The sequence below is a fragment of the Taudactylus pleione genome, unplaced genomic scaffold, assembly GCF_031769625.1.
Source record: "Taudactylus pleione unplaced genomic scaffold, aTauple2 ptg003012l, whole genome shotgun sequence".
Taxonomy (NCBI): Eukaryota; Metazoa; Chordata; class Amphibia; order Anura; family Myobatrachidae; genus Taudactylus; species Taudactylus pleione.
The window spans coordinates 25,194-169,372 of NW_028287377.1; the positions used below are offsets into that span (position 1 = coordinate 25,194).

Consider the following 144,179-nt stretch of genomic DNA (forward strand, 5'->3'; position numbering starts at 1 on the left):
GACCTAGTGCATCCTGGGAGGCTGAAAGCTTAACTCTTTGGTGCCCGATGACTGACGTCACACCTATACCCCCAAGGTATCCTGTGGAACCCTATGGACTTCGTAGAAATAGAGATAACAAGGGTAAGTTCTTACCATATCTCATATTTTTTCTCAGTAAGTATATGTGTAATGGGGCTATTGTAATGAAATTATCACCAAATGTCAGCAACAACCCATGCAATCCACACATACAAAGAAATGAAACCATAGATGTCCATACATTAAGTTATGTGAAATGACCCAGGGAAAAAGTATTGAACACATGAAGAAAGGGAGGTGCATAAAGGCTTGGAAAGCCAAGACACCAGCTGAAATCTATCAGTAATTAGAAAGCAATCCTGCCCCTTGTCAGTGCAACTTAATGTAAGATGGTTCAGTCCCAACTGATAGCCTATAAAAAGGTGTCACCCAAGAAACATCTCATCATAGGTAAAAGCAAAGAGCTCTCAAGACCTTTGCAACCTTTTTGTTGCAAAACATACTGATGGCATTGGTTACATAAGGATTTCTAAACTTCTGAATGTTCCAGTGAGCACTGTTGAGGCCATAATCCGGAAGTGTAAAAAACAAAATCACCATAAACCATCCACAACCAGGTGCTCCTCGCAAGATTTCTGAAAGAGGAGTGAAAAGAATTATCAGAAGAGTTGTCCAAGAGCTAATGACCACTTGTGGAGAGCTTCAGAAAGACTTGGAATTTTAAGGTACAATTGTTTCAAAGAAAACAAGTAATGCACTCAACCGCCATGGCCTGTATACACGCTCACCACACGACTCCATTGCTGAAGAAAAAGCATGTTGAAGCCTGTTTACAATTTGCTGCACAACATTTGCACAAGCCTGTGAAATACTGGGAGAATATAGGCCCTCATTCAGAGGTGTTTGCATAATGCGAGCGCTCATTCTGAATGTGGGCGGCCGCTTCTCTTTTGAAGTGCGGCCTCCTGGTTGCTAGCTAAGCTGTGGGTTACCACTCACAGCTTTAGCGACCAACCAGGTTGATGGTCACGATGGTCAAGACCATCACGACCAGCGGGGCTTGCGACAAGACCCTAAGGTTGGGTCTAGGCAACCGCAAGCCCCAGGGAGCTTTCTGCTCTGATTGAGCAGGAAGCTCCCCACTGACATTGCTGATGTTAGTTCGTCCGCCCACAAAATGGCATGCGTTCCTTAAGGAACACCTCCATTTGTAAAACCACCCCCTGCCACGCCTATAAAATGGGGCGAGCTGTCAATCACCATCGACAGCCGCCCCTTTTGTAGTGAGCTCCAGAGTGAGATTTCTTGCTACGGGGCTTGCGCACGCGCAGTGCGGCCTCTGCGCATGCGCTGGGCCTAAACATCGACCCGGTTGCGAGCGGGTCTGAATGAGGTCCATAGTCTGGTCGGATGAGACCAAAATTGAACTCTTTGGATGCCATAATACATACCATGTTTGTAGGAGAAATGGCACTGCACATCACCCCAAAAACAGCATACAAACAATGCAGTTTGGAAGTGGGAACATCATGGTGTGGGGCCGTTTTTCAGCATACAGTACTGGCATACTTCATATGATTGAAGAAAGGATGGATGGAAAAATGTACAGAGACATTCTTGATAAAAATCTGCCATCTACCAGGATGCTGAAGATGAGACGAGGGTGGACATTTCAGCAAGACCATGATCCCATACACACAGTCAAGGACACTCAATTGGTTTCAGAGAAAGAAAATAAAGCTGCTAGAATGTTCCAGCCAATCACCAGACTTGAATCCAATTAAAAATCTATGGAAAGAACTAAAGATCAGAGTTCATAGAAGAGGCCACGGAACCTTCAAGATTTGAAGACTGTGTGGAGGAATGGGCCAAAATCACACATGAGCAATGCATGCGACTAGTTTCTCCATACAGGAGGCGTCTTGAAGCTGTCATTACCAACAAAGGCTTTTGTATGAAGTATTAAATACATTTCAGTAAGCGTGTTCAATACTTTTTCCCTGGGTCATTTCACACATAATTTATGGACATCTATGGTTTGATTTCTTTGCATGTGTGGATTGCATGGGTTGTTACTGACATTTGGTGAAACTGTAATTACAATAGCTCCATTACATATATATTTACTGAGAAAAATGTTTGTGTTTAATACTTATTTTATCCGCTGTATATTGTGTGTTGTGGCCACACCTGACATTATCGGAGGGGGGGTGATGGGGGGGCTGTGCTGGATGGAATTTTCCCACTTACTGTTTTGTACATTTGCTAGAAGACTGTTTCATAGGTAATATATCCTCCATCCTAGATGTAGAGTTAGGAATAAATCCAGCTAATGGGGGCAAAGTTTGCACATGCATAAAACATTTGGCGTGATGGTCGTGTGGGGGGAGGGAGTAGACAAATGTTAAACACACAACCTGCTTTAGGTGTAGTTATGTGTGTGTGGGGGGGGTGAGGCCTAGCACCTCTGTAGGATGCAGTATAAGAATAGATCTGGCCAGGATGTTTGTGTAGTGATTCCCTGCAGGTAAGTTAGCATTTGCACAGTTTGCAGTGGAACATGTCTGCTTGGCTGCAAATTCTGCTTCTGACTATTGGCCTAGATAAATAGATGGATGTCTATTATCCTTTTTTTTGCATTACCCTTTGCAGAAATATTTTAGTCTGCCCTGCAGGTGGAGCGTAAAGCCTTGTAGTCATATTTTGTTCTAGTTCTATGTATTTAAGTGGGTTATAATAAAAAATGAGAGTTATGGTAAGAACTTTGTTTAACTTGTTAACTATCTTTCTTCGAAGTCCATAGGGTCCACAGGGAGACCTTGGGGGTATAGGTGATGGATGTCGAATCTGGGCACCACGCAGTTAAAAGCTTTAAGCTCCCAGGATGCACTTGGTCCACTCTCCCTATACTCCGAGCCAGAGGCACCTCAGTTCGTAATAAGCCAAAGGCCGAAGGAGGATAAGAGAGAAATAAGACTGGTACACTCAAGAATCACATTCTCACAAAGGAGACAGAAAACCGGTGACCAAAGCGAAGCCCATCTGAAGCACAGGAGCATCAGAGTGGGTGCCCTGTGAACCCTATGGACTTCGAAGAAAGAGTTAACAAAGGTAAGTTCTTACCATAACTCTCATTTTCTTCTTCAGGGTCCATAGTCTCCACAGGGAGACCTTGGGGATGTCCCAAAGCAGTCCTTTTAAGGGTGGGGATGCTCCTGCGCTGAGAGGAGAATCCGGCGCCCAAAGGAAGCATCCTGAGAGGCAAAGGTATCAAAGGCATAGAACCTTAGAAAGGTCTGGATTGAAGACCACGTGGCCGCCTTACACAGCTGAACAGCAGAGGCGCCACGGCGGGCTGCCCATGAGGGACCCACAGACCGAGTGGAATGAGCACTAACAAAAGCCGGAACAGGAAGGCCTTCCTGCGTGTTGGCCTCTGAGATAGTCATACGAAGCCATCTAGCCAATGTTTGTTTATTGGCTGGCCATCCTTTCTTGTGAAATCCATAAAGCACAAATAAGGAATCCGATTTACTGAGGGAACCGGTACGGTCCACATAAATCCTGAGGGCACGAACCACATCTAAAGAGGCCTCACCTGCCGAGAGGTCCGGTGATTGAAAGGCCGGGACTATAATTTCCTCATTAATATGGAAACTAGAAACAACTTTAGGAAAGAACCCAGGGTGAGTCCTAAGCATGACCCTGTCCTGGTAAAATATCAGAAAAGGGGAGCAACAGGAGAGCGCCCCTAATGCTGGCCATACACTAGTACTACCAGCGTAAGATAAGATTCATCTTACGATTTCCCTTGAGCTTCCCGGTAGCTCCCTGGCAGTCCCGGCCACACGATGTCCATACGATCTCATGATACGATCGATCTGCAGTTTAGGAGGGAAGGTCATTGAAAGAACTCACACTTCTTCAAAATGTCACTGAAATGACGCCGGTCGGACTCATGATGCATCGCATGCACAAATATAAGTCACGATCAGCATATGAATACGATGGATCATATGGGCTGCACATCTGATCATACATTTTAGGAGCTGCGGGAGCGCGCATTGGATCGTATCCTACTTAAAGAATACACGATCCGGACATTGAGGCTATAGGAACGGAGTGTCGATGGAGAGACTCAGAAGATCTGAGTACCAATGACGCTGGAGTCACCTGCAGGACAGTGCCTCCATCTTGTTAGAACTTCCGAAGAACCTGAGGAAGGGAGACTGGAGGAAACAGGTACGAAACAGGTCCACTTCATTGACAGAGCATACACCAAGGTTGCCTCTGCATCTCTTGTTCTGGACCTGTACTCGTAATTTGTAATTGTGTTGGGAGGCCATGAGGTCCACCTCTGGGAGGCCCCATTTGTCCACTAGGAGTTGAAACACCTCTTGGTGAAGAGACCATTCCCCTGGATGCACGTCGTGACGGCTGACGAAGTCTGCTTTCAATTGAGAACTCCCGGAATGAACACTGCCAAAATGGCCGGGTGGTGACACTCTGCCCGTGTCAGAATGCATGACACTTCTGTCATTGCTGCCCGACTTCGAGTGCCTTCTTGATGGTTGATGTAAGCTACCGTGGTGGTGTTGTCGGACTGAACCTGCACAGGTTTTCCGTGAAGTATGTGTTTGGCCATCTTGAGGGCCCTGTACATGGCCCGAAGTTCCAATATGTTGATTGGGAGTGTTGCTTTGACTGCTGTCCAATGACCCTGAAAAGAGTGCGGACTAGTCACTGCGCCCCTGCCCCGGAGACTTGCATCCGTTGTTAGGAGTACCCAGTCCGGGATCCAAAAGGGGTGACCCTTGGTTAGATGAGACTTCAGTAGCCACCAAGACAGAGACAGACGCACCTCCGGAGAGAGTACTATTGTCTGAGCTTTGATATGGTGGGGCAATCCTTTCCATCTGGAGAGGATCAGTCACTGCAGAGGTCTGGAATGAAACTGAGCATATTCCACCATGTCGAGGGTGGACACCATGGATCCCAGAACCTGCATCGCTGAGTGGATTGACACCCGGCGACTGGAGGCATCTGCGTATTCGTAGTTGTAATGTGGAGATTTTGTCTGAAGTCACAAAGATCCTCTGCTGTTGAGAATCCAGAAGGGCACCCAGATGAATCATCCTCTGTGAGGGATTCAGGGAGGACTTTTTCCAATTGATTAACCACCCGTACGCCTGTAGAAAGGCAATTGCAGGTGGTGGCAAAGCACTTCTGGAGAACCTGCCAACAGGAGGAGGTCGTCCAGGTATGGTAGTAGCCGGATACCCTGATACCGCAGATGGGCCGCCATGATAGCCATAACTTTGGTAAACACCTTTGAAGCTGTGGACAGGCCAAAGGGTAGCGCCCGGAACTGGATGTGTTGCTGTAGTATAGCAAACTGGAGATAACGTTGGTGAGAGGGCATTATAGGGATATGTAGGTATGCGTCCTGAATATCCAGTGATACCATAAAATCCCCAGGTTCCATAGCCAGTATGATGGAATTTAGGGTTTCCATCCTGAACCTGGGCACCCTGAGGAATTTGTTCAGGGATTTGAGGTTAAGGATAGGCCGATGAGACCCATTCGGCTTCTGCACCAGAAAGAGTAAATAATAATAACCAGTCCCTCGCTGGGATATTGGGACTGGCACAATTACCCCTGCCTGCAGCAAGGACTGTATGGCCTTGTTCTTGTCTGAAGAAGGGCTTGTACAGAAAAACTGGTGAGGAGGTCTTTGAAGGAATGAGAGGGTGTATACCAGTGAGAGACCACTTCTCTTACCCAAGCATCCTTGGTGGTTTGACACCAGCACTGGGCGAACTGAAGAAGTCGGCCTCCCACTCTGGGTTCCCCCAGAAGGAGGCCCGCCATGTCAGGTTGAGGGTTTATCCTCTGGTTTGGAAGCAGGGCATCTTCTGCTCCAGACCTGTTTCTTAGGCTTGGCGGCCTTCTTGGCAGTTGACTGTCTAGGAAAGGACTCCCATTTTGGGTTTACCTTGGGGACTAAAGGACCGAAAGGAAGAGTTTCGAGACTTCGAAGGGGCAGATGCTGAAGGCAGAAATGCAGATTTCGATGCTGCCAATGTGTTAAACAATCTGTCACGGCTACAGACTCTTGAGATTCCTGAGGAGAAACAGGCTTAACAGGTGGTACAAACTGAGGGGGATTTAAGGAATGACCTTCTCATGAAATAGTACCGGCACGCAATGTTAAAAGTAAACAAGATTTATTCAAGGACAAGACTGTGCTGAAAAGTTCTAGATACTTAAGCATGAAGTCTCCATAAGGCAAAGTTCAGATTATTACAACAAGCAGGTGTCAGGATAGTCACGCAAGAACTAAAGTTCATATATCAACTAACAGGTGCGGAGTGAACTCCATGAGGTGACGAAGATCCGGTATGGGGCTGAGCCCCAAGACGTGACAAAGATCCGGTATGAAGTGGTGCGGGGTTGAGCCCCGAGATGTAACTGAAAATCCGGTATGGAGCGGTGCAGGGTTAACCCCCGGGACGTTACTGAAATTAGGTATGGAGTTGAGCCCCAAGGTGCAAAGGAGATCCGGTATGAGGAGGTGCTAGGGTTGAGCCCCAAAATGTGACAGAGGACCGGTGTGGAAAGGTGCAGGGTTGAGCCCTGAAGTGCAGTGAAGATCCGGTATGGGGTTGAGCCCCAAGATGTGACGGAGGTCCGGTGTGAAGAGGTGCAGGGTTGAGCCCTGAGATGAAGCAGAGGTCCGGAGTGAAGAGACTTTTATGATGCAGTTGACAACTGTTAGTTGAAGGTAAACATGAAGAGACCATGAAACGGCAGCAAAGCAAGGCTTGTAGTACAGCGGAGACTACCAGCAGAGTTAGGTTTAGTATTGAAGCAAAGAGTTCAGTAGCAACGCTGGGATCTGTAGTGCCGTCAAGCATCTGTAGCAGAACCGGGCAAAGAGAGTCCACAGCATATATCAAGTACAGCGAGGATCTGGCAGGAGTCCAAGGAAGAACCTGAAGGTAACATTGCACAGACAACAATGCTCAGTTAGTAACAGACTTTTATACCAGATGCATGAAATCCATTGGAAGTGTTAAAGCATATGACCCAGACAGAACCAGGTTTAGTAAACCAAGTAATCACAGACCACAGTAAGCAGACAACGCCTAAGGAATAGAGGATCACGTTAACTCTCGGTATACTCCATGCAATGCATGCTGGCAGCCCGGAAGGATACTCCAACGACCACAATGGAAACTTGGAAAGTGTAGTTTATCTTTAAACAGGGATAACAAGAGATATGGTAAGAACGTACCTTTGTTATCTCTGTTTCTACGAAGTCCATAGGGTCCACAGGGTTGACCTTGGGGTATAGCTGGATCTGGATCCACGGGCACCACGCAGTTAAAGCTTTGCTGCTCCCAGGATGCACTTGGGTCCGTCCTCCTCTATGCCCCGCCCCCGACCACAGGCACCTCAGTTGGTAAGCAGCTAAGGCCGGAGGAGGAGACTAAACAGAGAGAAGGAAGACTGGAACACACAAGAAACCATACTCACAGAAATGGGAGACGGAAAACCGGTGACCAGCCACACAGCCCATTTGAAGCCAGGTGCGTCAGGGCGGGCGCCCTGTGGACCCTATGGACTTCGTAGAAACAGAGATAACAAAGGTAAGTTCTTACCATATCTCTTGTTTTCTACTTCAGGGTCCATAGGGGGTCCACAGGGTTGACCTTGGGGATGTCCCAAAGCAGTTCAACTAAGGGCGGGGACGCTCCTGTGCTGAAAGGAGTACCCGGCGCCCAAAGGATGCATCCTGAGAGGCGAAGGTGTCAAACGCATAGAACCTCAAAAATGTCTGAATTGAAGACCAGGTAGCCGCCTTACACAGCTGAACAGCGGAGGCGCCACGTCTAGCAGCCCAAGAGGGACCCACAGAACGAGTGGAATGAGCCTTAACAGAGGCTGGCACAGGTAAACCCTCCTGTGCATAAGCCTCACAAATAACTGAACGAAGCCAACGGGCTAACGTTTGCTTGTTGGCAGGCCAACCCCTCTTGTGAAAACCGAAGAGGACAAACAAAGAATCCGACTTCCTAACCGAAGCAGTCCGGTCCACATAGATTCTAAGTGCCCGGACCACATCCAAGGAAGCCTCACCAGCAGAAAGATCAGGTGACTGAAAAGCTGGCACAACAAGTTCCTGATTAATGTGGAACTTTGAGACCACTTTGGGCAAAAACTCAGGACGCGTGCGGAGCACCGCCCTGTCCTGGTGAAAAATCAGAAAAGGAGGGCGACAGGAAAGCGCACCCAATTCTGACACCCTCCTGGCAGAAGCAACTGCCAGCAGAAAAATGGTCTTAAACGTCAGCCACTTGAGCTCCACCGACTCAAGCGGCTCAAAAGGAGGACCCTGCAAGACCCTCAGTACCACCGCCAAGTCCCAAGGAGCCACCGGAGGCACGAAGGGAGGCTGGATCCTGAGAACACCTTGGAAAAAGGTGTAAACATCTGGCAGTGTAGCAATCCGTCGCTGAAACCACACGGACAAAGCAGACACATGAACCTTCAGCGAGGCCAGGCGTAAGCCGAGGTCCAAACCCGATTGAAGAAACTCCAAGATTCTGGAAACCCGGAACACCTGCGTATCATAGTTTCTGGATTCACACCACTGAAAATAAGTGCGCCACACCCTGTGGTAAATCCGCGCGGAAGTAGGCTTGCGTGCCCTAAGCATGGTACCAATGACCGAACTGGAGAAACCCCTAGACCTCAAGACGGCTGTCTCAAGAGCCACGCCGTCAAAGACAGCCGACCCAGATCTGGGTAAAGGCAGGGCCCTTGAGACAACAGGTCCCGACGCTGAGGGAGAAGGTACGGAGCGTCGATGGAGAGGCACCTCAGATCGGAGTACCAAGGACGTCTGGGCCATGCCGGAGCCACCAGCACGAGCGTGCCGCCGTCCTGCTTGAATTTCCGCAGAACCCGAGGAAGCAGGGATATCGGAGGAAACAGATACGCCAGGTGAAACGTCCATTTCACCGACAGAGCGTCTACCAGACAGGCGCCTGCGTCTCTTGTCCTTGACCCGTAAACGGGCAACTTGTGATTGTGACGGGAGGCCATCAAGTCCAGCTCCGGCAGCCCCCACCTGTCCATGAGTAGCTGAAACACCTCTGGGTGAAGCGACCATTCCCCGGGATGCACGTCGTGACGGCTGAGGAAGTCCGCCTCCCAATTGAGGACTCCGGGAATGAAGACTGCCGAGATCGCTGGAACGTGACACTCCGCCCAAGCAAGAATGCGAGACACCTCCGACATTGCTGCCCGACTGCGAGTTCCCCCTTGGTGGTTGATGTACGCCACCTTGGTGGCGTTGTCGGACTGCACCTGAACCGCCCTTCCGTGAAGAGCGGGGCCGGACGACTGCAGGGCCCTGTATACCGCCCGCAGTTCCAGGATGTTGATGGGGAGAAGTGCTTCTTCCGCGGACCAACGACCCTGAAGCGATAATGAGCCGGTCACTGCCCCCCAACCCCGGAGACTGGCATCCGTCGTGAGCAGGACCCAGTCCGGGATCCAAAAGGGGCGCCCCTCGACCAGATGCGCTGTCTGAAGCCACCAAGCCAAAGACTGCCGAACCTCCGGGGACAACACCAGCATCTGAGAGCGGATCCGGTGAGGTAACCCATTCCATTCCGATAGGATCAGCCCCTGCAGGGGCCGGGAATGGAACTGGGCAAATGCCACCATGTCGAATGTCGACACCATGGACCCCAGAACTCTCATAGCCGAATGGACCGACAGGCGGCAACTGCTCAGGCAACTGTGTATCCGCAGCTGCAGGGAGGAGACCTTCTCCGGAGTCATGAAAATCCGTTGCTGACGAGAATCCAGCAGGGCTCCCAAATGAACCATCCGCTGTGATGGAATCAGGGAGGACTTCTTCCAATTTATCAACCACCCGTGTGCTTGAAGACAAGCAATGGTCATGTGGAGCTCGCCAGCAGCAGAAGATCGTCCAGGTATGGCAACAGACGTAGACCCTGACCCCGAAGGTGGGCAGCCATAACTGCCATCACCTTGGTGAACACCCTCGGAGCTGTGGAAAGGCAACGCCCGAAATTGGTAGTGATGGTTCAGGATAGCAAACCTCAGATACCGCTGATGTGCCGGTGCTATGGGCACATGGAGATAGGCGTCCTGGATATCGAGGGAGACCATATAATCCCCGGGTTCCATCGCCAGAATGATGGAACATAAAGTTTCCATCCTGAACTTGGGAACTCTGAGGTATCTGTTCAGAGACTTCAAATTCAGGATAGGGCGATGAGAACCATTGGGTTTCTGTACCAGAAACAGTAGAATAGTACCCCGTCCCGCGCTGAGACTGCGGAACGGGAACAATGACCCCTGCTTGTAGCAAGGATTCTATAGCTACCTGAATCTGACCAGCTTTGGTCTTGTCCAGAGAAGGACTCGTACAGAAAAACTGGTGGGGCGGCCTGAACCGAAAAGACAGGGCGTACCCCTGAGAGACTACTTCTCGAACCCAGGCATCCGTGGTGGTATTGTGCCAACACTGGGCGAATTGGAGAAGTTGGCCTCCCACTCTGGGGTCCCCCAGAGAGAGGTCCGTCCCATCAGGCAGCAGGCTTATCCTCCTGCTTGGAAGAAGGGCGCCGAGCACTCCATGCTTGCTTCTTGGGCTTGGGTGCGGCCTTGGTCGCTGAATGTCTCGGGAAGGACTGGCCCTTGGCCTTACCCTGAACCCGAAAGGATCACAAGGCAGAGCTCCTCACTTTAGCCGGCGCAGAGGCTGAAGGGAGGAAAGCCGACTTGGACTTAGCCAAAGTATCCACTATTTTGTCCAAATCCGGACCAAATAGTAAATCACCATTAAAAGGCAAGGCCTCCAGACCCTTTTTTGACTCTGCATCAGTCCTCCAGGACCTCAGCCACAGGGAGCGCCGAGCAGACACCGCTGCAGCCGACACCCTAGAAGTGAGCAGGCTGGCATCCAAAAACGCTTCCCCAATATAGGAAGCTGCATTCCGCATCTGTCCCACTAACGCTCTCTGGATATCCGGAGCCTCATCAGGAAAGGTATCCTCCAAGGTATTGGCCCATGCCTCAATGGCTTTAGCCACCCAGGAGATAGCCATGGACGGGTGAGCCACCGCCCTGGAAAGAGAATAAATGGACTTTAAACAAGTTTCCACCTTCCTGTCCGTGGGATCCTTCAAAGAGGAGATAGACGGCAATGGCAGCGTCGCGCTTTTGATCAAGCGGGTAACGTGGGAATCCACCGCCGGTGGAGTCTCCCATTTCCTGCAGTGAGCTTCAGGAAAAGCATAGTTCGCCGCCAACCTCTTCTGTGGATGGAACCTCTTACTGGGTAATTGCCAGGCCGCCGCCATATGATCCGATAATTGATCAGACAGGGGGAACACAGTTGAAGTCACCTTGGCCTTTTTAAAATTAGGAAACTTCGACCTAGGAGCCGGCGCATCATCCTCAACATGTAGGATAGCCCGCACCGCCCTAACTAAGGCTGGAACATTAATGGAGGACTTAGCTTCCACCTCCTGCCCCAGTGCATCAGAGTCAGAGTCCTCATGGATTTCTCCATCATCTGAGGACACTTCCGAGTCCGACAACTGCGCAGCTAGTGAACTCACAACCGGACGTTTAGACGCCCTTGGTGGCACATCACCTTGCAACATGGACTGAAACGCCGAGGATGAAGCCGCCAGACTCTGTACGGAGCTGGAGAGAACATCCACCCAAGGCGGAGGAGCCGTTGGAGCAAAACTCTGCAAAGGCACTACAGACTGACGCGTCACTGGGGAAGACTGCACAAACACAGGCAGTCCCAAGTAAGGACCCACAGTCTGGGCCCCGGGGGGAGACCGCAATATTTGTGGAACACCCGGGGAATGGGGGATGGTGGGCTGAGCCAACGCCCTAGAAGGGACCGCTGATGGGACCGATAACCGGTCCGCAATAGACGCCAGCACCTGTGAAAACATCGCCCAAGGAGGGTCCTGTGATACAGGGGGGTTGGAGGGGCCCGGTACCAGCTGGCACCGCCCGCACAGACCATCCTGAGATAAGTCCTCCCCATCAACTCCAGCAGCATAGCGTCTGCAGGAAAATAGCACAGGAGCCACAGAGCGCTCAGTCTCCTCATCAGACATGATACCGTAAATACACAAGAAATACGTATCACCAGAGGAATTACGGTTTTAACACCCGCGCACTCACCAGTATGCGACACAACAGCCCAGATATGGTACTGTGTAGCACACAACAGTATGTGACTGACCCCACAAATATGTGATTTTTATAAGTGAGGGTCTCAGAAAAACGCCCTTCCCCCACACACCTGCCGAGCTGTAGGAGAAGGAAAGGGATAGTTATAAGCTGACAGCAAGGAGAATAAGTCACAGACAGGCAGCACTAGCAATAGTCACATACAATGCAGAATAGTTAGTACTCACTGCACCTTCCGCTACAATCAACCGCCCAGATTCAGTGTCTGGGAGGGCTATAGCGCTGTGTACACTGTCCTTTAGCAGGGGAGAGGTACACAGGGGGACCGGTCCACTTGATACCGCCTGGGAGTCTGCGATGCCTGCCACTAATGATGGCCGCCGGAGACCTCAGAGGAGGAGTGGCCGTAAGATAAGAGCAGCTCAGCGACGCCAGACTGCTTGTTGAAAGGCGCGCTGAGCTGAGGGGAGGAGCCGCTAGACAGGGAAAGGCTGCCTCCCCTGGCTAGCAATTAACCCCCGGGTTGCCGGTCCCGCTACCAGCCTGTTACCCTGGTGGTCTAGCGGACACGCGGTGTATTCCTCAATAGAGGGGGAGCCCGCCGCCGCTGCTAGCGCCTCCGGTCTGTCCCCAGAGACCGGAGGCTTCTGACTGCATAGAAAGTATCCGCGGGCCGCCGCACGCGGCGACCCGCGGCTTACCTGATCCCCGTCGCGTCCAGCAGCAGTCAAGGGAGTCCCCAGAGCCCGGCTAGTACAGGCTCTGGGGTCCCGCCGCGATCCCCAGAGCTGTACTGGCATCGCGGCGCCAGCGGGGAGGAGCGGCAGCGTGGATGTCTTAAAGGACAGTCTGATGCTGCCGCTCTAAAAGTGTAAAAAAAGTAGAAAAAAATAAAAAATTTCTCTTTTAAAATAAAGCTATGGGGCTGCTCCTGCAGCCCCACTGCGACAGGGTGACCCGACTCCGGCCGGGCACCAACTAAAACTGAGGTGCCTGTGGTCGGGGGCGGGGTATAGAGGAGGACGGACCCAAGTGCATCCTGGGAGCAGCAAAGCTTTAACTGCGTGGTGCCCGTGGATCCAGTTCCAGCTATACCCCAAGGTCAACCCTGTGGACCCCCTATGGACCCTGAAGTAGAAACAGTTCAGGTTCTGACACAATCATGTCTAGGTCAGGACCAAACAAGATCTCCCCATTGTATGGTAAGGCTTCCAGGCCTTTCTTAGAATCAGCATCCACCCTCCAAGAGTGCAGCCACAGGGAACGGTGAGCAGACACAGCTGCAGCCGAGACTCTGGAGCTCAGAAGACTGGCATCCAGAACAGCCTCACCAATATATGCAGCCACATCCCTAATGTGGCCAACCAATCATACCTGATTCTCAGGAGTTTCCAAGGGGAAGGAGTCCTCAAGTGCATCGGTCCAGCTCTCTATAGCTTTAGCTACTCATGAGATAGCCATGGACAGGGGGGGGCAACAGCTCCTGAAAGAGAGTATATCGATTTCAGGCAAGTTTCCACCTTCCTATCTTAGGATCCTTTAAGGAGGTAATGGAAGGCATAGGTAGTGTAGCACTTTTTATTAAACGTGTAACGTGAATCCACTGCAGGGGATGATTCCCACACTTTTCACAATGAGCCTCAGGAAATGGGTAACATGAGGCCAAATGTTTTTTAGGCTTATACCTCTTACCAGGCGATTGCCAGGCTGCAGCCATGTGATCTACTAGCTGATCTGATAGAGGGAATACTGCCGAAGTCACATTGATCCATTTAAACTGAGGGTGTTTGAACTGAGGGGGTGGCTCGTCATCCTCTATTACCAATATGGATCTGACAGCACACACCAAGGCAGGAATATTAATATTTTACTTAGTCTCCGCCTCTTGCAGAGGTGAGTCAAGAGTTAGAGAAAACTACCCATGGTGAATGCATAGCCTGTGGTAGTCCCTGTAAGGGAATGACAGACTGCTGAGGTACAGGAGTACCAAAATCCTGCATAATCTGAGGTAGACCCTGAGAGGGCATGATGGTCTGCTGAGGTAACCCCATCTGGGGAAAAACAGCTGGGACCACCAGGCGGCCTGCAATGGAAAAGGCAGCCCAAAGGGGTTCCTGTACCGTTGTTGGGGGGTTTGAGGTGCATGGAGGAGAGATGCAGTCAGGAAGCTGATGGTCGAAATGCCGACAAAGTACTAATGACAGGGGTCAAAATCCAGACGCCTGTCATTAGACCCACGCCGGGAGCCCGATGCCTGGCATACCGAACGAAGGTAAGCCGGGCGCGGACAGCCCGCTTTTAGGGCTCCCGGGGGGACTTAGGGTTAGGCGGTATTACATACTGATTCCATGGTGGATTATAACACCTCACACATAATCCCTCCCGAACCAAATCCTCATTTAAACCTGCAGCACATAACCTGCAAGATAACAGAATGGGTGCAGAAGTGTGTTAGTTATCCTTGTCAGACATCACGAGTATATAGGATACTAGTCTGAGAGCAAAACACTGGTCCTGACTGATGCTTGGATAAGCTGCAGGAGCCCACTGCCTAAATATGCGAAACACTGGTCCTGTCTGATGCTTGGGTAAGCACACCGGAGGAGTGACGGAGCTGCGCACTCTAGTTGAAAGAAAATTAAACTAAAATAAAAATAACAAGCTTAGGGCGGCCTAAGCAGCCCCCTGCGTAATGGTGACCCGACTCTGGCCGGGCACCAACATAACTGAGGTGCCTCGGGGGCGGGGTATAGGGAGAGGACCAGTGCATCCTGGGAGCTTAAAGTTTTTAACTGCGTGGTGCCTGGATTCCAGATCCATCACCTCCCTGTGGAGCCTATGGACCCTGAAGAGACTTGTTCTCAATTGACCATGAAAAGCCCACTTTTATTGATCTAAACCAATAATTTTTTTGCATTTGTGAGATTTATGGCACATAATACACTGCATGCTGTTAGAGCTATGTTGCCTGTGAGAATGTTAATTAGAAAAAAAATCCTTTGGTTATAATTGCCCAGACTGCTTCTCATGAGGCCCTGTCCTCCAGGGGGGAGGTGGGTAATGATTGTGCCATGCAGTGATCGCAAAATACGAAGCTAGAGCGCCCCATTTTTAAAACTTATCGGGGTCCTATAGGATGCGCTGGCACTGTGTTGTGCCACAGTAGGCAATCGCTGCGTGGCGCCCCAGCGTTCCGCGCTCTACATCACTTCCAGGTGGAAAGGAGCTGCAGGCAGACAACAGTGACCAAGGGCTCCCAGCAGGAGCAAGGGAGGTAACCAATGCCCCACATGCTATCTACCCTTACTCCCTCCCTGCCCCCAGTACTGCCACAGCTGCTATCCTGACCCCTTCCCTACTCCCAGCACTGCCCCCAGTAGCGCCTGCCCCTAACCCCCTCCTTGCCCCAAAGTTCTGCCCTAGCTGCTATCTACCCTTACCCTGTTCCTACCCGCCTCTAACCCTTCTTGCCCTGAGTACTGCGCCAGCTGCTATCTACCCATACCCCCTCACTGCCCCAGCTATCTACACTTGCGCCCTCCCTACCCCCAGCTGCTATCCTGACCCTAACCCCATCCTTGCCCCCCCAGTACTGTGCCAGCTATCTAACCTTGCCCCCCCTTCCTACCCCTAGTTCTGCCTGCCCCCAACCCCCTCCTTGCCACCCCCCCCCCCCCCAGTACTGCACCAGCTGCTATCTGCCCTCATAATATGTGATGGGACCCAGAAACAATAGATTAGGACCCCAATTTTTTAAAGTGAGGGGTCCCTGTGACCCACAATTATTTTCTCTCAGCTCGATCACTGTGCCATGTAAAGAGAGTGGTTCAGAAGGTGCGAGCAGAAATGGGGTGGAAAACAATTGAATTCCCCACTATGTAGGGCAGGGAACCGTTCTGTAAAGAGTGCACATCTGCCCGAAAAAGGGTAGGGAAAAAACCACATCTATACTAATATAAAAAGAACGTTGTGTCTGGTTTAAATTGGCGTAAAACTGCTGAACCAATTTTCAGCTTAATTTTGAAGTGGAAACTCCTAGAAATAATTAAAGTTTAAGCTGAGCAACAACAAAAACAATTTATTGACATTATGCAGGGACAGAGCTTCTGCAACATAAGTGGAGATAGTAGAATTATATGTAGGATGCTGAACATACACTATACCAGGGCTTGACCAATTTTTCTAAAATCTAGGAGCCAGGGCGAAAGTGTAGGAGCCAGACCACCCTACCTAACCTATCTATACTGCAACCTCCTTGAAGGAGACTACAGATAGAAGCTTGTCTAAAATTTATACTCTCTTACAGGAGCTATTACTCATCCTGCTAGAGTTACAGCCTGGGTGGCAAAAGCCATTGAGAGTTGGGCAGAGGCCCTAGAAGAGACATTTCCCTCTGATGCTTCAAGGGAACAGCTGTCCTACATATCTCACATTAGAGATACTGCCTATTCGGGTGAAGCAGCTATGGATACAGCTCTCCTAGCCTCCAAGGCATCTGCTACTTCTGTAGTTGCCTGCCGTATTGTTTGGCTCCGCTCATGGAAGGCAGACCCATGGGGACTCTAAAAAGGCTTTGGAGTCTCTGCCTTATTTTGGAGATATCCTGTTTGGCCCAGAATTGGACAAGATTTGTCACTACTTTGGCAGCTTCCAAGGCTGCGTTCCTGCCCTCTGCATATAATGCGAAGCCTCGGATGTCATCCTTTCTTCCTCAAGGAAAAGCTAAAGATCAGTCCTTTCCCAGGCATTAACTAAGGCCTCCCTTCTTTTGCACAGGACCTCAGTCAGACCAAAGCAAGGCCCTGCTGCTCCAAAAGGCCATTCAGTCCTTACTGCTCTCAGGAGTAATAACACCGGTTCCCTCCTCACAGCGAGGGAAGGGCCATTATTCTACCCTTTTCTTCGTTCAGAAGCCCAATGGGTCTCATCGGCCTATCCTCAAGTCTCTGAACAAGTTTATCAGGTTGCCCAGGTTTTGTATGGAAACCCTCCACTCTATTATCCTGGCTATGGAGCCTGGGGACTTTATGGTGTCTCTGGACATTCAGGATGCTTAGCTACAAGTACCTATCGCACCTTCTCATTAACAATATCTCCGGTTTGCTGTACTACAGCAACACTACCAATTTCAGGTTCTGCTTTTCAACGGCTCCTCTGGTCTTTATCAAGATCATGGCAGTGATGGTGGCCTATCTTCGTCATCAAGTGATCAGATTGCTCCCATACTTAGACAATCTCTTTGTTGGCCAGCTCCCCAGAAATTCTTTACCACCATCTACAAGTAACCATTGCCTTTCTACAAATGCACAGTTGGCTGATCAACTGGAAAAAAGTCTCCCCTGACACTCAAAGAATGGTACATCGGGGAGCTCTCCACAGTGACTACACAGTGAGTGGCCATTCACTGTAATGCAGACCCTGGGATCCATGGTGTCCACCTTACAATGTTGTGGAAGTCGCTCAGTTTCACTCCAGTCCCCTACAACACCTGATCCTTTCCAGGTGGAATGGGCTGCCCCACCTGCTCAGATCCCAGACGATGAGCCTGTCCCTGGTCTGGTGGCTACAATATTCCACTTGGACAAAGGGAGCCCCTTTTGGATCTTGGAATGGGCACTCCTCACCACAGACGCAAGTCTCCGCGGGTGCGGCGCAGTGACCGGCCAGCACTCCTTCCAAGGCTGCTGGACTCCAGCCATGACGGTCTTCCCAATCAACGTCCTGGAACTCGGAGACATCTACAGAGTTCTAACGCTGGCTCAGGAAATTCTTCAGGGCAGGCCGGTACAAGTACAGTCCGACAACACCGCAGCAGTGGCCTACCTCAATCACCAAGGAGGAACTCAAAGTTGGACAATGGCAGAAAGTTTCCCGCATTCTCACATAGGCCAAACGCCATCTCCGCAGTGTTCATCCCTGGAATTCTCAATTGGGAAGTGGATTTCTTAAGCAGTCATGATGTACATGCAGGAGAGTGGTCTCTACATCCATAAGTCTTTCAGCTCCTGGTGGACAAATGGAATCTACTGGATGTGAACCTCAAGAAACAATCACAAACTTCCAGTGTATGGAGTCAGGACAAGGGACCCCAACGCGGCCTTCGTGGACGAATTATCTGTTAGGTGGACCTTCCATTTGGCATACCTCTTCCCTCCAATATTCCTTCTTCCTCAAGTTCTTCAGAAGTTCAAACAGGAAAGGGGGACAGTACTGTTGGTAGCTCGGTACGCCAATCTTCAAAGTCTCTCCATAAACCAGGTGTCTTCAACCTTGGCTCTCCAGCTGCTATGGAACTACAGATCCCAGGATGCCCTGCCAGTTTTTAGCATGCTGTTATATCAAAACGGTGGCAAGGCATGCTGGGATGTGTAGTTCCACAGCAGCGAGAGGGCCAAGGTTGAAGACCCATGCCATAGACACTCCTCTTCAACCAGACCTGTTGTCTCAGGGTCCCTGTCTATATCTGGACCGCCTGTCTTTAACAGCTTGACTTTTGAGACATCCCTCCTAAAGCTGGCCACACACTAGACCAACTTACATCCAACCAGCCAACTAGTTGATTGTCATTTGTTTTCATACCTTACCAGATTTTCATTCCAATCAGCAATTTGCTCCCAAATGCCGGAAAATGGACAAAAACTGTTTGAACAAATTGTTTAGATCAAAAATTTAACAAACTTGTCTGAACGACCATTTTCATCTGTTTTCTGGCATTTAGGAGCAAATTGCTATCATTTACTCCCATTCCTTACCAGATTTTCATTCCAACCAATCATCTGGTTGGATGAAAGTTGGTCTAGTATGTGGCCAGTTTAAGGTCTAAGGGATTTTCTAGTTCTGTAGTCCAGACTATACTCAGAGCATGTAAACCGGCCTCTGCAGATTACCGGATAGAGCATATATATTTCCAGTGGTGTGCTCCTTGAAACTATGACCCTCAGGTTTTTAAAGTTTCTAGAATATTTGCCTTTCCTCAGGATGGATTGGATCTTGAGACTCCGCCTAGCATCTCTGAAAGTACACATCTCTGCTCTGTCCATCTGGTTCCAACGCAGAAATGCTCCTCTACCGGATGTTCACACATTCCTAAAAGGTGTTCTACGTTTACAAGCTCCCTCTGTCCCTCCATGGGATTTTTCAGTGGTTTTCCACGCACTTCAGGAACCTCCATTCTAACCCTTGGAATCAGTGATGTCAAGTGGCTCACTGCGAAGATTTTCTTCTGGCTATAGCATCTGCCCATAGGGTATCAGATTTAGGGGTGCTTTCAGGTCACTCCCCCTTTTTAATCTTTTATCAGGACAGGGCTGTTCTTAGAACGCTTCCAGGCTTCCTTCCCAAAGTGGTCTCTCGTTTGAGGAAATTGTGGTTCCGGCCTTTCAATCACCAGACCTCTCGCCAGGTGAGGCCTGGATGTGGTCAGTGCACTGAGGATCTATGTGGACCGTACTAGTTCAATCAGGAAATCAGACTCCCTTTCCTCATCTCATATGGATTCTATAAGAAGGGATGGCCAGCTAACAGACTCTGGCCAGATGGATTTGCATGATTAGCTCACAGGCTTATACGCAGACTGGCCTTCCTGTGCTGGCTACAGGAACTGCTCATTCTACTCGCTCTGTGGGTCCCTCGTGGGCAGCCCAGTGTGGTGCCACTGCTGAACTACTATGCAAGGTGGCTACATGGTCTTCTGTCCACACCTAAGGTTCTATGCCTTAGATACATTTGCCTCAGGATGCTTCCTTCGGGCGCAGGGTTCTCCTCTTAGCTCAGGAGCATCTCCGCCTGCGTAGGGACATCCCAATTGTCTCCCCTTGTGGAGCCCTATGGACCCTGAAGAAAATGAGTTATGGTAAAGCTTACCCTTGTTAACTTTAGTCGAAGTCCATAGGGTCCACAGGGCACCCGCACTGAAGCACCTGATTTCTAAGGGTTTCTTCTCTTGGTCACTGGTTTCCTAATCTGTGCAAGTGTGATTATTCGGTGTACCAGATTCACCAGCACAGGACACCATAGGAGCTGCTCCACCAGGCAAAGGACGTGTGCATATGGGACTCCACCTGGCTATACTCTGGTAACAATACCGCTTTCCTACCGCTGAACACATCACATCGATTCCAATATTGGTGTGAAATACATATAATTCTACTATCTCCACTTCTGATCTAAATGGCAATTTCCAAAGACATTGTTTCAATTTTGGCCCTAGGAATTACATCTAAATACTGGCTTGTGCTGTAGAATTTTTGACCTTCATGTTTTTTTTTTCCCATTAGGTGTATGTACTAATAAAACTGGTACATTTTATTTGGTGTGCAGAAAGTATATTTACACCTGATCCTAGACACCGCCAGCAGTGTCAGATTGTCTAGTTGGTATTTTTTATCCTTGGTTTTATTTTTTTATTACTATAACCATTTTATTTTTCAAAACATTTTTAGGCCTGAATATACTGCGAGGGATCCCCAGCTGGCTCCCTGCTCTCAGCAGTCTTATTGCCAGGTATAGTGGAACACATTGGGCAAGTGCTTTATCTTTCAAATAAATGTCATTTATAAATACCTCTACGTATAAACCATCTTCCCCTGCTTTGTGTGTAGAGGTGGTTGTGAATTTAATGAGTATTCAGCCACAATGGGGAGGAGGGTATACCATATGTATGGTGCGCTCTCCAGAAGGAGGAAGGCTTTGTGTATAACCCAGGGTCTCCTTCCCTAGCTCATCCATTCTAGCAATCAGAGACCCCAGTGCTGGCAGTAGTATCTGGAATGCAGGGGCTATGATATTGGTGTATAATACTGACTCTTCAGGCTGACAGAGCTCACGTAACAAGTGCAAAATTCTGTCTGCCAAATTGTATTATGAAACAAGCCAAATACTTTAATACAAGATCACTAATCAGATTTTATTTTTAAAACGGAAAATAGGCCTAACATTAGAAATACACAAGAACACTAAACAGCAACATTTACACGGTTTGTCAGAGCATCACATTAAGCGGGGTGTAATGAAGGGAAGAACCCCAACATCAATGCAAGTTTCCAATCACACAGCAGGTGGTCAGTTCTGTACAAGTCTCAGGGCCTCCGCATTACGGCCAGAATCGTGCAGGAATGGAGACAGGTAGGGATACAGCTTCTCAGTGAAGGTCGCATTGAATGTGTAGATGGCGGACATGTCATCCGCATTGTAGAAAGATATTTGACCACCTTCATAATCCACATAGACGCCGATTTTCTTAGGTTTGGAATTCAGGACAAGGGTCTTGGAAGGAGACTCGAGGGCCTTGTAAGCGTTGCCATTCCTCAGCCATATTGCCCAGTACCCGTTCTTGGGGTTCAGCTTGATCTTACCCTTACGGTTGCTGGACTCACTGGCCATGCCAACATCCCAAGCGGTTTTATCTCCCACATCTACCTCCCAGTAATGGCGGCCTGACTTGAAACCCTCAGATCCCAGCACGAGGATGCACTGACTGAAACGCTTGGGATTATCGGGAAGAGGAAGTTTGGCGTCCCCATATTTAACACTGGAAAGCCCATCAGATAGTATCAAGTTGGGGTGCGCTGTACTGGGGTCCAACAACATTGGAGACAGGTCTGAGGAATAGAACGCATTTTAGTTAATATGTAATACTGTTACACAACGTGTAGAAAACACAATGGACTAAATCTAAAGTTTTTACAAAAATTATTATTTATTTATATTGCGCCACAAATGTTCTACAGCGCTTTACAAAGAAGATAAACAAGTTGTAGACAAGCGACTTACAGAATACACTACAGGACATGGATAATGTATATTGCTACATTAGCAACCATAACACCCAGATAAGCAACAGAGCATAAGCAACCAAGTGTTAGGTGCCCTAGTGCTAAGTAGATGAAACTAAAGTAGGGAGAAGCACAAGAGGGTAGAGGGCTTACATTCTAAAAGGGAGGGGAAGACAAACAGGGGTGACACAGATGGGGTAGATGGGGAGGAAGGAGCATGTAGCAGGGAGTTAGATTGATAGCTGGAAGGCTTTGATGAAGTAGTGAGTTTTAAGAGCCAATTTGAAGGATTGCAAAGAGGTGGAGAGTCTGAAGGGGAGAGGGAGAGAGTACCAGATGTGGGGAGCAGCGCAGGCAAAGTCTTGGAGGCGGGTGTGGGAGGAAGTAATCAGCTGGCATGAAAGGGCAGCGTGCATTAGTTGAACGAAGAGAGCGGAGAAGAGAGTGAAGGGCGATGAGATCAGAGATGTATATGGGAGAAGATTAGGTGAGGGCTTTGTGAGCGTGAGAACCTTAAATTGGGTTCTAGAAGGGAAGGGGAGCCAGTGGAGGGCTTGTAGGAGAGGGGAGGCAGATGTAGAGCGTTTGGAGAGAAAGATAAGCCGTGCAGCAGCATTAAGGATAGCCTGGAGAGGATTTAGGGAGGCCAGATAGGAGGGAGGTTACAGTAGTCCAATCTGGAGATGACCAGTGAGTGTATGAGAGTTTTAGTAGCATCCTGGGTGAGAAAGGGCCGGAAATATTTTTGAGATGGAAACGACAGGACTGTGAAAGGTTCTGGATATGTGCTTTGAAGGAGAGGGACTAGATGAGATAGTTATTCCATCAATTGATAAAGAAATAGAGGGAAGTGAGGTTATGTGGGAGGGTGGGAAGACAATCAGCTCTATCTTAGACATATTAAGTTTAAGAAATCGCTGGGACATCCAGGAAGAGATAGACATGAAATTCTGTACACTAATCTTCAATTCATAGAGGAGCATTACATCCGAAAAACCGAAAATTATCTGTTAAATGCCTTTGTATATTCACATGGATAATTGACTGCAGTAATGTATGTGAAGAACAGTGACTGTATAACTGACAACACATAGTACAAGACAAAGATGACTAGATGTGCCTCCCAGCAGCTACTGGGGAAAGGAGTCACATGAGGAAGCTAGGTCTCCTAAGCAACTACAATACACACTGAGCATTTCATTAACACTATTTTCTAGCAGCCCTCAATTGTCTTATGAACCCCATAATGGGTAGACCTAACACCGTAAAGAGATTTTCCTTACAAGACGGAAAATTAAGATGCCCTGCCAACCCCATCCCTGACGGTACAAAACACTCCTCCAGCGAGAGGGTTAAGTCAAAGCTCCAGCTAGGTGATCTGGAGTATAGCCATGCAAGTTACACCCTTAGGAAGCACAGAAATATGGGAGGGAGAGTACAGGAGATGAACTGACAGCATGGAAAGCTGGACCTTAAGAAAACAGACTCCTCCCAGATCCAGTCATGTCTACATGATGTCCAGATCATAAAAAGGAGTGTTATGGTAAACCTTATCCATGTTAACTCTTTCTTCGAAGTCCATAGATAGTGACAATGGGGTGTAGGTGGGAACTGGAGGACCAGACACCAACAGCAAAGCTTTTCAATCCCAGGATGCTCTGGTCCTTCCCCCTAATACCCCATCCACAGCCTGAGGGCAACTCAATTTTGTTAACAAGCCCAAGGCAGGATAGGAGAGTAGGAAAACTGGTACACCTAATAAATCACACACACAGAAGGAAACAAGTGACCAAGAGAAGAAACCCTTAGAAGTCAGGTGCATCAGGGCAGGTGCCTTGTGGACCCTATGGACTTTGAATAAAGAGTTAACAAGGGTAAGTTTTACCATAACTCCTTTTCTTCAGGGTCCATAGGGGAGACAACTGGGATGTCCCAAAGCAGTTGTTCACGGGCAAGGACGCTCCTCAGCCGATTGGAGAACCCTGCACCCTAGGGAAGCATCCTGAGAGGCAAATGTATCAGGCATATAATCTAAGAAAGGTGTGGACAGAAGACCACGTAGCCGCCGTGCATAGTTGAGCAGAGGCACCACGCCAGGCTGCCTACGAGCGACCCACAGAGCGAGTAGAATGAGCAGATACAGGAAGGCCAGTCTGCATATAAGCCTGTGAGATAGTCATGTGAATCCATATTAGAGGAAGAGGGAGTCTGATTTCCTGATTGAACTAGTTCGTTCCACGTAGATCTTCAGAGCACGAACCATATCCAAAGTGGCCTCACCTGCCAAGAGGTCTGGTAAAAGAAAGGCCGGAACCACAATTTTATCATGTGCAAACGAGAAACTACTTTGGGAAGGAAGCCTGGGCATGTTCTATGAACAGCCCTGTCCTCATGAAAAATTAAAAAGGGGGAGCAACATGAAAGCACCCCTAAATCTGATACCCTATAGGCAGATGCTATAGCCAGAAGAAACAGTCTTCGCAGTGAGCTACTTGACATCCACTTATCTCAAGGGTTCGAATGGAGGTTCCTGAAGTGCGTGGAGAACCACTGAAAAAAGCCACGGAGCCACAGGAGGGAGAAAGGGAGGTTGTATACGTAGAACCACCTGCAGGAAGGTGTGAACATCTCGTAGAGGAGCAACTCTGCGCTGGAACAAGATGGACAGAGCAGAGCCGTGCACTTTCAGGAGATTCAAGTTCCAATCTATCCTGAAGAAAAGCAAGTATTCTAGAAACCTTAAAAACCTGAGGATCATAGTTTCTAAGTGCACACTACTGGAAATATGTATGCCATAACAGGTAATAAATCCTGGCAGAGGCCAGTTTACAAGCTCTGATCATGGTCTGGACCACAAAGCTAAAAAATTCTTTAGACCTTCGGAGGGCTGTCTTAATAGCCAAGCCATTAGGCAGGCGGGCAGGTCCAGATGTAGACAGGGACCCTGAGACAACAGGTCTGGGGTCGTAGAGGAACTTCTATGGAGACTTTGAAGGTCAGATTACCAATGGCATCTGGGTCAAGCTGGAGCTATCAACAGGACCTTGCCCCCTTCCTGTTTGAACTTACGAAGAACTAGAGGATGGAGGGATATTGAAGAAAAGAGGTACACCAAATGGAAGACCCACTTCATAGAATGTGTCCACGAAGGCCACGTTGGGGTCCCTTGTCCTGGCTCTATACACTGGAGTTTGTGGTTGTGTCTTGAGGTCATGAGAGCCACATCTGCTAGACCCCATTTGTCCACCAGAAGCTGAAAGACTTCTGGAGGTAAAGACCACTCCTGCATGCACATCGTGACTGCTTGGGAAATCCGCTTCCCAATTGAGAATTCCTGGGATAAACACTGAGGAGATGGTGTTCGATCTATGCGAGACACTTCTGCCATTGTTGCTCGACTTCAGGGTGCCTCCTTGGTGATTGAGGTAGGCCGCTGCCATGGGGTTGTCGGACTGTACTTGTACTGGCCTGCTCTGAAGGATATCCTGAGCCAGAGTGAGCTCTGTAGATGGCTCGGAGTTCTAGGACGTTGATTGGTAAGCGCCTCGGCTTGAGTCCAGCGGCCCTGGAAGGAGTGCTGGCCGGTCACCACGACCCACCCACGGAGGCTTGCGTCCGTGGTTAAGAGTACCCAACCCAGGACCAAAAGGGGCATCCCTTGTTCAAGTGGGATGTCTGTAGCCACCAGGCCAGAGACAGGCAAACCTCTGGGGAGTCTCATCTGTGATCTGAGCAGATGAGGCAGCCTGTTCCACCTGGAGGGGATCAGGTGTTGTAGGGAGCCTGGAGTGAAACTGAGCGAACTCCACAATGTTGAAGGTGGACAGCTTGGATCACAGGGTCTGGATTGCAGAGTGAATGGACACTCGACGACTATAGTTGTCTGTGCACCTGTTGCTGTAATAAGAGATTTTGTCTGCTGTTAAAATTCTCTGAGCCTGAGAGTCCAGGTGGACTTCCAGATGTACCATTCTTTGAGAAGTTGTCAAGGAAGACTTTTTCCAGTTGATCAGCCAACCGTGGGTTTGTAGAAAGGCAATGGTTATCTGTAGATGGTGTTGAAGAATGTTTGGGGAGCTGGCCACAGCAAGAGGACATCTAAATATGGGAGCAGTCTGATCCCTTGACTATGATAGGCCGCCATAATCTTGGTAAAGACCCAAGGAGACGTTGAAAGGCAAAAAGGTAGAGCCTGAAATTGGCAATGTTGCTGTAGTATAGCAAACCAGATATATTGTTGATGAAAAGGCACTATAGGTACATGTAAGGCAAGAGTCCTGAATGTCCAGAGACACCAAAAAGTCCCCAGGCTCCATAGCCAGGATATTAGAGCCGAGGGTTTCCATACGAAACTCGGGCACCCTCATAAACTTGTTCAGAGACTTGAGGTTGAGAATAGGCCGATGAGACCCGTTGGGCTTCAGAACTAAGAAAAGGGTAGAATAATAGCTCTTCCATAATAGCTGAGGAGGGGACCAGAATTATTACTCCTGAGAGCAGCAAGTACTGAATGTCCTTTCTGAGCAGCATGACCTTGCTTGGGTCCAATGGAGGTCCTGTGCAAAATAACTGCGGGAGGGAGGGTATCGCCTTAGGAAGGAGAGGGTATATCCATGGGAGACCACTTCTCTTATTAAGGCGCCTGATGTGGTCTGATGTCAGAACTGGGTGAATTGAAGAAGCCGGCCTTCCATCCTGGTTTGGCAGGTGGATGTCTAGTAGCCCAAGTCTATTTGGTCCTAGGCTTGGAAGCCTTAGTTGATGCTTTGAAAAAGGACTGGCCTTTAGCTTTTCCTTGAGGACGAAAGGATGACATCTGAGACTTCACCTTATATGCAGAGGGCAGGAACACCATCTTGGAAGCTGCCAAGGCAGTCACATTTTTGGCCAATTATGGGCCAAGCAGGATATTCCCTGAATAAGGCAGAGACTCCAAAGCCTGTTTAGAGTCCCCATCTGCCTTCCATGAGCGGAGCCAAACAATACGGCGAGTACTACAGAAGTAGCAGATGCCTTGGAGGCTAAGAGCAGTATCCCTAGCTGCTTCACCCAAACAGGAGGCAGAATCTCTAATGTGAGATATGTAGGACAGCTGTTCACTTAAAGCATCAGAGGGAAATGTCTCTTCTAAGGCCTCTGCCCAACTCTCAATGGTCTTAGCCTCCCAGGCCGTTGCCCTAGCAGGACGAGTAATAACTCCTGTAAGAGTATATAGATTTTAGACAAGCTTCCATCCGTAGTGCGGGAGATCCACGGGGGATCCACCTTTCTTATCCTCTTGATTCCCAGTTGCAGTCTGCGGAACCTCTGCTAGCTAGGTCCCCCTCAGAGCCCTGCTGAGAGTACCTAGCCAAGGGGCTGGTGTCACAGCACAGTGAAGGGGTGATGGAGCAGCAGTGCAGACGTCCCATGGACTGTCATGCTGCTGCTCATAATAAATGAAAATAGACTAAAATAAAAAAAATAAGCTTGGGCTACTTGAAAGCAAGCCTCTTAAAACTATGAGCCAGCTCCTGCCAGACAGCAACGAAATGGATTTGCCCTCAGGCTGTGGGTAGGGTATAGGGGGGGGAAGGACTGGAGCATCCAGGGATTGAAAAGCTTTGCTGTTGGTGTCCGGTCCTCCAGGTCCCACCTACACATGGTCTCCCCTGTGGAGCCCTATGGACCCTAAAGAAATCACAACATGCAAAATAAGAGCAGACAATGCAGAGAGATCAGATCTGGTCAAGTAGGAATTAACTAGTCTTTATAACCAGGGACTTATGTTCTAGGCCCTTCAGCAACAGTACGGTGCTACCAGAAGAGGTTAGGCAGGATTGCCAGTACATTCTTTGGGATTATACCATGGGGAATTGAACGCAGAAGGAGTAGTGTCCAACCCCCTAAAAGTTAGGACTTTTAAACATTGCAACTTAAAAATTTCAGATGTCACCATAAAGGTAATATCGTAAATTCTGCTATCCTGCTTTTTTTAATCGCCAGACTCCACTACAGACAGCAGAAACCTCTACCACATTGGTAGGACAGCATCCAGACACAGGTAAAGCTGAAAAACATTTGTGCAATGATCCTTGATGGACCCTCAGATTCACACTATCAGTTCTTACTGGCTATTTGTATAATGATTTCAGATGAGGTCTGAGGGTTGTGGGCTATTAGTCCGTTCTGTAGGCAACTATACAATACAATCATAAAATATGCAATACTTACATGGAACAACAAAAGACTTCATCTGCTTCCACACTGTGTACTGAATGGGTCCCTTGAAAGTCCCCTGGCACAGATCCTTGGATAGCAGGGTGTTCCCGGAGGAAATCGCCTCTTTCTGCTGCTCCTGGCACCTGGACGAGAGGAGAGAGGTGGACATTAACATAACATGTAACAGACACGAACATGAAGCTCATCAGACTCCAATTACAAGATAATAGAAGTGTATAGGAAACTTACTTCTCAATGAAGGATTTGATGTCCTGCAGGAATAGAAATAAATAGGTTAATTACATCCATTGAGGGAAACTAGAGATAAAGTAGTAAGTATAACCGGGCATGTAGCGACACTTACTGTGAGGAAAGAGATTGAGTCTTTGTCGTTCGCCCTCTCGTTGGCCACAGATATGGTCTGCTTAATGTTGTCCCTGTTCTCCTGCATCTTGATCATGTTGGACTCCATCTCTTTCAGCAGACTGTCCCCTTGTTCATTAAGCTGATCCAGAAGTTTCTCCTCACGTTGCTTCAGGAAAGAGTGCAGCTTCTCAAACTCCGACACAATGTGCTGCTTGTATTCAGACACGTTCGTCTGAGGGTACAGAGAGGGGAGAGAATAAGTCAGACGACATGGTCTTCCTACAACAGATGCCTCGGTGCTTCCCCAAGTGGCTACATGTGGAATTACATTTTGATGGGTACAAGCAGTGACTTTTACACCCCACTTCACTGTATGAGATCACTTACTCTGTGCTGTTCAACCTTCTCACTCTGCTGATTGGTCAACTGCTCAGTCACCTTCAAGGCTTCTTCTAGTGGAGCCACTATGGCAGACAGCTCTGACTGGAGGGGAGACAATGTTAACAAGGTAAATAAAAATCAAAAATGAGTGTATCTAAAAAAATTGTTACCCAGCAACTTACCCTGTACACCTCCACTGCGTCCAGGATGGGTAGGAAGTTGTGACAGGCGTGTTTCAGAGAGTCTCGGCAGATGACGCAGCTCAGAGTGCCATCGTCTTTACAGTACAGCTTCAGCCTCTCATCGTGCTCAGGGCAATTCTCTGTGGGCTTGGCCTTCTCTACAGGCTTCACTGGTGTCTTGACAGCGGTGGCACCAACAGTCTTCTTCACCAGGTTAGCAAGGGCTCGGTTGGTGGTGTATTTCTTCTCAGATATGACATCCTTACAGTCGGGGCATGTGAAGGAATCCTGACCTTCCCAGGCCTTGTCGATGCAGTTGCGGCAGAAGTTGTGGCCACAGTCAACCATGACGGGATCCTTGAAGAGCTCATTGCACAAGAGGCACGTCAGTTCCTCTGCAAAATCCCCAGAGGCCATCACCGAATTATTTGCTGGAGCATCTCCTGCTTCCACCTTGGCTTTCTAGAGGAACAGAGAAATGTTTGAGGGGACGTTTTTATGTGCATACGGAATGGAAATTAAATATATAGGGAAGTCCAAAATGATTTCACTAGAAGAGGGATATATTAATGTGCGTTCAGCATAAAAAAAGGTAACAAATTAGTGTGCATTAAACAGGCACTTGGAAAAATGAAGTTTCCAGCTAGAAAATAGAATAGAATTGTTGAGTTAGAGTAATTAAATGGTTCCAAAATCAGGATAAAGCCACAATTCCATCACAACCATTTCATTGTCTATCTAAAATACAGATTTCATTATGTAACCACATCAGAGAACTCCCATCTGGCTGCAATTTTGGGTTGGCAGCATCTAGAAACATCCACCATTATCCCCTGCCGACGTAGCGGTTAAAGGTGGCACATAATGTGCATTACTGGAGCAATATCTATAGCCTCTCACACAAATGTTACTTAAACTTCTTGATATAAAGGTTTATACAAAAGCAATAGCGGCTGCGACAGCTACTGCGAAATTATGCCAATGCAAGCAAGCCGATGGGCAGTCTACAGAGACACTCACCGACTGGCTGTAATTCGCTGCAGTGCGCAAATAGTCGCAGCATCGGCTGCATGTCCAATGGTAAATAGCTGCCGATGTCAGTGGAACTGCATCTTCTGATGCAGTCCAAAACCAGCAAGCCTGCCGATGAAAGCCACCCTCATGTCACCAGCCTGGAATGCCTTTCGGAATTGTATGGATCTCCATGCAATTCCTATCTGCTTTCTCTGCCGGTAATCATCTTTTGACCACATGCACAAATTTAAAACATTCTGTGCTTGACATGCTGCAGCCATTTGGGAGGCGGTGACTGGCAGCTTTCTTGAAAACGGGGGCTTGCCAGCCCTGTTTTCAAGGCATGACCAGACCTGGGTCTCCACATTTCCTGGTCTCTGCAGCGTGATTACGCCAGACATCTTGAGTAACCTTAGAGTTACTCAGATGTCCCACGGTCGTGCTAGTGATCCGATGCTGCCGCCTGTGGCTGTCATATTGTAGCACAGCAGCGGAGTACAAAAATGCAAGTCTGTGCTGCTGTGTACACCTCCGAATCAGGCCCAATAACCCCCTGCAGACGCACAGCAATGTCATCAGTTCATTCTGATGGCAGAACGTGTGCAGACATTACAGGAGGATATGGTTCATATATTTCAATACTCCATACAGAAATGCATATTGATCTGGTGGGAGATAGACATGCAAGCACAACATACCCCTTGGTGGGACAAACAAAAGTAAAAAAATGACAGGATTTCTTTAGGATTCACAAATCTAAACCACCCCGAGACGGAAGGTCACAGCAACCTCAGATAAAGCTTTGTGTGCTGGGAACAGGTGACATTGTGCACAATACAGCTCAATGTCAGTTACCTCCTTCAGCAACACGTTGCAGTGTAGAATGACCACATTTGAACATAAAAAGGTATAATAAAAGCAAACCACTGCCTTGCCATGGGGCAGTTACATTGAGACGCCGGCCGCTCGCGTTGCATATCTTCCCGTGAGTTACTGTAGGTGGATTCTGTTTGCAGCTCCACAGGCCGCGAGCAGAATCTGCCTTCTACAGTTAGCGCAGGGAATCTGATGTGAGCTGTTCTGGTGGCTTACGCCACTAATTTGAATCAGCCCCCATATTTTTTATAAAAAAAAAAGCTTTTAGTTACCGATAAAATAAGATTTTCATGACACGGCAACCAAAGTCAGTGACCAAGCTGCAACAAGACTGCACATCAGTGTCACGTACAAGATGTAGTTGTAAACCAAGCTCAAAATGCACCCATGTGACACAGTGTACAGCCATGTTTCACAGTACAGGTCTAAGGGGATCTGCTGTCAGCCACAGAGAACACTACTACTGGCTGTCATGTATGAGAGCAGAGCCTTAGGTGAGGTAGCCAGACTGCAGACCGTAATTTCCAGGTGCCCACCTATCTGGCTGCAATTTTGGGTCGGCAGCATCTAGAAACATCCAGCATTATCCCCTGCTGACGCAGCGGTTATGACAATCAGGTGCCCGTCTGGTAAGTCACTTTCTTGGGCCATTTAAGTTATCAGTGGCCTCAATAAGATTCAATAAGCATGTTTAAGGAGCTACAAAAACAATCTGCTACCAGTAAAGCTATAAACAGCAGCATAGCACTGTATTGGGGACACTCCTGATAGCACAAATCAGGATCATCGGAATATCCAACTCTCCGCTTCAGCTGCCAGTCATAAAAAGGCATGACAGGCTACTGAAAGCAGAAGCCGAATCCTCATTCTATAGCCCGGGCACTATGTATCGTCATGCACACCGATGAAGTCCAGTGGATTTATGCTTCAACAGGAATACACAGTACTCAGGAATAGAATTGGGCAGAGGTGGCAAGGGACATCTTTGAGCATTGATAGCTGGCAGAAATGCTACAGTACATTATAGAACATTGTTCCTCAGCACGGTAGCATGTTGTGACCCTGCATCTTACGTTCCACCCAGCTGACTGCAGCCAGTCCTACGATACCAGAGCACTAAAACGTTATAGCCTAATGGGCAAGAAATGTAGTACTCATGGACCTCGCTCCCGCCCATTAGCTGTATATTTCCAATCTGTGCTTTTGTTAAAGCTCTAAACTCCATTAGACAGCAGAAGTAACCTAACACAATGGACAGATTCCAACAGCGATAAACGGGACTCTTAGTGCTTACAGGGAGGAAACATTCCCATTGGTCTCTCCAGTCATAGCCAATAGCTGGTGAGCGATAATAGCAGGTTAGGAAGCAGGTGCCATTTCCTTCTATGTGAACACAGACACCGGCCGTGTTCCCAGTATAATCCAGTATGGATCTGCAGGACGACAACCAGGAGCATGTGACCACTCATTTATAGGTTAATGTTGTTTCTGTCCATTGTATAAGGATTACCATAACGTTTGAGCCTTAGAACTCTTTAAACATTCACAAGTGTGCTGCATGCTCTGGACCTGTTTAGTGTGAACCAAGATGAAGAGTTGAAGCGTGAACGCAGAGCACACAAGACAAGCTCTATGTCCAGGAAGTGACCAGGGAGGTAAAGGTCCCCGTTTGAGTCTCGCTTAGGGAAGGATTGAACACACAAATAGCAACCACATGTAAACGTAGCTCAAGGCACCACAGGAGTGACATGTACAGTATAACACAACTTCACAAAACCATTTTCTTTATTTCACATACATGTGTCAGGAGCAAGCGAGATGCCTGACACTGGAAGGCAATGCAGAGTCTATGGCATATATTGAGATGCACTCACAGGACAGCAGTTTATCTACGACAAGACTGCTTCCTCTGATGTCATCACAAGGCTCATCACACAGCTATCCTTCAGGCCAACTGTACACATAATATATAAAACCAAAATGGGGATAGAACATTAAAAAAAAAAAAATTGAAGCGTTAAGTGACTTGTGGCAAACTCAATGTGCACAAATTAAGCCAAAACAGCTCAAAAGCAATAAGATTAGCAAATTGCATTGGAAAAAAAAATAAAAAATCCAATAAAACCTCAATTTTGCAAAAAAATAAATCAAAAAAGCCAATTAAAAATACTATAAAAAAAAAAAACCTGCCCAGAAAAGTTCTAGCAATAGTATGCATACATTTGACGTTCTGCAGGAACTGCTTGATCCCAGCGCACGTATATAGCCTAGCGCTTCCTACGTGGAGCGGGTCCAGCAGGCGGACATCGGTGATTTGACCAAAGCCTTCAGCCGGCCAATGGGAATGATGAATGGATGGAAATAAGAATGAAAGTCTCAGTTTGCAACCTCTGTAATAAAACGAGGATGTGACAACTGGGTGAGCGAGGCCCAGAGAGACTGACCAGAATACAGGCTAGGTGTGCAATGACTATTTACATAGCCAGAAGAGGGACAATAAAGCAAGGCAAGCCTCTGTATTGCAAACCTCCGGTTTAGGCGGCGACAGCTGGTGGAGCAGACTGACAGGATTGAACCTCGTGTTACCTTCGGTTCAGGTTCGGATTCCTCGGTTTCCCGTTTCTGAGCCGGTTTCCCGTCTTCGGTCATCTCCTGGTCTGTGCCGTTTGCGTCACCGTCCTTCACTGGCTTTTGCAGCACCAATCGCGTTTTGTCAACCCACTCGTTTTGGCGGCGAGTCACTGCAGGAAAAAGCGAGCTTACAGCAGACATTTTCATAACAAAGACTGGTAGGAAGGGAAGGAGTTTGGCTCAAACCCGAGCTCTGACTTACCAGGAGATTTCCAGCATAGAGGAGAGAACATGATGGTTTGACATAAGAAAACGAAAGCAACAGTTTCAACCTGCAAAACGCCTGACACGCCCCATTTTAGGCTAGTAATACAAGGTTGTCACTGACAGTCATGTGCATAACATTTATCCCGTTCTACACTTGGGAACTAGGTCAATGCTGTGAAAGGCTATGGTAACAATGTAACCTTCTGCATGTAAAAATGCATATGGATATTCTCCTGCGCAATTCTATTAGATGCAATGTGGGGGAGATGCTGGCGAACTGCTATTGTGGCAGCATTTGAATGCCAGCAACGGCAGCCTACATCAGCCATTTTACCACCCAGCCCAATATGGGCGTGCAGGAAAACGCACGATGGTTAGCAACCGTATGTATGGGAGATGTGTGCACTGCACATCGTCCATAACACGTGTAGGGACATGCGATCTTACATCGCAAGTAACAACTTACCCATTGGAGCTCGCGTCATGCCAGACTATTGCAGCCAATTAGGGGACTTGCACAGCAGTAGGTAAAACTAGATTGGTAGCTAGGTCCCATTTTATCTGTAATTCTGGACAAGTCTGACCAGTATAACTCAGTCAGTGACTACACAGCCGTGTATATGCATTATTACAGTGGCAATATGCAGTCTCCATAGTTTCCTGGAGGGACGTACATTACCCCTAGAAAGCTCACCATGGGTATGACGCACACGGCCATTTCTAACTTTCCAATAAGGTTAGCTTTCTAGGGTTAAAAATGCGGCAAAAGATGAGGTTTCATCAATGGTTGGATTCTCCTCTTACGTGAGCACAACATCAGCAGCATGACCGAGCCTGTGACAAGGGTCATTCCTGCCGTATGGGTCATGCAGCCAAAGCATTGCTACAAAGTCACTGACCCTTACAGCAGGTTAACTTTGCACGGACTGGTTCATGGCCATTTCGTAGCTGCTTTAGAACCACGGACGCTTGCGGATGGAGCAACCAGCTTGGTAATAGAATCCAGATGCATGAAAAAGCAGCTTACTTTATGTGAACAAACTGCAGTGACCTTAGACCCTGAATGGGCCTCACACCTTAACAAGCCGTTACCTAAATGTGTTCAGAAACCGCGTAATTGAGCATGAGACCTACAAATGGAGATCCGAACGTGCCAATTGCCACTGCACTGAACACTTCCAGCTACTCGCACAGTTGACAGTGTCCACTCTAGCTCCGGCGGCAGGCAGGGCACCGGAACTAGAGAGGGCACTTCCGTGCGCTCACACCCGAAAGGGGGCGTGTCTATCAGACAGGTCCCCTTTTCGTCAGTCTTGGGGTGTGCCCGGCACTTACGGACACGCCGGGCAGCTCCCAAGCGCTGACAGGTAGAATAGATGCCGGGCGCATGCTGCCAGCGTCTATTCACCGGGTCACCACATAGTTCCCCACCCGCAGGACACTGCGACCCGCGGGTGAAGACGGCACCAACAGGCTGTCTCAGCTGGGCGCTGCGTGGTGAGGGCGCTTTATGTCCTCCAGAATGAAGGCAAAGCACAGCGCCACGCTAAAACAGCCTAGCAGGAATATGACACCTTGGGCCAGACACTAGTACATGGTAGATACACTCCTTATCACAGATCACAAGCGGACAAAAAATTGCATACAATCCTAAAACGAAAACAAAAAATTGCACAAAGTACTAATGAAGCACAGGCACTGGTGGCAGGTATTACTTACAGCCGGCGTAATGTACGTAGAACTCCTCCCTGCCCGCCTGTTTATTCATCCTGGTTTTCACAATCTCAGCATCATCTGCAGATAGAACAGAGTTTTACAATTAGCAAAAATAACTATAGTACACCGCTAAACAAGAAAAACTTTATACACAACCACATAGCCCCACCATCAGGTGCAACAAGACGCTGTTCCTGGACTTCAGTTTAATTTAGGATTAGTCTCCAGTGTTGAAAGCATTGTCACCAATTCAGCACATGTGCCCAGCTAGGGGGCGATTCAATTGTGGAGTGTTCCCCCTGCGAATCAGCAGCCGACGGAGCAAATCAATTATTGCTCCATTTGGACACCTAAAGCTGCTGGGGAACATTCCTACTCGCAGCCTGCTGAGGGGCGAGAAGAAATGTATCTAAAGTCCCAGTGTTTGGGGCATCCCAACGCTGGTTGGGGTGGGGGGCGCACCCTAACCTCTTCCTTAGACTGGTTTAGCCGCTTATGGGTGCGGTAAGTGCTAATAGGTGCCTGTACGGAGAAACAATTTAATTGCTTGGTGCAGCGCCCGTTCGCAGACACCGATGTTTGGGGGCCCTAACCACGGGTTCATGGCACATTTTTGCTCGCACCGTCCTGATGGCGGGAGACGAAAGGTCGGCACCCAAACAAAGCAACAATCGACTCGCACCCAAAAAACAATTGCATCATCCCCGGGGTGCCCATCACTAAGCTCTCGGTCTGTAGCCTAATGTAAGCGGCGGGATCATGTCCCCATACTGGGGAGGGGGACTAATGAGGACGCGGGAAGCCGGAATCCAAGGGGGAAGGGGAATAAAGAACTTAGTGCGAAAAGTTCCCGAAATGGGTAGAGAGCGCCTGGGGCCTGTGCCGGGGCCCCATCCGGCTCAGCAGCAGCACGTGACTGGGGCCTCCTCCAGCACAGGCCCCGCAGGCAGAGGAGCACACTACCATATATACATCTACAGGGTGTGAGAGGGGGAGAGACCCAGGGGGAAGGGGAGAGACCCAGGGGGAAGGGGAGAGACCCAGGGGGAAGGGGAGAGACCCAGGGGGAAGGGGAGAGACCCAGGGGGAAGGGGAGAGACTCACAAGAGGATAGAGATAATACAGTATGAGGGAGACACAGGGGGAAGGGGAGAGACACAGGGGGAAGGGGAGAGACTCACGGAAAGTGCCGTCCGCACGCTTGCACGAGTAGGTGGCCCCGATCTGCACGATGGTCTCTTCCTCCACATCCTCCTCCTCGGCTCCGTCCTCGTCGTTCTCATCCTCCTCTTCCTCCATCTGCTCCTCGAGGTTGCTGTCCGCCTCCTCCCCGGCAAGGGTCTCTTTCTTCTCGGGCTCGGTGGTGGTGGGCTGAGCGACGGCGGCCATGACTGTGAGAGCGGGAGAGCAGCGAGGTCCGTGTCCGTCCGAGAGACGTAACAAAATGGCGGGCGTGAGACTGCGTGTTCCCCCTATATCTCCTCCGTCGCACGCACTGCGCATGCGCCCCCAACCGGTGACCAGACACTACGCATGCGCCTACTCCCAAATGCTGCACACCGCGCATGCGCCTCCGTCCGGCGGCAAGACACTGCGCGTGCGCACCAAGTCCCTTTTCCTCTCACACACACACACACAAAGCCGCGGGCGGGGCCAGGGCTCAGGCACCACACACAAGATGGCCGCCTACCCCACGTGACCGGTCGCTGACCATAGCGTGCTTCCGGCTCTTGGATTGCGGCCTAGCTCCGGGTGATAAAGCAGCTTCAGCGGTCTTTTCGCTACTCGAGGTGCGGTCTCCGGAGCGGGGAGGCCTCGTCCAGCTCTCGCGCTACCGACGGAAGGCACCGGGGCCCGGTATCTCGCTGGGTGACGCCATCTGAAGGGGTGTGACGTCAGAAGGACCGGTCATGTGATTTACCAGGTATGTGTCATGAGGAGCTAGTAACACTGGCCCCCGTGGATCTCTTATAAGGGCCTGGTGACCCCTTGCTCGCTCCCTATAACTACTGGGCCACCCGCAGGCTCCTTTCCCTGTGTGATCGTCCTGCGCAGTAGAGACCTCTGCTAGTCCCGCAGAGGCTGGGAGGGGCGTGGTCTGGGTCCTCGGACGCTAGGCACGCCCCAGAGGAAGCTGCTACTGCTGAGACTTGGTCTGCTGTTTCTAGCTTTCCAGACCTGCTCTCTGCTGGTTATCCTGGCCCATGTCCCCTTTAGTCTCCCAATCCTAGTGTGACACGTACGTAACATGATGGCTAATAGAAGGAAGCACGGGAGACCGAGCAGAAGATGTGTTACTGGTACTTTACCATTTTTATAAGATGGCAGAACGCCATTGAAATGGTGTGCCCAGCTCCACTCATGGGCGTATGTAGTATGGCCCGGGGTCAAGTCCAGCCTGACCACTGGTGCTGGGGGCTGTAGAACAATGGTGGCTTTGCTGTAATTGCAGCATGCCTTGTGATGGCATGTTGCCACAGCATGCAAGTCATTCATTGGCTTTGCTATTATAACAACAAACAGAGGTGATATATCCTTGCGCCAAAATTGTCTACACAATGATATTTATATTCTGTCGTCCAAAATATTCTTCCACAAGTAAGTGTCTCTTAAATGGGACCAATGTTGCTCAAACACCATAAATATGTGGGAAAAAAAAAACACACAAAAATAGTATCAGTAAATATACTTCAATTAAAGTTAATGGATAGCAACGGAAATCCAAAAGTCTATATGGGGAGGGCACCCGTGTTCTTCATATAGAAAGAAAAAGGCAGCCAATTCCCATTCTCAGTGATCACACACAGGAATAGAATGGTGATGCTCACTTTATGCTTACATAGAAAAGTGTACTTATTCTCCTATAAAGGGATCTTTATCGTGCAAGTAAATCCCCTTATGTCCCTGGAAATGAAGTGTCATACCATATAATGGATATTTACACTGTGTCTTACATGAACTCCTATGCTAGTGCTCTTCTAAAGGTTTCTTTGGGACCTCTTCATATGTCCATAATCACAGAAAAACCATGTAAATATACATATGACAACTCCTCATGGTGCAGATTTTCCAAAAGTAACTTTAATACATTCCAAAATATTAAAACAGGGCAATGGTGCCCATCCACTTGTAGAAGCGAGGACGACGGCACGATTACAACATCGTAATCGTGCCGTCGTCATTCTAGTGTTGAAGTGCATATACTAGACTTTCAGTGTATGCACATCAATCATCCCCGGACATGGGCAACCTGACGACGGTTGTGAGGTTGACCGTCATGTTCGGGCGATGATAGATATCAGAAACGACCAGCGGGCGAGCGCCTTGCTGGTCGTTTTAGACATTTAAATGCCGGATTTGCAGCCGATAACTGAGCAATTGCCCAATTACGATGTCGTAATCGTGCAATCGCTCAGTATTATCGGCAAGTGGATGGGCACTCTAAGGGTTACTTCATACCAGATGATGGAATAATGATCGACATAGCCATAAACAGTACCAGAGCCCAGGTACTTCTAATGCTGCAAAGGTTCAGGATCTGCTGGATTGGGAAGTAGTTGCTATCACCCTTGTCATTCCTCCGACATGTTTCGACACAAGGTGCGTCTTTCTCAAGGTGGAGTGACCATTAAACAGTCTGGGGTATATATACCCCCCAACCATATTTATGGTGTTTGAGCAACATTGGTCCCATTTAAGAGAGACTTATGCTGGGCATAAACTATACCAGGGCTCGACAAATCCCGGGGGCCAGGTCGCCATACCAGATTTTGCTGCCTGGCTATTAGATTTTGCAGTGAGGGAGGAAGCAGATCCTCATCAGCTCTGGCGGTGATGCGTGCCTATAGTATTGTGGTGTTCATTTAATGCACAGGAGTGCATGTGCTGAGTGTCGCCTGCAGTGACTGCTGTGCCTGTGTCCGTCCCGGCCTGCACTGATGACTCCTCTCCATCCTGGCCTGCTCTGATCCCTGCTGTCTGTCCCAGTCTACGCTGATCCTCCTGTACGTCCCAACTGTCTGCTGTCTCCTATCTCCGGCTGCATAGAGCTCTTCGGTAGTAGGGTCTATGTTGTGACCACGAGGGGAAGGGGGTTTTGTTGTACTTTCTGGCACCATTATTTTATGTGAAATGTGGTCCGTTATTACTGGAGGGTGGGGGGTGGAGCAGGGGAGCTGGGCAGAGCATTAAGGGGGCCTCCATTTTACTGTATCCATTCAACTGCGACCATTTTGTGGACTAGTATAGTGTGTATAACGGTTGCATAACACACAGAGCTGTGTTCCTCACTCCTGTAAAAAAAAATTGGGGGGGCAGTGGTCTGGCTCTTACAATTTCATCCTGGCTCCTAGATTTTAGAAAAATTTGTCAAGCCCTGCACTATACAATTATCTGTCAGATATCTGTCCAATCTGGCTGGTTGGAATGAAAACCTGGTAATGTATGGGAGCAAATGACAATCGACCATTTGCTCACAAACACTGGAAAACAGACAAAAAATGGTCGTCCAGACAAATTGGTTAAAACACACAAATGTAACCAATTTGAACAATTGTTTTTGTCCGTTTTTAAGTGTTTAAAACCATATGATGGACTGTCATTTGCTCCCATACATTACCAGGTTTTCATTCCAACCACCCGGATAGGACCGATATCTGACTGATTATTGTATAGTGTATGCCCAGCTTTACTCGTGGAACAATATTCCGGACCACAGAATATAAATATCATTGTGTGGACAATTTTGGCGCAAGGATATATGACCTTTGTTGTTATTATATGTGATTAGAAAATATACTGCTAGGTTAATTGGCTCCCAACATAAATTAACCCCAGTGTGTGTATGTGTAAGTGTGTGCGCATGTGGTAGGGAATATAGGGCCTAATTCAGACCCGCTCACGAGCGTAGGACGCTCGCAAGCGGGTCGATGGTGCCCTAATGCGCACGCGCACGACGGAGGGAGCTCTGTCGTGCGCGAGACCCGCATAGCGACAGCCAAGCTGTCGCTCCGGGTCTCGCACCAAAGGGGGCATGCTGTCGATGGTGACTGACAGCACGCCCCCTTTGGTGGGCATGCCGGGGGCGTGGCTGCCAGACGGAGGCGTTCCCATGGGAACGCCTACCGTCTGGGTCCGGCCCCACTGACATCACTAGTGATGTCAGTGGGAGTGATTTTGGCTCTGATAGAGCCAAAATCACTCCAGGGCTTGCGGCCACGAGACCCTACCGCAGGGTCTCGTCGCAAGCCCGATGGTCGCGATGGTCTTGACCATCGCGACCATCATCATGGACGCTCACATAAGCTGTGGTTGGTAACCCACAGCTATGCGAGCAAGAGGCCGCTCCATGTCTAGGTAGGAGGGCCCTGATTCAGAGCGAGCGCTCTGGTCAGAGCGTCCGGCTCTGAATCTGGCCCATAGATTGTAAGCTCCACTGGGGCAGGGACTGATGTGAATGGCCAACTATTCTCTGTAAAGTGCTGCAGAATATGTGTACGCTATATAAATAACTGGTAATAAATAAATAATAAATAAGTTGTGGTGACTTATTTAGAGGTTTTTCCATGGTGACATTTTGGTAGAGCCTGGAGTGAATCTATGTTTTATTGTTTCTTTGGCTTTGCTATTGCACATACACAATGGGCAGCTGAAGTTTGCGCAGATGAGCTCTACTTCAGACACCGGGGAATTCCGTTGTTTTTGTGCACCCGCATTTCCTGTCTAAAGTACGGACCATATTCCTTTATTGGCGCCACTGGGCACAAGTGCTGCGGGCACCCATTATTTCTGCTCACACCCTCCTAAGGTGATAAACAGAAATCCCCCCCCCCCTTACCCCCCAAAGTCGGGCTTTTAGCTGCCCAAACAGCCATTCGGTCAGTGCATCTGGTAATTTGGGCAGCACAGACGGTGTAATGGTTAGCATTGCTGCCTCACAGCACTGAGGTTGTGGGTTTGATTCCCACCACGGCCCTAACTGTGTGGAGTTTGTATATTCTCCCTGTGCTTGCGTGGGTTTCCTCCGGGTACTCTGGTTTCCTCCCACACTCCAAATATACTGGTAGGTTAATTGGCTCCCAACAAAAATGAACTCTAGGGGTAAATTTACTAAAGTGAGAGTTTTTAGAAGTGAGTTTTAAAAGTGATGTTGCCCATAGCAACCAATCAGATTCTAGCTATTATCTTCTAGAAGGTGCTAGTTAAAGGTTAAGTAGAATCTGATTGGTTGCTATGGGAAACATCACTTTTAAAACTCCCTTCTAAATACTCTCACTTTAGTAAATTTTACCCCCTAGTGTGTGTGTGCATGTCGTCAGGAACATAGAGTGTAAGCTCCCCTGGGGCAGGGGCTGATGTGAATGGCCAAATATTCTCTGTAAAGCGCTGCGGAATATGTGTGCGCTATATAAATAACTGGTAATAAATTAATAATAATAGTTTGCACGGAGTTAATATAATCCGGGTGCATTTGGGCGCAAGAAGTAATGGGTACCCAGCATCAACAATTGATTGTCGTCTGTCACTTTAGAAGAGGGGGGAGAAGGTGCGAGACAACAATTGAATTCCCCCCCCCCCCCAGAGTCTCCCTTTCCTGTTCGCAGCTGTTTGAGCAGCTACCCCCAAGCTCTCTCCATGTCTCAATAAAAATAATTATTTTAAAAAATAAAAAAAAAAGGCAGGGCACATTTTTCCCCTATAAAATCGGCAGGGTATGGTGCCCCGCTAAAACAGCCTACCGGGAACACTATAAGCAGTTTGTTTTTTTTATGTACGTGTATTTCTGATGGTACTAAAAACTATTTTGACGTTTCCTTTCTTTTAAGACTGTGGTTACCAAACTGTGCGCCGTGGCACCCTGCGCTGCCTTGGGGCACATGCAGGGGTGCCTCAGGTTGGTGGTTCAGTACCAAATCCAATTCTTTATGGACAATGTAATGTAAATATGTGGACAAACAGCAGTGCAAACCTGTGCACCACCACATAACAACCTAAGGGGTGCCTTAAACTTAAGGTGCATATACACACGAGTTTTTGTACGATTATCGTTAACTATATCGTTCAATCGTTGAGAAAAATCGTTCACTTTCTGAGTGAAAACGATGAACGATTATCGTTCATGCGCGTTCACGTTTGTAGTTCAGTCAGACTGACCAACTCAACGATTTTCATTAAGTTAATATGCAAAAATCGTTTGTAGTTCAAAAAATCGTTCATTACACTTTAAACAACCTGACAGATAATAGTTCAGAAAATCGTTGTGTGTGTGCGTGTGTATGCCGCTTTAGGGGTGCCGTGAAAACAATGCTGATACTGTAGGGCGCCGTGATTCAAAAAAGTTTGGGAACCACTGTTTCAAGAGCTGTTTTCACACCGTTATCAAAATACATCTATTCAAAGCTGCACTTTTATGGATATTTAAATATTTGGTGATTAATCCGCTCTGAAATACAGTGGCAATCCCCCACCTATCAGGATGAACAGCACGATTGGCGTAGTGCAGAGGTTCCAAAACAAGGTCCTCAAGGCACCCCAATACAGTTCAGGTTTTAGAGAGATCCGTGGCTGAGCACCAGTTAAATCAAATTTACCGAGGTACTAGTTAAGTCACCTGTGGGTAAGCATGGATATCCTTAAAACCTGGACTGTTGGGGTGCCTTGAGGACCGTGTTTGGTAACCTCTGGTGTAGTGGTTAATATAATATAAATATATATATAAAATATACTTCACAGCATTGATCAAGTGTTTAATTCCCAGTCATTGTTGATCTGTGTGGAGTTTGTATATTATTCTTATGTTTTCGTAGGTTTCCTCTCACACTCCAAAAAATATACTGGTAACTTATTTGGCTTCTGACAAACAATTAAAGTGTGTGTGTTCATGTGATAAGGACTATGGACCTCATTCAGAGTCTGTCATTGCGGCCGCACAGTCGTACGCCACCGATGTTCGCTGAACTGCGCATTCATAAAGTTCGCAATGCGCGTGCACAAACTAGCTGTTACGATCAGAAATTTCTCTCTCCTTGAACACAGCCAGGTCGGTAGTTTGATTGACAGATTGAGGCGTTTGTGGGTGGTAACAGGGGAAGGTGCTTGAAAACGGGGGAGTGGCGATCCGAACACAGGCGTGCCAAATTATGCGAACAGCGTTTTATGGGAGTGCATAATTAACAAAGTAGCGTCATGGCGCACGTGACAGGGGAGGTTTGTACACTGACATGATCGTAGTGCTTAAGAGAGGGTATGGTCAACCTTAAGCTCTACGACCAGTTCCGATGGTTCCCGATGCTCGCGATTAATCCTTATATCCCAGGAGATGACGTGTGTTGTGAACGAGAAGGGGGCGTTATTTAGTCTTACGGCCGCTTCTTACCCTCGGTCGTTCAGCTAAAGATCTCATCTTAGGACCGCAACTTGTGATCGCTTAATTTGCATATCCGGCCCCTTTCCCCTACGACCGTGCGGCCGCAACGACCGACTCTGAATGAGGTCCTATGGATTGTAAGCTCCTCTGGGGCAGGGACTGATGTGAGTAATGTAAATAACCTGTGTATAGTGCTGCTGAGTATGTGTGTGCTGTGTAAATCATTGATCACGTGGCAGCAACTTCTGCAGACTTGGCGGCGTATTCAGTTGGGAGAGAGAATACCAACATCCTGCCCCTGTGGGGTTTTGCCTGCAGGTGCAGGATTTTTGCTATTCAATTAGATGCAGGGTTTTGATTTTTATTTTGAGCTGCGGGAGAGTTTTTATTTTGCGCACCTCCAGAGCACGACCAATTTTTCCTAACATCCATGATTTTAGGAAAAACGGTAGGAAAATGCTCTGGGACCCCTGCGGGACCCCTCCTAATGACTAATAAAGCAATTGGAGGTTTCTAATTACCTTAATTAGTCAGTAATTACTCACCTTCCGAAGTGCTGTCTTCTCCCTCCAGCATCGGGACCCGGTCTCCTGCAGCAGCGGTGTGTGGGAAGTATGGTGTGTGTAAGTGTGACCCCCGTTTTTTGTCTGAGAACCCACCGAAGGCAGCAGCAGGGAGAACTACATCCCCCAGCAGCCCCCTCCCCGGTGCAAACATGGAGGGGAGATGACCGGGAGCCGCGGACACCAGCGAGCTGGTAAGTAGGTTTTTCCCTTGCACCGTGGGGTTCTCAGTGCTGAAAACCTTGCGTGCATTTTTAAAAATTGAATACCACTGGTATCGGGAGCGCATACCCGCCGCATTTCACAATATGGGCGCAAGTTTTTTTTTACCTGGCTAAACCTCGGCCCCAGTTGAATATGCCCCTCTGGGTCTGATTCCAAGTCAGACACTTCTCCGATATTCACGCAGATGTTTATCGTCTACGCAGGAGTCTTGAATTGCACCGTGCATGCGTCCAGATATTGCATGGCCAGAGTCGCGGCACAGATATAGACACATGGTAACGAATGTAAGGGGCGTTCCTGGACGCTGACTGTGAGGTAATGCGGGTGGCTGAAAGGACGCTGACAGTGGGCGTCTCAGTCCTTGCACATTTGGACGCATAGATGTACCCCAGGGAAGGTCTGTAGCGCCATTTACATAAAGAGGCAGCCGCGCCTGCATCCGGTTCAGGATTGGAGCTGAACGATGCGAATCCCTGCATCCACATTGTAGTATGTAGTGTAATGCCTTCCCAGAGAGTGGAGGCTGTTACAGCAGCAGAGGGTGAACCAACTCTATTTTAATGCCAATGGTCTTGGAATGAGGTCCTCAGCAAGCACATATGGGTGATATGTTTGGGTTCTCTATACTCTCGAAGTCTCCTCATATATAGTGTGTTGTGGCCACACCTGACATTGTCGGAGGACGTGGGGGGGTGATGGGGGGGGGCTGTGCTGAATGGTGTTTTCCCACTTACTGTTTTGTACATTTACTAGAAGACTATGGGCCTGATTCAGAGCCGCTCGTAAGCGGCCGCTCGTTCGCTCTGAGCGATGTTTGCCCAACTGCGCATGCGTATGGATCGTTATACGCATGCGCGAACCAGTCAGTGCGGTCGAAATTCATGTGCTCGCAAAATAGCGAATGCCTGATAATTTGAGTGACAGAAAGAGGCGTATGTGGGTGGTAACGGGGGAAGATGCTTGAAAACGGGGAGTGGAGATCCGAACGCAGGCGTGCTTAAAGGTCAAAACGGGCGTTTTATGGGTGTGCATAATTAAAACAGCAGCGTCATTGACCACGTCACTGGGTTATTTTATAGTCAGAACTGCTCGCAAGATTGTGGTAGGAAAAACCAACCCCAAGAATAGCGAGCAGTTCATATGCTGGTCGATGTACTCGATTAATCTAATAAATAGCGGACATGACGTAGGATGCGAGCGGCCAGGGGGCGTATTTTTTAAAAAAACGACCGTAAGTTTTGTTCGACCTAGAGGCGTGAACAGACCGCAAAGAGCTAACGGTTCATTTGAATAGCCACCCCTATTTTCTGGACGAGCGAGCGCTAATTGCGTCCGGCTCTGAATCAGGCCCTATATTTTCTAGGTAATAAATCCTTCGTTCTCGATTTAGAGTTAGGAATAAATCCAGCTAATGGGGGCAAAGTCTGCACCTATATAGTGTTCATTCTAGCACCCTGCGCCTGTCTCATCCCGTGCAGTTCCTCTTTCCTGCCTGTGGTGTCTCTCTCTGATCTGGTGCTCCTAGCACACTCTGGTCTGTATCTCAGCAGTTTGTTGCATCCGCTGAGTGTGCTAGAATCACCAGAACAAAGAGCGACACCTCAGGCAGGAAAGAGGAACTGCACGGGTTATTGTGACAGGTGCAGGGTGCTAGAATGAACACTGCCTGCGTAAAACATTTGGCCTCATGGTTGTGGTGTAGGGGTAGACACATAACCTGATGTAGGTGTAGTTATGTGGGGGGGGGGGGGGGGTGAAGCCTAGCACCTCTGCAGGATGCAGTATAAGGATAGATCTGGCCAGGATGCTTGTGTAGTGTTTCCCTGCAGGTAAGTTAGCATTTGCACAGTTTGCAGTGGAACATGTCTGCTTGGCTGCAAATTCTGCTTCTGGCTCTTTATTGACCTAGATAAATAGATGGATGGAGGGTCCTCTTACCTTTATGTCTGTCTCTTACAACCCAGTCTTGTTCTATTAATGTTGTTTCAAATTGTAAAGTGCAACGGAATATGCTGCACTATATTAGAAACTGTACATAAATAAATAATGTCTATTATTATTCTTTCTTTTTTATTTATTTGCATTACCCTTTGCTGCAATATTTTAGTCTGCCCCTAGGTGGAGCGTAAAGCCTTGTAATCCTTTTTGTTGTAGTTCTATGTATTTAAGTGGGTTATAATAAAAACCTGTTGTTCTCAGTTGACCACGAAGACCCCTGTATTCCGAAAAGCCCACTTTTATTGAATTAAACCACAATAATGTTTTTGCATTTGTGCGATTTATGGCACATAATACACTGCATGCTGTTTAGAGCTATGTTGCCTGTGAGAATGTTAATTAGAAAAAAATTTCTTTGGTTATAATTGCCCGGACTGCTTCTCATGAGGCCCTGTCCTCCAGGGGGGTAGGTGGGTAATGATTGTGCCATGTAAAGTGAATGGTTCGGAAGGTGCGAGCAGAAATGCAGTGGAAAACAATTGAATTCCCCACTTTGGAGGGTATTCAATTAGTCTGCGAAAAGTCAATGACATCATTTTCGCATGTTTCAATTATCCCCATATTCAATTTCAAAGACTTTTCGCTGGTTCGAAAGTCTTTGAAAAAAAATGGGGATAAGCTTTCACCAGCCTTTAGCTGGCGAAAAAAAGTGCAGAATTGGGGTTTAGGGGTGCATGCTTTAAAAATAAATAGCCTGCACCCTTGGAAATGACCCCCAAAAAACTGTCTGTGTTAAAAAAAAAAAAATGGGAACACATCCTAAAGTACCGTAATAGATTCCAGAGGGGTTCGGAAGTATGCGGCAGGTGTTTTCTTCATTGCAGGGACAGGGGTATTTTTGCAGAATTTTTAAAAATAACTTTCTAAAAATATGCTTATCCCCATTTTCATGTACCCCAAATTTGATGGTACCACTTTTTAAAATGAAAAAAAAACAAAAACCTAAGTGCTCTTCTGCATCACTGTCAGGGAAAAAACACCTGCCGCGGCTATTTTAAAAATGCAGAACACATTCTGCAGGGCTAAACGGGGTTACCCACAGTGATCCCCCATGTCTGGACATCATTAGGGGGGACCCTGGATTAATTCCTGAAAATTCCCCTATTTTTCCCGATACTTACCGTTCCGCAGGCTCCTGTTTTCGCCGGCTCCAAATTGAATACTGGGATAAAGCAGGCGCGCGCCCGATACTTTATCCCTAGAAAAGCTCCGATGTGGTGCGAAAAGTCCAGCATAAACTTTTCACCCCCTAATTGAATACGGGCCTATGTAGGGCAGGGAACTGTTCCGTAAAGAGAGCACATCTGCACGTGCCTGAAAAAGGGTGCATGACATTGGGGGAGGGGGGGCTCATGTCATGCTCCCGTTTCCATCACTCTAGGGGGGCTGAAACAGGCTAACAGGAACGTTAATTTAATATGCAGACCACTAGTAATTTTACTGAGCAGTTCTGTACTGAAATATGGCTGGTTTCCTTAGGTAACTTCAGCAGCACAGTGGTTAGTATTGTGGTCTCAATACTGCTGTCACGAGTTCGACCTGGAGCAGTGCCACATCTGTGTGGAGTCTGTACGTTCTCCCCACAGTTGTGCTTCGATTTTTCTCCCACAGTCCAAAGACACATTGGTATGTTAGTTGACTTCTGACAAAATATGGGTCTGAATCGCAGTTGTACGCTATATGCATACAGCAGCTGCGTATTTGGACGTAAATGCTAATGCTGAGAACAAAAGATGCTTCCTGCGGCTGCAGCGGATCATGATCGGTCGCGATGGTTGCAGCATCGGCCATCTGAGTAAGCCTAAAGCGGCTTAGATTGGCCGCCTCATCTTGCACTGCTGAGGCCAGTAATCTGCACTCCTAGAAAACAGATGACATGCCCCCAGTCTCAATCAGACTGCGACTTAGGGGTCACTGTGTGATATGATGCTGGACCCCTTCTGCACAAGCACAGTCCACCCACAATATGACAATCAGGTCCTAGGCCCCACTGTGTGTAGTAGGATATTTAGATTGTAAGCTCCCATATGACAGGGGCTGATGTGAACAATTTGATATTCTCCGTACAGCGCTGTGTAATATAAGTAGTACTATATAAAGGAATAATATGATCTAGGCCATCTACAAGGTCATTTTATTGAAGACCTTTTAAATGGACCGATCCCAATATTGCTTATTTGGGTAAGTGCCTGGGGCGTCTGATCTGAGAACGATCCTCCTGTATCACTGTGTGCCCCTGCACCCTATATCTCTGACAGTGATCTCCCATCCATTAATGTGGATTATTGACCATCCGGGTGAAATCCAGTTCAACTGGATTAGGCGTATTTACTTACCTGCCACAATGGGGTTTCACACAGTGCGACGTTTACACGTGGTGGTTTTGTGTATAATTCAGGTGTGTATTTTACACACTGGGTAACCTGCATAATTGGACATTTACCTCCCAGTGATGACTTACTGGCCTGTGTGTGTGTTTTTTCTTTTAGTGTTTGTGTTCTTAATTAGAAGTTTTATTGTCCTCTTTGGAAATCATCCATGTTTGTCTTTTATACTCTTTCACGTTCGTGTTTTATGTTTGTAAAGTCTGATACCTCCGGGAACAGAGCGTGTGATGTAGGTCACCGGTGGCCCCCAGACTGTACGGTAACCTGTTATTCATGGCTCTTTGTCAGAAGATATAACTGTAAACTTAATGCTAAATCAAGGGCCACACCTTGCCCTTCCCTATAAGTTGAACGTTTAGTGGCAACGTCAGTCATTCCCAATACATTCTGTTCCCTGCACCTTAGATGTCTCTGTATCTGGGTTACTTTATTTCATGCATGCCTGTTTCCCATTGTCTGATCTCATGATTACTCACCTTGTTCCCATTCACACCGCCCAGCTCAAGTGCTCTGTGTAGCCTCTGCTACCCCCCACATTTATAGTCCCATCTACACCCGATGGACTGTGTGCTGTCCAGCATTTACACTCCAAGCGTCTACTTCCAAAGAGGAATGGGGTCCTCTTGCGGCTCATTGAGCCCATATTATAAACCATTGCGGAAGAGGTGAAATGTTTATAGCCCAGATTTGTGAGGTAATCCTGTCACTCCATAAAGAATGACGCTAAGACCTTGTCTCAGATATTGTGGCGAATCCGCATTCCCTTCTCCAGGTGTCCAGAGCTTTCTATTGGTGGCTACAAGCTATGAGGTCCAGGACTTTCTCACACACTTTTTTTTTTATTTTTTCCCCCCCTGTAATCAGGTCCTGGTGGAGGCCATGGACGATTCTGCCCCTGACGAGCACAGATCCGACAGTCTGGAGGTCGGGGACGACCAACATGACTCTCTCCCCTCCCAAGACGATGGTCTGGAACAAGGAAGCATTAAAGAGGAGGATGATGATGAGGTTGTATCCGGAGGGGAAACTGGCGTGTCCTGTAGAGGGGGGAGAGATCCAGAGGTGACGGTGGAGATCGGGGAGACTTACCTGTGTCGGAGAGCAGACAACACTTGGCGTAAGTTACCGTGTCATGATCTACAGACTATCATGAGTCCACTGATGTCTCTGATACAATAGTCTATATGCTGTGAGGTGTCTCATTCCATCCTTGCTCTGGCAATTCATCCATCCAAAGCCCTAGAACACTACATACGTTTTATATAGTTGCTTCTGGAGTAATGTACGTCCTCCTGTCACTATCTTACTTATGTATCTTTCTGGCCATAACTCCTAGTGTCCCATTAGACCAATAGGTGCCAGACGGATCCCTCATTCCTTTTGCATTGCAGTGTTAGCCTTTGCTTTTATCCCCAGTTTTCATTGGCTGTAGCCATATTAATAAACTTATACACAGGTGTAGCTGTTGATTCAGAGGATATAATATGGGAAGATGAGCGATGTGCTGCCTGTGACTTGCAGTTGTGTTGGAGACTGTGGATGGACCTGTCTCCTCTCTCTCCCCCTCAGATTCCGCAGAGGTGATCCAGTCACGGCTGAACGAGCAGGAGGGACGTGAAGAGTTCTATGTGCATTATGTGGGCTGTAAGTGCAGACAATATCCTCATGTGTTGAGTGTCTCTCACTTTATGTACAGGCAGCAGCTTCCCGCACCCCTTAGTGTGAGGGTCCTTCACTGCTGTGCACTTACTCTCCCCTTCCCATGTCTTACCTGCCTAGTCAACCGGCGCCTGGATGAGTGGGTGGACAAAAACCGCCTGGCACTGACTAAGACAGCAAAGGACGCAGTTCAGAAAAACACAGACCAGTACCTGAATGAACTGTCCGAGCAGCCTGAGAGGAAAATCACCAGAAACCAGAAGAGAAAACACGATGAGATTAACCATGTACAGAAGGTAAGGCTACGCCGGGGTACATGGAATGGTATAATTTTCTGTTGTCACGTGATTCACTGGCATCCATAGACCTATAATACCGAGCCTTACATGGCCTGCTCGAGTGTCCATAGATCTATAATCCCAAACCTTACATGGCCTGTTCCAGTGTCCGTAGACCTATAATCCCGAGCCTTACATGGCCTGCTCCAGTGTCCATAGACCTATAATCCCAAGCCTTACATGGCCTGCACCAGTGTCCATAGATCTATAAGCCCAAACCTTACATGGTCTGCTCCAGTGTCCATAGACCTATAATCACGAGCCTTACATGGTCTGCTCCAGTGTCCATAGACCTATAATCACGAGCCTTACATGGCCTGCTCCAGTGTCCATAGACCTATAATCCCGAGCCTTACATGGCCTGCTCCAGTGTCCATAGACCAGAGGTTCGTAAAAATGTCCTCATGGCACCTTAACAATCAAGGATGTAAGGATATCCATGCTTGACCACAAGTGGTTTAATAAGCACCTCACTCAATTTGACTTAACCATCTGTGCTAAGCCATGGATATCTTTAAAACCTGAACTGTACTGTGTTTGGGAACCTCTGCCATAGACCTACAATATATAGCTACCATTCTCAGTGTCTATAGACCTGTATATTGCAGAGCCAGCATAAATACCTGGAAGTGTTGATCACAGTGTTGAAAGTTTCTTGATAAACACAGTGATGGTCATAGATTTAGGACACACGTTATAGGTGGCGAGAGAACGTTTCTCTTAATGAGGCCTGAGGACACACATGCCGAACACATGAAGGTAATGTGGGTATACACTCCTCACTGCCAGTTTGCTGTAGTTAGCTACTATTAAACTAATAGCACCAGCTTGCCCAAAAGCAGCGGGCAGCCCGGAGAGGCCTAGTCCTGCTGTAGTGTTCAGTGAGGCTTCGTGGCGTCAGTGTTCCCCCATAACTCACTTCTCCACACTCTCTTCCCCAGACCTATGCGGAGATGGATCCCACGACGGCTGCGCTGGAGAAGGAGCACGAGGCGGTACGTGTGACACTAGTGCCGCTCTGCGTTGCGACTCCGCTCTAGTCAGCGGGGCCCGTGTGTTCAATGCTACATCTGTATCGGTTTCTCTGATGGACTTATCTCACACCCAATATACTGTCTGACCAAGTCTTTTATTTCACTTTGTTCATTTAAAACCTAGATCACGAAAGTGAAGTACGTGGACAAGATCCACATCGGGAACTACGAGATTGACGCCTGGTACTTTTCCCCCTTCCCAGAGGATTATGGGAAGCAGCCTAAACTATGGGTGTGCGAGTACTGCCTGAAGTACATGAAGTTTGAGAAGAGCTATCGGTACCACCTTGTAAGAACCTGCCCTGCCGTTGGTAACTTACTGTCAGTAGCAAGTAGCAAGCCTTGGAAAACGCTCTAGTTCCCAGTTATTTAATAGGATTTGTGTCTCCTGACGAATAATGCCATAAATAGATGGTCTGCAGGAGTGTCTGTCCTTCCAAGCGCCTGCGTATAGGTCACGCATGGACAATATTCTGCTTTTCTACACATGGGCCACATCTTCTTCCTCCAGGGACTGTGCCAGTGGCGGCAGCCCCCAGGGAAGGAGATATACAGAAAGAACAACATATCCGTATACGAGGTGGACGGGAAGGACCACAAAATCTATTGCCAGAACCTGTGCCTCCTGGCCAAGCTCTTCCTGGACCACAAGACGTTGTACTTCGACGTGGAGCCCTTCGTCTTCTACATCTTGACGGAAGTGGACCGGCAGGGGGCTCACATTGTAGGGTACTTCTCTAAGGTAACTACAGTATCATTTGTAAATTGGCCTGACCCCCCCATTTATCGGATGGTGAGTGATTTGAGATAACCTCTCCGATTTCAGGAGAAAGAGTCCCCAGACGGAAACAACGTGGCTTGTATCTTAACCCTCCCTCCGTACCAGAGACGCGGCTATGGGAAGTTTCTCATCGCCTTCAGTAAGTGACACGCTCCTCCTGTGGTCTCCTATTGGATGTGGGTTTATGGAACTGTGGGGGGGAGATGTACTAAGTTCTGGAAAATGACATATTAGAGAGTGATCATCTACCAGCCACTCAGCTCCTAACTGTCATGTTAAGGTGCCCACACTAGCGAAATTTTACCCGATCTGGCAGATTCCGACGCATTGGAACGACTGATCGTGTAAAATATGGCCAAATCGTGAGGAAATCGTGAGTCCCAGCTCACGATCAAGATGCGCGTCCATCGCATCTTCAGATCTGCCGTGCTGTAGGGCAGATCTGACAATCTCAAGTCAGGATGCACTGGAGTAGTTAGGAGGCGCGATAGATCGTGTGTCACATTGGCAGCATTTTCAGACCAAATCGTGTGCAGGACTGCCAGGGAGCTCCCGGGGAGAGTTCAGGGGGAAATCGTACACATCGTGTGATTGAGATCACATCGGTATGTGTGTGGGCACCTTTTACAGGCTCTGTTTGAGAAATGACAGGAGCTGATTGGTTGGTACATTATCACTCTCCAATTTATCACCTTCCAGAGATTAGTACATCTGCCACAGGGTGGGTGATGCTGTAGGTGATGTAGATGTTAATGGGTACAGATGGCATCCATCCAGGAGTAGACCAGAACTAGGAGTAGCCCTGGCATTGATGCTGAGGGGAACAATAGGGGATAGGAGACCATTGTATTTCCACTCTACAACAAAGGTGGTAGGGAGTACCTGCCTCTCTCCTAAACTGTAGGGAAATTACCGTATATACTCGAGTATAAGTCAACCCGAATATAAGCCGAGGTACCCACTTTTACCACAAAAAACTGGGAAAACTTATTGACTCGAGTATAAGCCTAGGGTGGGAAATGCAGCAGCTGGTAGTGCCCCCAGTAGTAATCCCCCCACCTTTTAGTGCCCCCAGTAGTAATCTCCCCCCCCCTTTAGTGCCCCCAGTAGTAATCCCCCCCACCCCCTTTTAGTGCCCCCAGTAGTAATCCCCCCCTTTTTAGTGCCCCCAGTGGTAATCCTGCCCTTTTAGTGCCCCTAGTAGTAATCCCCCCCCTGGTAGTTCCCCCAGTGGTAATCCCCCCTTTTAGTGCCCCAGTAGTAATCCCCTCCTGGTAGTACACCCAGTGGTAATCCCCCCTTTTAGTGCCCCCTGTAGTAATCCCCCCCTGGTAGTGCCCCCAGTAGAGAGAAACGTAATAAAAAATAAAAAAAATCACTTGCCTGAAACCCCCACTATCAGCTCCTCCGGCCGCTTTGCATGGGAGAGACGTCATTACTCATGACGTCTCTCCCATTACCCACTGCGGGAGCCGGAAGATGGCTCCCGCAGAGGGAGCAGCAGCAGCCGATGAGTCTGACAGACCCTCATCAGCTGCTGAATACAACAAACACACAGCTGCCGGCTCCGGCGGCTGTGTGTTTGGCACTGTGTAGCGCTGACCGAACTCCGTCCGGTCAGCGCTACACTTCACTCGAGTATAAGCCGAGGGGGTGCTTTTTCAGCACGAAAAATGTGCTGAAAAACTCGGCTTATACTCGAGTATATACTGTAATAGAATTGCTTTATAGAAAAATAAAATAGTTGACTTATGTAGTGCCAACAGATAAGATCTAAGGCTGCCAGGATTTGCTGCTAGATTGTCAAACAAATTAGTGGATCTTTTTATGGTTCTGTGATCCAGTGAGGCGGATGTAGCTTGGCGAGAGTTTATTAAGTAATCTAAGAATACGGTTGGCACCCCTAAAGGTCCGTGTGGGTTAATAAGACTCTGCCACCTTTAAGGAGAAAAGAAGCCTCTAAAACAACAAACCATCCTCTGCGCTGTCTAAAAGTGCCTACACACACTACACAATTTGTTTGCGAGATTTTGGCTGATTTCGAACCTATTGAAACGACAAATCGTGTAGAGTCCATGAACGGTAACTATCCCCATGCGCGGGTTGTTTGTCATATGCTCAGATCTTGCCTACACGCCGTAAGATCTGGCAATCTCGTTACCGAATCATTGGAAATCGTTAAGGACGCATGATTGGTCAGATTGCACATATATGTCCGGGAGTGCCGGGGAGATCAAGGGAAATCGTGGACGACATCGCATGGTTTGAGAGTCGTCTAGTGTATAGGCACCTTTAAAACCCCGGTACATGGCAAGTCACAAACCAACTCTGGGACCTCTTTTTACTTACATATATCATGACCTGTAGTATGGCAAAAATAAATGTTCAGTATTGCAAGTAAGCGTCAAATTGTTCTTTATTGAATGATTACCATCTGTGTCCTCGAGTGTTCATACTCCAATACAGTTGACAGACCGTATCAGTAACTACTGTGTTTTAGATTCAGATATTGTTTCAAATGTACCAGTGGGTACTGGAGTGATGGGCTCCTATGATGGGCTCACATGATAATAGTACATAGAATCGGTATCAGAAGATGTTAACAATCTTACACTATAATCATATTAAAAAAGGCCAATTCAATGATTAAAATAAGAATTAATAAATGTAAAAATTTCATTTGAAATCCATAATCTCACTGTGTGATGGCCAAAAGTGACGCGTTTCATGGATTGCTGACCACTTCCTCAGGCAGTACTTTTATACAGCGCCGGGGGATATTTTTCTGTTGGGATTTTAGCAAGGCATTGGATATGGTCTGTAGAAATAATGTAATATGTGGTTCTTGTTACTGAGCCGATTTAAATGTCCCCACAACACAGGTTATGAGCTCTCCAAGCTAGAAAACACTGTGGGATCCCCCGAGAAGCCGCTGTCCGACCTGGGCAAGCTCAGCTACCGCAGCTACTGGTCCTGGGTTCTGCTGGAGATCTTACGGGACTTCAGAGGGACCCTCTCCATCAAGGACCTCAGGTGAGGCGTGCTGTCCCTAGCCAGTGGCTGCTCAACCTCCTATACTTTGCCCACACTGTAATAACAGCACATCTTTCCTTTCAGCCGTATGACAAGTATAACGCAGAATGACATCATCGGGACCCTCCAATCGCTGAACATGGTGAAATATTGGAAAGGACAGCATGTTATCTGTGTCACCCCCAAACTAGTGGAGGAACATCTCAAGAGCGCACAGTACAAGAAACCCCCCATTACAGGTCAGGTAGTGTTACATGCCAGGCTCTAAACCTCTGCACCCAGTCCCGTCAGTCTGTGGTGTCGCTGTAACCCCTCTGCACCCAGTCCCGTCAGTCTGTGGTGTCGCTGTAACCCCTCTGCACCCAGTCCCGTCAGTCTGTGGTGTCGCTGTAACCTCTCTGCACCCAGTCCCGTCAGTCTGTGGTGTCGCTGTAACCCCTCTGCCCCCAGTCCCGTCAGTCTGTGGTGTCGCTGCACCCAGTCCCGTCAGTCTGTGGTGTCGCTGTAACCCCTCTGCACCCAGTCCCGTCAGTCTGTGGTGTCACTGTAACCCCTCTGCACCCAGTCCCGTCAGTCTGTGGTGTCACTGTAACCCCTCTGCACCCAGTCCCGTCAGTCTGTGGTGTCGCTGTAACCAGTCCCGTCAGTCTGTGGTGTTGCTGTAACCCCTCTGCACCCAGTCCCGTCAGTCTGTGGTGTCGCTGTAACCCCTCTGCACCCAGTCCCGACAGTCTGTGGTGTCACTGTAACCAGTCCCGTCAGTCTGTGGTGTGGCTGTAGCCCTCTGCCACCAGTCCCGTCAGTCTGTGGTGTGGCTGTAGCCCTCTTCCACCAGTCCCGTCAGTCTGTGGTGTCGCTGTAACCTCTCTGCACCCAGTCCCGTCAGTCTGTGCTGTCGCTGTAACCAGTCCCGTCAGTCTGTGGTGTCGCTGTAACCTCTCTGCACCCAGTCCCGTCAGTCTGTGGTGTCGCTGTAACCCCTCTGCACCCAGTCCCGTCAGTCTGTGGTGTCGCTGTAACCAGTCCCGTCAGTCTGTGGTGTCGCTGTAACCCCTCTGCACCCAGTCCCGTCAGTCTGTGCTGTCGCTGTAACCAGTCCCGTCAGTCTGTGGTGTCGCTGTAACCCCTCTGCACCCAGTCCCGTCAGTCTGTGGTGTCGCTGTAACCAGTCCCGTCAGTCTGTGGTGTCGCTGTAACCCCTCTGCACCCAGTCCCGTCAGTCTGTGGTGTCGCTGTAACCAGTCCCGTCAGTCTGTGGTGTGGCTGTAGCCCTCTGCCACCAGTCCCGTCAGTCTGTGGTGTGGCTGTAGCCCTCTGCCACCAGTCCCGTCAGTCTGTGGTGTCGCTGTAACCAGTCCCGTCAGTCTGTGGTGTCGCTGTAACCCCTCTGCACCCAGTCCCGTCAGTCTGTGCTGTCGCTGTAACCAGTCCCGTCAGTCTGTGGTGTCGCTGTAACCCCTCTGCACCCAGTCCCGTCAGTCTGTGCTGTCGCTGTAACCAGTCCCGTCAGTCTGTGGTGTCGCTGTAACCCCTCTGCACCCAGTCCCATCAGTCTGTGGTGTCGCTGTAACCCCTCTGCACCCAGTCCCGTCAGTCTGTGGTGTCGCTGTAACCAGTCCCGTCAGTCTGTGGTGTGGCTGTAGCCCTCTGCCACCAGTCCCGTCAGTCTGTGGTGTCGCTGTAACCTCTCTGCACCCAGTCCCGTCAGTCTGTGGTGTCGCTGTAACCAGTCCCGTCAGTCTGTGGTGTCGCTGTAACCCCTCTGCACCCAGTCCCGTCAGTCTGTGGTGTCGCTGTAACCAGTCCCGTCAGTCTGTGGTGTGGCCGTAGCCCTCTGCCACCAGTCCCGTCAGTCTGTGGTGTCGCTGTAACCCCTCTGGCCCCAGTCCCGTCAGTCTGTGGTGTCGCTGTAACCTCTCTGCACCTAGTCCAGTCAGTCTGTGGTGTCGCTGTAACCCCTCTGCCCCCAGTCCCGTCAGTCTGTGGTGTCGCTGTAGCCCTTGCACCTAGTCCCGTCAGTCTGTGGTGTCGCTGTAACCTCTCTGCACCTAGTCCCGTCAGTCTGTGGTGTCGCTGTAACCCCTCTGCCCCCAGTCCCGTCAGTCTGTGGTGTCGCTGTAACCTCTCTGCACCTAGTCCAGTCAGTCTGTGGTGTCGCTGTAACCCCTCTGCCCCCAGTCCCGTCAGTCTGTGGTGTCGCTGTAGCCCTTGCACCTAGTCCCGTCAGTCTGTGGTGTCGCTGTAACCCCTCTGCCCCCAGTCCCGTCAGTCTGTGGTGTCGCTGTAACCTCTCTGCACCTAGTCCAGTCAGTCTGTGGTGTCGCTGTAACCCCTCTGCCCCCAGTCCCGTCAGTCTGTGGTGTCGCTGTAGCCCTTGCACCTAGTCCCGTCAGTCTGTGGTGTCGCTGTAGCCCTTGCACCTAGTCCAGTCAGTCTGTGGTGTCGCTGTAACCCCTCTGCCCCCAGTCCCGTCAGTCTGTGGTGTCGCTGTAGCCCTTGCACCTAGTCCCGTCAGTCTGTGGTGTCGCTGTAACCTCTCTGCACCTAGTCCAGTCAGTCTGTGGTGTCGCTGTAACCCCTCTGCCCCCAGTCCCGTCAGTCTGTGGTGTCGCTGTAGCCCTTGCACCTAGTCCCGTCAGTCTGTGGTGTCGCTGTAACCTCTCTGCACCCAGTCCCGTCAGTCTGTGGTGTCGCTGTAACCAGTCCCGTCAGTCTGTGGTGTGGCTGTAGCCCTCTGCCACCAGTCCCGTCAGTCTGTGGTGTCGCTGTAACCCCTCTGCACCCAGTCCCGTCAGTCTGTGGTGTCGCTGTAACCTCTCTGCACCCAGTCCCGTCAGTCTGTGGTGTCGCTGTAACCTCTCTGCACCCTGTCCTCTGTCTATGATCTAGTTAAAAGTAGACCAATGCTGATCTGTGATTGGTCACTGTGGGTACCTAGCATTCCCGCTAAGCTGTTTTAGCAGGGTGTGACGCCTTGCCCTCCAGAATGAGGGCAAAAAGCGCCCTGCCCTCACAGCCTGCGCGTGCAGTCTTCACCCGCGGGACACTGGAGAAATGTGTGGTGACCCGGTCACCGCCGGAGAATAGAAGCCGGGCGCATTCGCCTGGCATCTACTCTCCCAGTCTGCAGCGCTTGGGGGCTACCCGGTGTGTCCGTAAGTGCCGGGCACACCCCCAAGTATGACGAAAGAGGGGACGCGTCTTATAGCCACACACGCGCCTTCGGCGCTCACAAAGTTGCCCTCTAGCTCCGGTGCCCTGCCTGTCGCTGGAGCTAGAGTGAACACTAGGTACCAGTCAGTGGTATTCTCATCATGTGACCAGGCTCATACCCTACTGTACAGCTGATTTCTTATTAATGTATTACGTGCACACAAGTAAACATTTTATATATGGGGTAATACGCTCCCTTGCGGTGTATTTTATGGGTGTTAGATGTCAGCTGTTCTGTGCCTCTGTAATGACACAAGCCTGAAGGATGAGAGCTTCCTACAGGCCCCAGGCCTCCAAGGAGCCGTGTAATAGGACATGTATTCCAGTCCTTACGGTGTGTAAGGCGTTTGCCTTATCACTTGTGTGTTCTGGTAAATATCCACATTATGAAAGTTGTAGCGCCAGGGTTTCTTCTGGTGGCGTTAGGCTCATAGTGCCAGTGCACAGCTGGCGTTACTTGAGCCACTCTCTGGTTAGGTTTCCGCCCCTCACTAATACTTTTGTTTTCCCTCTTCCCCAGTGGATTCCCTGAACCTGAAGTGGGCACCGCCAAAGCACAAGCTAATGAAGGTCTCCAAAAAATGAGGCGATCGTTTGGTGGAGGCTCGGAAAGTTTCCCTGCAGCATGAAGGCCTGTGCCCCACACGTACCGGATTTCCTGCCACTCGCCCTGAGCAGGAGATGTGTAGTCGGTCTGGAAATAATATTCTGTACCATAGAGAGAGTAACAAACATTTTATTTCTGTTTACAAGACATTTTTTACAAAAAAATAATTTTTTCTTATGAAAACAGATTTCAGAGTTAGGAATAGTGAGAGCCGTCGCCCACCACCCCCGCGTGTGGCAGGGTTACTGGGAGCGGTCGGGGATGTGTAATGCGGGAAGAGTGCCATATAGGGGGCTGTTACTCTTATACTCCCTGATATACAGGTAGCTGTGGATATATCTTCCCCTGATACATGTAATAAATGTCACCCTGGTCTGAGCTCCGATTCTCTCTTCATTTACAAAGGTGACTGGGTTTGCTTAGCGTAGCCTGTTCTATTGTTACACTATATATATATCCTCTGGATGGAGGTGGTGAGGTCTTCAAAAATACATTATCTACCAGCCTGAAAATGGTTCTAAGCTGCCAGGATGGCCTCTAACGGGATGTAGTCCGCATGCGGAACGCCGACAGTCTTAATACCGGCGCTGAAATCCCGACAGGTTGGGATCCTGGCACCAGTATCCCGACGGTAAGTATTGGGGTATTAGGGGAATATAGCATTAGCTAGCGGGGTTAGGCACTAGGGGGAGGGTTTGGGTTAGGCACCACGGAGGTTTAGGGTGTGGGGAGGTTAGGTTTAGGTACTAGAGGGGGGAGGTTATGATAGAGGTTGGAAAAGTACTTCCCATAGCGTCCTATGGGTGTCGGTATTACGACCAGCGGCATCCCAACAGCTGGGATATCATACCCAACCCCCCTCTAACTGTACCATCTCCCTGATGATCAGGCCAGGACGTGCATCTGTTATCTGTGTTTCCGAGAGTCCATTTGCAGCTTAAATAACTTTTTCAGCGTCCTCCATGATAAGGCACGGTATAGTCCCCTCAGAACACGGATTTATCACTCACATGTATGAATGCATACCTTATAGGGGGGGTTATGAAATAGAGTTTTTGTGTAGTTCCAATATAAATCTACACTACACTATATTTTTGTAAGTAGCCAGGGTAGCAGGTGGTTTGAGGGAAAGCCCATACTATACCTGTGTGTGACTAGCTCTCCCTCCCACAAAGTCCCCTTTGCAGCCATTTTATGTTGAACAACAAAACAAAGTTCCCGATTTTTGGATTACAGAAGTTCTAAGCCCCCACTAGCTGCACCTAGCAAACTCCCAGGCCCGTCTTAGGAAAGTGGCTGCCTATGAGGATATTCTCCTAGCTCAGAGGTTCCCAAACTCTGCCATTACCGTCCAGGGTTTATAGGATATCCATGCTTGAGCACAGGTGACTTCATTTAGTACCTCCGTCAATTTGATTTAGCCATCTGGACTCGAGCATGGATGGCGGAGGTTGGGAAACTCTGTCCTAGCTGGTAATTCAGCTTTAATGCTAACACAGGATCTGGCTCCAGCTTGTGAGCGACCAGAACAATGGAGTGTTTACGGCCACTTCACATTACAAGTGTCAGTGCTGGATTAAGCCGATAATCTGCGTTTCTGAAATACGCACATTTTCCTTCTCACAATATTTCCCAATTCTGGTCTTGGGAAACTAATGCCCTTAGGAGTCTGTGGGACGATCTGGAAAACTGAAGCCTGCTGGTCCCCGAGGAGCGGATTTGGGAAACACTGACCTGTATGTTCTCCATTGTGGAGACCTTTATGCTCTTTTTGGACACTGTTAGCAGGAGTGACACCTGCAGGTCATACGAGGAAATGCAGGCAGGCCACAAGCACCTTGGCATTCAGTGACCAGCCCATTTACAGCATGTTCGCGTCTAAGCTCAAACCCGTTTTAAAGTGATTTTCTTCAGCAAAGGTGCCTCTATATTAACTAGGATTTTGGCGATTTCTTTGTCAAAAAAAAAATGGAAGCATTCGTCTGACATTATAGGCTAACGGCCATAATTACAGAACATATATAGATGTAGCCTACACTCTGAAATTGCGCTCTGTAACATGGGTTGCAGACATTGTGTGGTTGCCATGGCGGAGTCCTGTTGTCTCGGGATCAAACACCTCTTTTTTTTTTTTTTAACAGCAGCGATAATAGCTCCACAGATACTCAAAGGTTGTCTATAACTTCCTGTGACTAGAAAAGAAACATAGCTGAGAAACACTAAGCTCCGCATATAATCCATATGAGCGCAACACTTCCCAGCAGGCCGGTGTATAAATGTGTTACCTCCAGCACTTGGCAGAGCCATTCACTAGGAACCAGTGCGGATTATAAGGCACAAAATGCTTTTATGATTGCAATACCAGTAATTACAGACACTGGGGTTTATTATGATTAGTAAACGGGGCAGTAGGGTAAGCATGGGGAAGGAACAGGGCCTCACATCTGGTGTCAGTCTGTTATAGTAACAATTACAACGCCTTTACAAACAGTAGATGGCTGCCATTTCCCTCTCCTGGGAGTTAGACAGGAGGGTCTCCGCTGTAGCATTTGGAGCGAAAGACCTCCTACCACATAACGTAGAGAGCTGTACAGGAAGGGATGGGAGAGTTAAGTCTAATGATTGAGCTGGACAGTGATTACAGTAAGGAGAAATCTGGTATCTTAACAAGATCACATAGACTTTACATTGGAAGACCTGGTTTCAGGACAAAGTGTGAGCTGTCTATAAGTTGGTGAGGAGGTAAGCCGTCAGCCAGTACAGCGGAAGGGTGGCGAAGGTGACCAGGACAACCGAGGCACCATTAGGGTATGGGTAAATGATGCCATCTGCCGCGGTGCATCCGGTCTCGCCATCTGCCAGTGGTGGCGTTTCGACTACGAAGTCATCAATCTGAGCGTCTGAGACGTAGCCCCTAATCCACTCGCTGTAGGCTGAGAGCGAGATATAGACGCCGGGTCTGTTTGGTGTCCCGCACTCCTCTCCCCAGCTGACAATTCCGGCCTGGTACCAGTTGTTATTTGTGTGACAGGAGAGGGGACCGCCTGAGTCACCCTGAAATAAAGACGCAATAAAGCATTAGCCTGAGAGATTGCTGCGGTTATTGCTGTAGGTTTTATTTTGACCCTGATCTATCATCTTCACCTATTTACACATTTAACAACAATGAACACAAATTTTATTTTGCAATTAGTACAGTGCACCCTCATTTTACAGATCCCATTAACACCTCCATTGAGTACGACAGAAGGTTGTGCGGTTCCCCCCATCTCACTAGAGACACTGGTGCTTTATCTTACTATAAACTCCCTAACACAGCTCAGAAAAAAAAATCAAACCGATGTTTCTACCCTTTAGACACAAAGCACAGACCGGTGTGGGCAGTGTTGTGAGGACCCTACTGCTGCATCTAATGGCTTACTGTGATCGCTGGTCCTGTATATGTCAGAATTATTTCATACCTTCATACGAGGTATATTATAGATGGATAAGTGCCGATTATGTCCTCTTCATGGACTGGCCACACTTGCTTAAAAATCAAGCATTTGGAAACCCCCCTGTAGAAATCCTGCGTTTGCCACTACAGTTATATGCGGTCTGCTTAGAGGCCCTGCAATGTTTCTAATGTACCTCAAAGAGAATTCACCGATATATTCCATGAGCTCCCCACGTACCTGGCAGGCATCGACAGACCCGGCTACGGTTCCCGCGCACATCATGTCTGGCTGGATGGACGGCGGTGTGCCAGACGTAGGATTGATGTGATTCAGACAATTGCAGGTCCTCCTGCTAATGATGGTGACTTCTCCCACCTGCAGGGTTTGTGGGTCTGGCAGAGTAACTGCAGAGACAGAAAATAACACCAGCGTTACATATTATAGCCATCAGCGCTCCAGCTGTTGTGCAACTACAAGGCCCAGGCTGCTAGTTTAAGATTAAAACAAACAAATAGATTAATCAAACAATTTATTGGTTTCTTAATTTTTCCCTTTCGTTTTGAGGAAACTTTCTGCAGAGCGGTTATTTCCATCCGTGACCCAGCAGCACAAACCAGACTGGCCCCAGGCACACACAATGGCCTGCCCGGGCTAGGCGCTGCAGAGAGGGCACTGGCTGGGACACACAATGGCCTGCGCGGGCTAGGCGGTGCAGACAAGCCACTGGCTGGGACACACACAATGGCCTGCCCGGGCTAGGCGGTGCAGAGAAGGCACTGGCTGGGACACACAATGGCCTGCGCGGGCTAGGCGGTGCAGACAAGCCACTGGCTGGGACACACACAATGGCCTGCCCGGGCTAGGCGCTGCAGAGAAGGCACTGGCTGGGACACACACAATGGCCTGCCCGGGCTAGGCGGTGCAGAGAAGGCACTGGCTGGGACACACAATGGCCTGCGCGGGCTAGGCGGTGCAGACAAGCCACTGGCTGGGACACACACAATGGCCTGCCCGGGCTAGGCGGTGCAGAGAAGGCACTGGCTGGGACACACACAATGGCCTGCCCGGGCTAGGCGGTGCAGAGAAGCCACTGGCTGGGACACACACAATGGCCTGCCCGGGCTAGGCGGTGCAGAGAAGGCACTGGCTGGGACACACACAATGGCCTGCCCGGGCTAGGCGGTGCAGAGAAGGCACTGGCTGGGACACACAATGGCCTGCCCGGGCTAGGCGGCACAGAGAAGGCACTGGCTGGGACACACACAATGGCCTGCCCGGGCTAGGCGGTGCAGAGAAGGCACTGGCTGGGACACACAATGGCCTGCCCGGGCTAGGCGGCACAGAGAAGGCACTGGCTGGGACACACACACACACAATGGCCTGCCCGGGCTAGGCGGTGCAGAGAAGCCACTGGCTGGGACACACAATGGCCTGCCGGGCTAGGCGGCACAGAGAAGGCACTGGCTGGGACACACAATGGCCTGCCCGGGCTAGGCGGTGCAGAGAAGCCACTGGCTGGGACACACACAATGGCCTGCCCGGGCTAGGCGCTGCAGAGAAGGTACTGGCTGGGACACACAATGGCCTGCCCAGGCTAGGCGTTGCAGAGAAGGCACTGGCTGGGACACACACAATGGCCTGCCCGGGCTAGGCGGTGCAGAGAAGCCACTGGCTGGGACACACACAATGGCCTGCCCGGGCTAGGCGGTGCAGAGAAGCCACTGGCTGGGACACACACAATGGCCTGCCCGGGCTAGGCGCTGCAGAGAAGGTACTGGCTGGGACACACAATGGCCTGCCCGGGCTAGGCGGTGCAGACAAGCCACTGGCTGGGACAGACACTGGTGGCACCAGGCACAGAGAAGACACAATGTGATTAAAGGGCATTGTAAAGAGAAGATCTTGTTTAAAAAAATTAAAAAAACATGGTGCGCCTTGGCATCTTGTTCAGTGCGCCACGAGTTGAAAATCACTTGGTTGGAGGAATGGTAAAGTATGACTTTCTCCATAACCAGACACAGCCACATCCATCTCTACTGTCATTTTACAGAGACTTTACCTGAGTGTTGAATATTTCCCCATCCGGTGACCGAGCAGGTCATCCCGGCTGGGAACTGGACGTTGGCGGATGGCAGCTTAATGGGCTTTACTGCATCACTGAAGACCACGGGAGACTTAAGCTTGATGAGGGCGATATCCCAGGAATAAGCGTCCGTGGTATACCCAGGGTACTTGTACACAACGTCCACCAGCACTGACTGGACAGTGGAGTCCGTGGCTTTCAGGGCAGTTGTTCCAACGACCACGTCATAACCTTGATCCTCGTGTTCTCTGGGAAAGAGAGGGAAAATAGGTCAGGGCATTCGTGTTACCAGTCACCAAAGGTTAAAAAAAAATCCTTTATAGATGGAAGAGCATGAAAGTCAGTTAAATTAACGCATATATGTATTCAGGGGCAGATTTATCAATGAGTGATATACTTGTTATCGCTCCTCTTAAATGGTGCTCCAACCAATCAGCTCCTGTGATTTTTCAGGCACGTGACAAGATCAGTAACAAGTGATAACAAGTAGGGATGGACATCGGAAGCCCACCATCATATGATGGCTGGGCTTCCACCATTGAAACTTTCGATGCGATGGTAACTAACCATCACATCAAAAGAATTTGATGTATAAAACTATTTATATGACTGGTGCAGAAGCCACTGAACGGGGCAGAGCCTCGTGACACCCCCAGTCACGTCACTCTGGGGGTGTGCCCAGCACTCTCCAAGATGTTGGGCTGCTCCTAACACTGAATAGATGTCACACAACATCTATTCTCCCACTGGCCCCCGTGCAGCCAGCCATTGGATGGACATCGGAAAGCTGCTGCCAATGGCTGACAACCATCGAATTTCCGGTATTCGATGGAAAAAAGTAATTCCATCGAATCGGAAACAAGTAGATCACTCGTTGATAAATCTGGTCCTTAGTATGTTCCAGCTTTTTCTGGATCCAGCTATAAAACACACACGCACTTTATAGATCCAGTAACCCCGACACACATAAGTAAATAGGGTGTGAGATCTTCAAGGCAGATAGAGGAGGGACGGGGGGACGGGGAGAGGGAGAGGGAGAGACAGCCATGCCCTCACACATGGGACACTTACGGTGGGAAGCAGTGGGCCGCTGACAAGACCCACTGTGCAGAGATCAGAGACGCACCGCACGCGTGCAGGGAATTGTACCGCAAGCTGACCTGCCACGGCCATTGCGTAATGACAGCGTTTTGTCCTCCAACAATGCGATCGGCTTCTGTAGAAACAGAGTTACTGGTTATTATTAGATGTATAGACATGGAACACCTGCCAGACCTGACCTCAGAGAATGACCCAGCTGGGCAGGAGGGACCCTGGGACATTACACGGTTGGTACATTTTGGAACAGTGGGTATTTCAGTTAGACATGGACATCAGCGGGAGCGGTTCTAGGTGGGAGGGTGGGGGTACTATTGGGGGCTTTACAGGGACAGAAATAAATTGAAGGCCAAGAATGAATATTACACATACTACTCCCCTAGTATGAATAATAGAACAAAACCAGCACTGTCCAGACATCAAACAGTGACATTTATCCAGCTTTAATCTGACGTTCAGACTTTTTACGTGTGTATGTGTGTGTTATTTATACCCCTTTCACATCACAAACACGGGTCAGACCCGGGTTTTGAACTCAACCCAAGTTGCCTGTGTTAAAACAGTGTGATGTCATTTTTAAAGGATTTTATTGGATCACAATTATGATGACGTTTTCAGTAACGAAAAAGGAGGGGCTGGGGAATGCTCGCAGTGCAGCAATCATGGGGGGCGGCAGAGCACATGTCACAGACGCAGCCCACATTTAGCTGATGTTGCGATAAGTTATCGCATCCATGACAGTGCCAATAATCTGTTTACATATTTCTTCCTGATCCGCAGCAATTACATTACCTCGTCATCACTCCAGTCTGCCATGATTCCTCCAGTGATAGTAAAGTGCAGTATAGTACATTGTGCTGTCTGTATATAGCTTACTATTGGCTGCCTTTTCCCCAAAGTGTGCAGTGCAGGGCAGTAATGTAACTACAGAGACATGTGCTCGGTGTGCAGGCTGGTCAGCTGACTGGAAAAAGCCAATCAGCACTATTTTCTCAGACCCTCAGTCTGTACCATTTAAAAGCCAAATAACCCGGGTCCGACCCGTGTTTAACCGTCCTTTTAACCCGGGTTATTCATTTTGGCGCATTTAAAAATCACGTCGACCCGGCAACAACCGGGTTATTTTGGCGATGTGAAAGGGGTATTATTGAAGCAATTGCAGATAAGGTGGCGCTGCCCGTTTCTCGTGGCACCATTTGCGTGCTCACGTGAGCAGATCCCTACACATTTGGGAAGGTGGTAGAGTTGGATTCTGCCGTCTGCAAGGTTGGGCCTAGCAGAGATTGCCGGTGTTCAGCAGCGGTGAAAGTGACGCCCCTGGGCCACCAAGATTCAGATGAAGGAGGAGAATTTCTTGTATCCTGCAACTTATTCCGGACCTCAGCTCAACATGAATTCGCTCAATTCTAGGTGCTTCACAATAAGCCCCATTCTCTCTCCCTATACCCCTCTGCTGCTGTAGGACGTGTTTCTTCCTAAAGATCTCCGTTACCGGACATTCTAATAGCACCTTATCAGAAACTCTCAGCGCACTACTCTCCAAAGTAGATTGCAAGCTCACATGGGCAGGGAGTCTGGGACCCCTCTATCTCTGGTATTGCTGTATGTTCTGCACATCTCCCCACAGTGTACAGCGCTGTATATTAGGATGGCACCTTATACACACTAGACAATGTATTAGAGACGGGTCTCCCTGAGGCACTACAACTTTAGTTGCAGAGCCACAAGGAGCCATGGCCAGGTATAGCGGCTAAATTAAGTGACTGCAGCAGAAATCTACATTTTAAAAATCCCTGTTCCTGCACACATTTCAGTGCAGAGACCTATTCTCATGTGCAGGACGTTTTCTGAGTTGTCAAAGTGGCCGACCCCTATTATACTAGGATTGCTGCTGGTCACAGTGTACAGTAAACGTTTCTGCTTAGGATTTCCTGATGAATGCGCACACAGTTTATAATGGATGTAATATTCTCAGCTGTATGCAGTGTTCATTCTAGCACCCCGCACCTGTCACAACCTGGGCTGGAACACAGCTTTCCTACATGGGGTGTCGCTCTCCCTGCTCTGGCGCTTCTAGCACACTCTGGTCTGTATATCAAAAGTGTATTGCATCCGCTGAGTGTGCTAGAAGCACCAGAGCAGAGAGCGACACCCCAGGCAGGATAGAGGAGATGTACAGGTTGTGACCGGTGCAGGGTGCTAGAATGAACACTATGTATGCTATAACAGTATGCAAGGATAATAATAACCAGTATGATAACAGTATAGTTATAAGGATAGGCCGTTCAGTACAATATTAGTGTATACATGGAAGTGTATAAAGACATGATAATAAGTATGATACAACATAGGAGATAAAGAGAGACCAGACGCACCATACAACCATTAATAATTATACATAATATGTGCGGTTTTGGCATATATTTGGCCGAAAAGATGCCTTGATAAAGCTCCCGGAAGGAAGCTAACCTGGTCGACAAAAGGATAATAGTGCCCACAGATTTCATCCAGATATACCTGCTCTGTCACATTGTGTGGACCTGGACCATTTGGAGGACTCTATTTTTACCAAGGTCCATCAGTGTGCATCCAGTATCAAGTGGCTGTTACCAGCTGTACCTAGAGGCAGGTGATCCCTACGGGGAGGACCTGGTGCAATCAGCGCTAGGATACCGCACCAGCCGCTGTAAACAGAGACACCGTGGTTCCCCAGACTCAGGAGGAGAGCCATACAGCGGAGACGCACTGCCACCATCCTACACTTAAGCTAAAGGAATCTCACTTTGTGCTTTTCAACTTGCCGGTGAGCATTGCACGCTATACGTACGCAACTAAACTATACAGGAGGCTGCAACTAATTGTAATTCATTAGTGAGGATTTATACTCAAGTTATCTGGTTTCATATTTCACATCGTTTTATACAAAGACCAATTTAAGTCCAAGGGACACTTTTATACATGTATGTTTTAGTATGTGGTAGATTTGTTATATCTCGTATGTGTCAAAATTGCTCATTTTGATTATTTATATTAAATTTGTATTATTTTACCAAGAGAAGCCTCGTCTAAATATTTTGTTTCAAAGTCAAGTGGTTATTACATTGTAGTACATTTTATTAAGCTTCACTCTGAAGCGCAATCCAACAATCTTTTGGGTCTATTTGGTTTTCAAAACGATGAGCTTACCCACCAGCGTCAAGGTCACCTCATCGAGTAGGGGTGAATTTTGGGGCGTGGGGTCCCTTACACTGCTCTGGCTGGACTTTTTGGGGGCATCACCACTTAACACTTATTTTTAACACTTTATATCACTCTATGTTTGTTTTGTATTTATGTTACATTTTCACATATTTATTTTTCATTTTTCTAACACTTTACACTAAGCAGCCACTCTCGCTTACCCAACACTAAGCAGCCACTCTCGCTTACCCAACACTAAGCAGCCACTCTCGCTTACCCAACACTAAGCAGCCACTCTCGCTTACCCAACACTAAGCAGCCACTCTCGCTTACCCAACACTAAGCAGCCACTCTCGCTTACCCAACACTAAACATCCACTCTCACTTACCCAACACTAAGCAGCCACTCTCACTTACCCAACACTAAGCAGCCACTCTCACTTACCCAACACTTCACTGCTATTTTTTATTTTGTGTGGTGCCCTGGGGTGGTTTGGCTGGGATGGTCTGGGGGTGCCCCACGCCCCAGACATGAACCCCCATAGTGTTAGGGACGTACCTGATGAGGTTACCTTGACGCTGGTGGGTAAGCTCATAATTTTGCCCAAATTTATGCCAAAAAGCCTTGCATATTATGTATAATTATAAATGGTTGTATGGTGCATTTGGTCTCTATCTTTTTTTCTATGTTGTAGTATTAGGTCTCAGCTAGGTAGCACATCCCATTATAAAGAGCTAGGGGGTGCAGTCCAGGCCCCCTTCCCCTGAAAATATTTGATACAACAATACACAAAGATATAGATAGAACTTACTTTGACAGGATGCAATGTTCAACACTGTAAGAAGAAAACAAAACATCAGGATTAGAGAGAGACAGAAACAATGTACAGTAATCCTGAGAACATCTGGCTAGTGACTGGTTTATACATATTACTAGTAACAAGCTAATCTGGAATATTACTCCCACAGAGCACCCAACAGACAGGCGTTACACCTCCCTGGATGGGAAATATTAAACTGACCTTCAATGTGTTCTGCCTGGGTCCATCTAATACAGGTGCCCCACAGGGAGCCATTACCGGATACACCGCTACCAATACAGGGTGTGGTGCCCCCATGCCCACCCTCTGGAAGTGACTGTAGCTGGCAGGTGTCACCGAGTGCCACTGGTCACTCAGCTTCCCTTGGAGTGTGCACCACAGTAGGGTGCACCTATTGCACCAAACCCAACTACAGGGCGATGCCCTATTTGGAGCTCTGTACGGTGCCACTTCCCTGGCAGATAGCACCATATAGCCCATGGTAGCTTGGGGTTACAGGGACCTGCATGGTAATGGAGATTACAGCTCTTCAGACCAAGGGTTGAACTAAACATAATCATGTTCTTATAGCAACAATGTGACCATATGCTGCTCTTTGTGGCAGTTACCTGATGGAGAAAAGATGCTACTATTATACGGTGTACGCAGTACTTACCCTGTGCACTAGGGGGACATTACACGTTAGCACAGAAAATACCATCAGACCTAACTGTCTCTCCATATCCCCTCACATGTCCCCACATAGCCAGTATACCTCTCTATATCCCCTCACATGTCCCCACATAGCCAGTATCCCTCCATATCCCCTCACATGTCCCCACATAGCCAGTATCCCTCCATATCCCCTCACATGTCCCCACATAGCCAGTATCCCTCCATATCCCCTCACATGTCCCCACATAGCCAGTATCCCTCCATATCCCCTCACATGTCCCCACATAGCCACTATACCTCTATATTCACTAGCATGTCCCCACATAGCCACTATACCTCTATATTCACTAACATGTCCCCACATAGCCACTATACCTCTATATTCACTAACATGTCCCCACATAGCCAGTATCCCTCCATATCCCCTCACATGTCCCCACATAGCCAGTATCCCTCCATATCCCCTCACATGTCCCCACATAGCCACTATACCTCTATATTCACTAGCATGTCCCCACATAGCCACTATACCTCTATATTCACTAACATGTCCCCACATAGCCACTATACCTCTATATTCACTAACATGTCCCCACATAGCCAGTATCCCTCCATATCCTCTCACATGTCCCCACATAGCCAGTATCCCTCTCTATATAGCATCACATGTCCCCACATAGCCAGTATCCCTCCATATCCCCACAAATATAAAACGTCCTCCACATAAAATGCATTTCCGATATTATACAGGGGCCTATTTATTATGTTAATTATTGGTGGCCAGAAGGGCCCCGATAATTAACATTTGGTCTCGCCGCGAGTGCCAGAGCAATTCAACATCCGATCCGAAGAGAAGCTGTCCCCGCGAATGCCTTCACCTCTACTTTAAGAGCCCCGGCGGAAGGAGCCGGGCAGCCGTGGAGGAATCTGAATGTATCCATCTTTGCAATCCATACCCCTTCCCATAGGGAAGGACCAGAGGCCCTGATTCAGAGCCGGACGCTCTGACAGAGCGCTCGCTCTGAATCAGGGACGTCCCTCTGAAATTAAGAGCAGCCTCCTGGCCGCTCGCATAGCTGTGGGTGACCACCCACAGCTATAGCGAGCGGCCAAAATGATGGTCGCGATGGTCAAGACCATCAGGCTTGCGACGAGACCCTTGTGGTAGGGTCTCGTTTGCCGCAAGCCCTGGAGTGCTTTTGGCTCTATCAGGCCCAGAGTGCGGGAACAAACGGCAGCTGAAGATGGCGAATGTTCCCGCAGTCAAGCTCCGAAAATTTAGATTAATTTAAGTCCCCATACTAGTGTATAGGGACAGCGGGCCAGAAAGGTAAGCAGGAGATATCACAGATCATATCTCGTGTTACTTTTATAATGAATGACCCCAATACTTAATTTTCACTTGTTTTTGTATAAAATTACGTGATTATGAATAGACCTTATATAATTGTTGAACAAAACATTTTATACTGTTTTCTAGAGATAGACCTTAACTTTGTTTCTTATAACCATTTCTGAAAGATAAATATTGCAAGTATAATAGTCTCACGGATATATCTGGTTAGTCATTCCATTTATTATATCCCGGTTCCCTTATCTGCGTACCTTTACAAGTCTGAGAGTCACACAAGAACAAGCAATATTAATTTTACCATGTTGTTTGCAGACTGTTTTACTGTAGAGGTGACTTACAGTTCCAATGTAGATGTGCGGTACTGAATTGCCATAGATTGAATCAGATTGATGCGATCTATAGCTTAGCTAAGTAACAATTCATGTACCCTTACCCGTCTTGCGAAGGGATGCGGTAAAACATGGTCCGGCTACTTGGTGTGGTTATTGACGGGTCGTTTTTCTTTTTTACCTCCTGTCAGGTCTGTGCAAGCGCCGGGACATCTCTGCTGCAGCAGTATGGGGGGGGTGGGGTCGGGAAATGACCCGGCATATGTATATGCCGGCTGACATTACTAAAGATCTGTGAGCCCTAGGGGGCACAGTGGGGCAGAGCGGGCGCCGGGCAGTTTCGTCAGAGAGAGTCGGCAGGGTGACACTTCATTAATTTAAACTTAGAATAGAGCACTGGCGTGTGGGATGGCAGAACGAGCCAGCAGCAGGGGCAGAGCCAGCGGACAGTAAGCAGAGTGGGGAGACTCGGCTACGCTGGGTCACTATTAGTCACTCTGCACAGGACATCGCCGGCGGGTGGGGGCAGAGAGAGCTGGCAGCGAAGGCACCAGGCAATCACTATACTCTCTGGGAAAGGGAATTAGGGATGGCCATAGACCATCGATGTTTCCAAAACAATGATCGTTGCTGGCCGATGTCAACTACTTTTGCCATCAATGGCAGAGAACCAATGATTCTCTGCCATTGATAGATGAGCAGGAGCCAATGTTTTTTTTTTTTCTAGTGGCAGGATGGAGCTTAGCCCCGCAGCCTGGCATGCCCGCAGCAGAGGTGACCATCGAGGGGGTGCAAACCACCCATGGTTCACCAGCAATGGGTCCACCATCGATGGCCATCCCTACCGGGAATGTCAGGGAGCAGGAGGGAGTTTTTCTGCCTCCCACTTTCTCCCTGGGCACCGCTGATTGGCCGGTGTCAGGGAAGGGGGCGGGGAGAGCAGAGATAAGGCGGGGAGACAGCCGTCCTCCCTGCTCTTCTCCCCTCAGGAGACACATTGCGTCGTCCTGAGCTGGAGAAATAAAAAAAAAAAAAAAAAAAAAGAACTAAAATGGAAAGCGGAGCTCTCTGTGCTTCTATGAATCGCTCTCCTCATACTAATTTCTGGGGAAGCCATGTGTATACTTAGCAGGGGCACCGCTGGGGAAATCTCTGATTTATCCATGGTGACCCCTTCTATGTTAGGGGGTAAAGCAGTGAAAAGCCCTGTTATCACTAATAAAGAGCTTTTCACTGCTACATGAATAGACCCCCAAGTCTGCACACAGCAGGCCCTGGCCTCAATGCTGTGATGCAGCGATGCCAACCACTGAGCTATCGGGCTGCCCACAATTACACAGTAAAGCATTAACCTCTTTATAACAAGAAAGGAGTCAATTATGAGGTGTTCATCACATCGAGGCCCGCATTCAATTGCGGGCGAAAAGTCCCAGACTTTCCACCTACATCGCATGCTTTTGTCGAAAACACTTTCCGTGCGCGCAGCAGCTTTTCGCCCCATTCAATTCCGAAGGACGCAAAAACGGCACCCGGCGAAACTTGAACAGGCGGAAAGTTCTCTCAAAAATGGTGAAATCAGCCTGACACCCCCAAAAAGATGCACTGACATGGGGGATCACTATGGATACTCCCCGAATTGCCCTGAACTTGCAACGCGGTAATGCATTTATTATTGTTGTGTCACCGGGAAGGACCTATGAGACATCCACAGGGACCAGGTACTAAAGGATAGTACTATAAGCAGTGCCAGGAAGCGACGCTGCACAGGGGGGACATTTGTCGAGCTGGCCAGGGCCTCCACTGGGCTTCTCCCAACAGGCCAGGGTACTTAGCATCCACAGGCCTCCCCTCCCTGCTAGCACATTGCTTCTGGGTTTGGATCCTGTAGGTGTACCGTGCATGCGTCAGTGAGGGATCCAGGCAATCTCTCCGGTAGAACAGGCAATAGCCCATAACCCATGTCATCCTCAGAGAGAGTTGGCTGCTGGAAGTAACCTGCAGAACACTTCACATCCAGAGCTTGGCAAGTCTCACATTTTAGCTGCCTATGGGGGTTACTTTTGTGGTCACAAATAGAGGCACTGTAGCAGATATTGGAGAGAACCGCTGCACTCCCTTCTTCTCAAGTCCTAGGGATGCTTGCCTCTTGTGTGGTTTCCACACACAAAAAAAAAGGTTTTCTGGGGTAATGAGTTACATAATTATACCCAGAGGTCTCTTTTGTGCCAGTGGCCTCCACATATACAGTATACTGTACTGTCAAGATGCACGCCACTAATTTGTACCATCGCCACTTCCCCAATGTAATCAGCCCCCCCAAGCTGAATCTCCATAACACAGACTGCTGATCTCTAGTGGTAAAACACACACACACACACACACACACACTTGTCCTTGTTCCCAGCATACCATTAAAATGCTGAAATCGTAGGTAGTCTACGTACTCCGATACCTCACACCCGTATTATTGTCAGGGAACAGTATTGGCAATCATCAGGTATTTCACAACTATTATACCCACGAGCGTTATAAAAGGTCAGCAGCATCTCATAGTAACACACAAGCCTGTGTGCATTCTACCCTCACCCAGTCAATGCATCAGCGAAGCCCTATTGGCTATACCAAGGTCACTGATGCAGCTCAAACTGCATTTCTGCTATATTATGACCCAAGGAATGTCTGGATACTATCAGGTATAAATCAGGGGCAGAACTATGGGAGACAATGGAGGCGCCTGCCGCTGGTTTCAAGCACTGAAGGGGCACCTCCTCCATTGCCCACAATATATTCACCACACTGGGCTGTAACATACATGCCTACCCTCCCGGTTTTCGCGGGAGGCTCCCGATTTTTCGTGTAACCCCCCCCCCACCCCCGGAAGGGTAGGCATTTCTCCCGCTTTCTGCCCACTTCCTAGTGAAGTGGGCAGAATGGGGAGAACTTCCGCGGCAATCGCGGGTCTCTGTGTAGGGGGCGGGGCTTAATTACGCGATACTGCGGGTATCGCAGCATTTAGCCCCGCCCCTTATGCAAATCTACGCCAATCTCGGCAATTTGCCGTGAAGGGGGCGGGGCCTAATGGTGCAAGATGTCAGGCCCCGCCCCCATCACGACCAGATCTTTCTCCTCTCCCCAAGTCTCCCGCAAAAGTGAACTACAATGTGGGCAAGTATGGGCTGTAACTATGTACCCGGAGTATACCGTCACGGCCGCCCAATACATGGCACCCCTTCCCGGCACCTGAGAAGCCACCATACACTAGTGGAGGGCTTCATGTCAGACCATCAGCTGCCGCCTCTGTCTAACTATAGCCTGTCCTTACTCATTGGTGTTGCTGCTCCTGCTTGCCAGTGTGACACGTCTGTCTCACTCCCCCATAGCATGCCTATATTCTGTGTGCAACTGCGGGTGTATCTGCTTTGCGAAATGCTACATTAGTGTCAGTGGCTGTGACAGGGGGGCACCTAATTATAACTTGCCTCCGGGCATCTGGGGTGAACTTACGACACTGGTATAAATATACACATGAGGTGCTCAGAAAATACGTCACAAAGCATTCGGCCAGAGGCTGTTGGTGCACATTAAAAAAAAAAAAAAAAAAAACGAAGATGAAGGGGACAAATGATCCCCGTCCTGCCTCTTATTATTACTTTGCAGCAATGAGGTTGGGAGGCTGAAATGTGCATCGATAGAAATAGATAAAAAAAAAAAAAAAGCAAAATCCGTCATAGAAATTCAGGAGACCACAGAAGAAGTCAGATTTCCCTGCGGTAACCTGCTCCTTGATTATTATACCAGTTACATATATAGCGCACACATTTTCCGCAACGCTTTACAGAGAATATTGGTCAATTCACATCAGTCCCTGCCCCAGCTGATTAGCACAAAGCTGTGAAAAGCGCCTTTTATCACAGGTGACTGATAACAAAGCTGAGAGGGGGAAAAAACAATCCTTACTGAACCACAAATCACTGTGAAATGTGCAGATATGAATAACCAGAGGTAAAATACATTCTTTGCTGTTCCCCAGACGTTCCCCTGCAGCTCTGTTACAAAGTATAGCTATTGTATTACCACTCCCCATACACACTCCATCACAGACAGCGGAGGTCCCGGCACATCTTTAGTACAGCAACGTGACTGGCTCCGCCCCTGCGCAAATGCGGACCAGTGTCAGATGGTCTTTTCGCCTATTAGTGGTTCTGCGCCTGTAAGTCTTGTATAAGGCTCGGCGCCTCTCATTTTTACACAATTCAACATTTTATAGATGAAGCTGTGTGCAATGCAACCCTCCCCCATTCTCAGGGATGAATTGCCTCTCATTTGTGCCTGAAAGCATACTGTAGGATATCTATTTTTTAAAAGTTGTGGATTCCAGACAGAACAACCCTATGGTGCAAGTTTCCATAATAACTATCTGCAATGGTGAATATGGGGAAAACACAGCAGGAATCGGCCTTCCTGGCGCGGGCCGGCTTGTGTACATGACATTAGTGTACTGTGCAATACTAGGCCCCTATACGCGGGAGGGTCTCAGCAGGACAACAAGGCTGCCGATTTCTGCTGAGGACTGTGGGAGAATGTGTCAGGGACATAGACCACCTATTACTGACTCTTCCTGTCATCCAGTCCCACACAGGCAGGAAATAAAGTCTATTTCCACCAAGACATTCATTAACTAGACTTGATGTATACAGTAGTAACAATAAAGAGCTTTCTTAACCCTGCCCAGGGCAAGTCCACAACTATACATAGAGGGAGAGGACAGAATTCATGTCCTGGGCTCCGCAAACACAAACTCAGCCTATATATTATATAGCATAGTGCTACTTCTCCTGCTCCGCTGCAGGGTAAATAAAAGGAGTGCAGGGGATAATGCTGCAAATCTTTATATAAATACTCTATTCACCACGTGGCCCTCTAGCTGCTGCGGAACTACACATCTCAGCATGCCCCGACAGTTTCGCTATTGGGGCATGCTGGGATGTGTAGCTCTGCAGCAGCTGGAGGGCCGTGTGTTGGATACCCCCTGCTCTAAATGTCAGAGGCAGGCGTTATAGATAATCATGTGTAAGGGTCCTAGTAACTGATCAGAAATTCCCCAGTGTGAGCTGTATTTCATTCTCAGTATCTGCAGCTATCCCGGGTGTCTGCACGGTGATGTCATTCTCAGTATCTGCAGCTATCCTGGATGTCTGCACAGTGATGTCATTCTCAGTATCTGCAGCTATCCTGGATGTCTGCACGGTGATGTCATTCTCAGTATCTGCGGCTATCCTGGATGTCTGCACAGTGATGTCATTCTCAGTATCTGCAGCTATCCTGGGTGTCTGCACAGTGATGTAATTCTCAGTATCTGCAGCTATCCTGGATGTCTGCACAGTGATGTCATTCTCAGTATCTGCAGCTATCCTGGGTGTCTGCACAGTGATGTCATTCTCAGTATCTGCGGTTATCCTGGGTGTCTGCACTGTGATGTCATTCTCAGTATCTGCAGCTATCCTGGGTGTCTGCACAGTGATGTCATTCTCAGTATCTGCAGCTATCCTGGGTGTCTGCACAGTGATGTCATTCTCAGTATCTGCGGTTATCCTGGGTGTCTACACAGTGATGTCATTCTCAGTATCTGCAGCTATCCTGGATGTCTGCACAGTGATGTCATTCTCAGTATCTGCAGCTATCTTTGATGTCTGCACAGTGCCGCTTTCCCCTGTCCTGTATGCTGGATGTCATTCTCAGTATCTGCAGCTATCCTGGATGTCTGCACAGTGATGTCATTCTCAGTATCTGCAGCTATCCTGGATGTCTGCACAGTGATGTCATTCTCAGTATCTGCAGCTATCCTGGGTGTCTGCATAGTGCGGATTTCCCCTGTTCTGTAAGCTGGATGTGATTCTCGGTATCAGCGGTTATCCTGGATGCCTGCACAGTGCTGATTTTTACTGTTATGTATGTTGGATGTCATTCTAAAAGGGAAGCAGTCTGTCAAAATGCCAGCATCTAAATCCAGACTCTGGACTAAAGACAGGCATCAAAATACCAACGCCCGTCTAGATCCCGAAATTTCGACAGTTGGCTTCCCAAAAGAAAGTAGGCCAGCCACTGTTGGCCCGTAGCCACGGGAAGGTGGGGGGGGTGGGGGGGGAAGAGTTAGATTTAGGCACCCCATGAGGAGATTAGGTTAGACTAAGGGAGGGGTGGTGTGTTAGGTTTAGGCACACCCCCCCCCGGGGTGTGTTAGGTTTAGGGTGCAGGGTGGGGGGTTAGGGACCACCGGGGGTAGGGCTAGGGTTGCATACTTACGTGCCCCTGTTGCGATCTCTAACGTTTGGGCTTCTGGTGTCGGTATCACCCAGCGGGACTAAATACCCATTCTAACGGCTTCTATTTAAGAACAAACACTGGCAAAAAGGGTTATGACGTATGTTCTGTATTTAGCTTACTGCCGTTTATGATTGTACAGCTTACTCAATCTATAGATGGCGTTATTGGTACAGTTCCCATTGCCAACAATGGGGACCCAGCAAAGACTGTAAAGTCCTCGCCGGTTTGAAGCACAATGAGAAGAAGATGGCGGCATGGGACATGCGCATTACTCAGCTAGCATTTCAGCAGGGTACACCGTGGAGGAGACGGACACTGCGAGACTGTGCCGGGCAGATAAGTTATGGTAAATACCGGTGACATTTGTAAGTATCATTGTGATCCTCAACTAACTATGCTGCCAGTATTATATATTGTTCTTAAATGTAGCCCTAAATATCCTGGACACTTACACAAAGCCATGTTTCCCTGTCCTGTATGCAATTCTCAGTATATGCGGTTATCCTGGAGTTTCCCTGTCCTGTATGCTGGATGTATTTCTCAGTATCTGCGGTTATCCTGTACATCTGCACAATGCAGAGAGTTTCCCTGTCCTGTATGCTGGATGTAATTCTCAGTATCTGCGGTTATCCTGTACATCTACACAGTGAGGAGTTTCCCTGTCCTGTATGCTGGATGTAATTCTCAGTATCTGCGGTTATCCTGTACATCTACACAGTGCAGAGAGTTTCCCTGTCCTGTATGCTGGATGTAATTCTCAGTATCTGCGGTTATCCTGTACATCTACACAGTGCAGAGAGTTTCCCTGTCCTGTATGCTGGATGTAATTCTCAGTATCTGCGGTTATCCTGTACATCTACACAGTGAGGAGTTTCCCTGTCCTGTATGCTGGATGTAATTCTCAGTATCTGCGGTTATCCTGTACATCTGCACAGTGCAGAGAGTTTCCCTGTCCTGTATGCTGGATGTGATTCTCAGTATCTGCGGTTATCCTGTACATCTGCACAGTGCAGAGAGTTTCCCTGTCCTGTATGCTGGATGTGATTCTCAGTATCTGCGGTTATCCTGGACATCTGCACAGTGCAGAGAGTTTCCCTGTCCTGGATGCAATTCTCAGTATCTGCGGTTATCCTGGACATCTGCACAGTGCAGAGAGTTTCCCTGTCCTGTATGCTGGGTGTAATTCTCAGTATCTGCGGTTATCCTGTACATCTGCACAGTGCAGAGAGTTTCCCTGTCCTGTATGCTGGGTGTAATTCTCAGTATCTGCGGTTATCCTGTACACTTGCATAGGGCAGAGTTTCCCTGTCCTGTATGCCAGTCTATAGTAACTGCACAGTACCTTCACTCTTTTATTTAAAGCACATTTATGTATTTCTGATTATTTGGCGTAAAGTTTTGTTTACAATAAATTAACACAAAAGCAAAAGTCTCCTCCAGCAGCAGAATCTTGTATAAATGGTGCAGGACAGTTATGGTGATCAGCAGACAATTTCTACAATGACCAGTCCATGCTTCACAGCCCCCTCACCCCTCTTAGCATCCCATGCCCGGTACCCTTGCAGAAATGCCAGGTGCCAGTGGCGGCTGTATGATTGGTGGCCGATTTAGGCTTATTATTTATTACCAGTTATTTATATAGCGCACACATATTCCGCAGCGCTTTACAGAGCATATTTGGCCATTCACATCAGTCCCAGCACCAGGGGAGCTTACACTCTATGGGGGTCATTCAGACCCGCGAGCGAAGGTCGCTCGCTAGCGGGTCGATGGTGCCGAATTGCGCATGCGCACGACAGAGGGAGCTTCGTCGTGCGCATGCACGAGACCCGAATAACGACGGCAAAGCCATCGTTATGGGTCTCGCACCAAAGGGGGCGTGCTGTCGATGGTGACTGACAGCACGCCCCCTTTGGTGGGGGCGTGCCGGGGGCGTGGCTGCCAGACAGAGGCGTTCCCATGGGAACGCCTACCATCTGAGTCATGCCCCACTGACATCAGTAATGATGTCAGTGGGAGTGATTTTGGCTGATAGAGCCAAAATCACTCTTGGGCTTGCAGCAGCGAGACCCTACCGCAGGGTCTCGTCGCAAGCCCGATGGTCGCGATGGTCTTGACCATCGCGACCATCAACATGGACGCTCGCTATAGCTGTGGGTGGTAACAGCTATACGAGCGTCCATGAGGCCGCACCAAAAACAGGTAGGAGGGCCCTGATTCAGAGCGAGCGCTCTGGTCAGAGCGTTCAGCTCTGAATCAGGCCCTATGTTCCCTATCACATGCTCACACACATACACACTAGAGTTAATTTTTTGTTGGGAGCCAATTAACCTACCTGTATATTTTTGGAGTGTGGGAGGAAACTGGAGGAAACCCCTGCAAGCACAGGGAGAATATACAAACTCCACACAGTTAGGGCTGTAGTGAGAATCGAACCACCGACCTCAGTGCTGTAAGGCAGTAATGCTAACCATTACACTGTCTGTGCTGCCGTGCCTCACAGGGAACGCACACACTCCCCCCCCCCCCCCCCCCCCATCTACAACTGTTATTCCGCTACCTTTCCTATAAAGTGTCCACCACACCTCTTAGATTGTAAGCTCATTAGGGCAGGGCCATATAACCTTGTTTCTGGTCTTTGCAAGTAAAGAATTTGTATCATGAACCCCTCAATGTACAGCGCTGTGTAATAAGTTGGTGCTTTATATATAAAAGAGTAGAGCAGACCCTACGATAATATTTATCGGTCAGGAAGCGTTGGGGGCAGGAGGCCCTGTGGCCGCCTATAGAGCTGAGATTTCTATGTAAGCGTTGGCTGCTACAAAATGAGGCGCAGTAAACTGAGAAAACACTGGATAGCTTCAATGGAATGGCTTACGCCCTTGAAGACGACTTATTGTAAAAGTCACTGGAGGGTGGAGTATTTGTGGTCACGTTCTACTATACCTCTCAGCGCGCGCGTCTCCCAGGTACATTCACACGTCACAATTCAAAATACAGCAAGAGGAATGTAACCGGCCAACATTCTGATACTTTTAGGCCTAGACCCGGAGCCGATACTAGCAGAAGCCGCTGAGGAGTATATGGCCAGTAAGTACTGTACAGCGAAGTACAGGATGAAACTGCCCATTACAGTCCATGCCCTCTGCATACAATAAGTGCCACAATTACGTTACTCACAGACCGCCTGAGCCGTGCTGTCATCACTGCTGTTGTGCAATAAGGTCAAAGTCAAACCCTCGTCTCTCCTTATCAGGCGGAAGGAGGTAGTCTACGGGAGCAATGGTTTCGCATCAACAAATAAGAACAAATCTGCTTTATCTCCATGTAATAAACTAATATATACAGAAACCGCGTGAGGCACCGCGTTCCCAGATTGACTTAAAATATAAAAAGGCACATCATTATACATATAAACTCTCCAGGGCCGGGACCTCAGTCCTAACGCTCCATCTTCCATAGGTTATTTATATCTTGTGAGATTTTCTCCTCATTGTGTAAGGGGGGAGTTTATACAGAACTAAACTTTTGGTTGTCCCAAATCAGGACACTGGGGGAGAGGGAGAGGGAGAGAGATAAAGTGGAGGATTTGCCCAAAGCAGGCAATAAAGCTTCTAACGGTCATTTATCTAGCACAGTATATGAAATGACAGAAGCAGATTGGTTGCTATGGGCAAATTCTCCACGGCTTGATACATCTCCCTACCGTGCACACTTCATAGCAACGCATGCACAAGATGGAGGCGTTATATTATTATGATTATAAACATTTATGAAAAAGGTGCCACAAAGTGTACACAGTGCTGTACAGGATAAAGTCAGCAAACAGTAACATCATAAATACCGTACACAATGGGAGACCGAAGCATATGTACAGGGCATAAACACCAAACATTAATATCACACTACAGACTGAGTACATATAACATGGGCAAATGAAGGTCAACACGGGGTATGGACCGTTCCCCCGGAGGCATGCCGACACCCCAGCCAGTTTCCCTAGAAACACCCCTTTAATACCGCCGGTACAAGCAGCGCCCATCCGCAGGACATATAACCCTAACTGTCTTGGAACCGTGACATAAGTCCTTGTTTGCAGGGAGGCATACATTATACACTGTGTCGCACCTTATAACGTTACTTCAACAGCAGGAAATGGTCATTACATGATTAACTTGGAACAAGCAAAGTCCTAACTAATTAGGTCTCATCAGTGCAGTTTGCCCTCCATGAAACACCGGTCCCAGAGATCAGCAAACCCCAAAACCAGCGTTTCAGCACTATCCCATTTACAGAAAAGCAGATTATCCCAGGTAGGCTCCAGCCTGCCCCTCTATGTTACATACATGTTACAGGTCCTCGCTGCAAATGGTCGCGTCACTCACCTCCCAGGAATAATAAAATGTGTCGGAGAAAGTTTTCCATGTTCCAAAAACAAAGTCCCCCCCCCCTTTCGGTGAGGGCCCAGGTGCTCTGAGAACAGTATCTGTACAGGTCCAGCTGTGGAGACAGAGCAGGGCTGTCTATCTGTCTGGCTTCAGGCAGGTGGAGAGCTCAGACAGGTGTGTTTGTACAGATCCAGGTAAGGTGATAACTTCAGGTAAGGAAACAGCCCAAAAAGTATTCTCTATGTAATCATCCAGGAGGCAGATAGCTCAGTATCTGGAATCCGCAGTGAGTGATGCTGATGGTCGCTCAGGAATGTTAACAGGTGCATGTAATGAGTTTCACCTGAGAGGCCGGCCTAACCTGTTCCTGACAAATCTCCGCCTCCCCCAGGTCTCTCCAGCCTCCCACACCACCCTCATTTCACACCATTGTCATAGCCCTGCTGTATCCCATGCTGCTGTGAGCACACAGATACACATCCTGCTGCTATCTGATTGTCAGCATGACAGAATAACTCTGTTGTTGTGGAAGTCACACGCTGTGCAGATTGTCAGCCGTGTGGGTGAGTGCTGTGCGGTTCTCCTTGCTGCTGGAGTGCTGGATTCATTAACATCCTATTGCCAGGAGCGCAGGCACCTACAGGGGTGCATCTAGGGCAGTGTTGGCTAACCTTGACACTCCAGCTGTTGTGGAACTATATATCCCAGCATGCCCTGCCACAGTTTTAGCATGCCCTAATAGCAAAACTGTAGCAGTGCATGCTGGGTTATGTAGTTCCATAACAGCTGGAGTGTCAAGGTTAGCCAACACTGATCTAGGGGTCTCAGCACTCCTGGACTGGTGGCAGTTAGTAAACAGACACCGTGGTGGCTGTACGGGAGCTGCTCGCCCTCCCCTCCACCGTCGTCTGGCGCTGAGACTTCTCACTGAGAGATCGGCAGCAGCACAGACTTATGATGGCCTGAACTGGCCGCAGGTGGCACTGGCAGGCGGTACCGGTGCCCAGAGTCGTAAGTAGACTTTTTGGTGCCCTGTGCCAGAGAGAGCATTTGCGCCGCTCCTATTTTTTAAATAGGGAGATAACACACCCGGAAAAGGGCCATGGCCTCATGGGGAAGGGCCAGGGAAGAGATAGGGGAGGCCAGGAGATGCTGGGGATAAATAGGGACATAATACAGTGCACCTGAGAGAGGGCCATGGCCTCATGGGAAAGGGCCAGGGAAGAGATAGGGGAGGCCAGGAGATGCTGGGGATAAATAGGGACATAATATAGTGAGCCTGATAGAGGGCCATGGCCTCATGGGGAAGGGCCAGGGAAGAGATAGGGGAGGCCAGGAGATGCAGGGGATAAATAGGGACATAATATAATGCACCTGAGAGAGGGTCATGGCCTCATGGGGAAGGGTCAGGGAAGAGATAGGGGAGGCCAGGAGATGCTGGGGATAAATAGGAACATAATATAATGCACCTGAGAGACGGCCATGGCCTCATGGGGAAGGGCCAGGGAAGAGATAGGGGAGGCCAGGAGATGCTGGGGATAAATAGGGACATAATATAGTGCACCTGAGAGAAGGCCATGGCCTCATGGGGAAGGGCCAGGGAAGAGATAGGGGAGGCCAGGAGATGCTGGGGATAAATAGGGACATAATATAGTGCACCTGAGAGAGGGCCACGGCCTCATGGGGAAGGGCCAGGGAAGAGATAGGGGAGACCAGGAGATGCTGGGGATATATAGGGACATAATATAGTACACCTGAGAGAGGGCTATGGCCTCATGGGGAAGGGCCAGGGAAGAGATAGGGGAGGCCAGGAGATGCTGGGGATGAAATAAGAGGAAGCTACAAGTGAGAATGATAATAAACAGAAAACTGACAGGCCCAAACAGCGCCCCCTGTTCCATGGCACTGGTCGCACCACCCTAGTTACGCCCCTGTCGAGTGCCATCCTGGCCAATGGGAAGATACGCCCCTTGGGACAATAACAAATTCTAGCATTTTTGTAAAAATTCATTTGGACGCCTCCACGGGGACCTAAAATACAACAATTAATGTGTATACTGTAAGTGTTCATCGGTTTTGGTAACGAGACAACATTTACATGAATGGCCCTTAACAAGCGGCAAATCCCTGGTGAAAGCGCTCTTTTGTGGCCTTGCGTTCAACCTTTCACGCCATTACGCCAAAAATGGCAGCATCTGCTGGGTGGTCAATATTTCCAGGGGCGTAACAAGGTATTTGAAGGCCCCCTAGCAAAAGTTTTGAAGAGCCCCTATGTATCACCCAATGGTGAAAAATGTATATAACACATAACATTGACAAGGAGGATGGGCCCCCCTCCGCTCTGGGCCCCATACCAGTTGCATCCCTTTGCTCCTATGGTAGTTCACCCATGTGTGTACCTTCTGATGGGTGGCTCTGGGGGCATTGGGGACACTTTAATTTCGCTTTAAGGGCCTGATTCTGAGTTAGACGCATTTAAGAACCGGATGCATTTGTCCATTTCAAGCCGAGTGCGCGCGGGTCTGAATCTAAAAGCAATATGGTGTGCCGCACGCTGCGTCCGAAAGCGAGTACTGTGCCGGATCTCAAGCGCACAGAGACTAATGCCCAGTAGGCATTTCTGGGTGGGCTGTGGCTGATGGGTGGGTGGGAGTGTGGCCTGACTTCTGTGCTTGATTTAGGTGTGGGGACGCAGTTGGGACTCCTGTTTCAGTCAGATCTTTTGCACCCAACATGGCATTGGTGCAAGACTAGATACTAATGATGACGGCTGAAGCATGGGCGCAAAAAAAAAAAAATCAGTGGATGGCGCGATCGGGGCGCATGACATCAAATAAATGCTTAGATAGACAGGCAGATAGCTTAATTAGCATATCTTAATCTATAGGCTGGAGCCACCGAATGCAAATTCACCTTCTAAACCAGGAATGGGGAACCTCTGGCCCGGGGGCCGTATAAGGTCTGCGGAATCATTTGGTCTGGCCCTCGGAGCTTTTATCTGCTAGCCTCATCTGGCTAGCAGTGTGCCTAGAATGGCACCCTGCAGCCAGAACCTATGCAGCAGTGCCGCCTGGGGCGTCCTTAGGACACTACAGATGGTCACACCGCTGCCCTTACAGCTCCCCGGAACATCCTCGGGATGCTCCAGGCATTGCTGTAATCACTTTTGGTTGTGGCCCGCCCCCATATGATGTCACACGGATGGGGTGTGGCCTACGATTATTATATATATCAAAATTGCCCTTGGCAGAAAAAAGGGTTCTAAACCCATGAGTGTGCACCAACAGGAGAAACAGAGATTTGTTTTGCAGGGTGAGATTACTTATATTTCACCTCCGTTTCGGGAAACAGTCCCTGTCGCCGACCATACCCAGCCCCCAAAAGGCAGCAGCCTCTCGAAAAGGCTGCGGTGTTCCAGGGTACTGTAACCTGGGGTCGCAGTGGGTAAATAGACCCATAAGGGGAAAAACGAGCCTGGTGATTCCATAAATATCAGAGGCTACTGTCAGTAGGAGAAACGTTTGCATGGACATATTACATGTATGATGGGACTAGAGCCAGGTGACTATTACTTACTTATCTAGCAAGACACGTCAGACTGGGACCTGTTGTATGCTATGTCTGAGGATTTATCATTTACATGGATACTGTGACTTTGGGACAGTCAGACAAGAACCCCCAGTTATAGAATAAATTCCGTCTGACAATTGCTTGTCATTCATCTCTCTGATATTCTTCAGGACGGACAAACCTACTGACCATGTATTTATTTCTAGGTGTACATATTCATTTAAACGTGTAAAAGTGTCACATGTAATATAAACGTCCTAATTGGCCGTAGGTTGGATATTTCAAGCATCTTCTGGCCCTGATTCAGAGCCGGACGCTATTTGCGGTCGTTCGTTCTGGAAAAAGGGGTGGCTATTCAAATGAACCGTTCGCTCTTTGCGGTCTGTTCACGCCCCTAAGTCAGAACGAGCGAACAAAACTTGCGGTCGTAATTTTGAAAAAAACGCCCCCTGGCCGCTCGCACCATACGTCATGTCCGCTATTTAATAGATTAATCGAGTACATCGAACAGCGTATGAACTGCTCGCTATTCTTGTGGTTGGTTTTTCCTACCGCTATTTTGCGAGCAGCTCTGACTATAAAATAACCAGGTGACGTGGTCAATGATGCTGCTGTTTTAATTATGCACACCCTTAAAATGCCCGTTTGGACCTTTAAGCACGCCTGCGTTCTGTTCTCCACTCCCCATTTTCAAGCACCTTCCCGTTACCACCCACATACGCCGCCTCACTCAAAATAGCAGGCACTCGCTATTTAGCGAACAAACGATTTTCGGCCGCACTGACTGGTTCGCGCATGCGTATTACAATCTGTACGCATGCGCAGATGAGCGAACATCGCTCATAACGAACGAGCGGCCGCTTACGAGCGGCTCTGAATGAGGGCCTCTGTTCGATCCACAGGCCGGCAACTCTCAGGAGCAGGAGGTGGGTCTGCACCTTACAATGCCATCGGCAGACATATTGCGCACATAAAGAACATTGCAGGGCAATAAGCTTGGGTTAGTAAATGATGCTTATAGTACATTGGCAGGCCCAGGAGCAGGCACTGTTATATTTACTCCTTATCTGGAAGATTGTCTCTGTTTGCTTATATCACTTCACTGGCCTGCAATGTGTTATTACAGGTTTATCATTAACAGGGTGACAGCACATTCTCTGGGAGACATTATTCCAGCTTCTTATCCGTATCAGCCAAACAGGAAGCACATATCCAGCACATACACAGCCACAAGCCAGCGCACACATAAGCTGGGTATACACCTATACCGATATCGGGTGATCGGGCCAAAAGACGCGTATACACTAGACTAAAAAATCAGCGATAGAACGATTACAACATCGTTATCGTTCAATCGCTCCTTAATCGTGCAGTAATTGTGCAGTGAATATGCCGGCAACGACCAGCGATGTGCGCTCCTGCTGGTCATTGTTGCCATTTGTCATCGCCTGAACATGTAGACCAACCTTTCCATATCGTCAGGTTGTGCACGTTCGGGGATGAGGGAGGGTGCCTGCACTGAACGATGTATCGTTCAGTGTGCGCACATTATCCACTGCACAGGATGATGAACGATTGAACGATTACAATGTTGTAATCGTATAGTCGTTCCACTCTTGTGTAGTGGATATACCAAAGCCGTAACTAGACTTTTTGGTGCCCTGTGCCAGAAAGAGCATTGGTGCCCCCCCTCATTTTTCAAAGGGACATAATGCACCCAAAAAAGGGCCATGGCTTCATGGGGAAGGGCCAGGGAAGAGATAGGAGAGGCCAGGAGATGCTGGGGATGAAATAAGAGGAGGCTACAAGCAAGAATGATAATAAACAGAAATTTGAGAGACCCAAACAGCGCCCCCTGACCTGTGGTGCCCTGTGCGATGGCACCGGTCGCACTACCCTAGCTACGGCCCCGATGGATACGCACCTTAAGACTGTACAGGAGTATATGTAGTACCGTTAGCCAATAAACGGCTTATAACGCTCCTGCAACAGTCAGGATCGGGAGGTGGCATATTATGGGTTGTTTAATATTTGTCGGCCACTTCCTCCCGTTCCCAAGCGGGCACACCTCAAAATAACGTCACTTAGGGGGAGTGACCTATGGTAATTAGGCCACGCCCCTATGTGACGTTATTTGGAGGCGTCCCGCGTGGCATGCCTCCAAATAACATCAGGGTATGGGTAAAGCCCAGCCCTCCGTCACTGGCTGGGCTTCCCCCAGCCCTCTCCCGTCAGTGAATAGATGACGCGCGCATGCGTGCAGCATCCATTCACAGTCCGGGGGTCCGGCACCGCCACACAGCTGCGGCGGTAGGGGACCCCAACCTCCCAATTTGACCACCCGCGGGTCACTTTGGCCCACGAGTGGAACAGCGGGACAGTATTGTCCCGCTGAAATCGGGATGTTGGGGAGGGGTGCGCAATCTATGGGTGGCGCCCCAGTGCTACCGCACAGGTCGAACTCCCCTAGAGCCGGCCCGGCTGCGGACACAGCACTTACCCTGAGCGTTTACCCGATTAGCAGAGTAATGGAGTAAGTGTGTACCCAGCTCACCCTCTCATTACACGCACAGGACAGGCACGTCACCCTCTCATTACACGCACAGCACAGGCATGTCACCCTCTCATTACACGCACAGCACAGGCATGTCACCCTCTCATTACACGCACAGCACAGGCATGTCATCCTCTCATTACACGCACAGCACAGGCATGTCACCCTCTCATTACACGCACAGCACAGGCATGTCACCCTCTCATTACACGCACAGCACAGGCGCGTCACCCTCTCATTACACGCACAGCACAGGCGCGTCGCCCTCTCATTACACGCACAGCACAGGCACGTCGCCCTCTCATTACACGCACAGCACAGGCACGTCGCCATCTCATTACACGCACAGCACAGGCACGTCACCTTCTCATTACACACAAAGCACAGGCATGTCGCCCTCTCATTACACGCACAGCACAGGCATGTCGCCCTCTCATTACACGCACAGCACAGGCATGTCGCCCTCTCATTACACGCACAGCACAGGCATGTCACCATCTCATTACACGCACAGCACAGGCATGTCACCTTCTCATTACACGCACAGCACAGGCATGTCGCCCTCTCATTACACGCACACCACAGGCATGTTGCCCTCTCATTACACGCACAGCACAGGCATGTCGCCCTCTCATTACACGCACAGCATAGGCATGTCGCCCTCTCATTACATGCACAACACAGACACGTCACCCTCTCATTACACGCACACCACAGGCATGTCGCCCTCTCATTACACGTACAGCACAGGCATGTCACCCTCTCATTACACGCACAGCACAGGCATGTCACCCTCTCATTACACGCACAGCACAGGGCACAGGCATGTTACTCTCTCATTACGCACAGCATAGGCGCGTCACCCTCTCATTACACGCACAGCACAGGCATGTTGCCCTCTCATTACACGCACAGCACAGGCATGTTGCACTCTCATTACACGCACAGCACAGGCATGTTACTCTCTCATTACATGCACAGCAAAGGCATGTCTCCCTCTCATTACACGCACAGCACAGGCATGTCGCCCTCTCATTACACGCACACCACAGGCATGTCGCCCTCTCATTACACGCACAGCACAGGCATGTCACCATCTCATTACACGCACAGCACAGGCATGTCACCATCTCATTACACGCACAGCACAGGCATGTCACCCTCTCATTACACGCACAGCACAGGCACGTCGCCCTCTCATTACACGCACACCACAGGCACGTCGCCCTCTCATTACACGCACAGCACAGGCACGTCGCCCTCTCATTACACGCACAGCACAGGCACGTCGCCCTCTCATTACACGCACAGCACAGGCACGTCACCATCTCATTACACGCACAGCACAGGCACGTCACCCTCTCATTACACGCACAGCACAGGCACGTCGCCCTCTCATTACACGCACAGCACAGGCACGTCGCCCTCTCATTACACGCACAGCACAGGCACGTCGCCATCTCATTACACGCACAGCACAGGCACGTCACCTTCTCATTACACGCACACCACAGGCATGTCGCCCTCTCATTACACGCACAGCACAGGCATGTCGCCCTCTCATTACACGCACAGCACAGGCATGTCGCCCTCTCATTACACGCACAGCACAGGCATGTCACCATCTCATTACACGCACAGCACAGGCATGTCACCTTCTCATTACACGCACAGCACAGGCATGTCGCCCTCTCATTACACGCACACCACAGGCATGTCGCCCTCTCATTACACGCACAGCACAGGCATGTCGCCCTCTCATTACACGCACAGCACAGGCATGTCACCCTCTCATTACACGCACAACACAGACACGTCACCCTCTCATTACACGCACACCACAGGCATGTCGCCCTCTCATTACACGCACAGCACAGGCATGTCACCCTCTCATTACACGCACAGCACAGGCATGTCACCCTCTCATTACACGCACAGCACAGGGCACAGGCATGTTACTCTCTCATTACGCACAGCATAGGCGCGTCACCCTCTCATTACACGCACAGCACAGGCATGTTGCCCTCTCATTACACGCACAGCACAGGCATGTCGCACTCTCATTACACGCACAGCACAGGCATGTTACTCTCTCATTACACGCACAGCACAGGGCACAGGCATGTTACTCTCTCATTACGCACAGCATAGGCGCGTCACCCTCTCATTACACGCACAGCACAGGCATGTTGCCCTCTCATTACACGCACAGCACAGGCATGTCGCACTCTCATTACACGCACAGCACAGGCATGTCACTCTCTCATTACATGCACAGCAAAGGCATGTCTCCCTCTCATTACACGCACAGCACAGGCATGTCACCCTCTCATTACACGCACAGCACAGGCATGTCACCCTCTCATTACACGCACAGCACAGACACGTCACCCTCTCATTACACGCACAGCACAGGCATGTCGACCTCTCATTACACGCACAGCACAGGCATGTCGCCCTCTCATTACACGCACAGCACAGGCATGTCGCCCTCTCATTACACGCACAGCCCAGGCATGTCGCCCTCTCATTACACGCACAGCACAGGCATGTCGCACTCTCATTACACGCACAGCACAGGCATGTCGCACTCTCATTACACGCACAGCACAGGCATGTCGCCCTCTCATTACACGCACAGCACAGGCATGTCGCACTCTCATTACACGCACAGCACAGGCATGTCACCTTCTCATTACACGCACAGCACAGGCATGTCACCCTCTCATTACACGCACAGCACAGGCATGTCACCCTCTCATTACACGCACAGCACAGGCATGTCACCATCCCATTACACGCACAGCACAGGCATGTCACCTTCTCATTACACGCACAGCACAGGCATGTCGCCCTCTCATTACACGCACACCACAGGTATGTCGCCCTCTCATTACACGCACAGCACAGGCATGTCGCCCTCTGATTACACGCACAGCACAGGCATGTCGCCCTCTCATTACACGCACAGCACAGGCATGTCGCCCTCTCATTACACGCACAGCACAGGCATGTCGCACAGCACAGGCATGTCGCCCTCTCATTACACGCACAGCACAGGCATGTCGCCCTCTCATTACACGCACAGCACAGGCATGTCGCCCTCTCATTACACGCACAGCACAGGCATCTCGCCCTCTCATTACACGCACAGCACAGGCATGTCACCCTCTCATTACACGCACAGCACAGGCATGTCACCCTCTCATTACACGCACAGCACAGGCATGTCACCCTCTCATTACACGATCTGCACAGGCATGTCACCCTCTCATTACACGCACAGCACAGGCATGTCACCCTCTCATTACACGCACTGCACAGGCATGTCACCCTCTCATTACACGCACAGCACAGGCATGTCACCCTCTCATTACATGCACAGCACAGGCATGTCACCTTCTCATTACACGCACAGCACAGGCATGTTACTCTCTCATTACACGCACAGCACAGGCATGTCACCCTCTCATTACAAGCACAGCACAGGCATGTCACCATCTCATTACACGCACAGCACAGGCATGTCAACATCTCATTACACGCACAGCACAGGCATGTCACCCTCTCATTACACGCACAGCAGAGGCATGTCACCCTCTCATTACACGCACAGCACAGGCATGTCACCCTCTCATTACACGCACAGCACAGGCATGTTACTCTCTCATTACGCACAGCATAGGCGCGTCACCCTCTCATTACACGCACAGCACAGGCATGTCACCCTCTCATTACACGCACAGCACAGGCATGTCACCCTCTCATTACACGCACAGCACAGGCATGTCACCCTCTCATTACACGCACAGCACAGGCATGTTACTCTCTCATTACGCACAGCATAGGCGCGTCACCCTCTCATTACACGCACAGCACAGGCATGTCGCCCTCTCATTACACGCACAGCACAGGCATGTCGCACTCTCATTACACGCACAGCACAGGCATGTTACTCTCTCATTACACGCACAGCACAGGCATGTCACCCTCTCATTACGCACAGCACAGGCATGTCACCCTCTCATTACACGCACAGCACAGACACGTCACCCTCTCATTACACGCACAGCACAGGCATGTCGCCCTCTCATTACACGCACACCACAGGCATGTCGCCCTCTCATTACACGCACAGCACAGGCATGTCGCCCTCTCATTACACGCACAGCATAGGCATGTCGCCCTCTCATTACACGCACAACACAGACACGTCACCCTCTCATTACACGCACACCACAGGCATGTCGCCCTCTCATTACACGCACAGCACAGGCATGTCACCCTCTCATTACATGCACAGCACAGGCATGTCACCCTCTCATTACACGCACAGCACAGGGCACAGGCATGTTACTATCTCATTACGCACAGCATAGGCGCGTCACCCTCTCATTACACGCACAGCACAGGCATGTTGCCCTCTCATTACACGCACAGCACATGCATGTCGCACTCTCATTACACGCACAGCACAGGCATGTTACTCTCTCATTACACGCACAGCACAGGCATGTCACCCTCTCATTACACGCACAGCACAGGCATGTCACCCTCTCATTACACGCACAGCACAGACACGTCACCCTCTCATTACACGCACAGCACAGGCATGTCGACCTCTCATTACACGCACAGCACAGGCATGTCGCCCTCTCATTACACGCACAGCACAGGCATGTCGCCCTCTCATTACACGCACAGCACAGGCATGTCGCACTCTCATTACACGCACAGCACAGGCATGTCGCACTCTCATTACACGCACAGCACAGGCATGTCACCCTCTCATTACACGCACAGCACAGGCATGTCACCTTCTCATTACACGCACAGCACAGGCATGTCACCCTCTCATTACACGCACAGCACAGGCATGTCACCCTCTCATTACACGCACAGCACAGGCATGTCACCATCCCATTACACGCACAGCACAGGCATGTCACCTTCTCATTACACGCACAGCACAGGCATGTCGCCCTCTCATTACACGCACACCACAGGTATGTCGCCCTCTCATTACACGCACAGCACAGGCATGTCGCCCTCTCATTACACGCACAGCACAGGCATGTCGCCCTCTCATTACACGCACAGCACAGGCACGTCGCCCTCTCATTACACGCACAGCACAGGCACGTCGCCCTCTCATTACACGCACAGCACAGGCACGTCGCCCTCTCATTACACGCACAGCAGAGGCACGTTGCCCTCTCATTACACGCACAGCACAGACACGTCACCCTCTCATTACACGCACAGCACAGGCATGTCGCCCTCTCATTACACGCACAGCACAGGCATGTCGCCCTCTCATTACACGCACAGCACAGGCATGTCGCCCTCTCATTACACGCACAGCACAGGCATCTCGCCCTCTCATTACACGCACAGCACAGGCATGTCACCCTCTCATTACACGCACAGCACAGGCATGTCACCCTCTCATTACACGCACAGCACAGGCATGTCACCCTCTCATTACACGATCTGCACAGGCATGTCACCCTCTCATTACACGCACAGCACAGGCATGTCACCCTCTCATTACACGCACAGCACAGGCATGTCACCCTCTCATTACACGCACAGCACAGGCATGTCACCCTCTCATTACATGCACAGCACAGGCATGTCACCTTCTCATTACACGCACAGCACAGGCATGTTACTCTCTCATTACACGCACAGCACAGGCATGTCACCATCTCATTACACGCACAGCACAGGCATGTCACCATCTCATTACACGCACAGTCGAGACTCGTCATCCTCTCATAGCATGAATCAGTGGAGTCAATATGGGGGTGACACCAAATAGCAGTGCAGCGGTGATGGATGACACATGTATGCACACGTCATCCATTCCACATACCCATGGCCGTAACTATGGTGGGGCAACATGTGCCATGGCACAGGCCACCGCAAGGCAGTGGGCACTGTTTAGCTGCGCCTGTCAGTTTTCTGTTTATAATCTTTCTTACTTGTAATTACCAGCGTTTATCTGTCCCCACATGAATACATTAATAAATTGCCCCAAAGCTGCAACGCGAATAGCAGCAGTAAGAGATCTCAGTTATTGGGGTAAATCAGCAGATATTAATAAATATGCCCTAAAGAGGGTAATAGGAATTAATAATGAGAAGAACTTATCAGGCACCTAAATGTGGAATTTGTTTTCTGCAAATAGGAAGAATATAAATCGTAGCTTCTAAGATCTGTAATGAAATACAGCACAGCGCCAGCAGGACAGTACAGCATCCATACAATGCCCCCCACCCCTCCTGTACCATGCTGGGAGCGTGACAATCAGCGCTGCGGACAGGTCCCATGAGATAAGCCGCCCCCTACCTGTTACCTGTTACCTGTTACCTGCGCTGCATGGCTGGTGCCTTTGTCTAGAGTAAATATTTGCTCTTCAATTTAGGAGGTTTTGTGTCAATAAATTGATTTTCCTGTTGTTTAGCTTTGGGGCAAATAGGTGAAGGAAGGGGGAGGGGAGATGTATCAAACCTCGGAGAGAGATAAAGTAGAGAAGTTGCCCAAAGCAGCCAATCAGCTTCTATCTGTCACTTACAGGCTGTGCTGGATAAATGATAACTGGAAGCTTATTGGTTGCTATCTCTGTGATACATCTCCCCATATCCTATCAGTATTCACACTCACGGAGGCTGCAGACAAATGACGGAGAACAACAGAGAGCAATAGCTTGCACGGTGTGATCGCATTGGGCCTGATTCAGAATCAGATGGCTCTGCCACCGCTTTTCCGCACAGAGCCTTCTTACTAGCTTATGCTAATGCGCGCTTCGTCCGTGTATACCGCGCATCCAGGCACCTGCAGGAGGAAGACTCTCCCGCCCACTGTTTCCCCATTCACAGCCACAACTGTCATTATTATTCAATTGCTGGCGGGGTATTTGAGAAACCCAGCGGCTATCCAATAAGGTGTCTGAAAAGGGGACGCGGTGATTTCTCGCACCTCCACAGCACGTCTGATTTGTCCTAAAATCGTGAACTTTAGGAAAAATCAGCGAGACTTGCTCTGGGACCCCGCCACACCCTTCCTGAGGACTAATTAAGCTATTGGAAGTTTCCAATTAGCTTAATTAGTCCTTAATTACTCACCTTCCGAAGCTGGTTCTTCTTCCTCCAGTGTCAGGAGCCGGCTCCTCTGCAGCAGGGGGAGAATGTGTTTGTGCGCATGAGTGTGTGTGTGAGCAGGGGCGCCGAGAGGGGGGGGAGCGGGTACTGGAGGGGCCCGCTCCCCCCCTCTTACATCACAGCAGCGTGTGCTGGGCTGCACTGGGAGACTGCTCGCGGCTACTAAGAAGCAGCCATAGCAGTCTCCTATGCCTGTGGGGGGAGCGATCATGCTGATCGCGCCCCCACTGGTTATGCGCCAGGCTGCAAAACTTTTTCTTTTTACTTAAAGGGGCGTGGCCATGCCTCCCGCAATTAGGACACGCCCCCTTTTACCCGGGCCCGGCGTTGCTCTTGGCGGGCCTGTGTATGAGTGACCCTCGGTGTGTGTGACCCCCCCCCCTGTGTTGGGCGCTGGGAGATCTACATCTCCCAGCAGCCTTTGCACCTCCCAGCACCCATGGAACCTGCCAGCAGCCCCCAGGACTCCCAGCAGCCCCCTCCCCAGTGACAAGATGTAGGGCAGGCCACTGAGAGCCTCGGAGACCACTGGAGACCCCCGGATATGTAAGTATGTAAGTATCTTTTTTTATATATATATATATATATATACACACACGCCGCAGGGTTTTTAATTGGACACCACGGGTATCGGGAGCGCGCTTACCCGCGGTCATCCAAAATTGGGCGCAAGGTGTTTTTATCCTCGCTAAACCTGGCACCCAATTGGATATGTCCCTTAATATCTGGACATGTCGGGAGCAACAAATACATCTGAAACAGGTGTCCCATCTCTGTGCACACGCTACTGAAACTGGTTAACATGCGCACTACACGCCAACGACACTCCCACTAGACAGAACAGTTTCATGCGTCTGCAGGGCTGCTGCCCATTTATCACCCACAAACCCACGTTTCATGGCAAGGTGCTCCAATTTATCCATCCACACTGCGTTCTCCATCCACGTGCCTATGCCTGATCGGGCAGTCACCGTTCCTTTCTATGGCGCATGCTGAAATCCGTGCGTTGCCCAACTTGGATTCATGCCCATTGGGATATAGGGTCATTCCATTCATCACACAATCAGCCCACAATGTAGCCCCCAGGGGATAAATGCAGCATTTATAGATGCCTGATTTTGGAGTGTGTGTGGCCAAGTCATGCAGGTGGTTTATTAGCATTGAGCACATACTACCTACAGTCCTGGAACATGTGAAAGTTGGATGTTCTCCTGGATCACGGCAAGAGTGGGACACTCTCCTGGATCATGTTTTCTTGTGATGGCGTGGTTGCGACGACCCAATTCACGGCGAAACGCGTCATCATCAACCCCAGCTGCACGAAAGTGCAAGTCGTGTCACTGTGCAGTGGAGGACAGGCCAGGAGGAAGAAATCTGTACGCACCATAGCTTTTCTCTGCAACATTACTGGGTGTAACTGACAGTGTTCACACGTAACAAATTCACATCCTGAGTTGTGCGTATGCACAGTGTATGCCAAATTCAACTATTGCACTTAGTATGGGGTAGGTGTAACTGGCACTCACAATGTGACGGCACTGACTGGGGTTAGCGTGATCGCACAGATGCCTACAACTCGGAATATGGATATATAGTTGCATTATTATTTTTTTTTCTATAGTCAAACAGGGCAGGGAGGGAGGCTGAAAAGGTGACGTGCGCACCACAAGTACTGCCGCGGTGCTTCCAACAAAGAGCCAGAGCTCAAAACACCACAGAGTAGGAAAATAAGAAACAATCAGCACAGAACAACGGCAGCAGGGTGGTGTGTGTGGGCATGATACGATAATGGCAGTACCACGCCCCCGGCACCTCCATCATGTTTGGCAAGTGTGGCCTGAGGTTCGGACCATGTGGACAAGATGGCAGCCACCGCACTGAGGGAGGGGGAGTAACCCCTTGTGCTGCAACGCCATTCTCATATGAACGAGTGCCACTGGGTGCCATGTACTGTTAATGTATATTTACTTTTTGTTCAAGCGTGCGCTGCAGGCCTGAACTAAGGGCCTGATTCAGTAAGGATCGCAACTGCGATTACAATAGTGATTACGTACGCAGTCCCTCTGCGAAGATATTCTAATGTCTGCAATTGCAATGCCATACGCAGCCTAACATAAGGACGCCCGCCTTACCTTACACACATCTGTAATGTTTAGCAAGACTGCAATACCATCGGTAACAGTGAGTACCATCGCAGCCTCACGCAGACTCGCACAGGCTCTGACCTTACTCAGGAATTGCTAACCTTGTCGCACGCAGTGACAGCCCAAACTGCGTAGGGCATCGCAGTGGCTAATTTATGCACGACCCTATAACGGCGTTCACACGCACCCGCTGACCACCCCTTTGTTGCCACCCCCAAAACGGTCACTTCCTGTCAATCACTCTGTGATGGGTCTGCGTAGTCACTGCGATCGCGGTCTCCATTGCAGTGGTGTGTTCGCGTACAAGCACTACGATGCGTACGCATGCACAATATGCAACAATCGGCCGATTGCGTGCATAATCGCCGCTGATTCGGGCCCTAAGCCTGCCAGCTGTGATGCTAGGTGTGTTAGCCACTGGTGCGCTGTGTCTGGGGAATGGAAATATATTAGTCAGTGGTATCGCGCATCAGTCGGGAGCGCTTAGTCCCAGGCTGCAGTGTAAGGCTGTCCAATGCATGGCGCTGGCACATGGCATAGGCAAGCTTCGGCACTGGGAACTGGAGCTAGCGTATATATAAAAGGGGAAGGCTTGTGTGTGTATATGCTTTAAAATATAGCGGAAGCTCATGCAGATGTTTTAATGTATTTTACCATGTTATTTGTTTAATGCGCTGTGTGTGGTTGTAGAATTACATGTGTAAATGTAAGGACTGTGCACCTTTATTCTTTAGTTAGTATGTTATTTCATATGAAATTGCCATTTTCCTGAGTCACCTTGTTGTGTGAGATAGGAAATGATATGGTAATTATCCTGGCCCTGGCAGAAGGGTGTTAACTGGCCAAACCTTGTTTAGACTCGGTGCTCTCCAGGGGGTATTCCTGTATTGTGGAAGTGTTAAGCAATGAGACAGTTGTCTGATTTGTGTTCTAGCTGGGTACACACTAAACGATGTGTGTACCCGCGACCACGTCAGCGATGGACCCGACGGGGAATGCCGGAATTGGTGAGAGCATACACACTTGCCCATGCCGGCAACGACAGAACGACGGCAGGGGGGAGGTGGGGTGAGCGGGACCATGCTACATTCGGCAGCATGACATCGCTAATGACATCCCCAGATTGAGCTGCAAGTACAGACGACTGGAGATGTCGTCAGCCACCCGCGGGAGCGTGCATTGCGAGCGTTCATAACGTGTACACAATGGGCGAAAAAAAATGTATTCGTCGTAACGACGTGTCTTTATCGCCAAAAACGTTTAAAAGGTTGTCTAGTGTGCACGCACCTTTAGAGGTCAGGGTGGGCTTACCCCCTGTGGTATTGTCATACTTGCCGACTATCTGGCTGCTCCTTCTGTGAGCTAGCAGCCAGATCGGCAGGGCAAGGGGGTTGGCCGGGCGGGCAGATGTCATTTGCGGGCATTACGTCATTTTGGCTCCGCCCCCCGCTACACAATGTCAATAAAACAGGCATTGCGGAGCAGGGGGCGGGGCCAAAATGAAACGATTCAGCGTGGATCGCGCCACCGCTATCCCCCCCCCACACTTTGGTGTGGTTTATTTAACAGGTATTTGAGTGTGTGTGTGTGGGGGGGGGGGGGGGCAGGTCATTATGGCTCTCACTGCCTGGGGAAAGGGACTGCAGAGCCTGCTACTGGATACAAGGGAGCCAGACTTGTTGAAGCTTCTTATGTTTTTGTAGTGTTAGTTAGGGATGACTTATGTGTAGTTAGTGCCGGACAGACAAAGGTATTTTTTTTTATGCTTTAGTTTATTTTATCTGCTTAATAAAACTGTCTGAGGCCAGTTGCACCATAAACCTTGGACTTGTGTGATCTCTCGGCTGCTGTGCACTGCTGTCTACCCCAGGAGATGGTACCTGTTCCCCTAACCCTGAAACAATGTGGTGGAGAATGCGGGCGTCTGAGCTGCAGAGACATATTACAGCATGACACATGCTGGGAGTTGTGGTGCCTCACATACAAAGGCAAGTACAAGTGGAGTTTGGTCTGCAAAGTTGTATAATTTGTTACAGTTAAAGGGCCAGATGCTCTTATTTGGAAAACCTTGCTGATACATGTCCTGGGTAACAGTGGCTGCAAAGTTACTGCTAAAACCTGACAACATTGAACACCTAATTAAGGCCTTGCTACAGGCTACACCAGTGCAGCGGGAAGCCCATACTTGCCTACCCTCCCGAAAATCGGGTGCCGCTACCGACCTCCCGGGAATGCAGGCAATCCTCCCTGCTGCTGCGCACCCCTCCTATGCCCCCCCGCAATTACCTTTGGAACCCCCGCAGCGGGGCGGTGACACGATTCACGCGGAATTGCAGAATTTTGGCCCCGCCCCCTGCTTTGCAATGCCTGTGATATCGGCATTGTGTAGCGGGGGTGGGGCCAAAATGACACAATCGCCTGCATCCCCCCCCCCCTGCTCACAAATACTTGTCGTCTGCCCCGGAAGGGGCAACCAGAAAGTCAGCAAGCCCGGGGAAGCCCCCGGGGCTCACCGGGAAGCCACCGGGGCTCATCGGGAAGCCCCCGGGGCTCATCGGGAAGTCACCGGGGCTCAGCGGGAAGTCACCGAGGCTCATCGGGAAGTCACCGGGGCTCATCGGGAAGTCACCGGGGCTCAGCGGGAAGTCACCGGGGCTCAGCGGGAAGTCACCGGGGCTCAGCGGGAAGTCACCGGGGCTCAGCGGGAAGTCACCGGGGCTCAGCGGGAAGTCACCGAGGCTCATCGGGAAGTCACCGGGGCTCAGCGGGAAGTCACCGGGGCTCAGCGGGAAGTCACCGGGGCTCAGCGGGAAGTCACCGGGGCTCAACAGAAGCACAAACATCTCCGTGGAGTTTTAAAACCTGTAGGTCAGAGACCTGGGACAAATATACCTGCCCTCCAACACTATTCCAGTGTTCTTGTCACAGTACATAATAATTCAGCTCCGCCGCACACACCATATATTCCCACATGTAGCCAGGGAGTCTCATGCATTATCCATTCAGCATGTAATCCCCACACCTAGCCCTGCAATCTGGATATCTCAGAACACTTCTCATTTAACCCCTTTGTTTCCGTGTGCTGCGGGGACGGCTGTGGGAGAGGAAGAGGACATTTCTCCTCTGACAATGGCTCCTGTGTACTCTGGCGAAGTAACAAAGCAAAGTGACACCTAATCCTCAGTATCAGCATGACAGCTTGTACACAGCATCGGCAAACGGGAACCTGGCCAAGGTCAGACTCTGATAATAATACTAATCCAGATCTTCTAGCAAAGCCCAGTCCACCTGCTCTACTCTCTCGTGTTACACTGATTATAGTGCACTGCTCTATATCATCTGTACTGTACGTCACTGCACCCATATTACTGTATATCAGCTGTACTGTACGTCACTGCACCCATATTACTGTATATCAGCTGTACTGTACGTCACTGCACCCATATTACTGTATATCAGCTGTACTGTACGTCACTGCACCCATATTACTGTATATCAGCTGTACTGTACGTCACTGCACCCATATTACTGTATATCAGCTGTACTGTACGTCACTGCACCCATATTACTGTATATCATCTGTACTGTACGTCACTGCACCCATATTACTGTATATCAGCTGTACTGTACGTCACTGCACCCATATTACTGTATATCAGCTGTACTGTACGTCACTGCACCCATATTACTGTATATCATCTGTACTGTACGTCACTGCACCCATATTACTGTATATCAGCTGTACTGTACGTCACTGCACCCATATTACTGTATATCAGCTGTACTGTACGTCACTGCACCCATATTACTGTATATCAGCTGTACTGTACGTCACTGCACCCATATTACTGTATATCATCTGTACTGTACGTCACTGCACCCATATTACTGTATATCAGCTGTACTGTACGTCACTGCACCCATATTACTGTATATCATCTGTACTGTACGTCACTGCACCCATATTACTGTATATCAGCTGTACTGTACGTCACTGCACCCATATTACTGTATATCAGCTGTACTGTACGTCACTGCACCCATATTACTGTATATCAGCTGTACTGTACGTCACTGCACCCATATTACTGTATATCAGCTGTACTGTACGTCACTGCACCCATATTACTGTATATCATCTGTACTGTACGTCACTGCACCCATATTACTGTATATCAGCTGTACTGTACGTCACTGCACCCATATTACTGTATATCATCTGTACTGTACGTCACTGCACCCATATTACTGTATATCAGCTGTACTGTACGTCACTGCACCCATATTACTGTATATCAGCTGTACTGTACGTCACTGCACCCATATTACTGTATATCAGCTGTACTGTACGTCACTGCACCCATATTACTGTATATCAGCTGTACTGTACGTCACTGCACCCATATTACTGTATATCAGCTGTACTGTACGTCACTGCACCCATATTACTGTATATCATCTGTACTGTACGTCACTGCACCCATATTACTGTATATCAGCTGTACTGTACGTCACTGCACCCATATTACTGTATATCAGCTGTACTGTACGTCACTGCACCCATATTACTGTATATCAGCTGTACTGTACGTCACTGCACCCATATTACTGTATATCATCTGTACTGTACGTCACTGCACCCATATTACTGTATATCAGCTGTACTGTACGTCACTGCACCCATATTACTGTATATCATCTGTACTGTACGTCACTGCACCCATATTACTGTATATCAGCTGTACTGTACGTCACTGCACCCATATTACTGTATATCAGCTGTACTGTACGTCACTGCACCCATATTACTGTATATCAGCTGTACTGTACGTCACTGCACCCATATTACTGTATATCATCTGTACTGTACGTCACTGCACCCATATTACTGTATATCAGCTGTACTGTACGTCACTGCACCCATATTACTGTATATCATCTGTACTGTACGTCACTGCACCCATATTACTGTATATCAGCTGTACTGTACGTCACTGCACCCATATTACTGTATATCAGCTGTACTGTACGTCACTGCACCCATATTACTGTATATCAGCTGTACTGTACGTCACTGCACCCATATTACTGTATATCATCTGTACTGTACGTCACTGCACCCATATTACTGTATATCAGCTGTACTGTACGTCACTGCACCCATATTACTGTATATCATCTGTACTGTACGTCACTGCACCCATATTACTGTATATCAGCTGTACTGTACGTCACTGCACCCATATTACTGTATATCAGCTGTACTGTACGTCACTGCACCCATATTACTGTATATCAGCTGTACTGTACGTCACTGCACCCATATTACTGTATATCAGCTGTACTGTACGTCACTGCACCCATATTACTGTGTATCATCTGTACTGTACGTCACTGCACCCATATTACTGTATATCATCTGTACTGTACATCACTGCACCCATATTACTGTATATCATCTGTACTGTACGTCACTGCACCCATATTACTGTATATCATCTGTACTGTACGTCACTGCACCCATATTACTGTATATCAGCTGTACTGTACTTCACTGCGCCCATATTACTGTATATCATCTGTACTGTACGTCACTGCACCCATATTACTGTATATCGGCTGTACTGTACATCACTGCACCCATATTACTGTATATCTTCTGTACTGTACGTCACTGCACCCATTTTACTGTATATCGGCTGTACTGTACGTCACTGCACCCATATTACTGTATATCAGCTGTACTGTACGTCACTGCACCCATATTACTGTGTATCATCTGTACTGTACGTCACTGCACCCATATTACTGTATATCATCTGTACTGTACGTCACTGCACCCATATTACTGTGTATCAGCTGTACTGTATGTCACTGGATCCATATTACTGTATATCCGCTGTACTGTACGTCAATGCACCCATATTACTGTATATCGGCTTATGTCACTGCACCCATATTACTGTGTATCAGCTGTACTGTACGTCACTGCACCCATATTACTGTATATCAGCTGTACTGTACGTCACTGCACCCATATTATTGTATATCATCTGTACTGTACGTCACTGCACCCATATTACTGTATATCATCTGTACTGTACGTCACTGCACCCATATTACTGTATATCAGCTGTACTGTACGTCACTGCACCCATATTACTGTATATCAGCTGTACTGTACGTCACTGCACCCATATTACTGTATATCAGCTGTACTGTACGTCACTGCACCCATATTACTGTATATCATCTGTACTGTACGTCATTGCACCCATATTACTGTATATCATCTGTACTGTACGTCACTGCACCCATATTACTGTATATCAGCTGTACTGTACATCACTGCACCCATATTACTGTATATCATCTGTACTGTACGTCACTGCACCCATATTACTGTATATCAGCTGTACTGTACGTCACTGCACCCATATTACTGTATATCAGCTGTACTGTACGTCACTGCACCCATATTACTGTATATCATCTGTACTGTACGTCACTGCACCCATATTACTGTATATCAGCTGTACTGTACGTCACTGCACCCATATTACTGTATATCAGCTGTACTGTACATCACTGCACCCATATTACTGTATATCAGCTGTACTGTACGTCACTGCACCCATTTTACTGTATATCGGCTGTACTGTACGTCACTGCACCCATATTACTGTATATCAGCTGTACTGTACGTCACTGCACCCATATTACTGTGTATCATCTGTACTGTACGTCACTGCACCCATATTACTGTATATCATCTGTACTGTACGTCACTGCACCCATATTACTGTGTATCAGCTGTACTGTATGTCACTGGATCCATATTACTGTATATCCGCTGTACTGTACGTCAATGCACCCATATTACTGTATATCGGCTTATGTCACTGCACCCATATTACTGTGTATCAGCTGTACTGTACGTCACTGCACCCATATTACTGTATATCAGCTGTACTGTACGTCACTGCACCCATATTATTGTATATCAGCTGTACTGTACGTCACTGCACCCATATTACTGTATATTGGCTGTACTGTACGTCACTGCACGCATGTTACTGTATATCGGCTGTACTGTATGTCACTGGATCCATATTACTGTATATCCGCTGTACTGTACGTCAGTGCACCCATATTACTGTATATCGGCTTACGTCACTGCACCCATATTCCTATATATCAGCTGTACTGTAAGTCACTGCACCCATATTACTGTGTATCAGCTGTACTGTACGTCACTGCACCCATATTACTGTGTATCGGCTGTACTGTACGTCACTGCGCCCATATTCCTGTGTATCGGCTGTACTGTACGTCACTGCACCCATATTACTGTGTATCGGCTGTACTGTACGTCACTACACCCATATTACTGTAAATCAGCTGTACTGTACGTCACTGCACCCATATTACTGTGTATCAGCTGTACTGTACGTCACTGCACCCATATTCCTGTGTATCAGCTGTACTGTACGTCACTGCGCCCATATTACTGTGTATCAGCTGTACTGTACGTCACTACACCCATATTACTGTAAATCAGCTGTACTGTACGTCACTGCACCCATATTACTGTGTATCGGCTGTACTGTACGTCACTGCACCCATATTACTGTAAATCAGCTGTACTGTACGTCACTGCACCAATATTACTGTGTATCGGCTGTACTGTACGTCACTGCGCCCATATTCCTGTGTATCGGCTGTACTGTACGTCACTGCACCCATATTACTGTGTATCAGCTGTACTGTACGTCACTACACCCATATTACTGTAAATCAGCTGTACTGTACGTCACTGCACCCATATTACTGTAAATCAGCTGTACTGTACGTCACTGCACCCATATTACTGTGTATCAGCTGTACTGTACGTCACTGCGCCCATATTCCTGTGTATCAGCTGTACTGTACGTCACTGCGCCCATATTACTGTGTATCAGCTGTACTGTACGTCACTGCACCCATATTACTGTAAATCAGCTGTACAGTACGTCACTGCACCCATATTACTGTGTATCAGCTGTACTGTACGTCACTGCGCCCATATTCCTGTGTATCAGCTGTACTGTACGTCACTGCGCCCATATTACTGTGTATCAGCTGTACTGTACGTCACTACACCCATATTACTGTAAATCAGCTGTACTGTACGTCACTGCACCCATATTACTGTGTATCGGCTGTACTGTACGTCACTGCACCCATATTACTGTAAATCAGCTGTACTGTACATCACTGAACCCATATTACTCAATATCAGCTGTACATTACTCTAATAACCCATCCAGTGTATTACTGTATACCAGCTGTAGTGTATGTCACTGCAATAACCCATCCAGTGTATCACTTTGCTGGCGGACAGTACAGTATGGAATAAGCGCTGCAGCACAGATGTTGCGATCAGTAGTAGATTACCGCTCTACACCATATCACACGATACACGCCCAGCATCGCACCTGCTGGAATTATTGGCATTTCAGAAGTCACAAACATGTATGCAGAATCCTCCTCTGCCAGGCTGATAAAGATTGCAGCTCCTGCTGATACTCGTCTGTCCGGCCGCTCCCATGTTGTCAATGTTATATCATCATCCCCGTATGACATCTACAGCTAATTGCAAGAGTCAAGCTGGAATCTCTTAGCCCAGAAACTGACACACCTTCTGGTTACACAACTCCTGTGTGCCATCATGAGAGGATTCCTGAGGGCTGAGCACGGCTGGGACGGGAGGTGACACAGAATACCAACGTACCCAAACTGTATGAGCTCATGCTTAGGCACCCTGGGGCACTCCACCTGCTATAGAACTACAAGTCCCAGCATGCACTGCAAGGAAATGGCTGAAAGCTGCAGCGTGCAAAGGTCACCTGGACAGTTCTTCCATAGTCTAGGAGCAATGGGCCTGATTCAGCATTGTACGTATGTACACGATTATTGGGAATCTGTGAATGTGCAGCATGGGTCCTGCGTTGTCGCACGCAGACCCTTCTATGCCTCTGCCTGATTAACAGCTAGAGGCATTTAAGGGGCGGTGCGGGAGCGGCCGGCGTTCCCGGAAACGGGGGCGTGTCAGCCCCGTTTTCTGGGAGTGGCAAGGCCAGGGACTGCGTCTACAGATGCAGTTTCCTAGTCTCGCAAGCTGGTCAACTGAGTCTCGCCTTAATCAGCTGGCCGGGAGCCCGGTGCCGTCCACCATTGGTCCACTGATGGTTGCTATGGTGATCCCAGCCTGCAACATCGGACGCAGTGCTGGGATCGCAAATGCAGCAGGGGGTGTAATAGAGGGGGTGTCATACAGGGGGTGTCATACACCTGTACTTGCATGTTAGCATGGACGTAATTGCAAAGCTGTCTGCGTGCAGCTTTGCAATTCCGTCCAAAGCTGAATCGCCCCCAAATGAGCGCTCGTTCGTAGCTCCAAATAAACCTCTGTAAAGATAATGAGCTTAGGGCCTGATTTGGGGGCCTATTCATCAACACTAAATTAACGTTTTTAAGGACATTTTCCTTAAATAACGTTATTTTAGTATTCATGATGACACAGGAGATAACACTGATATCTCCTTGCTAAGTCCCCCTGCGTTAATTTCCACACTCCCCATACATTAGTATGGGAATATTAGTACATTAGTATGGGGATATGGAAATTATTGTATTCATCAAATTCCGAAAATTATGTATTTTCGGAATTTGATGGAGGTACTATCCGCCACTGTGAGGTGGCGAATAGCAGGTGAGACTTACCTGCGGTCAGCTGTGCAGGTCCCCCGGTGTCTCCCTCCGGCGCTCTGGTGCGTCCTCTGGCTCCGGTGGTTGATCGGACACTGTGTTCTCACATCAGAACACAATAAAGATTAGAAAAAAAAAAAAGTTTTTTTTTTCTAATCGGTACTGTGGTGTGCTGGGAGACCATGTGACAGACCAGCAGGACGAAGCCGGAGGCTGCTGCGCAGACAGGTAAGTGCGGGACGGGGGGGAGGAGGGTAGAGAGGGGGTTGGGGGAGGGCACACAAACTTACCACATGTGTAGGCAGTGCTGCGCATGCGCTGGTCTTACAGATGTAACAGCGCATGCGCAGCACTGATTACAGCGGCGGTAATGCAGTGTAGTGAGGGAAAAGTATCTAGTTCCCGAAAAGCTGTCATCGCAAAAATGACAGCTTTTCGGAATAGATAGTTATAGGGAGGAGGAATGATGAATTCCTCCGGTAATTAGGTAGAACGCCATGCCAGTTCTAAACCTAATTACCTCCATCGAATTTTAAGGTATGATGAATAGGCCCCTCAGATTTGGGAATAGAGTAAGATAGAGCCAGTAACTGATGTAAGACGTGCAGAGAGTTAGATTTGGGAGGGGTGTCCAAACTGACATCTAAATTGCAGTGTAAGAATAAAGCTGCCCAGCATGTGTAGGCTACTGTACATGCCAAGCATCCAGTATTTACCCTGCATGCAAACATAAATAATGTATCCCCCCCCCCCCCTGCATTGTTGAAACCAGCCGCACTGTAAGAGTCATCTGGGGCTTATTCTGAGTCTCACACAAAGTCACTGTAGTTGCAGGCAGCAGCGGGCGCCTATTTTACTACTTTATGCTAATGCGAGTGTCCATTCAACCATGGGCCTAGCTATAGTGGGTGCAGGGAGTGCTGATGCTTTGGGGTACAGAGACACAGCCCATATAGTTGTCTACCAAGTTGCCCGCTAAGCAATTGTGTCTGGCCCGTTGCAGGCCTTGAAAAAGGAGGACTCGTCAGCACTCGTATAGGTGGCGGTGTCTGTCTCTCTCAGTAACGCTCCTCACTGATATGATCCAGCTCTCATGCTCTCGTTTTACCCTCACAGGCACCGCTGGGGTAATCACTGTCAGACAATACCCTTTTCTATGATTACAGACTTTTTTTAATTGAGTTGGGGACAAAGGACCTGAATCAGAGATGGACGGAACTGCACAGCCGCACACAGCGTATACCATCCATGTAAAATGCAATGCAGAAGGAGGTATCACACACCTCCTTGCTGCATTTGCTTGATCCCAGCGCTGTGACAGAGGTCGCAGCCTGGGGTCACCATTGGAACAATTGCGACCATCGGCCACAATTGTTGCCGATGTTCCTTCAGCCTGGCTGGATCCTGACAGCTTGCGAGGCCAGAAAGTCTGCGTGCACCCACGCAGACACTGGCCTCGTCCCGTTTCCAGGAATGCTGCCTGAGAACGCCCCCGCTCCGCCTCCCAACCTGTCAATCAAGCTGCAGCTGGGAGACACTGCGAGCTGACTCGCAGTCGGAGGGCTGCACATGCGCAGTCATCCCAACATCGGAGATGTGCGTAATCCCAGCAGGTTAGCGTACATCTCTGAATCAGGTCCAAAGTGATTAATGTGGCATAATATGTAAAGTGGGACACAAAGGGGGGAGATGTATTATAGCTAGAACTCTTCCTGCTTCGCCTCTTTACCATGGCAAAACAGGAAGAACATCTCATCTGCCGGAGCGGGGGAGTGCAAACTCTCCCCTCCGGCGATCCCTGGCTCAGCCCACAGCGCATTGCAAGATCCCGCATGCAGTCATAGCCAGCAGCCGACAGTGCTGTATCTGCTGTGGTGGTAGGGCAAGCCAGCTGCAGCTGTTGTAATGGTCAGGTGAACTTACCTTTCTTACATTGCCCAGCTTATCGGCGCTGCACTGTTATAGATAGCAGTGCCGATAAAGAACACCCCTGTGATTTATGAGGGTAGAAGCTTTGGCGGTTCTACATCTCCCCTCCTGTGTGGCATATTGTGATCTGGAGGCACTGTGGCAAAAAGCGCCCTGCCGTCACAGCCTGCGGGTGCCGTCTTCACCCGCGGGACGCAGTGTCCTGCGGGTGGAGAAATGTGCGGTGACCTGGTCACCGCCGGAGAATAGACGCCGGGCGCATGCGCCCGGCATCTATTCTCCCTCTCTGCAGCGCTTGGGGGCTGCAAGGTGTGTCCATAAGTGCCGGGCACGCCCCCAAGTATGCCGAAAAGGGGACGCATCTTATAGACATGCCCCATTTTTATGACCACACCCCCTTTTCGGACGCGCACAAGGTTGCCCTCTAGCTCCAGCACCCTGCCTGTCGCCAGAGCTAGAGTGAACACTAATGTGGCATATTGTGATCTGGAGGCACTGTGGCATAATGTGCACAGGAGGCACTATGATGTGGCATATTCTGATCTGGAGGCACTGTGGTATAATGTGCACAGGAGGCACTATGATGTGGCATATTGTGAAATGGAGGCACTGTGGCATAATGTGTACAGGAGGCACTATGATGTGGCATATTGTGAAATGGCCACGATACAATGTGGCATAATATGAATTGGGGAAACTGTGGGTGTAATGTGAACTTAGGCATTACTATGAGGCATACATTGAACTAGGACACTACTATGGAGCATACAATTAAAAAGGGAACTACTATGGGGTCCAAAATTAACTAGGACATTACTATGGTTCATAAAATGGGGCATCAAATGAACACCCGATGTGGAAAGAGCATTGGTGTGGGAGCCCTTTCAAAATATTGCTATGGGGCTCTCAAAGTTTGGCTACACACCGCGCTCACCCAATGCTAATGATTGTGTCGCCCATTGCTTTTAGGCCGGCCGCCATAACTAGTATGGGCAAATGTACTAGCCAAGGGGCAAGAGATCCCTCAGATACTGGCTTCCCTTCCCCGTATGCTCAGAACTTTTGATTAATGCTCATGGCACTACCGTATGTTGGTAAGGCCATGCAATTGCTTTGCCACCCCCCAGTTCCCACCCCAAAAAGCTGTATTTCATGGAACAACAGATCCGGCCAAGTTCTGTTGGACTCAGAATAGGACGGGAATAACCAAAAATGCACTAAAGTCGCTTTAGCATGCGCTGTATGCAAAACTCGGCATCTGCATCCGTGCGACTCATCGTGTTCCCAGCTGCACTGCACGCATGCTATTACGGCACAGCTGGGGGGCGTGTCAGTTATGACATCGGGCCGGGGGGGTGTGACCTCGCGATCGCGTCACTGCGGCCCCGCACCTGTCAACATAATGGATGTAATCTCGGCATTGTGTTGCCAGGGGTGAGGCCACGATGATGCGATTTAGTGCGAATCTTGACATCAGCCCCTTCCCGCTGCAGGTATATATTTTTTCTAATATATCCGGCAGGCGGGTGGGAGGGAAATATACCGGGACAAGTGTCTACTATTCCGGGAGCGGCACCCGATTTTCGGAAGGCTTGCGGCTAAACCGGGAAAGTAGGCATATATGGTGTAATGGTGAGCTGCATAGGCAGTAATGTGTTTGGGTGACATGCAGGGCAGACTCTAGGGGTGTTTGACCTGTGCAGTCACACAGGGGTGCCACCCATAGAGGGCGCACCCCTCCCCAGCATCCCGATTTCAGCTGTTCCACCCGTGGGCCGAAGTGGCCCACGGGTGGTCAAATCAGGAGGTTGGGGACCCCCACCGCCGCAGCCGTGCAGCATCGGTGCCGGACCCCGGAGACTGAATGGCTATTTTCAGTGACGGGAGAGGGCTGGGGGAAGCCCAGCAAGTGAGGCTCCCCCCAGCCTGACGTTATTTGGAGGCGGGCATGCCTCCTAATAATGTCACATAGGGGGTGTGACCTATGGTAATCAGGCCACGCCCCCATTCTCGGACGCACGCGAAGATAGGGCGCACTGGAGAGGGCCGGCACAGGGTGCTCCGACCCCTGGAGCTGGCCCTGGTGACATGCACTGCCAGCTCGCACTCACTGGTTGCCCACCTTCATTGATTATTACCTGCACATGCTCACTGATCATTGCCTGCAGGATCTCACTGAGCATTGATTGCACCCCATCACTAATAATTGGCTACATGCCCTCACTGATCATTGCCTGCAGGATCTCACCCATCTTTGTCTGCACGCCCTCTAGTTTTACTTCAGGGCATAACATGTACACACCCTTCTCTGCACCACATGAAAACACTTCTCACTTTTAGTTCCACTGTAAGATATTTGAGATAAGATTGTGAGTTTGTTTATTGACTATATACTGTACATGCAGAGAACAGGCGTCACTTTAACCCTCTGTTGCAATCCTGTCTTCTTGCAGCACTTTAGGTATTTGTCATACATTGTTGCCTATAAAACATAAGGAAACAAAAATGTCCCTATTGATTAGGATGTAAATGTGTTTTTTTTATATCTTCATGCCTTCCTAATGACTGAGGGCACCCACATCTAAGTAGTGTTCTAAAAATACTCTGGATATTAATGTATAAAGGCCTCATGATGCAGCATAAACTTACATGCAACTATACATTGGTGAGCTTGTGATTTTAGGTGTCACAATAGACATGGGTGCCATCTTCAACTTGTGCTTTTAGGTGTCACAGTAGACATGGGTGTCATCTTCAACTTGTGATTTTAGGTGTCACAGTAGACATGGGTGTCATCTTCAACTTGTGATTTTAGGTGTCACAGTAGACATGGGTGTCATCTTCAACTTGTGATTTTAGGTGTCACAGTAGACATGGGTGTCATCTTCAACTTGTGATTTTAGGTGTCACAGTAGACATGGGTGCCATATTCAACTTGTGCTTTTAGGTGTCACAGTAGACATGGGTGTCATCTTCAACTTGTGCTTTTAGGTGTCACAATAGACATGGGTGCCATCTTCAACTTGTGCTTTTAGGTGTCACAATAGACATGGGTGTCATCTTCAACTTGTGATTTTAGGTGTCACAGTAGACATGGGTGCCATATTCAACTTGTGCTTTTAGGTGTCACAGTAGACATGGGTGTCATCTTCAACTTGTGCTTTTAGGTGTCACAATAGACATGGGTGCCATCTTCAACTTGTGCTTTTAGGTGTCACAATAGACATGGGTGTCATCTTCAACTTGTGCTTTTAGGTGTCACAGTAGACATGGGTGTCATCTTCAACTTGTGATTTTAGGTCTCACAGTAGACATGGGTGTCATCTTCAACTTGTGATTTTAGGTGTCACAGTAGACATGGGTGTCATCTTCAACTTGTGATTTTAGGTGTCACAGTAGACATGGGTGTCATCTTCAACTTGTGATTTTAGGTGTCACAGTAGACATGGGTGTCATCTTCAACTTGTGATTTTAGGTGTCACAGTAGACATGGGTGCCATATTCAACTTGTGCTTTTAGGTGTCACAGTAGACATGGGTGTCATCTTCAACTTGTGCTTTTAGGTGTCACAATAGACATGGGTGCCATCTTCAACTTGTGCTTTTAGGTGTCACAATAGACATGGGTGTCATCTTCAACTTGTGATTTTAGGTGTCACAGTAGACATGGGTGCCATATTCAACTTGTGCTTTTAGGTGTCACAGTAGACATGGGTGTCATCTTCAACTTGTGCTTTTAGGTGTCACAATAGACATGGGTGCCATCTTCAACTTGTGCTTTTAGGTGTCACAGTAGACATGGGTGTCATCTTCAACTTGTGATTTTAGGTCTCACAGTAGACATGGGTGTCATCTTCAACTTGTGATTTTAGGTGTCACAGTAGACATGGGTGCCATATTCAACTTGTGCTTTTAGGTGTCACAGTAGACATGGGTGTCATCTTCAACTTGTGCTTTTAGGTGTCACAATAGACATGGGTGCCATCTTCAACTTGTGCTTTTAGGTGTCACAATAGACATGGGTGTCATCTTCAACTTGTGATTTTAGGTGTCACAGTAGACATGGGTGCCATATTCAACTTGTGCTTTTAGGTGTCACAGTAGACATGGGTGTCATCTTCAACTTGTGATTTTAGGTGTCACAGTAGACATGGGTGCCATATTCAACTTGTGCTTTTAGGTGTCACAGTAGACATGGGTGTCATCTTCAACTTGTGCTTTTAGGTGTCACAATAGACATGGGTGCCATCTTCAACTTGTGCTTTTAGGTGTCACAATAGACATGGGTGTCATCTTCAACTTGTGCTTTTAGGTGTCACAGTAGACATGGGTGTCATCTTCAACTTGTGATTTTAGGTGTCACAATAGACATGGGTGTCATCTTCAACTTGTGATTTTAGGTGTCACAATAGACATGGGTGTCATCTTCAACTTGTGCTTTTAGGTGTCACAATAGACATGGGTGTCATCTTCAACTTGTGATTTTAGGTGTCACAATAGACATGGGTGTCATCTTCAACTTGTGCTTTTAGGTGTCACAATAGACATGGGTGTCATCTTCAACTTGTGCTTTTAGGTCTCACAATAGACATGGGTGTCATCTTCAACTTGTGCTTTTAGGTCTCACAATAGACATGGGTGTCATCTTCAACTTGTGCTTTTAGGTGTCACAATAGACATGGGTGTCATCTTCAACTTGTGCTTTTAGGTGTCACAATAGACATGGGTGCCATCTTCAACTTGTGATTTTAGGTGTCACAGTAGACATGGGTGTCATCTTCAACTTGTGCTTTTAGGTGTCACAATAGACATGGGTGCCATATTCAACTTGTGCTTTTAGGTGTCACAGTAGACATGGGTGTCATCTTCAACTTGTGATTTTAGGTGTCACAGTAGACATGGGTGCCATATTCAACTTGTGCTTTTAGGTGTCACAGTAGACATGGGTGTCATCTTCAACTTGTGATTTTAGGTGTCACAGTAGACATGGGTGCCATATTCAACTTGTGATTTTAGGTCTCACAATAGACATGGGTGTCATCTTCAACTTGTGCTTTTAGGTGTCACAATAGACATGGGTGCCATCTTCAACTTGTGATTTTAGGTGTCACAGTAGACATGGGTGTCATCTTCAACTTGTGCTTTTAGGTCTCACAATAGACATGGGTGTCATCTTCAACTTGTGCTTTTAGGTGTCACAATAGACATGGGTGCCATCTTCAACTTGTGATTTTAGGTGTCACAGTAGACATGGGTGTCATCTTCAACTTGTGCTTTTAGGTGTCACAATAGACATGGGTGCCATATTCAACTTGTGATTTTAGGTGTCACAGTAGACATGGGTGTCATCTTCAACTTGTGATTTTATGTGTCACAGTAGACATGGGTGCCATATTCAACTTGTGCTTTTAGGTGTCACAGTAGACATGGGTGTCATCTTCAACTTGTGATTTTAGGTGTCACAGTAGACATGGGTGCCATATTCAACTTGTGATTTTAGGTGTCACAGTAGACATGGGTGCCATCTTCAACTTGTGATTTTAGGTGTCACAGTAGACATGGGTGCCATATTCAACTTGTGATTTTAGGTGTCACAGTAGACATGGGTGTCATCTTCAACTTGTGATTTTAGGTGTCACAGTAGACATGGGTGCCATATTCAACTTGTGATTTTAGGTGTCACAGTTGACATGGGTGCCATCTTCAACTTGTGATTTTAGGTGTCACAGTAGACATGGGTGCCATATTCAACTTGTGCTTTTAGGTGTCACAGTAGACATGGGTGCCATATTCAACTTGTGATTTTAGGTGTCACAGTAGACATGGGTGCCATATTCAACTTGTGATTTTAGGTGTCACAGTAGACATGGGTGCCATCTTCAACTTGTGATTTTAGGTCTCACAATAGACATGGGTGTCATCTTCAACTTGTGCTTTTAGGTCTCACAGTAGACATGGGTGTCATCTTCAACTTGTGCTTTTAGGTGTCACAGTAGACATGGGTGTCATCTTCAACTTGTGCTTTTAGGTGTCACAGTAGACATGGGTGTCATCTTCAACTTGTGCTTTTAGGTGTCACAATAGACATGGGTGTCATCTTCAACTTGTGATTTTAGGTGTCACAGTAGACATGGGTGTCATCTTCAACTTGTGCTTTTAGGTGTCACAATAGACATGGGTGTCATCTTCAACTTGTGATTTTAGGTGTCACAGTAGACATGGGTGTCATCTTCAACTTGTGCTTTTAGGTGTCACAGTAGACATGGGTGCCATATTCAACTTGTGATTTTAGGTGTCACAGTAGACATGGGTGTCATCTTCAACTTGTGATTTTAGGTGTCACAATAGACATGGGTGTCATCTTCAACTTGTGCTTTTAGGTGTCACAATAGACATGGGTGTCATCTTCAACTTGTGATTTTAGGTGTCACAGTAGACATGGGTGTCATCTTCAACTTGTGCTTTTAGGTGTCACAATAGACATGGGTGTCATCTTCAACTTGTGATTTTAGGTGTCACAATAGACATGGGTGCCATATTCAACTTGTGCTTTTAGGTGTCACAGTAGACATGGGTGTCATCTTCAACTTGTGATTTTAGGTGTCACAGTAGACATGGGTGCCATATTCAACTTGTGCTTTTAGGTGTCACAGTAGACATGGGTGCCATATTCAACTTGTGATTTTAGGTGTCACAGTAGACATGGGTGCCATCTTCAACTTGTGATTTTAGGTGTCACAGTAGACATGGGTGCCATCTTCAACTTGTGATTTTAGGTGTCACAGTAGACATGGGTGCCATATTCAACTTGTGATTTTAGGTGTCACAGTAGACATGGGTGTCATCTTCAACTTGTGCTTTTAGGTGTCACAGTAGACATGGGTGCCATACTCAACTTGTGCTTTTAGGTGTCACAGTAGACATGGGTGCCATATTCAACTTGTGCTTTTAGGTGTCACAGTAGACATGGGTGTCATCTTCAACTTGTGCTTTTAGGTGTCACAGTAGACATGGGTGTCATCTTCAACTTGTGATTTTAGGTGTCACAGTAGACATGGGTGTCATCTTCAACTTGTGATTTTAGGTGTCACAGTAGACATGGGTGTCATCTTCAACTTGTGATTTTAGGTGTCACAGTAGACATGGGTGTCATCTTCAACTTGTGATTTTAGGTGTCACAGTAGACATGGGTGCCATATTCAACTTGTGCTTTTAGGTGTCACAATAGACATGGGTGTCATCTTCAACTTGTGATTTTAGGTGTCACAGTAGACATGGGTGTCATCTTCAACTTGTGATTTTAGGTGTCACAGTAGACATGGGTGTCATCTTCAACTTGTGCTTTTAGGTGTCACAGTAGACATGGGTGCCATATTCAACTTGTGATTTTAGGTGTCACAGTAGACATGGGTGCCATATTCAACTTGTGATTTTAGGTGTCACAGTAGACATGGGTGTCATCTTCAACTTGTGATTTTAGGTGTCACAGTAGACATGGGTGCCATATTCAACTTGTGCTTTTAGGTGTCACAGTAGACATGGGTGCCATATTCAACTTGTGATTTTAGGTGTCACAGTAGACATGGGTGCCATCTTCAACTTGTGATTTTAGGTGTCACAGTAGACATGGGTGCCATCTTCAACTTGTGATTTTAGGTGTCACAGTAGACATGGGTGCCATATTCAACTTGTGATTTTAGGTGTCACAGTAGACATGGGTGTCATCTTCAACTTGTGCTTTTAGGTGTCACAGTAGACATGGGTGCCATATTCAACTTGTGCTTTTAGGTGTCACAGTAGACATGGGTGCCATATTCAACTTGTGCTTTTAGGTGTCACAGTAGACATGGGTGTCATCTTCAACTTGTGCTTTTAGGTGTCACAGTAGACATGGGTGTCATCTTCAACTTGTGATTTTAGGTGTCACAGTAGACATGGGTGTCATCTTCAACTTGTGATTTTAGGTGTCACAGTAGACATGGGTGTCATCTTCAACTTGTGCTTTTAGGTGTCACAGTAGACATGGGTGTCATCTTCAACTTGTGCTTTTAGGTGTCACAATAGACATGGGTGCCATCTTCAACTTGTGCTTTTAGGTGTCACAATAGACATGGGTGTCATCTTCAACTTGTGATTTTAGGTGTCACAGTAGACATGGGTGCCATATTCAACTTGTGCTTTTAGGTGTCACAGTAGACATGGGTGTCATCTTCAACTTGTGCTTTTAGGTGTCACAATAGACATGGGTGCCATCTTCAACTTGTGCTTTTAGGTGTCACAATAGACATGGGTGTCATCTTCAACTTGTGCTTTTAGGTGTCACAGTAGACATGGGTGTCATCTTCAACTTGTGATTTTAGGTCTCACAGTAGACATGGGTGTCATCTTCAACTTGTGATTTTAGGTGTCACAGTAGACATGGGTGTCATCTTCAACTTGTGATTTTAGGTGTCACAGTAGACATGGGTGTCATCTTCAACTTGTGATTTTAGGTGTCACAGTAGACATGGGTGTCATCTTCAACTTGTGATTTTAGGTGTCACAGTAGACATGGGTGCCATATTCAACTTGTGCTTTTAGGTGTCACAGTAGACATGGGTGTCATCTTCAACTTGTGCTTTTAGGTGTCACAATAGACATGGGTGCCATCTTCAACTTGTGCTTTTAGGTGTCACAATAGACATGGGTGTCATCTTCAACTTGTGATTTTAGGTGTCACAGTAGACATGGGTGCCATATTCAACTTGTGCTTTTAGGTGTCACAGTAGACATGGGTGTCATCTTCAACTTGTGCTTTTAGGTGTCACAATAGACATGGGTGCCATCTTCAACTTGTGCTTTTAGGTGTCACAGTAGACATGGGTGTCATCTTCAACTTGTGATTTTAGGTCTCACAGTAGACATGGGTGTCATCTTCAACTTGTGATTTTAGGTGTCACAGTAGACATGGGTGCCATATTCAACTTGTGCTTTTAGGTGTCACAGTAGACATGGGTGTCATCTTCAACTTGTGCTTTTAGGTGTCACAATAGACATGGGTGCCATCTTCAACTTGTGCTTTTAGGTGTCACAATAGACATGGGTGTCATCTTCAACTTGTGATTTTAGGTGTCACAGTAGACATGGGTGCCATATTCAACTTGTGCTTTTAGGTGTCACAGTAGACATGGGTGTCATCTTCAACTTGTGATTTTAGGTGTCACAGTAGACATGGGTGCCATATTCAACTTGTGCTTTTAGGTGTCACAGTAGACATGGGTGTCATCTTCAACTTGTGCTTTTAGGTGTCACAATAGACATGGGTGCCATCTTCAACTTGTGCTTTTAGGTGTCACAATAGACATGGGTGTCATCTTCAACTTGTGCTTTTAGGTGTCACAGTAGACATGGGTGTCATCTTCAACTTGTGATTTTAGGTGTCACAATAGACATGGGTGTCATCTTCAACTTGTGATTTTAGGTGTCACAATAGACATGGGTGTCATCTTCAACTTGTGCTTTTAGGTGTCACAATAGACATGGGTGTCATCTTCAACTTGTGATTTTAGGTGTCACAATAGACATGGGTGTCATCTTCAACTTGTGCTTTTAGGTGTCACAATAGACATGGGTGTCATCTTCAACTTGTGCTTTTAGGTCTCACAATAGACATGGGTGTCATCTTCAACTTGTGCTTTTAGGTCTCACAATAGACATGGGTGTCATCTTCAACTTGTGCTTTTAGGTGTCACAATAGACATGGGTGTCATCTTCAACTTGTGCTTTTAGGTGTCACAATAGACATGGGTGCCATCTTCAACTTGTGATTTTAGGTGTCACAGTAGACATGGGTGTCATCTTCAACTTGTGCTTTTAGGTGTCACAATAGACATGGGTGCCATATTCAACTTGTGCTTTTAGGTGTCACAGTAGACATGGGTGTCATCTTCAACTTGTGATTTTAGGTGTCACAGTAGACATGGGTGCCATATTCAACTTGTGCTTTTAGGTGTCACAGTAGACATGGGTGTCATCTTCAACTTGTGATTTTAGGTGTCACAGTAGACATGGGTGCCATATTCAACTTGTGATTTTAGGTCTCACAATAGACATGGGTGTCATCTTCAACTTGTGCTTTTAGGTGTCACAATAGACATGGGTGCCATCTTCAACTTGTGATTTTAGGTGTCACAGTAGACATGGGTGTCATCTTCAACTTGTGCTTTTAGGTCTCACAATAGACATGGGTGTCATCTTCAACTTGTGCTTTTAGGTGTCACAATAGACATGGGTGCCATCTTCAACTTGTGATTTTAGGTGTCACAGTAGACATGGGTGTCATCTTCAACTTGTGCTTTTAGGTGTCACAATAGACATGGGTGCCATATTCAACTTGTGATTTTAGGTGTCACAGTAGACATGGGTGTCATCTTCAACTTGTGATTTTATGTGTCACAGTAGACATGGGTGCCATATTCAACTTGTGCTTTTAGGTGTCACAGTAGACATGGGTGTCATCTTCAACTTGTGATTTTAGGTGTCACAGTAGACATGGGTGCCATATTCAACTTGTGATTTTAGGTGTCACAGTAGACATGGGTGCCATCTTCAACTTGTGATTTTAGGTGTCACAGTAGACATGGGTGCCATATTCAACTTGTGATTTTAGGTGTCACAGTAGACATGGGTGTCATCTTCAACTTGTGATTTTAGGTGTCACAGTAGACATGGGTGCCATATTCAACTTGTGATTTTAGGTGTCACAGTTGACATGGGTGCCATCTTCAACTTGTGATTTTAGGTGTCACAGTAGACATGGGTGCCATATTCAACTTGTGCTTTTAGGTGTCACAGTAGACATGGGTGCCATATTCAACTTGTGATTTTAGGTGTCACAGTAGACATGGGTGCCATATTCAACTTGTGATTTTAGGTGTCACAGTAGACATGGGTGCCATCTTCAACTTGTGATTTTAGGTCTCACAATAGACATGGGTGTCATCTTCAACTTGTGCTTTTAGGTCTCACAGTAGACATGGGTGTCATCTTCAACTTGTGCTTTTAGGTGTCACAGTAGACATGGGTGTCATCTTCAACTTGTGCTTTTAGGTGTCACAGTAGACATGGGTGTCATCTTCAACTTGTGCTTTTAGGTGTCACAATAGACATGGGTGTCATCTTCAACTTGTGATTTTAGGTGTCACAGTAGACATGGGTGTCATCTTCAACTTGTGCTTTTAGGTGTCACAATAGACATGGGTGTCATCTTCAACTTGTGATTTTAGGTGTCACAGTAGACATGGGTGTCATCTTCAACTTGTGCTTTTAGGTGTCACAGTAGACATGGGTGCCATATTCAACTTGTGATTTTAGGTGTCACAGTAGACATGGGTGTCATCTTCAACTTGTGATTTTAGGTGTCACAATAGACATGGGTGTCATCTTCAACTTGTGCTTTTAGGTGTCACAATAGACATGGGTGTCATCTTCAACTTGTGATTTTAGGTGTCACAGTAGACATGGGTGTCATCTTCAACTTGTGCTTTTAGGTGTCACAATAGACATGGGTGTCATCTTCAACTTGTGATTTTAGGTGTCACAATAGACATGGGTGCCATATTCAACTTGTGCTTTTAGGTGTCACAGTAGACATGGGTGTCATCTTCAACTTGTGATTTTAGGTGTCACAGTAGACATGGGTGCCATATTCAACTTGTGCTTTTAGGTGTCACAGTAGACATGGGTGCCATATTCAACTTGTGATTTTAGGTGTCACAGTAGACATGGGTGCCATCTTCAACTTGTGATTTTAGGTGTCACAGTAGACATGGGTGCCATCTTCAACTTGTGATTTTAGGTGTCACAGTAGACATGGGTGCCATATTCAACTTGTGATTTTAGGTGTCACAGTAGACATGGGTGTCATCTTCAACTTGTGCTTTTAGGTGTCACAGTAGACATGGGTGCCATACTCAACTTGTGCTTTTAGGTGTCACAGTAGACATGGGTGCCATATTCAACTTGTGCTTTTAGGTGTCACAGTAGACATGGGTGTCATCTTCAACTTGTGCTTTTAGGTGTCACAGTAGACATGGGTGTCATCTTCAACTTGTGATTTTAGGTGTCACAGTAGACATGGGTGTCATCTTCAACTTGTGATTTTAGGTGTCACAGTAGACATGGGTGTCATCTTCAACTTGTGATTTTAGGTGTCACAGTAGACATGGGTGTCATCTTCAACTTGTGATTTTAGGTGTCACAGTAGACATGGGTGCCATATTCAACTTGTGCTTTTAGGTGTCACAATAGACATGGGTGTCATCTTCAACTTGTGATTTTAGGTGTCACAGTAGACATGGGTGTCATCTTCAACTTGTGATTTTAGGTGTCACAGTAGACATGGGTGTCATCTTCAACTTGTGCTTTTAGGTGTCACAGTAGACATGGGTGCCATATTCAACTTGTGATTTTAGGTGTCACAGTAGACATGGGTGCCATATTCAACTTGTGATTTTAGGTGTCACAGTAGACATGGGTGTCATCTTCAACTTGTGATTTTAGGTGTCACAGTAGACATGGGTGCCATATTCAACTTGTGCTTTTAGGTGTCACAGTAGACATGGGTGCCATATTCAACTTGTGATTTTAGGTGTCACAGTAGACATGGGTGCCATCTTCAACTTGTGATTTTAGGTGTCACAGTAGACATGGGTGCCATCTTCAACTTGTGATTTTAGGTGTCACAGTAGACATGGGTGCCATATTCAACTTGTGATTTTAGGTGTCACAGTAGACATGGGTGTCATCTTCAACTTGTGCTTTTAGGTGTCACAGTAGACATGGGTGCCATATTCAACTTGTGCTTTTAGGTGTCACAGTAGACATGGGTGCCATATTCAACTTGTGCTTTTAGGTGTCACAGTAGACATGGGTGTCATCTTCAACTTGTGCTTTTAGGTGTCACAGTAGACATGGGTGTCATCTTCAACTTGTGATTTTAGGTGTCACAGTAGACATGGGTGTCATCTTCAACTTGTGATTTTAGGTGTCACAGTAGACATGGGTGTCATCTTCAACTTGTGATTTTAGGTGTCACAGTAGACATGGGTGTCATCTTCAACTTGTGATTTTAGGTGTCACAGTAGACATGGGTGCCATATTCAACTTGTGCTTTTAGGTGTCACAATAGACATGGGTGTCATCTTCAACTTGTGATTTTAGGTGTCACAGTAGACATGGGTGTCATCTTCAACTTGTGCTTTTAGGTGTCACAGTAGACATGGGTGCCATATTCAACTTGTGATTTTAGGTGTCACAGTAGACATGGGTGCCATATTCAACTTGTGATTTTAGGTGTCACAGTAGACATGGGTGTCATCTTCAACTTGTGATTTTAGTTGTCACAGTAGACATGGGTGCCATATTCAACTTGTGCTTTTAGGTGTCACAGTAGACATGGGTGTCATCTTCAACTTGTGATTTTAGGTGTCACAGTAGACATGGGTGCCATATTCAACTTGTGCTTTTAGGTGTCACAGTAGACATGGGTGCCATATTCAACTTGTGATTTTAGGTGTCACAGTAGACATGGGTGCCATCTTCAACTTGTGATTTTAGGTGTCACAGTAGACATGGGTGCCATCTTCAACTTGTGATTTTAGGTGTCACAGTAGACATGGGTGCCATATTCAACTTGTGATTTTAGGTGTCACAGTAGACATGGGTGTCATCTTCAACTTGTGCTTTTAGGTGTCACAGTAGACATGGGTGCCATATTCAACTTGTGCTTTTAGGTGTCACAGTAGACATGGGTGCCATATTCAACTTGTGCTTTTAGGTGTCACAGTAGACATGGGTGTCATCTTCAACTTGTGCTTTTAGGTGTCACAGTAGACATGGGTGTCATCTTCAACTTGTGATTTTAGGTGTCACAGTAGACATGGGTGTCATCTTCAACTTGTGATTTTAGGTGTCACAGTAGACATGGGTGTCATCTTCAACTTGTGATTTTAGGTGTCACAGTAGACATGGGTGTCATCTTCAACTTGTGATTTTAGGTGTCACAGTAGACATGGGTGCCATATTCAACTTGTGCTTTTAGGTGTCACAATAGACATGGGTGTCATCTTCAACTTGTGATTTTAGGTGTCACAGTAGACATGGGTGTCATCTTCAACTTGTGCTTTTAGGTGTCACAGTAGACATGGGTGCCATATTCAACTTGTGATTTTAGGTGTCACAGTAGACATGGGTGCCATATTCAACTTGTGATTTTAGGTGTCACAGTAGACATGGGTGTCATCTTCAACTTGTGATTTTAGGTGTCACAGTAGACATGGGTGCCATATTCAACTTGTGCTTTTAGGTGTCACAGTAGACATGGGTGTCATCTTCAACTTGTGATTTTAGGTGTCACAGTAGACATGGGTGCCATATTCAACTTGTGCTTTTAGGTGTCACAGTAGACATGGGTGCCATATTCAACTTGTGCTTTTAGGTGTCACAGTAGACATGGGTGCCATATTCAACTTATCATACCAAGCAGTTGTTGATCTGATGCTGCATTTGTTGATGCTGATGTGCGATGCCGAGTATACTAGCTGTATGGTATTACACAGCTGCTTCCCTGTGCATCTGAATCAGGCCCAAACTGTGAACCTCCTGCAAAGCATCTAGTACACCACTGAGTATTTCTTTGTTTCTTACCATAATATCTCAATTACTTTGTCCGAGATTCTTTTACTCTCACCTAAAGGCCTCTCAATATCCACGGCATAAACGATTAAGGGCAGGGCCGGCAACAGAAATACTGAGGCCCCCCCCCCCCCCCATGAAACTCCCTTTACCCCAACACCGTCCCCATCAGCCTAAAAACACTGAACCCCCACACCACAAGGTATATTAGATAGACTCACATAAATTTCAAGTTGATGTTTAGGGACATGTATCTGACGGTTTCTGCTCTGTTTTGTTTACAGCTATACCCTGTTGCTTTGATTTGAAACAGTTTGAGAAAGACATGAGTATGGGCCAAAATGACGACTTTAGTTTATGTGAATCTAACAAGTACACCTTGCTGGACTTTGGTGAGTGCCCACAATGCTTCTGGTGCCATCTTGGAATATATATATATATATATATATATATATATATAATTGAGGCTGCCTGGGGAGGGTGAGCCATCGGAGCAGAAAGGAATTTCTGCTAGTGGAGCCGTCTGCTGGAGTTTGCCTCCTGCTCACTTCCTGGGAGGCGAGGCCGCTGTGGCAAAGAGGGAGGCAGAGATAAAAGGGCCACGTGGGCACAACATTATACGTAATGATGTGGCAGCGTCATTCATTACTATGCCGCATGCGCAGTGCACTAAAGCCGGGGAAGGGCCCCTTCCGAAGGAGTCATGGGATCTAGTTGCGCCGCGCGGACGGCACACTCTGTATTTACTTAAAAGTTCAATTTAACTTCTGCTGCCCCACGGGGCCCCTCTGTACCTCGGGGCCCGGGACGGGGGTACCCTTTGTACCCCCCATTGCCGGGCCTGATTAAGGGGCCTATTTATCAGCTTGATGAGAGAGAAAATTGTGAGATATAAATCACCAACCAATCAGCTTCTAACTTACATTTTATAGGCTGTGTTTGTAGAATGACAGTTAGGAGCTGATTGGTTAATACTTTTTTCTCTCACAATTTTATCTCTCATCAAGCTTTGATACATAGGCCCCAAATTGTCCAGGTTTTCTGAGACAGAGATTGGCCTGAAGTGGTCGTGGACAAGGTCATTATGGCAGCATCTCTCATACTACCAGTGACGCCAGTATGGGAGAACCCCAATGTGCATGCAATGAGAGGTACTGGAGGAAACATACCCCATTTTATTTCCATTATCTAGTCACAGCGCTTGTCCACTGTGCTCTGAAATCTTTTATGGAAGTAGAATTATTTTTTTATTTGTTCCCATCAGGTCTATCTGGGGAATCCCCCTATTCTCTAACAACTGCTGGAAAACCTCCTTACACAAGGCCCATACTACTAGGTGGCCTTGATACATACTTAGATAGCTTATATATGCGAGCTTGCCCCCAGCAGGATCCTTACATTTGAGGAAGATATTCCCAGCAGCCTCAGGCAATCCCTTTATAGAAGTCTGTTCTTGCCTTCTTGTCATAGCCCTCCTTGGAGACCCCAGAATCAGACCCCGTCATTTACCCTTGTGGGCACTGGCCCGCAGCGTCTTCCGGCTCCAACGCTGTACTGCAGTGACTCAATCCTTTCCAGCGGGTCCCGCCGGTCTCCTCTCTCCTCTCAGGCATCTGTGCTCTCCCTGCTGTAGCGGGCCTGGCATCCCACGTGGTCCATCTGCCGCTCTCTGGGGAGGATGGGGTGCAGCCATCTTGGACAAGCCCATGTGACACCATTTCCACCAATGGAGCAGCAGTATCAAGTTGCCAGTGCAACAGGACTCATAGCCTTGTCAGTGAGCTTCCTTTACTGTGCTCCTCAGAGTGATTTCTCTATACCTTTCGTGTGTTGTCTCTGTGAAAATCCTCCGGTACCAGCCCGGAGTCCAGTTATTCTCCGGAACTAGCCCAGAGTAAAGTTGCTTTCCATTGCTAACTTGGAGTCCAGTTACCCTCCGGTACCAGCCCGGAGTCCAGTCATCCTCCAGTATCTACATGGAGTCCAGTTCATCCAATATTCTTCCAGTACATGACTATAGTATCGCAGCCAACCTGCTAGTGCTACATCTTCTCTTCGGATCATATCCTGTAATTCTACTCTATGCGCAGGAACTTCATTAAACCCAGTAGTTTCCAGCGTGCAGCTCACCCTAACAATCCAGACCCAACTCCCAGCCCGGGAACATAACCACAAATCCCTACGCCTGTGACAGTTCTGATGAAACCAGGAGGTATTACACCCGGAGAAACGCATCAAGGATTACTCAGGACATTGCTGCCACGTCCTATTAGTACATCAGCATCAGGAATATACCGGCCAGCAAACCTGTCTGATCGCCGCTGCTATTATATAGGCCTCCGCTCCTAACTGCATCTGCTGCTACCCACAGACACCTGTTACTGGCGGTTACTACACCTAGGACGGACCCGCAGTCCAACACCGCCGCAGGGAACAACACAGGGGTAAATCGAGCGTGGACTATGGGCCTAGAGCAATGTAAGTGCTGCTGACGGGACATTGCTATTTTCTGTGTGTATCACAAGATACTCTGAATCTTCCGGTTACTGGTCATTTGATAACATCGATATGTTTTGACTATTCATGGAGCATTAGTGGCCATTGTCATTTCTTTGTAGAGTGCATTTATTGGTCATTCCCATTATTGGAGTGATGCTGACTAACAACTAAAAGGACACGAGACCACCCTTCCATTCATTATTCATATTGCAGTGTGCCTTTTATTCATTTCCTGACAAATTGACATTGTGTGGTTACATTGTTGCAACTAATAAGTGTCTCTGTATGAAACCCATATGTTTCTGATAGCAGAGGACCGTAAATGAAACCTGCGGGACTCAGTGCAACATTTACACAAATAGTTTGGATAATCAGAGGAAAGCATTTGGAGCTAAATACCCATATCTTGTGGACTCTATGCACCCATGCTGAGTATTATTCATCAACATATTGTTTGTATTTATATCTACATTTGCGACCTTATAATATTGGTCTTTTAGGGAATGGGTATGTAATGCCGGCTGTCGGGGTGCCTCCTGTCACAATACCGACAGCGGAATCCCGATGGTTGGTATCCCGACAGGGTCCGGTAAGTATACTTACCCTTCCCCCTTTTTGGAGCCTAACCCTCCCCACCCCGCACCCTTACACTCAGCCTAAGTTTCTCCCCTTAGTGCCTAAACCTAACCCTCCCCATTAGGGGTGCCTGACCCTAACCTCACCCACCCAAAACCTAACGCTAACCCCACTAACTTCTCTAACCATCCTCCCCGCGGCTAACACTAAGGGCGCCCCGGCTTACATCCATTTGGGCTGTCATCCTCCTAGATTCCGGCGTCGGGATTAAGCTAGGCATTGAAATACCGAATCCTATCTTAAGTTCCTTGTCGGGATTCCAGCGTCAAGATTGAGACCGGCGGCCGCGACTCATAACTACATCCCGTCTTTTAGATGTGCATTGTTTATATATATTTATGCCTAGGTTATGAATAAATGTTTTATGATCCATCTAACTGATTCTGGCTAAGCGCTGCACTATTTCTTTCTATATTGTTGTATTTTTTAGTGGGTGGCTGATCCAGAGCCGTAACTAGACTTTTTGGTGCCCTGTGCCAGAAAGATCATTGGCGCCCTCATTTTTCAAAGGGACATAATGCACCCAAAAAAGGGCCATGGCTCCATGGGGAAGGGCCAGGGAAGAGATAGGGCACAATCCGTAATGCTAATCAAGATTTGGCCAAATTTAAACACCTTACATCTGTAGCCAGGCATTTTCATAAATATCATGAAAGCAATCCCAATACTTTAAAGGTCTTTGGTATGAAACATATTCAAATGGGGATCCGTGGAGGTAATCTAGATGAAGAACTCTTGAGGGCAGAAACTAAGTTGATATTTTTAATGCACAGCTTACATCCCAAGGGACTCAATGAATATAATAGTTATATCTCATTCCTATGACTCATTGAAGATATGAATCAATATGGAAACTAGAAGATCTCTTCTAGAATACATAGTAAAAGTAAAATTTGACTCTCCAGTGTAACTTTTTCTTGGCACCAAATATTTTCCTAAAATGTACTGAGTATGATAATTTTCCTCATATATTTCCCTTCTCTTCCTTCTCTTCTCCTTATCCCAACAATGAAGTCTTAGTATATTGCAGACTTTTAGGATTTTTCCTCGTGATGTCCACTCTCATATTTAAATCAATATTATTAAGTTATACTCTTGATATGACGTGATTAACAAGGATCTATGACAAATCTTTTGGAATGTTTGTCTACCTATAGTATACTGGCACCAATTTTTGAATACCCCAGGATGCCTGGCTGCTAGCGGTTAACACCAGAACCCCAGGTCCCTGGGGGCTGGAGTGTGATGGCCGGCAGTTACTTATCCTGGCATCATTATTATCATTTTATTCTCATCTATAATATAACAAATAAACATTTACTAATATATATATATATTTCTTTGTCGTTTTTTTCCCCCTTCTTTCCCCCTTTCTCTTGTTGGGGATGCCGCTGCCCTCCCTCCCCAATCTCGGGTTTGGGAGGGATGTCACCGACCCCCCCTTTTTCACTTATTCTGTCACATTTTTATTGTCTTATTTTTACTTTATTTTATTATTTGTTTTTCACTTGTGGCTAGGGGACGGGTCACTTTACCTGGTCCGTCCAGCTCTGAGTCTAAAGATATCTCAGGGAGGGATTAGATTTGGTCTATGTCCCTGCTCCCCTACTGCAATTCTCCTAATCTCAACTTTTTCTTCGTTTCTTTCACTTCCTAACCAACATTTGCCAATTCACTCTATTTAGTTTTACAAATATAACTGTGAGATTTTATATCCATATTTATATATATACATATATATATTACTCTATATATATACTTTCTTCTCACATGTATACGATACGCAGTATCCATCACATCTATTCCCCTTACTTATCCTTCCCCTTTTTCTTTGATTATATCACATTATTTATTCTATCTTATATTTATCTTCACTTATCACTAATCTTTCCTTATGGCTGACAGGCGGTTCAAATTTGTTTGGTCCGCCCAAGCTCTGAGTCTTAAGATATTACATTTTTATATATATTCCCATATTTATATATTTTCCTTTCACGGGTATATGATAAGCACTATACTTCATTTTTATTCTTTCTTCCTGATTACATTTTATTAAAACATATTGATTTTTTGATGTTTTATTATTTCAGCACGTTATTATATTTAGGGTTTGCACTGTATCTTATTTTTAATTTTTGCCAATACTATATGACGGGATTACTATCTTTCTAATTATGATGCTTTTTATGCAGTAGCAACTAATAGATAACTAATATCGTATTAATCCCTTTAAATATATGTAACATTGATGTGAAATATGAATGGTCATAGGACATCTAACGATATATTATTCATATGGATGTGATATCATTATGGTTTTTGAATTTACAGTAAGTATTGGGAGTAGGCACAGTATTGTTTAAATAATAATGTACTATGCATGCCTTACCAATACATTAATTATAAGAGGACTGGTATTTATAGTCCTGCTATTAATTAATATTAACGTCTGGACAAACACACCTATACTTAACTGTTAGAACAACAAATTATTTAAGATGTCTCCTCTTTTATATACATATTGCCCATTTGTGGCTATAATATTTAATAACAAACATTTACCATCAACACGATATATCTGTAATCCTATTGGTAGAAAAATACACACCCAACATGAGGAGTGACTGAAACGAACTGTCTAACTGGATGAGAGATAGGATTGTCAGCAATAATGCTAGAAGGTCTTCGATTGGCCCGGGAGAATCACGTGACTGGTTAACAGATTTTGATTGGTTTGTGATCAGGAATATAGTGTGAGGTAGTATTAGCAATCGGCTTCCCTTGACAAAGCTGACCTACAGCGAAACGCGCGTTGGCACGCCCGCTGTGTGCACTACATGTGCTGTGAACTAATGAAGTTATAATACCAATATATGATGATATAATAAGTCTACACCGTGTTATCCCATGTCAATATGAGTCACGCGGTTATGTAGAAACTCCGTTGTCAATTGAAACCCATACTTGGCAATATTGTATCCATGTGAAGATACATTTGTAGCAAAGTAATAATAACAGCAATTTATTCACCTGATACAATCACAGTATGATCTGTACGCTATCTCAATATATATAAGTAATGAATCTGAAGGGTACTCACAATATATAGAGACCTCAGTGGTATACTTATGTTTGAGATAAGCTTAGCTTATAGTGGGATTTCATCCACATGGTGGTTAATTTGATGTCACTACTCTGCAATAGGGGTGAGCGGGTTCGGATTTCTGAAATCCGAACCCCCCCGATCCGAGGCAGATCCGCCTGACTCGGATCTGAAATCGAGGCAAAACGTCATCATCCCGCCTTCCGGGTCTCGCGGGTTTTGGATCCTATATAAGGTACCCGCGTCAGCGCCATTTTCTCACTCGGCTGTGGACAGTGAAGAGGGAGGGTGGGAGTTAGGGCTGGCTGGGCTGTGTAGTGCAGAGTAGTGTTGTGCTGTGCTGTTGTTGTCCATAGGGGCTGTGTCCACTACTTCAAAGTCCATAGGGGCTGGCTGTGTTGTGCTGTGCTGCTGTTGTTAATAGGGGCTGTGTCCACTACTTCAAAGTCCATAGGGGCTGGCTGGACTATGTTGTGCAGTCAGTTCTCCATAGGGGCTGTGTCCACTCCAAAGTCCTGTGCAGTGTCCCAGTCCTAAAGGGGTGCTGTAGTGTTGTCCAGGGGGTGCTCTGTCCTTCAGGGGTGCTCCCCCCAAGTGCTAAAAAAATAATATTTTTTCTGTGTTTGTGAATTGTGTGCGCAGTAGCCGCACGTGCATCAACAAAGTAGTGCCAAGCGTGCGCCTGTGTCATAAGTAAAGGGCCGCCTGGCTTGACCGTTAAAGGGTGCTGTAACCCCCAAAGTACACTCCAGTCCAAACCAAAAAAATATATATTTTCTGTGTTTGTGAATTGTGTGCGCAGTAGCCGCACGTGCATCAACAAAGTAGTGCCAAGCGTGCGCCTGTGTCATAAGTAAAGGGCCGGCTGGCTTGACCCTTAAAGGGTGCTGTAACCCCCAAAGTACACTCCAAACCAAATAACAAAATATTTTTTCTGTGTTTGTGAATTGTGTGCGCAGTAGCCGCACGTGCATCAACAAAGTAGTGCCAAGCGTGCGCCTGTGTCATAAGTAAAGGGCCGGCTGGCTTGACCCTTAAAGGGTGCTGTAACCCCCAAAGTACACTCCAAACCAAAAAAAAATATACTTTCTGTGTTTGTGAATTGTGTGCGCAGTAGCCGCACGTGCATCAACAAAGTAGTGCCAAGCGTGCGCCTGTGTCATAAGTTAAGGGCCGGCTGGCTTGACCGTTAAAGGGTGCTGTAACCCCCAAAGTACACTCCAAACCAAATAACAAAATATTTTTTCTGTGTTTGTGAATTGTGTGCGCAGTAGCCGCACGTGCATCAACAAAGTAGTGCCAAGCGTGCGCCTGTGTCATAAGTAAAGGGCCGGCTGGCTTGACCATTAAAGGGTGCTGTAACCCCCAAAGTACACTCCAAACCAAAAAAAAATATATTTTCTGTGTTTGTGAATTGTGTGCGCAGTAGCCGCACGTGCATCAACAAAGTAGTGCCAAGCGTGCGCCTGTGTCATAAGTAAAGGGCCAGCTGGCTTGACCGTTAAAGGGTGCTGTAACCCCCAAAGTACACTCCAAACCAAATAACAAAATATTTTTTCTGTTTGTGAATTGTGTGCGCAGTAGCCGCACGTGCATCAACAAAGGAGCAGCGCCAAGCGTGCGCCTGTGTCCCGGCTGGCTCATTTCTTAAAGGGTGGTGTAACCCACAAAGTGCACTACTCTCCAGCAAAAATAAAAAAATATTTTCTGTGTTTAGCCGCACGTATATATCAAATCGATATAACATAAATGGAGGACCAAACTTTCTCCGATAAAAATAAAATAGAGAAAGATCAAGAACCACTTCCTCCTAGTGCTGAAGCTGCTGCCACTAGTCATGACATAGACGATAACATGCCATCAACGTCGTCTGCCAAGGCCGATGCCCAATGTCATAGTAGAGGGCACAAACAATCCCAAATGACAAAGTTCAGGAAAATTACCTTGAAAAAAACATTTAAATCATCTGAAGAGAAACGTAAACTTGCCAATATGCCATTTACGACACGGAGTGGCAAGGAACGGCTAAGGTCGATCCCTATGTTCATGACTAGTGGTTCAGCTTCACATGACGATGGAAGCCCTCCTCCCACTAAAAAAATCAAAAGAGTTAAGCTGGCAAAAGCACAGCGAAGAACTGTGCTTTCTAAGAAGATATCACAAATCCCCAAGGAGAGTCCAAGTGTGGTGGTGGTTGCGTTGCCTGACCTTCCCAGCACTGGACGGGAAGAGGTGGCTCTTTCCACCATTTGCACGCCCCCTGCAAGTGCTGAAAGGAGCACCCACAGTCCACTTGCTGATATGCAAATTGAAGATGTCACTGTTGAAGTACAACAGGATGAGGATACTGGTGTAGCTGGCGCTGAGGAGGAAGTTGGCGAGGAGGATTCTGATGGTGATGTGGTTTGTTTAAATCAGGCTCCGGGGGAGACAGTTGTTGTCCGTGGGATGAAAAAGCCCATCACGGTCATGCCTGGGCAGAAGACCAAACATTCCACCTCTTTGGTCTGGCAATATTTCTATCCAAATCCGGACAACAACTGTCTTGCCATATGTACCTTATGTAAAGGTGGAATAAGTAGGGGTAGGGACGTTAACCACCTAGGAACATCCTCCCTTATACGGCACCTGCAGCATGTTCATAATAAGTTACTGTCAAGTTCAGAAACTTTGGCTAAGACCGAAAAGCAGTCCAGGGACACCTAAATCCCGTTGTCCTGTTGTATCCAAGCGCCTGCAAACCACACCGTCAACTCCCTCCTCGTCAATTTCCTCCTTAGTCAGGATCGGAAGTAGTCCTGCAGGCCATGTCACTGGCATGACTGACTCTCCTATCCGGGATTCCTCCGGAGGATCCTGCATTGCTACGCCTCCTGCTGCCGATGTTGCTGCTGCTGGGAGTCGTTCATCATCCCAGAGAGGAAGTAGGAACACCACTACTTTTACTAAACAATTGACCCTCCAACAGTCCTTAGCGAGGAGGATGAAGTACGATAGCAGTCATCCTGAAGCAAAACGTATAACTGAGGCCTTGACTGCTATGTTGGTGTTAGACGTGCGTCCGGTATCTGCCATTAGTGCAGTGGGATTTAGACAATTGATGGAGGTAGTGTGTCCCCGGTTCCAAATCCCGTCTAGATTCCACTTCACTAGGCAGGCGATACCGAGACTGTACAGAAACGTCAGAAAGTGTCCTCAGTGTCCTGAAAAATGCCGTTGTACCCAATGTCCACTTAACCACGGACATGTGGACAAGTGGAACAGGGCAGACTAAGGACTATATGACTGTGACAGCCCACTGGGTAGATGTATCACCTTACGCAGCAACAGCAGCAGCATCACCAGTAGCAGCATCTCAGAAACGCCAGCTCGTTCCAAGGCAGGCTACGCTGTGTATCACCGGTTTCAGTAAGAGGCACACCGCCGACAACCTCTTAGAGAAACTGAGGGAAATCATCGCCCAGTGGCTTACCCCACTTAGACTCTCCTGGGCATTTGTGATATCTGACAATGCCACCAATATTGTGCGGGCATTACATCTGGGCAAATTCCAGCACGTCCCATGTTTTGCTCACACAATAAACTTGGTAGTGCAGAATTTTCTGAAAAGGGACAGGGGCGTGCAGGAGACGCTTTGGGTGGCCCGAAAAATTTCTGGCCACTTTCGCCATTCAGCGACTGCGTGCCGAAGACTGGAGCGCCAGCAAACACTCTTGAACCTGCCCCGCCATCACCTGAAGCAAGAGGTTGTGACGCGGTGGAACTCAACCCTCTATATGCTTCAGAGGATGGAGGAGCAGCAAAAGGCCATACAAGCCTATACACCCATGACATAGGCAAAGGAGGGGGTATGCACCTGACTCAAGCGCAGTGGAGAATGATTTCCGTGTTGTGCAAGGTTCTCCAGCCCTTCGAACTTGCCACACATGAAGTCAGTTCAGGCACTGCCAGCTTGAGTCAGGTCATTCCCCTCATCAGGCTTTTGCAGAAGCAGCTGGAGAAAGTGAAGGAGGAGCTAAGACGGAGCAATTCTGCTCGGCATGTGGGACTTGTGGATGAAGCCCTTCATTCGCTTTGCCAGGATTCCAGGGTGGTCAATCTGTTGAAATCAGACCACTACATTTTGGCCACCGTGCTCGATCCTAGGTTTAAAGCCTATGTGGTGTCTCTCTTTCCGGCCGACACAAGCCTGCAGAGGTGCAAAGACCTGCTGGTGAACACACTGTCAGCTGAAGCGGAACGTAACACGTCAACAGCTCCTTCTTCATTTTCTCCCGCAACTGGGGCTGCCAGGAAAAAACTTAGATATCCTAAGCAACCCGCTGGCGGTGATGCAGGGCAGGCAGGACCAAGTTTGGACATCTGGTCCGGACTGAAGGACCTGGCAACAATTTCTGACATGTCTACTGTCACTGCATATGATACTATCACCATTGACAGAATGGTGGAGGATTACATCGGTGACAGCATCCAAGTAGGCATGTCAGACAGTCCATACCTGTACTGGCAGGAAAAAGAGGCAATTTGGAGGCCCCTGTACAAACTGGCTCTATTTTACCTGAGTTGCCCCCCCTCCAGTGTGTACTCCGAAAGAGTGTTTAGTGCAGCCGGGAACCTTGTCAGTGAAAGGCGTAGGAGGTTGCTTCCACAGAATGTGGAGATGATGTTCATCAAAATGAATTATCAGCTCTTCCAGGGAGACAAGCCTCCAGAACGTACAGAGGGACCTGTGGTGGTGGATTCCAGTGGGGACGAGTTAATACTCTGTGAGGATGAGGATGTACACAACACTGAAGAGGGTGAGGAATCGGTGGATGAGGATGACATCTTGCCTCCGTAGAGCCAGTTTGTGCAGGGACAGATTAATTGCCAGCTTGTTTTGTGGGGGCCCAAACGAACCAATCATTTCAGCCACAGTCGTGTGGCAGACCCTGACGCTGAAATGATTGGTTTGTTAAAGTGTGCATGTCCTGTTTATACAACATAAGGGTGGGTGGGAGGGCCCAAGGACAATTCCATCTTGCACCTCTTTTTTTTCTTTATGCATTATGTACAGTTTGGGGTCATTTAAAACGCAAAACCAGGTTGATTTTGCCTTTTAAATGACGGCTACTTTAAAACATTCAGGCCCTCTGGACTCATGGATTTTTGTTAGCAGCCCAATGGTCTATGTACAAAAATCCATGAGTCCGGAGTGAGCACCAGTTGTGGTGTTTCCAATCCCCCCCTCCTCAAGTAGGCTTTACTGGCCAGCAGCCCAGAAAACAGATTTGGGGTGCAGTGACTTTTTGTCATCTGTGGTTGACTTGCTTGGCCGAGTTGCTGCTCACCTTGAATGTCTGTCCTGGTGTTATCAAAGGCAGTGCACCAAACCCAAAAAGGTTTCCGTGACATGACGTTATCACCATACACCAACAAGTTGGCGATGAATTTCAGCTGCTGATGTGCCCTTTACAGGCAGAAATCTGATCACACTATGCACCTCAATATGTGACCCTGTTTCCGCCAGCCCCGCCATCTTATAGCTGATGTTGGGACAGTATGACTGATATAAGGCGCAGTCTAATGGCCGTGAGGGGAAGTAGTGGTCTACCTGCTCTGGCCTTGAGGGAAATTAGAATGAAATTGAGAACATTACATACGTGAGACCTTACTTAATGAACCACCCTCGTAGTTACATCTGCTTGAAGAGATTGCAGCATCAGCTAAATACAAAATGCTGCTGTCTCTTGTGAATATTCCATTCAGTGATATGGAACAGATTTCTGTGGTTGCATCTAGACCAGGGGTTCTCAACTTCAGTCCTCAAGTACCAACCAGCAGGCCATATTTTGTGGATGTCTTTAATCTTACACAGGCAAGATCATCTGTTTTGCTGGGTCAGTAATTATCCCACCTGATTCCATAGACAGAAATCCTCAAATCATGACCTGTGGAGAAAACTTGAGCGCTGAGTTTTCAGAAGCACTGGGCTAGACCGAAGTAACGTAAAAGGAGAGTTATGGTAGACTTACCTTTGTTAACTATCTATCTTCGAAGTCAATAGGGGAGACAATGGGGTATAGGAGGTGGTTAGGAAGACTGGACACCAACAATTAAAGCTTTTCTGTCCCAGGATGCTCTGGTCCTTCAACAGCCTGAGGCAATTCAGTTTTGTCAACAAGCCCAACGCAGAAGCAAGATAGGAGAGAAGGAAGACTGGTATACTTAAGAATGACACTCTCACACAATAGAAGGAAACCGGTGACCAAGAGAAGAAACCCATAGAAGCCAGGTGCGTCAGGGCGGGCACCCTATGGACCTTCGAAGAAAGAGTTAACAAAGGTAAGTCTACCATAACTCTACTTTTCTTCTTCAGGGTCCATAAGGCTCCACAGGGGAGACAATGGGGATGTCCCAAAGCAGTTGGTCAAGTACGGGGATGCTCCTGAGCTGAGAGGAGAATCCGACACCCAAAGGAAGCATCCTGAGAGGCAAAGGGATCAATGGCATAGAACCTAAGAAAGGTGTAGACAGATGACAACATGCCCACATTGCATAGTTGTTTGGCAGATGCACCACGGCAGGCTGCCCACAGAGCGAGTAGAATGAGCAGATACTGTATCCTGCACAGGAAGGCCAGCCTGCGTGTAAGTCTGTGAAATAGTCATGCGAAGCCATCTGCCCAAAGTCCGTTGATAGCTGGACAGCCCTTCTTGTGGAATCCATATAGGACAAAGAGGGAATCAGTTTTCCTGATGGAACCAGTACGGTCCTTGTAGATCCTCAGAGCACGGACCACATCTAAGGAGCCCTCACCTGCTGAGAGGTCTGGAGATTGGAAGGCTGGAACTACAATTTCCTCATTATTGTGGAAACGAGAGACCACCTTGGGAAGAAAGCCAGGGCAAGTTCGAAGAACAGCCCTGTCCTGATAAAAAATCATAAATGGAGACCGACAAAAGAGCACCACCAAATGTGACAACCTACGGGCAGACATGATAGCCAGAAGGAAATGAGTCTTTGCAGTGAGCCATTTGACATCTACTGAGTCCAGGGGTACAAACGGAGGCACCTGAAGTGCATAGAGAACCACTGACAAATCCCACGGAGCCACAGGATGGACAAAGGGAGTTGTATACAGAGGGCACCCTGAAGGACAGTGTGAACATCCGGCAGTGGAGCAATTCTGCGCTGGAAACAGATGGACAGAGCAGAGACATGCACTTTCATAGACGCCAGACAAAGTCCGAGATCCAATCCAGCCTGAAGGAAGGCAAGGATCCGAGAAACCTGAAAAACCTGAGGGTCATAGCTTCTGGTAGCACACCACTGGAAGTATACATGCCACACCCAGTGATAGATCCGGGCAGAGGCCTGCTTACGCGTTCTGAGCGTGGTCTGGACCACGGAGCGAGAAAACCATTTTGACCTTAGGAGGGGTGTCTCAAGAGCCACGCCGTCAAAGACAAACGGGCCAAGTCTGGATGTAGACAGGGACCCTGAGACAACAAGTCTAGCAGTTGAGGAAGTTGGAGAGGAGCATCTATGGAGAGACTTTGAAGATCGGAGTACCAATGGCGTCAGGACCAAGCCGAAGCTACCAACAAAACTGTGCCCCGTTCTTGCTTGAATTTCCAAAGGACCCGAGGAAGAAGGGAGACTGGGGGAAGAGGTACGCCAAATGGAAGGTCCACTTCACTGACACGGCATCCACGAAGGCTGCTTTGGGGTCTCTTGTCCTGGACCCGTACACTGGAAGCTTGTGGTTGTCATGAGGTCCACGTCCGATAGACTCCATTTTTCCACCAGGAGCTGAAAGACCTCTGGGTGTAGAGACCACTCCCCAGCGTGCACGTCTTGAAGGCTGAGGAATCCCCAGGATGAACACCGCAGAGGGGGCCAGGAGATCGTTCCGCCCACGTGAGAAAGCGTGCCACTTCTGCCATAGCCGTCCAACTGCGAGTGCCTCCCTGGTGATTGAGGTAGGCCACCGCTGTGGCATTGTCGGACTGTACTTGTACTGGCCTGCCCTGAAGAATGTCCTGAGCCAGAGTGTTGGCTCTGTAGATGGCTCGGAGCTCCAGGACGTTGATTAATAGGACCCCTTCAGTGGAAGTCCAACGACCCTACTGCGCTCCACGCGCAGAGGCTTGCAGCCATGGTGAGAAGCACCCAATCCGGGATCCAGAAAGGGCGACCCTTGTTTAGGTGGCACGTGCATAACCACCAGGAGAGGGATAGACAAACTTCCGGAGGAAGTGAGGACCATCGTTTGGAATCTGATCAGATGGGGTAACCCATTCCACCTAGAGAGGATTAGGTGCTGTAGGGGCCTGGAGTGGAACTAAGCGAACTCCACCATGTCGAAGGTGGATACCATGGACCCCAAGATCTGCACTGCTGAGTGAATGGAGAGTCTGCGACTGTGGAGTAACCTGCGCACTCGTTGATGCAGTGCAGAGATTGTGTCTGCTGGAAGGAAGATTTTCTGAACTTGAGACTCCAGAAGGGCTCTCAGATGTACCATCCTTTGAGAAGGGGTCAGGGAAGACTTTTTCCAGTTGATCAACCAGCCATGTTTTTGTAGAAAGGCCATAATTATCTGAAGATGGCAGTGAGGGACCTCTGAAGAGTGTGCTAACAGCAAGAGGTCGTCCAAGTATGGGAGTAGTCTGACACCCTGATGATGAAGATGGGCCTCCACAACTGCCATGATCTTAGTGGAGACCTACGGAGCTGTAGAAAGTCCAAAAGGCAGTGCTTGAAATTCGAAATGTTGCTGTACGACAGCAAACCGGAGATATCGCTGATGAGAGGGCGCTATAGGTACATATAGGTAAGCGTCCTGAATGCCCAGAGACACCATAAAGTCCCCAGGTTTCATAGCTAGGACAATAGAGCAGAGGGTTTCCATATGAAACCTGGGCACTCTCATAAACTTGTTCAGAGACTTGAGATTGATAGGCCAATGAGATTCCATTGGGATTCTAAAGCAAGAAAAGGGTAGAGTAATAACTCGCTGTGACAACGGAACTGGAATTATCACCCCCGAGTGCAGCAAGGACTGAATGGCCTTCTGGAGGAGCAGGGCTTTGCTCGGGTCTGATGGAGGGCCTGTGTAAAATAATTGCTGGGAGGGTCGTCTCAGGAATGAGGGCGTACCCGTGAGAGACCACTTCTCATACCCAGGCGTCTGTGGAGGTCTGATGCTAGAACTGGGCGAACTGAAGAAATTGGCCTCACACTCTGGGATCCCCCAGGGGGAGGCCTGCTCTGTCAGGATGAAGACTTGTCCTCGGATTTGGCATCTGGACGTCTAGTAGCCCAGGCCTGCTTGGTCCTGGGCTTGGAGGCCTTTGTGGAAGCCGACTTCTGTGGAAAGCACTGACCTTTAGCTTTTCCCTGGGGATGAAAGGACCAAAAGGATGACATCCGAGGCCTTGGTGTAGATGCTGAGAGCAGGAAAGTGGTCTTAGAAGCTGCCAAGGTAGCCACAATCTTGTCCAATTCTGGGCCAAACAGGATTTCCCCAGTGTAAGGCAGTGATTCCAAGGCTTTCTTAAGAGTCCATGTCGGCCTTCCATGAACGAAGCCAAATGATACGGTGGACTACCACCGAAGTAGCAGATGCCTTGGAAGTTAGAAAACCAGTATCCAAAGACGCTTGTCCTAAATAGGAGGCTGCATCCCTGATGTGCGAGATGTAGGACAACTGTTCCCGAGAAGCATCAGAAGGAAATGAGATCTCTAGAGCATCTACCCAGCTCTCAATGGCTTTGGCTACCCAGGCAGTAGTCATGGCTGGACAAGTAAAATCTCCTGTAAGACAATACACAGATTTGAGGCAAGCTTCAATCCTTCTATCCGTCGACTCCTTTAAGGAGGATGCTGTGGGAATAGGTAAAGTAGAGCTTTTATCTAGACGTGTCACGTGGGAATCCACCACTGGGGGAACTTCCCATTTAGTGCAATCAGCTGCTGGAATAGGATAAATGGAAACCAAGCGCGTTTTTGCAGCTGGAACTTTTTACTTGGCATATTCCATTTCTTGCTCATGAGTTCAGAAAGCAGATCAGTGAGGAAATTCCACCAAAACCACTTTCTGTCGCTTAAATAGTGGCTCTTTTGCCTTAGGAATGGGCTCTGCTTCTTCTATTCAAATTATTGATTTGACAGCCCTCACTAGTGCAGATACATTCAATTTAGACTGAAGCTCCTCCTCCACCAAGGGGGACCCAGTGAGAGAAAGATCTGCGTCTTCTGCCTCCCCAGACGATGCCTCTGAATCTGAGAACTGTGTGGACAATACAGCACGTTTAGTATTTTTACTGGGTACTTCTAAAGCTGTAGAAGTAGCCACTAGACTCTGCACTGAGGCGGCGTAGGAGTTACTGGTATCAGTGGGTGTACCTGTTGTGGCAATCCCATATGGGGAGCTACTGAGGAACTGCTAAGCGGTGCCCAATTTTTGCCAACACCTGTGAAAAAGATGCCCAGTGGAGTTCCTGAGCAGGGGCTGACTGGCCTGGGGCAGTATTACAAGATGCATATAGACCATCTTGAATTAAATCCTCCTGGGTAAATGCTGCTGAACAGGACCTGCAAGAGACCAGTATAAGAGAAGCAGCCTGCTTGTTAACCTTGCCTTTGCTAGACATAGCTGCAAGGACAGTATAACACACAATATGGCACTGAGCAGCATGCAACAGTCATCACAAATACAGGTAGACGTGAAGTACAGTGAAGCCCCTTATACACCAGTATCCCAGGGTTATTGTGAAATAAAGGGAAAGGCTGCAAAGGACCTGTGGCGACCCTGCCACCAACTGAAGGTCATCCAAATAAGGTAACAGGCGAACCTCCCTGCAACCGCGGGTGTGCTGCCATGACCTCCATTACCTTTGTGAACACCCGAGGGGCCATGGAAAGGCCAAACGGTAGAGCCTGAAACTGGTAATGGTGGTCCGACACCGCAAATCTGAGGTAATGCTGATGAGCCTTGGCAATGGGGATATGCAGGGAATCATCCTGAATATCCAGGGACACCATAAAATCCCCAGGCTGCAGAGCTAAAACAATAGAACGCAGAGTCTCCATTCGGAACCCTTAAAAACTTGTTCAGGGACCTGAAGCTGAGGATAGGTCGGAATGATCCATTTGGTTTTTGGACCAGAAAGAGGTTGGAGTAATATCTCGTCCTCCTTAGGGGTAACGTAACAGGCTCTATGATTCCCATCTGGAGCATAGAGCGCACCACCTCCTGGATCGCTAGAGCCTTCGTTGGATCTGAAGGAAGGCCTGCTGCAAAAAGCCTTCTGCGGTAGGAGAGAGCATATCCCTGATGCCACTTCCCTTACCCAAGTGTCTGTGGTGGTCTGGTACCAGCACTGGGCGTATCGCAGAAGTCGGCCTCCCACCTTGGGGTCCCAAAAGGGGAGGCCAAGCCCGTCAGGCTGAGGGTTTGTCATCCGGACGTCTGGTACTCCAAGCCTGTTTCTTGGGCTTAGCGGTCTTTTTGCGACCTGAAGGTATCGGAAAGGACTGCACCTTAGGTTTGTCCTGTGGCCGATAGGGCTGAAAGGACGGGTTTTTAGACCTAGATGGAGTTGGAGCTGAAGGTAGACATGCAGATCTGGCAGCCACCAGCGTGTCCACTATCTTATCCAAAGCAGGCCCGAACAGGACCTGCCCATAAGGTAAGCATTCCAAGCCTCTACCTTACGGTTTGTAGCGTCCGTCAGAGAAGACATGGACGGCATAGGTAATGTCGCACTCTTTAATAAGCGCGTCACATGAGAATCCACCTGAGACAGACTCCCATTTAGTGAAATAATCTTCCACAAAGGGGTATGCACAGGCCAGACGTTTGTGAGGTTGAAATCTTTTTCCCAGAGATTTCCACGCCTCCTCCAAGTGATCTACTAGCTGACCAGATAGCAGAAAAACTGCTGCAGCACCTCTAACTTCCTTAAAATGAGCATTGGTAGGTGTTGCAGCTAGGTTGTTGTCCATAATCACCATGGCCGCACGGACCACCCGTATGAGACCTGGAATATACAGTCAGGTGCATAAATATTGGGACATTGACAGAATTTTCATATTTTGGCCTCTATTCACCACCACAATGGCTTTGAAATGAAACAAACAAGATGTGCTTTAACTGCAGACTTTCAGCTTTAATTTGAGGGTAATTACATCCAAATCAGGTGAACGGTGTAGGAATTACAATGGTTTCTATATGTGCCTCCCACTTTTTAAGGGGCCAAAAGTAATGGGACAAACTAAACAATCCTAAATCTAACTTTCACTTTTTAATACTTTGTTGCAAATCATTTGCAGTCAATTACAGCCTGAAGTCTGGAACGCATAGACATCACCAGACGCCGGGTTTCATCCCTGGTGATGCTCTGCCAGGCCTCTACTGCAAATGTCTTCAGTTCCTGCTTGTTCTTGGGGCATTTTCCCTTCAGTTTTGTCTTCATCAAGTGAAATGCATGCTCAATCGGATTCAGGTCAGGGGATTGACTTGGCCATTGCAAAACATTCCCCTTTTTAGCCTTAAAAAACTCTTTGGCTGCTTTTGCAGTATGCTTCAGGTCATTGTCCATCTGCACTGTGAAGCGCCGTCCAATGAGTTCTGAAGCATTTGACTGAATATGAGCATATAATATTGC

At 48.1% G+C, this 144,179-nt stretch overlaps 3 protein-coding genes across 3 annotated transcripts; 1 reads left to right on the plus strand and 2 right to left on the minus strand.

Annotated features, from left to right (window-relative positions):
* Positions 1 to 21,167: 21,167 nt before the first annotated feature.
* Positions 21,168 to 37,090, minus strand: LOC148431000 (nuclear factor 7, brain-like). The gene is made up of 9 exons (XM_088466390.1): positions 36,811 to 37,090; positions 35,633 to 35,707; positions 33,662 to 33,816; positions 29,186 to 29,647; positions 29,010 to 29,105; positions 28,621 to 28,854; positions 28,506 to 28,528; positions 28,269 to 28,399; positions 21,168 to 21,881 (listed from the first exon to the last, which is right to left on the minus strand). Exons 1-9 carry the CDS (start codon positions 37,016 to 37,018, stop codon positions 21,343 to 21,345), a joined length of 1,923 nt encoding a protein of 640 aa, XP_088322516.1. The 5' UTR covers positions 37,019 to 37,090; the 3' UTR covers positions 21,168 to 21,342.
* Positions 37,091 to 37,265: 175 nt separating this feature from the next.
* Positions 37,266 to 60,494, plus strand: LOC148431001 (histone acetyltransferase KAT8). Its single transcript, XM_088466391.1, has 11 exons — positions 37,266 to 37,553; positions 50,032 to 50,284; positions 50,737 to 50,811; positions 50,947 to 51,122; positions 52,106 to 52,159; positions 52,323 to 52,487; positions 52,710 to 52,940; positions 53,025 to 53,118; positions 55,862 to 56,012; positions 56,097 to 56,251; positions 59,746 to 60,494. Exons 2-11 carry the CDS (start codon positions 50,047 to 50,049, stop codon positions 59,808 to 59,810), a joined length of 1,404 nt encoding a protein of 467 aa, XP_088322517.1. The 5' UTR covers positions 37,266 to 37,553; positions 50,032 to 50,046; the 3' UTR covers positions 59,811 to 60,494.
* Positions 59,944 to 83,837, minus strand: LOC148431002 (prostasin-like). The gene is made up of 6 exons (XM_088466392.1): positions 83,498 to 83,837; positions 70,443 to 70,466; positions 66,424 to 66,568; positions 65,329 to 65,600; positions 63,507 to 63,673; positions 59,944 to 62,886 (listed from the first exon to the last, which is right to left on the minus strand). The coding sequence occupies exons 1-6, from the start codon at positions 83,535 to 83,537 to the stop codon at positions 62,557 to 62,559; spliced, it is 978 nt and encodes a 325-aa protein (XP_088322518.1). The 5' UTR covers positions 83,538 to 83,837; the 3' UTR covers positions 59,944 to 62,556.
* Positions 83,838 to 144,179: the final 60,342 nt, after the last annotated feature.

Bases quoted from the DNA above. Each gene is read 5' to 3' on its own strand.
- LOC148431000 (XM_088466390.1), bottom strand. From the start codon at position 37,018: ATGGCCGCCGTCGCTCAGCCCACCACCACCGAGCCCGAGAAGAAAGAG. The intron at 35,708-36,810 runs GTGAGTCTCTCC...TTCTATCTGCAG, and splicing joins GCGTGCGGACGGCACTTTCC to ATGATGCTGAGATTGTGAAA. The intron at 29,648-33,661 runs GTAACACGAGGT...CTGTTCCTCTAG, and splicing joins AATCCGAACCTGAACCGAAG to AAAGCCAAGGTGGAAGCAGG.
- LOC148431001 (XM_088466391.1), top strand. From the start codon at position 50,047: ATGGACGATTCTGCCCCTGACGAGCACAGATCCGACAGTCTGGAGGTC. The intron at 51,123-52,105 runs GTAAGGCTACGC...TCTCTTCCCCAG, and splicing joins AGATTAACCATGTACAGAAG to ACCTATGCGGAGATGGATCC. The intron at 52,160-52,322 runs GTACGTGTGACA...TTTAAAACCTAG, and splicing joins TGGAGAAGGAGCACGAGGCG to ATCACGAAAGTGAAGTACGT.
- LOC148431002 (XM_088466392.1), bottom strand. From the start codon at position 83,537: ATGGAAAACTTTCTCCGACACATTTTATTATTCCTGGGAG. The intron at 65,601-66,423 runs GTAAGTGTCCCA...TCTCTTTCCCAG, and splicing joins GCGGCCCACTGCTTCCCACC to AGAACACGAGGATCAAGGTT. The intron at 63,674-65,328 runs GTAAAGTCTCTG...CTGTCTCTGCAG, and splicing joins GGGAAATATTCAACACTCAG to TTACTCTGCCAGACCCACAA.